Source organism: Zalophus californianus, chromosome 3, assembly GCF_009762305.2.
Source record: "Zalophus californianus isolate mZalCal1 chromosome 3, mZalCal1.pri.v2, whole genome shotgun sequence".
Classification (NCBI taxonomy): domain Eukaryota; kingdom Metazoa; phylum Chordata; class Mammalia; order Carnivora; family Otariidae; genus Zalophus; species Zalophus californianus.
Window position 1 is genome coordinate 95,413,012 of NC_045597.1, and position 144,179 is coordinate 95,557,190.

At 42.1% G+C, this 144,179-nt stretch overlaps 1 protein-coding gene across 7 annotated transcripts; it reads right to left on the reverse strand.

Moving 5' to 3' along the window:
- Positions 1 to 38,537: 38,537 nt before the first annotated feature.
- Positions 38,538 to 99,878, reverse strand: INSIG2 (insulin induced gene 2). Of its 7 annotated transcripts, none has more exons than XM_027589132.2 (7): positions 99,812 to 99,829; positions 95,340 to 95,451; positions 93,413 to 93,792; positions 86,642 to 86,766; positions 83,313 to 83,479; positions 83,029 to 83,128; positions 38,538 to 42,060 (listed from the first exon to the last, which is right to left on the reverse strand). In XM_027589132.2, exons 3-7 carry the CDS (start codon positions 93,654 to 93,656, stop codon positions 41,917 to 41,919), a joined length of 780 nt encoding a protein of 259 aa, XP_027444933.1. In that variant the 5' UTR covers positions 93,657 to 93,792; positions 95,340 to 95,451; positions 99,812 to 99,829; the 3' UTR covers positions 38,538 to 41,916. The 7 variants fall into 7 exon arrangements, 6 of the variants coding, with proteins under 6 accessions (XP_027444933.1, XP_027444932.1, XP_027444934.1 ...); XR_003519075.2 differs by lacking the exon at positions 95,340 to 95,451 and adding an exon at positions 43,797 to 43,884 and having other exon boundaries at positions 41,926 to 42,060; positions 99,812 to 99,867; XM_027589131.2 differs by lacking the exon at positions 95,340 to 95,451 and having other exon boundaries at positions 99,812 to 99,867.
- Between the last annotated feature and the right edge of the window lie 44,301 nt (positions 99,879 to 144,179).

Below are 144,179 nucleotides of genomic sequence, written 5' to 3' on the forward strand. Positions count from 1 at the left end.
TCTTGGGGATATTTATTTAGTATTTTCTGCTACAGAAAGCCCCCAAGTTAGGCTAATATAAAAGACAAAACATAAAAACCTCAGAACAGAAAAATTTCAACCAAAGCATGCACTCAACAAATATTTGTTGAGTGCTGGATGCCAGGTCCTTAGAGAAACAGGAGAAACAGATGTAAGTTAGATGTGGGGCTTCTAAAATAGCAGGAAAGAAAAGGTAAGTGCACAATCACCATAAATGTTCAAAGTGATCGGGGCTGCATGAGATGCACAGAGGAATAATCACACCCTTAAGGGTCTAATTGGTTCTGCTGTCTGCAGAAACAGAGTCCAAACATTTTAGATCCTCCTTATCAGTGGGATGGCCAGACACGTGTGTTTAAAACCTGTAGCTCTTGGTAAGGATGTTCTCTTTCCCATCCAGACATTTGCCAGGAGGTATATCCAGCCTTCATGTGCCTTGTCAATTGATGGGCCTAAGACTAAGAATCACAAAGGAAAACAAACACACTTCCCCACATCAGAACGTTATAACGGACTTCCCGCTTACATCACTCTCCTTAGAAAGTGATGGAAACCCGAGCGTTAAATTCTACTCTACACAGAGGAGTTTAGGGTAAAGCTATGGAATGCATTATTCTAAAAGGGTCATACAGGAACACACACACATACACACACATATATGCATGTCTATACATACATGTGTGCATTTATATAGATACATATGTATGGATGTATAAAGAGTCCTCTCTCTCCCTCTCTTTCTCTCTCTCTCTCTAAAGAAATTGGCTAAGCCATATTGGTTTCTTAAGGGTAGATTAGAATATCTGAGTGTGTTCAGAGACACCATTAGGAAGGCCCTGCCCCCTCACAGATATCCAGGAACACATTGGGCTGGGGATGCCATGACTGGTCCATCATGTCTTCCCTGATGCTTCTTCCTCAGTTAGTTCTTGTATTTCCTTTCTGACATGAGTTCATTTTAGAAGGAAAAGGTTAAATCTCCTAATCCCTCCCTATGCAGACTGAAGGGATTGGACGCTCTGAACACAAGAGCTGTAACTTTCTTTGGATTTATTGAACTGCATGATTACAACCAGGAAAAAAAAAATGTATGGAGTACTTGGGATATGAGTAGTTTGAATGGAAAGTAAGACATGAATAATTAATGGGGTTAAGAAAGAGGAGTACCTACATTTATTTTAAGGTGCCCCCAGCAGCTCACGGGGGCTTTAAAAATCTTCCAGACTTTCAGGATGCACCACCTCTGTGGAAAGTAACACCAGCTTTCCACGTATTAGTTCAACTCCAAAAGTCCCTAAATAACTGACGACATGTCTGACTTTTAGGGTGGAAAATGCAAGTGCTGAATCTTTGGCATTTTAGATCCCACTACAGAGGATACATTTCAAAAATACATACATCAGAGCCACAGGATGCTTCAGAGTAGCAACTGTCATGGGAGTGGCAAAAACCCAAAATGCTATCCCAGCCCTGCTCCTAACCAGTCAATGACCATGGGCAAGTTGCTTCCCTCTATAGTCTTCCCTTTCCCACGTCTACAGGAAGAAGATTGGGCCAGAAGAAGATGGGGCTCCTGTTAGCTCCAGCCTCCATCAGATTCTGCTCAATCATGGTATGGTAGACTGAAGAATGATCCTCAGAGATATCCTGGTTCTAATCCCAGAACCTAGGAATGTCAGCTCATGTGGCCAAGACTTTGAAGGTATGACTAAGGATGCTGAGATGGGGAGATTATCCTGGATAATCTGAGTGGGCCCTAACTATAACCACAAGGGTGCTCATAAGGGGGAAACTAAGGGGCAATTTGACACAGACGAGGAAAAGGCCATGTGACCACAGAGCCAGAGATTGGAGGCATATGGCCATACGCCAAGGACACCAGCAGCCACCAGAGGCTGGAAGAGGGAAGGAACAAGTCTACCCTGGAGCCTCAAGAGGAAACCAGCTCTGCCAACAGCTTGATTTGAGGGCACCTGAGCTGGCAACCCCTGGGACTCCCCACTCAGCAGGACCCTGATGCTATAGTCACCCATTTCTTTATTAACTCACCCATTTATTCAGCCGACATTCATTGAGTACCTGTAGGCCAGGGTCTCTGCAAGCACTGAGGGTGTAAGAATGGTCAAAACACATCCCTCCCCTCCTCCGTCTTGGGTGACAAACAGGGACAATAGTGCAGGGATAGTGGAAGGAGTGACACAGACATGGAGAGGCAGAGAAGAAGGGCCTTGCCATTGTTGGTCATCAAAGGGGGCTTCCAGGAGGCAGTAGGAGGGTCATGGGTGCCAGACAAGGAACAGAATGGGAGGTCAGGATATTTGCCCATGGCCATGAAAGGGCAACAAATCTGATTCCAGGTCCAGACACCTCCTCACTGAATCCAGCCTCCACCACTACCTCCCATGCCTATTCAAGGACAAAATTCAGGTTAGCCCACTGGCCAGTGCTTTCTCAGAATCCTGCCTCTTGGTGGTTTCAATCAGTGTTTTCAAATTGAGGTCCATGATCCACTGGTGGGTTGTGAAGTCAATTTAATAGGTCACAACCAGCAGTTTTAAAAGCACAATGGAATTGAATAGAAAATATTAGGGAGCACCTGGGTGGCTCAGTCAGTTAAGCATCTGACTTCGGCTCAAGTCATGATCCCAGGGTCCTGGGATCGAGCCCCTTGTTAGGCTCCCTGCTCAGCTGGGAGTCTGCTTGTCCCCCTCCCTTTGCCCCTCCCCCTGTTGATGTGCTCCCTCCCTCTCTCTCTCTTTCTCAAATAAATAAAATCTTTTTAAAAAATAAATTAAAAAAGAGAAAACATTAGAGTGTGTTGTACGTTGCCAGTGGAGATACTATTTTGGAAAAGTTTAGTTTTAGAAAAGAATGTATACATATATATACACAGGATCATGATGCCAAATGCATTTGTTACTATGGGTCCTGGATGAAAAGTTTGAGAGCCACTGATTTAACTACTTCAAAATAAGCTGCTTTAACCCTTTCTGCATTCTGTTATGCAGACAGCACCGCCCCGGCAGTCCAAAAGACACAATAGCAAATGGGGCCCAGAACTGAGCACTCTCAGCTTTCAGAAAAGGTGAGATGTGAGCCCACCAGGCAAAGCGCAGTACAAATACTGAGCAAGCGCCCAGAAGACTTTGGGACCCAGAAATTGTAGATCTTCCCATGGAGAAGATGGCATTTGAGCTGGTTTCTAATTAAGTGAGCCGTGGCAAGAGTATTCAGGAAGAGGGTACAGCATAGGTAAAGGCAGAGAGGCAGGACAGTACAGAGTCTCTTCAAGAGGCAGGGAGTAATTGGATTTGATGGAGCACATTGTGAGTAAGGTTAGGTAGGGTTCCTGCAGGAAAGAACACTGCAGAGATAGACTGGGACCTCCCGCAGGCCACTGACACTCTTTGACCATCAGTCTGTTTTGTACTCAATGAAGTTAATGGCACTTAACCCACTCATCTCTCTGGTGGCAGAGAATATAAAGAGAGAAGACACAGGAAGATGCATCAAAGAATATGGCCCAATTCACCTACTCACTCAACAGACGTTCCTGCGCGCCTGCTGGGTGGCCAGGACTGTTCTGGGATATGCTGCTGGGTCAGATGCAGGAACTCAAAAGAAAAGATCACCCCCTGTGCCTCAGAAAGTCAGAAAGTGTCACAAGGGTAGGATGCTTGGGCTGAGTTTGGGGGGATGAGTTGGAATTTACAAAGAGGGAGACAGGAACTCCAGGTGGAAGGAACGGCACCTGTCAAGGGTATAGAAAGGATCTGATGTGTCCAGAGGGTCCACGAGGCTCAGGGGGTGTAGACCAGGTTGCCCCACACAAAGATGCCCTGCTGAAAGCCATGGGGGAATCTAAAATTCAGTCAGTTCTGGGCTGACCTCGCCATCAGCCATGGCTTTTCCAATTCACACAGAGGCGTCATCTGCTGGCCAAACTGTGTGCCTGCAGGGCTGGGTCTGCCCAGAAGAAGACTATTTTTTTAACTTGCACCAAGTTTCTGTATGGGCTAGAGAAGGCTTGCATAGGCAGGATTCCTGGGGAAGGCAGATGAGATCTGGAAGGTAAAGGAAATTCACTTGGGCAACAAAGTGAATGCAGGCAGCTTCACCGTCAATTTTCCTTGGTGTGGACTTTTGGACTCTTATCCCCATCTCCAAACATGGCTCCCTACCAAGACTCCTAGCTCCAATACTTAACTTTCTCCCTTCTTGGACCATTCCTGACCATCCATTCTCTTCTTCCAGCCACGGTCGGCCCCTCTGCCACCTCCTTCAAACAGTCTTCCCAGAATCCCCTACCAGAACTAATCACTGCCTTCCATTCAGCCCCTCGTCCCCCTGCGGTCTGCACTTACGCCTGTCTCCTGCATGCAGGTGGCCATGTGCATCCCTGTATTTCAATCATTCATGTTTCCCACGTCTGCCTGGCCCATCGATATCATGGACACATACCTTCAGGTCCCACAGCACACTGTTTGCCCCTTTACAGTTCCACAGAGCTGACCCCAAAGGGCCATTTCTCACTCACTAGGAAATACTTCTCTGGATGAGCAGGAGTAGGGTAGGTGCCAAGAGCTGAATATGGAAGAGCTCTCTCCAGGGAGGGTTTTCAGCTACACAGAGTAGACACTCCCTCCACTTCTACTCCTGCCTTCTCACCCCAAATACTTCCATAGGGAAAAAGCCTTCCAGTCCCTCACCAGAAACCAGACTAAAAAGTAGAATCCTGTGATTTCTGTTTGCCTTAAGGGGTAAAGAACTTATAGGGTCTTCTTTCTCAAGAGAGGTTTAGATACAGGTCAAGGAGCATGAGGACACAAAATACCGGAGAGAAGACGGGGGCACCACTGAAAGGGGTAAAATAAAATAAAATAAAATCAGATAAGATAAGAACCCTCATTCACACACACACACACACACACACACACACACACACACACACACACACCAACACGAAGCACTGGTCAGCACTGCGCAAAATCTGGGGGAAGCGTGGCGCTGTTGTGGACACAAGAGCTACAAAACTGAATGTGAAGAGACCTACAGTGGAAAGTAGATTAAGTAATCATGGTCCTGGCCCTAAGGAGCTCACCTGGGAGACTGCTAGCATTCACAGCCAAGCACAGTGCAAAGCAGATGATAAATTATATGATAAAGCTATATATGTAATGTGGGAAGATGGAGAAGAGTTGGGCTAGTTTGTGCCAGATTATATAGAGGCTTGAATGGCATGGTAAGGACTGGGGTCTGAGCAGGGACATAATAAGATCAGTCTGTATTGACTGATCTACTATTTCAGCTACACTGGAGAGCAGGGATTGGAGTTGAAGGACGAGCTAGAAAGATGTCACAATTAAAAATAATAGTTCCTAATCCTGAGGCCTTCTTTGTGCCAGGCCCTATTCTAAGTGCTTTACGTATGTAACACATTTGAACCCAATGGTATACAGCCAATGTTAAGGGTTGAATTGTATCCATCAAAAAGTCATATGTTGAAGTCCTAACTCCCTGAAGCAGATTCTTTCTCATGGTCTTTGGATGGAACCATCCCTGCTGAAACCATGACCTCAGACTTCTGGCCTCCAGAACTGGGAGACCATCCATTTCTGTTTTTTAAGCCATCCACTTTGTGGTATTTTATTCCAGAAGCTCTAGCAAACAAATACAGTCCGTCTATTATCATCTCACTTCAAAGAAGAGGAAATGGAGACCCAGAGGTCAAATAAACCCAAAGTCACACTAAACCAGTAAGTGGTGGGGCAGGCAGCCTCCCTCCAGAGCCCACACACTCAAATTCCACATGAACCTAGCAGTCAGAAGAGGTCACAAAGGCCAGGGCAAGGCCAGCAATAGTGAGAGGTGAAAGGGCACAAATCATGTCAGAGCCATTTCAAGAAAGAAGTCTCAGGACCTGGTCCCTACTCAGATGTGGGCGGTGAGAAGCAAGCAGGTATTGAAAATGGCTCCCTTAGTTACTAAGAGTGATTAAATCTAGAAATTATTGTAATTTGGGTGATCGTGTGTCTAATATCTGTCTTCCCAACTACTGAGAACTCCATGAGGTCAAGAGCAGTACGTATTCTCCCACAATGGGTACTTGCCCACCCTGGGTAAACACTGGTAAAGATGAGTCCCTACCACATGACTTTGGGCCCCAGAACACAAAAGAAGGAGGGGTTGGGGGCACCATACATGTCTTCTCGAAGGAATGACAGGCTGAGGGGACTAGCCATCTCTGCAGTGTGATGTGCCAAGGTTCTCCCTTCACGGCATCCCCCTGGTATGCAAAGGTGGCACTGTAAGTCACTGAAAGGTTTCTGACTTTCTAGGAAACATGAACTAACCCAGTCAACTTATAAGCAAGAAACCTACCCATCAAATACTCACCAGCTCCCTTGCAAGGAGGCAGTAAAAGGAATTTCTCCTGCCACAAATTCTTCAGGTGGTAAATTTAGAAAACAGTACCAGGAATGGCATGTGCTGGTGGCAAACCAGACTGAAGTGAAAACCCACATTCATGCAGTTCTCAGCCCCTGCATGCAATGAGCCAAACAGGGGAGGGCTCATCACTTAGCCAAGCACAGCTCTAAGTGCTTCATAAACTGCGGCAGGGTTTGGTTGGCCCCCTAACTTTATTCTTCCCCTCCTTCCACAGATAATACATGTTTGGTAGGTCACATGGCCCCCTGGATAAAGACTACATTTCCCAGGCTCCCTTGCAGCTGGATGTGGCCATGTGACTCAGTTCTGGCCAGTGGGACATAAGTGGGAGTGTGTGAAAGTGATGGATAGTTCATGCCCTTTGACGGTTGTGCTTCAGACCTTTCTCCAGTCTTCTGCTGGAACATGGAATTGGATGCAGTCAGACTGGACCACAAGGATAAGAACGAACTTTGGGAGCAGTGGGGGAGTGACCAAAAGAAAGTAGATCCCTGAGAACTGTACAGAGAGGAGCTCCAGGCCAGCTCAGGCTGCACATCTCTAGACTTAAGACAGAGAGAGCAACTGCTGTCTAAGCACTGCTATTTGGGGTCTCTGTTACTCATAGCAAACCTAATACTAACTGTCACATATATATCGGCTTACTTATTTCTCCCAACAAAGAAATGAGATAGGACTCATATCCCAGTTTATGAATGAAGTAACTAAAGCTACCAGAGTACGAGAATAACTCACCCAATGTCATGCTGCTTAGAACATATGAACTCAGGTCTATCTGGATCCAAAGCCTTTGTCTTCCCTCCTATATTAAGGCTGCCTCCACACCTGGGAATCCCTAGGACATTGTGAGCATTGCAGATGCATACAGTTGTGGTGCTTTGGGCAATTTCCCAGTGTGGTTCACCCCCCAGGTCAGTAAGGCCTCAGGTTGGTTCCCTACAAAGGTTCTCTTTAATCGCGGGTCAAGGCTGGACAGCTACAAGCAGCCTGGAGCCTCACAGTTGCATGCTTGTGGTAACAAAGGGAAACTGGGCTCAGGGAGCATGAGTACATCTGTAAAAGCCAGCAAAGTAGACCCAGGCCTTCTTCCTACTCCTGTGGCTTAGAAAGAGTGTTGCTCCCATGCCTGAATATGCGTTGGCCAGGACTGACCACACGTCATATTCACCCTACTTTGTAAATGCTGCATTACTCGGGGTGCTTTCTTTTCAAGGGGCATACTGACTCTGAAGTCTCCTGTGTGGGGGGCGGGATGGAAAGGAGTGGAGGCTCTGGCCAAAAGGCAGGGCTGGATCAGAGATGTGGCCATAGTGAGTACCATGCAAGGGGTTTCTAGATACAAACCCTATAAAACTTGGGACTCTTTAAAAATAACATGCAATCCAATGATCAAATCTGGTGGGTTCAAGGGAAGAAAACGCTCCAAAGGCTCACATAGAGGGTATCTTAAACACAGCTACCCTTTGGACAGTCTAGGCCTCTGAAGACCCCAGGAATTCTTAAGGGTAAAGAAAGGTCGTTTGTTTATTTGTTTGTTGGACTGGATGTTTTTTTGTGTGTGTGTTTAGGGCTGGTTAGTTTGTGGATTTGTTTTTCTTATTTCTAGTACCAGATCAAGTTATTGCACGAACTAGTGATCATGACATTGTAGGGTTGTGCGTCAGAAATGTAAACATTCTCAAGGTCCAGACCTCATTTCTGGGGAAATAGGCACAGACCCTGGAGCAACCACTCTTCTCTTCTTGCCCCCTTGACAGGCATTGCTAATCAATCATCACATGCTTTCCCACAGGCTCCCAGTGGAGCCTCAGATCTCTCAGTACAGCACTGGCTGCCACTGCCAATCAGTGGAGTCCTACTCTCAGTGAAATACCTTCTCCACCCCTGCTGTTTGAGAGACTGCGAGTCTCTCCCAGTCCTGTTTCCAACACTTAACACAAGACCTTGCATGCAGTAGGCCCTGGGGACACATTTGAGGAGGCAGGGAAGAGAGGGAGGTGACAGATGGAGCCATTATAAGAGCCAGGTGAGGGGGGATTCAGCTGACTAGGGCAGACGTTGGATGTCATCCTTGACCAGGCTCAGAACCCCAGCCCCCTTTGTATGCACCCTGTTATACCTGGCCTCACAATACAGCGAAGCCCAGGCACTAGTGAGCTCCTTGTATGCTGTGCGGTTTCACGCACATGCGCTATTAGCTCAGGAGCCAGAAGACTGGGTTCCTGACCCAGTACAACTGCTCCCCAGCTGAGTGATCAGGAACAAGAATTGCCAGCCTGCACCCTCTGGCCTGCTTCCTTTGTGCAGCATGAGAGCCTTGGGCCAAAAGGCTGTTGTTGATCCCCTCTCCAAATCCATAGGTTTCCACTGTTCTTGTCCTCCCAGTGGGCTCTTCTGCCCCAACACTCATGTTCCTGTCTCAACAGCATCTCTCCTGAGAAGGCTTTCCTGAGAGTCCTAGCCCACAAAGGGCACCTTCTGCAGAGCCCCTCAAAATTGATGGCCCCACCCCCATGGAAGGGCCTGAAATCATATTTAGCTTCTGTTGTTGGCAATCCCTCTCCCATGGCTATATAGTCTTTCTCCAACTAGCTAGAAAATTTCTTTTTTTTTTTTAAGGCTTATTTGTTTAATCTCTGCTCCCCACATGGGGCTCAAATTCACGATCCTGAGATCAAGAGTCACATGCTCCTCTGACTAAGCCAGCCAGGTGCCCCAGGCTAGGAAATTTCTTGAGAGCTGAGAATGTGTTTTGTATTTCTTCTGTATCTCTTGAAAGAATCAAAACAAAGATAAGGATAATATAGTAACAACGATGATGATGATGATGATGATGATGATGATGATGATGATGATGATTGCCACCCTTTCGTGAGCATTTCACAACATATGCTCTTCTCTTCCTGATAACCACCCTGAGAAGTGTTACCTTTCTCCCTTTGCAGTGTAGAAGCTGAGGCACAAAGAGGCTGTGGCACTTGCCCAAGGTAGGGAAGAGTTTGGCATCTGGGTGTCTCTGGCTCAGAACCCATGCGTTCAAGGATGCTACTATATGCCAAAGCTTGGCAAGCATTCTGTCCTTGCTGAACACATCACATCCATGCACAGGGCCATTCAAACACCTTCAGTTTGTGACACGTGTTTATACTTCTGTCTGGTTCATCTCTGTATTCCCAGTGCCTGAAGTAATATTCAGCAGATGAACATCTGAATGAATGGAGTTTTTCTAAAAGAGAGGTCACCCCCCCCAACCCAGGTCTGGCCATACACTGGTCCAATACCGTTCACCCATCTATGGCCACTGCTGCCCAACCCCAAGAATGTTACATGCCCATAAAGCTATTAAAACAAGCTAAGGAAGACCCCTCATTTTTAAATTATCTACTCAAATGGTATCTATCTAGCACCCTCTCTGAACACAGCCCTTCGTAAGTAATTCATCTTTCACATTCTCTTTTAGTACATTTCAGGACTTCTTAATAAACTCTGGGCAGCTAACTCATTTACATATCTGATGGCACAAAATGCACATTTACACGGCAGCTTCTAGAGAGAACTTGCCAAAAAATTCTTCAATTACTCCCTGCTAAGTCATTCCACTTTTCAGTGGAACCAGAGACTCAGACAGGACGCAAATTCTTCCCCTTCTATCACTAATGCTGCTGGCCCACGCTAGTTCAGTCCCGAATTTCTCAAGAGTTTTCCAACGCAGTGTGAATACCAACTGCCCCAGAACCTTGTTAAAATGCTGACCCTGACTCAGTTGGTCTAGAGTGGAGATAAAGAATCTGTATTTCTCACAAGCTCCCAGGTAGTACAGATGCTAGGGAAGTAATTCTCTCTCTCCCTGCTTCAGCACAACGCCTCCCCTACTCCCAAGTGCACCCTCCATATTCCCAGTACTCTAACACACTAAACTGGTCCCGTCACTTCCCCTCTTGCAGCTCTTAGGGTCCTATCCATACCTCCTGGCTTGACTCTGGTCACGGTGATCATCTTAAAGCTCAGCCTGTTTCTCTGCCTCCCCTCCCTTCTGTAGCCCCATCACCCTACTTATTCTTCCCCAATATGTAGAGCCTCTCTCCCTCTTTCGTGAAATTCCTCAATAGGTTATCTCTGTTGCTCCACGGAGCCTCCTCGACATCCCTTTTCTTCCTCTACCACTCTTGATGAAAAGCCCTTCCTTCTGCCTCCAGAACAATCCTCTGTCTACTTCTACCAGAGCACCCGGGTACTGACCCAGGCTGGTCTCCCCACCAGACAGAGACTTCTTGGAGGGCAGGAACCAGCCATATCTTGCTCCTTTCCATATCCTGTGATTCAGCAAGTATTTATGGAATGAACAGACAAAGTATTCAAAGTATTCTTGGACCCAATGAAGTAAGATAGTTAATAGAATTTCTCAAAGGAACAATAGCTACTTTGTTTTTAAGAACAGCAATCATCATCACTACATGCACAGACTCATTTTTGAACGCTCATTAGATGTGTGCTTACAGTAATATGTTTGATCATGTTGTTTGCTTTACAAAGTTCAGGTAAAAATCCTAAATCTGAGTGGCGTTAAGCAATTTCTCTTAAGGGTTGAGTGAACAAATTAAATGCACTTATTCCATAACCTGCACGGGGGATCATGTCCCTTGAAGTGGCTGCAACACCATTTTAATTCAGCCCTGGAGCCATTATTTTGTGAAGAATGGTCTCTTGAGAGATTACAATGAAAATCACCAGGAATATTTGACATGCTAGATGATAGGTAGATAAGTAGACAGGTAGACAGGTAGGTAGGTAGGTAGGTAGATAGACAGACAGCCTTCACAAATTAAAAATAAAAATACCCACCACAAATAGGAATGGCATATTAGACCATTACTCTATATAGGCATAGAGGTCACTCTTTACATCTGTGATTTCATGTAATCCCCACACTAATACTGAGAAACTCTCTGTTGTCCCTATTGTACCAATGGGAATCTGAAGCTCAGAGGGACTGAGTGATTCATCAACAGGTGTGTACTTAGTGTCAGAGGCCTCTTTCACTGCTCATAACCACAAAGCAAAACTGCCTCCATCAAATGTTTACATTGGTCCTATGTGGCTCAATGACAAGTACATCAAGTGGTCATCTGGCATGGGACCCAGAGAAAGTGGAGCAGAGCCTCCATTCTCTGTCAGCTGTGAGTTTAAAGCCTGATGCAACACCCAAGATACCCATGTTGGTGGGAGAGATACAAAGCAAATTTATCCTGGATGGAAGCCCACTTGTAGTGGGGAGTAGGAAAAAAAACAATCAAAATGAAAACTGAATAATTCCTGCATAGAACCCATAGCAGCTGCCTGGAGCTAAGTCATGCAAGTTTGCATAGAAGCCTGCAATAGTGGGGAACGACATAGCTAGAATGACTGGGAGGAACATGGTAAGCATCTAGGGAGGGACCACTAAGGTCCAGCTCTTGCCCCATGCCTTCAAATGTCACTTTATTTATTCCCCAAGGCAGCCCTGTGATGCACTTACAGCTGCCACCATTTTACAGATGCAAAGACTAAGGCTCAGAGAGATTGAGGAATTGCTGCCCAGGGGTCAGGACAGCCTTCTGAACTCAGGTCTCTGTTGTGTTTTTTCCATGTAGATTTGTGGAGTAGGCTCTCCTCCCATCCCCCACCCCCCAGTCCCTCCAAAGCCGTCATTCCTAATGGATTTGTTTTTGTAAGTTATCTAAAAACTCAATTGCCGGTAGGCACAGTCTGAGGTTGGGGCAAACACCAACTCTCAGCACAGGAGACTTGAAATTTCAGGAAATCATGGAAAATTTAGTAATTTGAGAGCACTGAGACTTATTGAAAGGGAGGAGATTAAGAAAAAAACAATTTCACTTTATTACTGGAAACTTGAAGAGATGAAAATATGACCTTTTTTCTGCCGCCTCTGCTTCTAAAAAGTGACAAAAGTGTTTCATATTCCTGCAAGCTATATTAGCAGAAACACCTCTAAATGTGTGCTGCCTCCTGGGAACTCAAAGTTTTAATCTCTTTTTTTGTTCTCTGGCAAGAAGAGAAGAGGAATGTCCATGTGGTTTTGATATGGGCCGGGCTCTGGCCAAACAAAGCTGTCACCCAACCAGTTCCTTGAACCATACCTGCCCTCCAACTCAGAGATGCCCTTTCCCACCTTACTGCTAGGTCTTTCCAAGACATCTGGCAGACCCTAAAGAGAAACCTCAGATCAGAGACCCGAGAGCTCGGATACCATCCTAGGAAGATGAGATCACAGAGTACTGGAAAGTATCGTCCACCAACTCTTACTTCTCTGAGCCTTCATTTCCATGTTTGTGAAATGGGGAGATTTCTGCCTCTTCCATGGAGCTTTGTGGGGAACAAAAAAACATTGCACTAATTTTGACTAGTATTAACTAGCATTGACTAGGCATTTAATAAAAGAAGCTATACATATGAGTGCCATTCTCTACAGTCCTATTAAAGGAAGGTCACCCAACAAGGGCCAACTTCAGGGTACGTGAGGGAAGGAGGCACTCTTTCCTTCCACCACTATGAAGGTGGCAGCCATTGTCAAATGACTGCATGTCTAGGGAGCCTGAGGCAGCTCTGTCACACAGGGAAGGAGCTACCCGTGCCCCACTGCAGCTCTGCGGGAAAGAGCTATACGACCATGGAGCAGGCCAATGGCAGGGACTTCTTTAACAGGTGAAGCCTGAACCACTTCAACTGACAACGTGAGTCAGACCAGTGCCCGGGCAGCCTATGCTGCATCCTTGACTCCTTTTGCAGCAGAACTCACATGCTGTGCAGTGTGCCCTGAGCTACAGCCAAGGAGGCAAATGAGGTCTGAAACCCAGCCCCAGCTCCATTCAGCAGGCCAGTTCCCTGGCTGGAGGCAGGAAGCACTTCTTCTGAACTTGCGTAAAGGTAGGTAGGGGCTAGTAGTAGTCATGTGCATCCTCTGGAGTTCATAAGATTGACTATCTTCGATCATAAAAAGAGCCCTCCTCCCTCCCTCCCTCCTTCCTTCTTCCCTTCCTTCCTCCTTTCCTTCCTTTCCCCCACCAACCCTCTTCAAGTCTCCCCTATGTTCTAGCTCATTAAGCCACAATCCCTGCCTCAAGGGGCCAGGGGTCTGATGGGGGCACAGGCATGGTTAACACTGTTACAAAAGGTGCTTCTGAAGAAAGAGGGGCACTTTGCCCAAAGAGGTAAGAAACTGGCCCCAGACCCCATGACTCATCGTCATTGGGCAGAGCCCAAATGAGAAAACTTCATGAAAAGGATAAGGTCGAGGAGCCAAATGAAGCAAGGACATTAGAAAGGGGGAGGAAGAAGGAAGAAAATACGGGAAGAGGGAGGAAACTAAAGGAATATCAGAAAAGGATGAGATGGAAGTGAAAGAATGAAGAAGAACCTGGCTGGCATGAAGCTGGTGACTGTGGTGTGTGTGTCTATGTGTGTGTGTATGTGTGTGTGTGGTGTGTGTATGTGTGTGCATGTGTCTGTGTCTATGTGTGTGTGTATGTGTGTGTGTGGTGTATGTGTGTGCATGTGTCTGTGTGTGTGTGGTGTGTGTGTGTGTGTGTGTGCATGTGTCTGTGTGTATACCAGAGGGAGACACATGGGGAGCATTGAGAGGTCACTTTACAGACTGTCTCACTGAATCCTGCTGTCAGGGTTGTGAGGTGATCTTTGCTAGTCCCATTTTACAGATTGGGAATTTGTAACTCAGGGAAATGAAACCCAAGATGCCCCAGGTGATATATAATGGAGCCCATGCTGTCTGCAATGCACTATAAAGAGAGCTGGAGCTGCCCTTTACTGCTGGTGACTCAACCCCTCCAATGTCCAGTGTGTTCTCCCTGTGGTAGGTTATTGGTTCAAGGCAGCAGCCAGGGGACCTCAAGTCCTGCCTTCAACAACACTGTCAGGGCCTCAAGTGCCACAAGTGGGTGAAGTTAAGGTCACTGACATGGAGCCAAAGCTGCCATTGGCATAGTGTCCAGAAAGCATCTGGGGAGCTGTCTGTTCCTCTCAGCCCAGGTACATGGGGCCTCCTAGTTATGTTAACTAAACAAGCCTAATCATAGAAATGAACAGACCCACGTGATAGGCACAGAGCTCAGCCTCAAGTTCCTGGTGCAAATCCAATTAAGACAGAGCTGACCTCGCCCTACTCCGGAAAGATCATTGCGGGGCAAGAGTAGGGGTTAAGGGGAGGCTAAGAGAGAAAATCATACCCGAATATCCATTAAAGGAGTCTCCTTCTTAAGTAATACGTCTTGTGTCAGGGAGGGTCCAGGAAGAATGTGGAAAAGAATTATATAGAAACTGGGCATCCACCTATTCCCTCTTTTACCGTTTTCCTGAGATTCTGGTTGGGAAACATGTGGCAGGCATAGGAGACGGGGACACATGTCATCTACAGAGCTGGAGTGCAGAGCTGGGCTAGCAATACAGAGCCCCTGGGTCAAGTCTGATCTGGGCTCCATCAAGGAGCCACTTGACCTTTGACATTGTACTAGCTGAGCCTTAATACGATGAAATGCTAGAACTGGACCAAAGCCAACTCATAGGGTGGCTTCAGAGACCCGAGGATCTACAGGACCTACAGGAACTTGAGAAAGTAAAATCTTCTGTCAAGCTTGTCATAATGAGATTGTGTTTGCATAATGAAACAGCGAACAGAAAACACCAGTGAGGTGCCCCAAAAGGGCGGGGGAGGGCTCATTCTGTCTTTCATCCATATATTCAGAATGCGTTGTCTCTGTCTGTTCCAGGTTACAGAAATAAGTACAACACAGTCTCTGACCCAGCGAGAATCTTTCAGAGGCCACAGTGGGAGGAGCTGTGTTTTTCTTCCCGTTATATCCCCAATACTTAACAATAGGTTAATACTTAAGAGTAGATGCTCAATAAATGATTGATTAAATGAATGAACCGCCAATTTTGTAGGGATAAAAATAAACAGGCATTTTCAATAAAGCGTGGTGAAGCTGAGAGATAAAGGGGCCCTGGAAACTGGAATGAGGGGCACTGCGAGGGAGCTGGAGGGAGTGGGAGGAACGGCTCCTGGAAGTGTGTGCTGTGAGGGAGAAGCTGCCTCTGGATAAAAGGTGCGGTTAAAGTACCAAAGCAGGTGTGGCGGGCCTCAGCCCCTCCGGAAGGCCCGCCATCCTCCGTCAAGGAAGGGGGACGCACGGAGAGAGAAGTCAGACGAAGCCTTATAAAGATACCGCAGGCGGCCAGCCAGCGCAGAGAGAAGCCGGAAGGAAGGGAAGCGGAAAAGGCGACTTTGGGTTTAAGCAAAAAACGGGCTGCGCCGGGCACCAGAGACCCAGACGGAGAGCTCGGGAGGGCCCGGCGCAAAGGGAGGAGCGAACTTGAAAACTGGCGAGCGCGACAGACTGGGACGGAGGCGGGTCATCGGGCGGAGCGGCGGATGCGCGCATGCGCGAGGGTGCGAGCGTGCGTGCGTGCGTACGTGCGTGTGTGTGCGTGTGTGTGTGTGTGTGTGTGTGTGTGTGTGTGTGCGTGTGTGTGCGCGCGCGCGCAGATAACACCCAAGCCGATAAGCCTGACAAAGGCTGGGACTAGCTGGCGCTGCGAGGCAGTGACGCCCGAGGCGAGGGGGCGGGTTGCACGGAGCTCCTCGCGGAGGCCCACAGCAGCAAAAACAAAGCCATCTCTTTGCAACAAAAATGAGACGGACGTGGCCAGGGAAAGCTAAATATTTGCGAGCCGATGTGAACAAAGGGGGAAAAGTCAAGCCAGGGAAGTTAGTTTCTGCGCGGAGCCCCCAGCGGCCCCGATCGCTGGATACTTTATGAGAACGTCCTTTGCCCCTGCTCTCCCTGTGTCCCCGAAGGAAAATAAATCCTCAGCCAAATGATACTTGACGGCGTGAACAGAAGACCGTCTCCACACTGTCCCAGCTGGCGCAGGCGGGGCAGGACCAGAAGAACCGCGTGGGTAACGCTGCGGCCCGCGGCTCAGCGGTGTCACCCCCTAAAACGGCCACCAGCGCCCCGGGTGCAGAGAGCGTCGCCCTCCCAGAGCTGGGACCGGTGCAGCGCCAAGGAAGCCTTTGTTTTTCTGATGCTTCCTGCCGACCAGGGATACACGTCCTTGTTATTTCTGCCTTGTAATATTGCTCGATGTACCCCACCCCTGATTCTCAGCAGTGCAGCCTCTCAGCCCCATCCTCACCGCCCACTGTGAGTCACCTCCCCCCTCCCTCTGTTAAACCACAGCCTCACACCGCAAGGCCCTATTGCAGTTATCCATAAATGCAAAGGCGAGGAGCCACCAATACCTGTTTGAGGAGATGGCATTTTAATTAGCACACTCCAGCTGCCATAAAACCCGATCCTGTCCCACCTCCCCTCCCCCTCCCAGTGCCCTCTCCCAACCTCCCTGCTCACCCCCATCTATGTAAAAAAGCCATAAAGCCTTTCTCCAATCGCCTTCTTGGAGTTTATGCAACCCCCAGAACACAGGTTGATTGGAAAGGTCTCTCTCCTGGATAACAACAATTCAATGTGCCTTGACATTTTAATAGCCTGCCGTCCTGGTGAACACAATCGAGCAAGGCAGTGAAGCAAAAATCATTAGGTAAGCAAGATAATCTAAGCGGAATCTGCTGCCTGCACTTTCACATCTGGGGGCAGGTTGCACAGCTGGGGCGGTCCACAAAGCTGGGTTCATCCTGCCCTGCAGCACCTTTGTATGTGTGCACGGATATATCTACACTCGTTCAGTTAGAGATACACACCCTGGCGACAGGTTTTGGGAGATAAATACACTGAGGCAAGTGCAGACTCATTGAAGCCCCAATGTGAAATAGCTTGAGAGTATACGAATTTACAGTGAATCAAAATACCTGCCACCCCATCTAACTACCACCAAATTAAACTTACTGCTCTCAGTTCAGATTTGAATATTGGTTGGGATCCCCTAACACCAACCATTTAAAGGCTTATGTATTTCCAAAATATGTATGTATTCATTTATATAAAAATTTTTAGTATAATGCCATGGCTAAATATGTAACTTAAACATATATATATATGTGTGTGTGTATATATATTTACACGCACAATGTAAAACATTTATGCTTAGTGCATGGAGGTACTATTACAAATGCTTCATGTCTACTAACTCATTTAATCCTCAAAACATAAGTATGTTATTCTCCCCACTTTACAGACAAGGTAACGGAGGCACAAAGAGTTCAAGCAACTTGTCCACAGTCATCCTCCAGTAAGTGGTGGAGCCAGGATTTGAATGCAGGCAGTCTGCCTCTTGCATCCAAGCTGTCATCCACTAAGCCATGCTGTCTCGTAAAAAGAAGTCAAGTCACACAAATAATGTTACATGTCTTTATAAAGTCAGTGCATGCTTTCATGAATGCATATATTTACACACACACAACACACATATTTATGTGGATACTCAAAAGATGCAAAGCAGTGTGACTTCTTTGAGTACAAGCACCTGCATTTATGTGTTCAGTCATATTCATGAGTTGAGTATCTTGTGAGTCCCAAGATCATGTGTACTGAGGATATAATAATTAATTAGACACAAATGCCACGCTCAAGGAGCTCATAGCCTATAGGGAAGTCGAATCGGCAAAAAGATGTTGCCCTTAGGGGTGATAGGATAGAGACTGACACAGAGCAGCAAAAGTCAAGAGGACCCCCCCATCCCCCCTCACCTGCCTCACACATCCCCTTCCCAGAATCTTCTTGGGAAGCCATATACCCATTCCCATGAGGTTGTCATACTCAGAGCTCCAACTGGGAATCACCTTCAAGACCATTTTATAAGCTACCCAAGAAAATGAGTCTTGTTACTTGATAATCACACACAAAACACACACACACACACACACACACACACACACACACACACACACACACCCCTTTCTTAGAAGGAAGTAGGAGTGACATCACAGAACCTAGAGGGCCAACAGATGACAGAAAATTCTCCTGTTGGATTCCAACCCGCCCCATTCGCCCAGGCTCCTCCCTCTCTCCCTGCAAGAAAGTCCGGCAGAGATCCGTTTCCCTGGGTGCTGACTTGGCAAGCTATTCGCTTTATGAATATGACCCTCAGAGGGGAGAGCCCCTCTCAGCAGCCCCCGAACTATGTTATCACCGTTATTAAAGGAGCTTAAAGAGGAGCTGGGAGGACGAGACACCACTGGAATTGCAGCCTGATTGTGATTGATGTGTTCCTATTAGCGCCTCAGTGTTATCTCTCTGGATGGCAAGAACAGCCAGTGGCTTGTAACACAACAGATTACCTGAGTTCTCAGCCTTAGAAGGATGTTTAAATAAAATATAGTCCCTCTTAGCAAGAGGCTCATTTTCTCCACGAGGCTCCCAGACTATTTCATGTCAGCTCTGATTCGCTGCAACTCTCCTCAGTAAACATGTCTTATCATTAATAATTCTTTACAAGCACAATCTCCAAGAGCCCCCTCTCTCTCTCTCTCTCGGTGGCTGGACTCAGACACATCACGCTCCAGTTTGGGTTCCAAGGTGCTTCTCTCTGGATTTTCACCTGCCTTGCCAAAAATGATTGATTACGCTGGGCCAACTGGGTGTCCGGCAATACCCAACAAATGACTTTGGCCCCTAACAGCAGGCCTTGGCCAGATAGAAATCAATATTTCACCATTAAAATCTATCAAAGAAGAGTTAAGGCACCATCTGTCCCTGCCGCCTCTCTATGGTGTGTGAACATTAAATCCGACACTTGTACTACATGGGTAATCAATATATAGTGGTTCACAGATCATTTGTGGTTCCCTTTTAGCAGTGATGGATGTCTGGAATCGTTGTGATTCATTTTGTCAGACCATTAAACAAGATTCTGTCCAGTTCCTTCCTGATTTCATTTAGAGGATCATTCTTCACAGTTCATAAGAGGGAAACGGTTTTACCAATCTGCTTCTATTTCAATAAGTCACTTTATAGAGATTTTGTGTCCTCCAGACTGTAAAAATTCTGGAGAGATAGTACAAACAGACCTCTAAAACTATTCACTGCATGACATATGCATAAAGTGTGAAGAGAGAAATGTAAATATGTTTACCTCTTTATCTGCAAATGTTGGTTTTAACCCCCTCCTGGCTGGAGCGATGGCCTGTGGGGCACTTCCAGAACAGTGCCTACCACAGTGGGAGGAGGGTGAGACTGGTGACTGGGGACCAATTCATAGAGGCAGGGGGAAACCCCCCGACCCTCAGTGGCATGGCTAAAAGCGAATGGGAATGGCTTTTCCAGAGATGGTCTTTCAGACCTTCATTTCTACAGTTGAGATGATCTTGCTTCACACCCAAACAATGGGCAAATGCCTGTCGGTACTCTGTTGCAGCATGCCAACCCAAGAGAAAAAAAACAGTACTGTGCCCTGGAGGCCAGGGTAGGGATGAGCATAAGGACATGCATGATAATAGCAGCTGCCCTTTGAGGAGCACCGACCTGTGCCAGGCACAAAATATGCCCAAGTCTCACCCTTGACAATTTTATAAGCTAGGTACTATTCTCCCCCCTTCCCAGTAGGGAAACTGATGCTCGGAGAAGTTAAATAATCTGCCTAAGATTGCCCTACCCAGGGAACTTGAAGGTCAGGACCCAGACTCAGACCTGTCTGACACCAAAGAGCCTACGTGACTGTGCCCAGCTCTTGGCTGTTGGCCATCACTCTGCAGATGATTTTGTTTCAACCCAAGTGAGTTTTCTTCAGTCTTCCTGGGCTACATACATGCTCCAACCAATTGGGTTGAAATAAAACTTTTATATTATTATTTTAAGTAATTCTGCCACAGGATCACTAAAGCCAAACCATTTTCTGGTTTTGGATTATTGGATAATTATATCACTGTGGCTGATCTCAGTACAGATAAGCAGATGTTGATTTAAATATTAGCATACACATACACAGATATGTGTGTATATATACATATATGCACATATATTTCATATAATTATTATAAATTATATAACATATATAATTGGAAAGATTGAAGATGAGTTAGTTTTTCCTTCTTTCCTGTCTTTTTAAAATAAAGTAACTGAGTCTCAGAAAGAATAAATGCTGGACCTGGGATGAGAATCTTATTTCCTGATTTCCAAGGTAAAACACCATACTGAAAATTTTATAAGTAATAGAGTGTTATTCAATTACAATTTGGGGCTGATATGTCTGTTGAGGGGACAATTGGGAGCGAGCTGTACTATGTTGCAGCTGAGCAAATGGGAAAACCTCTGGGGCACTCTTACTTCTGCACCAGTTCACTAACCACCATACACTCTGCCTGCCACAAGGTAAGCATTCCTTCCGGGAACAGCACGAGGTAAGGCACGTGGCGCCACTTCAAACCCAAGGCCATCAGGGCAGAGCCCTGCTGGACAACAGCACCCTGGGGAAATTCCAGGCAAGGCACTTTGAGGAGGCATGGCAGAGAGAGCTTGGATTCAGGCTTCAGAAAGACTAGGCAAGAACCCATCTGTACTGCTAATTAACTGTGTCACCTCAGATAAGTACTTAACCTCCCTGAGTATCACTTTCCTCATCTAAGAGTGAAGCTAATCATCCGTACCTCCCGGGGCAATTGCAAGGGCTCAATGAGACAAGGCAAACTTTAGCTCAAGGGTTAGCCCTTGTTAGCTGGCATCCGTTCAGCCCAGTCTTCCTCCCTTCCTTCCTCCCCGACGTTACTCCATACATTTGTATTCCACTGTATTTTAGCCTGCATAAAGACTTGGAATGGCATCTGCCGTGTAAGAATCATCAAACTCTTCTTGATTCTAGAAACATAAAACCTAGGAATTAAAAAGAGAATTGAGAGGTCTTTGCTGCAACTGTTGACCCAGCACGGGAACCACATTCACCACCGGCCTGACAGTTCATTTTCAAGGACGAGGAGCTCAAGATGTCGCAAGCAAGCCTGCCTCACTGCTGTCCAGTCTTTTAACCGTAAGTGTCCTGCTAAACCTGCCTCCAAGTAAATCCCATCCATTAGTCCCAGCAATAATTCCAATCCATAACCACCTCATGTTCCGTATAATAATTTAATAGAATGAAAAGAAATGTTCCTTATAATTTGGGTTAAAATTACCTTCTTGAAGCGCTTTGATTATTGGACTAAAATCCAAGAGCTTTGTGACTGCCAAGGTGGCTTTATGCATGTCTTTTGATGTTAGCTCTGAGCACATCCCAGCTCATATTGAGTGAAATGAAGAACTCTTTATTTTTTTTTTCATGTTCTTTTATGAATCCTCCTAGGTCCTTGTCACTCGCTGGGTTTTCTCTGTCTCTGAAGTTCCATTCTTGAGCATGAAACCCAGAACGGCACGGAACGCTTCGGATTCAACATTATGCTCCAGGTTTTTCCATTTCTTCCTTTCTTCTTTGTTCTTCCTATCTACTTTTCCCCCATCTACCTGTCCTTCCACCCACCCATTCTTCCATCACAAATATCCTAGTCAAAGGAGGAATGCCAGGGTCTGAACAATGTCCCTTAACAACGGAATGCAATAAACCCTACCCCTCACAGCAAATGCCAGCCCCAGAATTTGTTGAAGGAGCTGTTCCCACCACCACTACCACTGATCTGAGCCATCAGCATAAGCCCCAGGTGGGCAGGCTAACATCCATGCCAGGGCCTCAGGGTATGTCATTGTCCCTTCACTCTTCCCCAGGGTAGGTCATTGTCTCTCAACTCCAGAATCACAGAATGAAATTTGACAATTCCTAAGAAAGCCACATTGAGCTCTCACGGTCTGTCCAGGTCATTCAAGCCAGAGCAGTCATCTCATAGGACACCAGGCAAAATTGCACAAATGCATCCCTGACCAGGGGGTGGTGAGCCATACTCAGTGAGAGGCCAGCAAGACCCAAGCGCACCTGCCTGGCACATACCTGCGCCCATCAGACATGCAGGGGCAGGTGAGGACACAGCCATCCATACAGTTGGAGGTTTGAAAATCACTAACTCTCCCTCTGTTGGGTTAAGCCATAGCAGAACTACTTCTGATGGAAAAGGTCATGTATTGAAGATTTTCAGGAATTCCAGACATTCTCTTACTTTGTCCAGAAGTAAAACAATATATATATTCAAGATTTTCTCTCCAGATCTAACATCAGCCCATCTTGCTCTAATTTAAGCCCATTCTCTGGGCTTAAGGTTTTTGCCTTTTTATGAACTATTCTCATGTATTGGTTGCTTTGAGACATGGTTTCACTAGTTATCATAGCAACTTTCTGCAAGATAGGTTTCTTTTTGTTTTTAAGATTTTATTTATTTATTGGCAGAGAGAGAGACAGCGAGAGAGGGAACACAAGCAGGGGGAGTGGGAGAGGGAGAAGCGGGCTCCCCCCAGAGCAGGGAGCCAGATGCGGGGCTCGATCCCAGGACCCTGGGATCATGACCTGAACTGAGGCAGATGCTTAACGACTGAAGGTTTCTTTTTCCCTATTATTAGAGGAGAAGCTGAGGCTGTAAGGGATTTAGTAATTCACATGATATCATGCTGCTAATAAATGACAGACTGTGATTCAAACCCAAGCCAGACTCCCCAGGCAGGGCTACCAAACCCCGGGCCATTCTTCCATCGACAATATTCACCTTATAGCTGAAACGGGATTTATAAAGAGTTCTGAAAGCAGAAGCTAGGCCCAATTAGAAACTTTTATAGCTATTAAATAATCTGCTTAACCTACCCCCCAAATCATGTCCTGCTATCTAAACATCAATTATATTTTTTCTAACTTCACTTTCAACTCTTCATCAAAGGGGCCAGCCAGCCTTTAAGACCCCGTGCGGAAGGGACACAAGACCTAGTTGCCCCTTTCAACTCACAGCCACGTGGGGACAGAGTATCACGTGGAGGTCAGGACATTTCACCTCTTCCCAACCAGAAGGCTCCTTGGCCAGCACGTGCCAGGTGCGTCTGTGGGAGCTGGGCTGGTATCCACCGCCGGCAGCAGGGAGGGAAGGTGGGTGGCCAGACCAGTCCTGGCAGCCTGCACCTGGGTGAGGGACTTCCAGCTCAGGCCCTCAGTCATAGCAGATCTCAGACCATCTAAGGCTGTTTCCAGGAAGGCAAGACTGACTCTGGGGTCCCCACACTCCAGGGAAAAGGCTGCAGGGAGCCACCGAGGAACTTTAGAACCTGGGGAACTCAGCCAGGCAGGTCTCAGCGGGCGTTGGGGAGCATAGCATCTCCCAGCGGCACTCAGAAGTGTGACAGTGACCTGCTGCAATGCTGAGGGTACTGTGGACAATTAGTGGGTAGGGCAGGTGACACTAAATGTGCTCTAATGTGTGAGACTGACCCATGCAATGACAAATTGCCCATTCAAAATGCCACGGCACTGCACTGACTGAACCCACCTTTCTCAGTTTACAGAGAAAAAGGGTTTGAATGATTTCACCCAAAAGAACTTAGGGAGAATTTTTTTCTGCCCATGGATGTCAGTGTATATTCAGCTCCTCCCTGCACCCCCCCCCCCCCGGAAGAATGTCATAAAGTTTGTGGCTTCTCCTTAAACACATCGGTAGGGCCACGATCCCCAGAAATGGAAAGGAAAATGATATTCATCAAATGTGCCAAATCCTGCATTAAGTGCAATACCTCACACACATGATCTCATTTCTCCTCCGGAAAAAAAAAAACAAACCAAACCAAACAACAAACCCTGGGAATCAGGTGGTCTAAGGAGGAAAAGGGAAAGGCTTAGAGCAGTTAAGTAAGCTGACAAAGATCACACAGCTCATCCACGGCAGAAGCAAGATACCAACTCAGCTCTCCTGGCTAGCAAAATACCTTCCATGGGGACACGGGAGAGCAGCAAGATGGGGACCCCAAGCATACCTCTCTCTAGGCACCCTAAATCACATCTCAGGTCTTCTAGAAACTACACCAAGCCTGAACAAAATAGAGAGAGACCAAGTTCATCTCGGAGCTTTCTCTCCTCCTCCTGGAGCTCGCTCCACCAACCACCACCGGAGTTAGCTGGAAGACGCTGGTTATGGGTAACTGCTGCCAGGAATTTTTGCTCTTTGTAAGAGTACCTATGCCGTGTGAAAACCATGGATATATACAAAAGCAAGCTCCCATCATAGAAGGGGACTGGAGAGGGGCTTATTGCTAAGGAGAAGTAAGACATCTTTCTAGAACTATTACCGTTCCACAACTTTGCCTCACATAAGCCAGGCTTTGAAACCTGTTGAAGAAGTAAAAGGGCTTTGGCCTGGGTGCTTCTGACCATCTCTGAGAGTTCCTGTTCTCTTTCTATTTGGCCTTGAACCATTGCAATTCAAGAAGGAGGGGAAAGAATAGTGAAGAGAGACACAGGGAAGGGAGGGGAGGTGGTACTTCCGTGTAGGCTCTAAGACTTTCACAGCAACAGGAAAATGGAAAAGCAACAGCGCTGCTGAAAATGGTTTGAAATCTTTCTGCATTTAGCCAGACTGGAATCCCTATTCTATCACTTCTGGGGTGTGTGAAGAATGCAAATGCCCTAACATGGTGGAAAATCAAGTTCTTCATTTGTATAAACAAGGTAGTAATTTCCACCTCACAGTGTTGTCCTTAAGAATGTACATGGAAATAAAGCACCTAGCACTTAGTAGGTACTCAGTCAATGGAAGCACCTAGGACCAATGCTCTTGAAGATGGAGTGCATGGGGGTGCTTTGGGCTAGGTGGTGCAAAGGAGTTCATCACCTCCAAAGCCTCTGCTATCGTCAATCTCTCTTTCTCTTCAAGAGTGGGCGGGGGAGGGGGGAGCAAGGAGGGGAGTTTTCAGGGTAACAAGACTAATCAGGATTTCACCATCAAAGCAAATATATCCAATTAACAGCTATTAAAGAAGCATTTTCTGGCACTGTGCACAATGAAGGCCATTCTATCTAGTGGAAATTAATCTTAATTATTGGTACCTGCATACATACGTGAAAAGGGAAGCAACTCACATTAATCTACATTAAACTTAATAGCAGTCCGTGTATTATCTATTCTGAGTCAAAATTGACTGCTGGCCCCTGCAAGGATACCTGCAGTGCTAACTCAAGTAATTACAGTGCAGTGGGTCTCAAAGAAACAATTTGTTCCCTATATAATAAATCAGCGGCGAGAAGCTTTTTATAATTAAAAACCAAAAGGAAAAAAAATAGAACTGTATAGGCAAATGTCATTTTCTTCTAAAGGAAATTAGGAAAAAGGAAAATGTGTCTTCCTGTTGTCTCGTCTGAAAGGAGGACGAAACACCCATCTCTGATGGAATCCCAAACAGAGAGATAAACATGGGGTTAGGTTTGCAGCACTATGGAAAAGAATGTTTTTAGAACCTCAAATTTAAGGTTTCTAAAAGGCCTTGACTTCATTTCCAAAGACACCGATAAGGCTGAGAGCGATGCCTTATATTAACTGGAATTTTCAGTGGTCTGGGGCAGGGTGGAAGACCAAGTTGATTTTATGAAATTCCACTTAAGTGGGACCCCCTTCCATTCACTATGAGAAAAAGAGGAAGGATGACCATGTTCTTGTCCTCTCTGCTGCCCACACCCTTCACACCAGGGCATCACGCATTTATTCAGTAAATCAAATTGTAGCGGTTGCCCTACCTGCCCTAGACTTTGTTCACTCTTGTTGTCTCTATCTCCAGAAACCTCCTTCACAGGCCCTCCTTCACCTCAACTACTCCAGTTCATGAGGGCTTTCCCTAGTTGCCCGGAATCCTACATCTACGGGTGCTCTGTCACCTCCAGACCCTCTTGTCCAAACTTGACCCCAGCCAGCGTTTCATAAAGTGTGGCTTGCCCACTACCCTTGGAACAGGAAGGATTAAGTGATGCATAGATAACAGGGGCCACATTTGTCAGGTGCTGACCGGCAGGCACCCCATGCCTCCCACATCTTCCTGTGTTCATCGGGAAGACAGCCCACACAACCCCCCACAGTTAGGACACAAGCTTGCTCAAGCCAGATGCTCCCAGACTGGCCACTGGCCCCTGTCATTATCTAATGCAGGGTCCCAATGCAGGACCCTTCATTTCTGGGTCACCCTTAAGCCTTCCCTCACCCTGCCCAGCACACCCCTCCTGAGTCCCAAGCAGGGCTGCCATGCCCAGCGATTGAGGTTGTGCGTATAATGGCAAACGAAAAGGTACCCCCTAGGACTGGGGGACTCAGTGGCCCTGTCAACTTCTGGGCACCCCGTCACCACCACCTTGCCTCAATCTTGACTCTTTGCCCTCTGCCTCCTCCAGCCTCCCCATTCCCTTCCCACGACTCGGCTCTCAGCCCTCAGACCCCTTCTCTAGCCAAAGCCACTCCGTAACCCACAACCTTTCACTGTAGGACATCGAAGTCCGACTCTGACACCGTGCTTGGATCCTTCCCACCCAGTGCCTGCTCCAACCTTTCCAATCAGGCTGCAACCATGATTTTCCCTCCCACCTCTACTCTCTAAGTGTGTGGGTAGCTCTCGCTGTTTCCTCCTACCTCTTATACCTGTCTGCTTTATTCTTCCTTACCCAGTAGTGTCATTTAGCACAGTTTTCAAATCAAAAACCATGTACATGTTCCCTGGAGAAATTTTAGAAAATACAGAAAAAGAAAGAAAGGTAGCCTCTTGGTGTCTACTCCTCAAATCTTCTTTCTATGGATATATAGCCCACATTCATCAAAATGGCAACATAATTGACATTGCTTTTTAAAATGATTTTCATTCATTTCTTTTTTTAAAGATTTATTTATTTATTTATTTATTTGGGAGCGAGCGAGAGTGGGGGCGGGGAGGGGCAAAGGGAGAATCTAAAGCAGACCCCATGCTGAGCGCAGAGCCCGACATGGGGCTCCATCTCAGAACCCTGAGATCACAACCTGAGCCAAAACCAGGAGTCGGGTGCTCAACCAACTTGCCACTAGGCACCCCATCATTCATTTCTTTTCTTTGAATGTATAATGTGTGCTCTGGTCTGTCAGCCTCCTTTTCCAGAGGCAATCAGCATTACCAGCTTATTTTATGCTTTCTAGTTTATGGGTGGGGTGTGTGTGTGGGGGGGGGTAATAGATATATATAGATATATACATATATATCTATATATATCTTTTATACCAGTGATGGGGTCCATCATACTTTTATATCTTGCCACTTTTACTTAATAAATGCGAGAGGCAATTTATATTGTAAATGTAGATCTTCACTAGCTTCCTTTTAAATACATCTCTTTAATTAAAACAGTCACTATATAACAACACAATTGGAGTTGAGGTAGAGCAAAAATTATGAGAGGCATTTGAACAGCTGGAGTTCAGAATACACTGGTCTCCCCTGCATATAATTTCTGTCACCTTCCCTGACCACCCAGCCTTATCCGTAAGTGGTCCTCTGGACCTGCTTGAATGCCTCTGCTGATGGGGAACTCACTTCCTCCAGCCTGAGGTGGTGAGGCTGTCATCCTGAGCCTTCTCCTCTTCACCAAACCAAAATCTCTCCCATTTCCCAGCTCGCTGAAATCCCGTGACCTCACCTTACCAGAATTTAAAATCTATTTCATGCATTTGGACGCTTAATAGCAACCACTCAACAGTGTTTCTTAACCATATCATAGGAGGCCTCCTTGCCCTTTTAACTTAATTTTCAGTTTCTGAAAGGCAGGGAATGAGGCCTGGGTCTCTCTCACATCCCCTTCCAGTGCCTGGCACAGGACATCCCACACTGCACCTGGATAACATCTTCTTATCTCCCAGGTCATTCCTTCCTCCACAGAGCCTTTCCTAACACCCCACCCCCAGAATTTTTCCAGTCGTTGTAATTGTTTGTGAACTGTATTCCCCATGGACATTGCAAAGCCTGTCATTGTTTTCAAATATATGTATTGGGTGAATAAATAAATGGACAAATGAATACTAAGAAGGAAATCAACTGTAGCTTTTCCTTGAAAGGCAGTGATGACAGATAGGGTAGTATTATATTTCTCAAGGGGATCTTGTGGAATCCAAATGCTGGAGATGTTCTCCTCCAGGACCCCCAAGACACTGACTGGGCCACCGCTTGCGATGTTTAGCAGTCCTAGGGCTCCATTCACAGAACACCTAATCATGACCAAAGCTTCACAAACACCAAGTCGGAAGTTAACTTCCTAGGCCATGCAGATTTCAGGAAAGCAGGTCTTAAGAGGGATTTCATCAAAGTCCTTGAGAGCCAGAGGGATGGAAACTAGCCTTTATTATGCTCCCATTTCATGCTGGCAATGGAGTTTGAGGTGAGAGACGAGCTTTCCCTCTTGCAAGGATGAAGAGCGGAGTCCTGGCATCAGCCCTAAAGAACACTCCTCTTGCCTGACCCTCTGCCCAGAACCTGCCCACGACTCTAAGCTGGAATTGTCAGCTAACCAACCAACAAGCATTTCCTGAGAACATAATAGTTACAGAAAGACCAGTTCGGTTTTCTCAACACTCAGGATAGCAGGATACAATGAATTCCCACGAACAGCTAAACGGTACTGTAAAGGAAACACCTCTCTAAGACAGTCCCGTGAGATTACTGTGGTCGGGGGAGCACCGGACTTGAAGGACAAAGCATGTGAGCCCTGGCTTTGTCACTCTCAGCTGTGTGACCTTTGCAAGTGTACTTCACCTCTCTCAACTTTATCCCTACACTGAAAGTAATAATGCTGCCTCACCATTGCCTTGAGGATTAGATGAAACTTGGTAAGATTACAAACCCGAAAGTGGGCAGAGACTGCCTGTGGACTTTAGAAGGAGATGGGCTGAAAATAGGGCACGGAAGGGAGATGTGGAAAAGGAGGGAAAGAGTCTGCCATTGGCAGAGGGAGAAGTCACCCACATGGTACAAAGGAGGACCCTTGACATGTCCATAATTGCTTACTCATCCTGTTATTCTTATCACTCCACAAACATTCAGTGAGCATCTATGAATGGTGACCAAGTCCCACAAAGCCTGCGCTCATGGAGCTTAATGGTTTAACAGGGATACAGACACATAAAGTATTGACTCGAATTCAGTGGGCTCGGGGCTCCAAGGTGAGCGGTGGGGCACATGGGAGTGGCTCCTAATCCAGGCAGGTGTGTTAAAATCAGGTGGCAGCTTTCTGAGACAAGTAGAGTCATCCAGGCTGGGGTGGGGTGGGGCAGAGGGGGTGGAGGTGGAAGTTTCTATAAACTTCCTATAGACTGATGCCTACACTTTCTCAGAGAGTACAAGGGAAGAAGTGACCAGAAGACAGAGCTCATAAATCACGGTAATGAATTTGGACCATACCATACAAACCAACATACATCAGATTCGCACTTTGAGAAAGCAGAATGGGTTGGAGGAGGGCAAGCCAGAGATGAGGAAACAAGCCAGGAAAGACTTACAGGAAACTAACTAAGGGAGAGACTATAGGAGATCGGGGGAAGCAGAGAGAGGTTTAGAGAATGTGACTCACAGCATTCATGAAAGATTGAAGGACAGGTGACAAAGGAAAGATATCTGCAGTGGTCCCCGGGTGTCCGCCTTAGGCAGTTAGGTAAAAGGTGGTGCCAGCGACTGATACGAGGTTTTGAGGGGAGATACTAAAATTAATTTTGGGTATGTCAAGACTGAGGTTCTTGGGATATATCCGAGTATAGTTGTCCAAGAGCAGATGAAGATGTGGATCCCAAATCAGGAAAATTCTAGATTGGAGACAGAAGTTTGGGAGTATCTAGATGATAAGTGGCTGCTGGGCTAGTGACAAGACCTCCCAGAGAGTAAGAACAAAGAGGGGGAGAGGAGAGCTGGCAGAGAACCCCCTAAGAGGTGGGCAGAAGAAGGGACTCAACTCAGGAGGCTGCCAGTCAGCCGGAGAGGCAGGAGACAGCCCCACCGAGGGTTCAGCGTGACAGAAGCCAGGAAGGGAGAGGGTGAGATAAGACTTTAGAAGTATTTATTGGAGAGGGCGAAGTGGAAGTCTTGGTAACTGGGCAAATTCCAGGGGAATCCAGATTGCCGGTACTGAGAGGCAGGTGAGAGATGGTGGGGAAGGAGACAGCAAGTGCAGGCAAAATTTACCAGGAACTTACTATGACAGTTAAGATGAAAAATAAGGAAGCACCTGGACAGGGATGAGTACAGGGAGGATTTTGAGAATGATTATTTTTTTTAAGGTGGGAGAGTCTCAGGCATGTCTTAACATTCGTAAGAAAAAAACAATGGGAAGAAAAGGTTAAAAAAATATACAGAAGAGAGGAGGGAAATCATGATAGAGGAGAGTCTTGAAGGAAATGGATGGAGATAGAATCCAGGAGGTATTTCACTGGAACAAAAATGAAAGAAGATGCTGCAGCAGTTAGAAATATCGTTCAGGCTCAAGTAACGGTAAATCCTCCAGGACTGTGATTTGAACTCAAATTTTACAAGTCACAAGGTAGCTTTTCACTATCATCAGTTAAGGAGCTCAACAGTGCCGGGGCTCAGAACTAATAACTCTGTGATTTGCCTCATGGTTGCAAGATGGCTGCAGTAGCTGTAAGCATTACATCCTTAAATGACCAATTCACAGTCAGGGAGCAGGGGTTGGTGAGGGGCAGAGTTTCTCCTCACATTAACTCCCTCTTAAAACAAAGAAAAATATATCCTAGAAGCCCTCCAGAAGACTTCTTGATACATCATATTACCTATAACTGGGACTTAGGAGTTAACCCCAGGCAAGGCTGGACCCATTTCCCAGAGCTGAAAGCATCTCCACCCAGGCAAAATTAAGACTCCAATGGCAAAGAAGAAAGGGGTGACTTTCGTTTGGAAATAGCAGTGTCTGCCTCCAAGGTACAGGTAAGGTAGGTCAGTAGGTTTGGGAGCCAAGAGTTGAATGAATTCTCATTAATGTATTTTCCCTGCAGGTTTGTCATCTGCTCAGAGTGGGAAGAGTTGGTGGGATATGAGGTCTGACAAGAGTGAAGAGATTTAAAATAGCCACTATGGAGATGAGAGCATGAACCAACCAACGAAACCTCTAAAATTCCAAGGAGGCCTCAGCAGCGAGAAGGCTCGGGAAGGAAATTATGGATCAAAGGAAAGAGGGAAGGGAGAAAAGATCTGCTAAGTGACAGCTCTGACCCATGTGCTCACGTACACGAGGGTTTCCCAACCTCGGCACTGTTGGCATTCTGGGTCCATGGATTCTTTGTTGTGGGGGAGGGGGCTCTCCTGTGCATTGCAGGATGCCCCACCTCTGGATTCTATCCACTAGATGCCAGTAGCACACACACACACACACACACACACACACACACACACACACACACACACACACCAGCTGTGACAAACAAGAATGTCTCCAAACATTGCCAAATGTCTCCTGGGGGGGGCAAGATGGTCCCAGTTGAGAACCACTGATATACACTATTTTATTTAATCCTGTAGATCAAGAATTGTGGTCCTGCTTTCAGTGATGAGATTAAATGCCCAAGGACACACAACTAAGAACAGATGGAGTCAAAAATTCAAACTGAGTCTGCTGGAGACACAGTCTTCCCTCTGGCCCTGAGTTCCACAGCCCACAATGCACCACCAATACCACCACCAAACAGGAACTCAGCACCCTCGGTCCTGGCCTCCCGCTTCCTGCTGGGGTTCTACACTCCATAGAGTTGCTTTCAGTAGTGATCTGTTTTCCGGAAAGAATTAGTGAGAACTCATAAAAATTAAATCTTTACAAGAGCTCTATACGTTCTTTTCCAGAAAGTCAAATCATTTGGGTGAAAAATGTGGCAACATTTTCCCAAGGACTTGGAGGGGGAAACCACCATCCAGAAAGGAAAATCTTTCAAATTGGAATGTGCTCTAGGCTGCCTCTTTAAATGAAAAACGTCATATGCCTGGGAAACATTATATCTGCCAAAGTAATACGAGGGTCTCGCTGTAATAATGATAGCTTCAACTCCATGCTGCTCTTCATCCCCGGGACTCCAGAAAGGGCCTTAAAAATGAAATTTTATACAAGTGCACACAAACACACACACCATTGGAAAAATTCACACATATATCACTTTGTCCACCTCTCTAATGAAGGTGGAATGTGGTGGCAGATGTTTCACAGCTGCCCGATACTCACCCTCCAGCAGTTTAGGACAGGAAGCCAAGGACACTCGATCCAAGAGGAATTGCAGGGAGATTCCAGGGAGGTAAAATCCAATCCTGCAAATTGGGATTCAGCCAAATGCATGGAGTACCCCTTCACATCACTGCCTCATCCCTTACTCCAAGAGACCGAATGAAGAAAAATGACAGGCATCTATTTGCATCCAATGGGCCATGCTGGCCCCATGAAGACAGCTGGAACTAGAGAAGTTTCCTAACACTTGAGGCATACGTGCTGTACATACAGCCTGCAGCCCAGCCCAATGAGGTCAAGGTTATAGGTGTGGTCCCCAGTCCAGTTAAATATCGTAACCGCCAGCCCACTATAGGATAAATCCTTTCTTAAACGATGCCTCACTGATGTATGTGGGTGGGAGTGGTAAGGGAGCACAGGGATCCTGGAGGGCATCTTGTCTAATGAGATCAGACGGTGCATACAAAGTGAAGTGAAAGGGGGCACCTGGGTGGCTCAGTTGGTTAAGCAACTGCCTTCGGCTCAGGTCATGATCCTGGAGTCCTGGGATCGAGTCCCGCATCGGGCTCCCTGCTCGGCGAGGGGCCTGCTTCTCCCTCTGACCCTCCCTACTCTCATGTACTCTTTCTCTCTCTCTCATTCTCACTCTCTCAAAAATAAATAATAAATAAATCTTTAAAAAAAATACTTTAAAAGTGAAGTGAAAGGAACCACTATCTGGGGAGCATCTCGTTCAGGGCGTAGCTTTTCCCTTGCCATTTCATTAATCCTTACAAGGTCTTATTTATCTGAACTTTACAAATGAAGAAAACTGAGACTTTGCAGAGTTTAAGCAGTGTGTTGGGCTTATACCCCCAGTGAGTCAGATTCAAGCTCAGGTCTACCAACCTCAAAATGAATACATCTGTGCTACCATCATATCAGGACTTAGACTATTACTAACAGCCCAGAAATCTTTTGTGCCTCGTCCAAGTCATTACCCACCCAATTCTCCAGGTAACTGCTGTTGTTCCTTCTGTTATATAGATTAAATTTTGCCTGGTTTTGAACTACATATAAATGGAATCATGTAACATGTATTCTTTGATATCTGACTTCTTTTGCTCAATGATTTGTGAGATTCATCCATGTTTTGGTGATAACAGAAAGTTGTTCCCTCCCATTGCTATATAAGACTCTGTTGTGTGGGTATATTATTATTTCTTTATCCATTTTACTGTTCACTGGCATTTGGGTTGTTCCACTTAGAGAGATTATGGATGATTAATATTGCTACTAACTTTCTTGGCATCTCTTTTGGTGCTCACATGTTTACACATCTATACTTAGGAATAAAATTATTGAATCAAAGGATACACATTTGTTCACTTTTAGTAGATAATGTCAAGTTGTTTTCCAAAGTGCTGTACTAATTAACACTCCCACCAACAGTATGTGAAGGCTCTTTTTGCTCCACATTCTCCAAAATTGATATTTTGAGTTTCTTTTACATTGTAACCATTCTGATGGCTGTATAGTTGCATCACACTGTGGTTATAAGTTCCTTGGTAATTAATGAACTTGAGGGCTTTTCCGTATATTTATTGGCCCCTTGGACCATTCCCTCTTTCATGATGTAGTAGTCTGTTTTTATATGTTGATTTGTAGATTTCTGTTCTCTGTGCAAAAATTCTTTGACATAAATATTGCAAATATCTTCTCTCATGCTGTGGCTTCTCTGTTCAATCTCTTTGGTGTCGCTTAGTTCTTTTTTTTTAGCCCCAAACCAGTGCAGCTTTTATTGCATCTTTAAAATACCATAAAGAAGTCTGAAAAATCATCCGACATCTTGCTGTTGCTGTCACTGGACAACTTAGCTCTTATTCATCAGCCTGCCAAACTGTTCTTTTCAGAAACAGATACCATCCCCAAGTTTTCTGATATCCTTGTTTTTAAAGGTTGTGGTTTGCTGAATCAAATGAGCTGTGTTGTTAATTTTAATGATTTTCATGAAGTCTAGTTCATCAGGTTTTTGGCATGATTTTGTATCTGATTTAAAAAAGATATTTGCCACCTAAGGGGATAAAGATATTCTCTTATACTATTTTCTAGAATATTTATTGTTTACCTTTCATATTTGGATTTGTAGTACACATGAAAAAAATTTGCATACAATGTAAGGTAGGAATTATTTTTCTCCAAATGGACATCCAATTAACCTAGAACCAATTGTTTTTTTTTTTTAAGATTTTATTTGTTTATTTGACAGAGAGAGACACAGCGAGAGAGGGAACACAAATAGGGGGAGTGGGAGAGGGAGAAGCAGGCTTCCCACAGAACAGGGAGCCCGATGCGGGGCTCGATCCCAGGACCCTGGGATCATGACCCGAGCCAAAGGCAGACACTTAACGACTGAGCCACCCAGGCACCCCAACCTAGAACCAATTACTGACAAAGACTATCCTCTTTATTGCCTTGAAGTGGTGCTTTTCTCACAGAGGTCAAGCAACTATATATGTGTAGGTCTGTTTCTGAATTCTTTATTCTGTTTTACTGGTCTGTTTGTCTATCTTTGTAGCCATTCCACCTAACTTATCTACTATAACTTTATAATAAGTCTTTATATAGGGTAAGTTCTCTAGCTTTGTTTTTCTTCCAGGCTGTCTTAGGTCTTCTTGCCATCATAGCATGCTATATAGCCTTGAGAATCACCATGTCATTTTAAAAAATCCTTGGGGTTTTGAATGGAATCGCATTTACTCTATAGATCAATTTTGGAAAAGTGGACAATTTCTACAAAATTAAGTCTTCTGATCCACATTGTGTATCCTTCTATTTATTGGGTCTTCTTTAATTTCCCTCAAAATGTTTTGTAATTTAAGTGTGCAAGTCTTGTTGTTCCTGTACACATAGTCTTGAATATTGGGCAATTTTAATCTCTTATGAAGTGTATTTTTAAAACTTTATTTTTGAATTATTTGTGGATAGTATATACAAACACAATTTTTATATTGACCTTGTATCCAATGTCTTCACTGAATTGAGTTCTGACTTCTAATTATTTATCTATATATTCATTTGGATATTTTAAATGTTTTTTTAAGATTTTATTTATTTGAGAGAGAGAGAATGAGAGATAGAGAGCACAAGAGGGAAGAGGGTCAGAGGGAAAAGCAGACTCCCTGCTGAGCAAGGAGCCCGATGTGGGACTCGATCCCGGGACTCCAGGATCATGACCTGAGCCGAAGGCAGTCGCTTAACCAACTGAGCCACCCAGGCGCCCTTGGATATTTTAAAAACATGATCATCATGTGTCTAAATTTTAATAGTGAGCACACGTGTTTCATTTCTAGTATCAGGAAAAAAGCTTTCAAAATTTCAGCCTTAAATAGATACCTTTAACATATTAAGGTCCCTGTTAATATTCCTTGGTTGAGAATTTTAAAAATAATGAACAAAGTTTCAATTTTTATGAAGTACTTTTCCCACATCTCTTAAGATGATCACATGATATATTTATCTTGTTAATGTGGTGAATTATAATGATTGATTCTCTAATGTTAAGCTAACCTTGCATTCCTGACATAAGCCTCACTTGGTCATGATATTCTCTTCATTGTATATGACTGGACTTGATTTTCTTTAGGTCTTTTGAGTCTATGTTAATGAGAAAAATTGGCCTATAATTTTCCTTTCTTGTTCTGCACTTGTCAAGTTTTGGTACAGGGTTAGGTTGGCTTCAGAAAACAAGCTGAAAATTGTTCTTTTTTTTCTCTAATCTCTGGAAGAGTTTGTGAATAATCCATCTTATCTTGTCTTTAAATGGTTGGGAGAATTCACTGATATAGCTAGCTGGGCTTGGTGTTTTCTCTGTGGAAAGGTTTTTATTTGTCAGGAGGAAAGACAAGAGAAAGAGACAACAGAAGCAGACCAATAGGTAATCCAGGTATTAAGGTTATTTGACACAGTCATTGACTGTGGTTAATACGTATCCATTAGAACACATGGGAGAATAAAATTCCTGTTTTTGGTTTTTGGTTTTTTGCACAAAATTGGCAAGTTGTGTTTTTCAAGAAACTTACCCACTTACATTCTCAAATTTACTACCACAATATCTTCATGATATCATATTACTTCTTAATATCTCTAGGATCTGTAGAGATTTCTTCTTCATTTCTTCATACTGATGCCATCTTCATATGGGTACTGTGTTCTCTCGCTTTTTCTTCATGATCGTTCCTCCTGAAACTTTATCAATTCTTTCAGTCAATTCAAAGAAAAAGCTTCCAGCATTAATGATTTTTTTTCTATAATATGCTCATTTTGTTTCATTAATTTCATATCTTATTTTTATTATTGTCTTCTTTCTACTATTTTGGGTTTAATTTACCATTCCTTGTCTAACTTCTTAATGGATTTTAATTCTTTCTTATTCTTTAATACATACATTTTAAGGATAGATATTTCTCTTGGAGCACAGCATTAGCTGTCTCCCACAAGTGCTGATACAATTTATCATCATTCCCTTCAAAATATTTGCTATTTTTTATTTCTTCGTTGAGTTGTGGATTTAATTTACATTTAATCAAACTTCACTATGGTCAGAGAATCTATTCTGTATTTAATATCAGTCCTCTGAAATGTGTTGAAACTTGTTTTATTGCTCAGTTGATAGTCTAGTCTGGTAATTATTTCATAAAAACTTGAAAAGAAAATATATTCTGCAGTTACAGGGTTCAATGATCTATGGATGTCAATTAGGAGGTTTGTTGTATTTTTGTTGTATTTTTCAAATTTTCTGTAATTCTGCTAATATTTCATCTATTTACTTTATCCATTATTGAAATGGCTCTGTTAAAATCTATTTTGTTAGTAGACTTTGCTATTTTTTCTTTAATTCTGTCATTTTTTTTTTGCTTTACTTTGAGGCTATTTAAAATTTATAATTGCTATTATCTTCCTTATAGGTTGATCCTTTTAACATTTTGAAATGTCCCTATTAATCTCTAGAATTGCTGCTTCTCTTTAAGTCTGCATTGTTGGTATGAATATAGCTACTACATCTGTTACTTTGGTTAATGTCTCCTTGTATATATTTTCCATCATTTTATTTTCAATCTCTCTGTATCTGTATTTAAGATGTCTCTTTTATGGGTAGCCTTTAGTTGAATTTTGCATTTACTTGACAATCTTCATCTTTTGAGTAGTTAATGTACTTATATTTAAAATAATTACTGATATTTTGATTTTAAAATCTTCCACCTTATTATTTCTTTTCTTTTCTTTTTTTTATTATGTTATGTTAATCACCATACATTACATCGTTAGTTTTTGATGTAGTGTTCCATGATTCATTGTTTGTGTATAACACCCAGTGCTCCATGCAGTACGTGCCCTCTTTAATACCCATCACCAGGCTAACCCATCCCCCCCTCCCCTCTAGAACTCTCAGTTTGTTTCTCAGAGTCCATAGTCTCTCATGGTTTGTCTCCCCCTTCGATTCCCCCCCTTCATTTTTCCCTTCCTGCTATCTTCTTTTTTTTTAACATATAATGTATTATTTGTTTCAGAGGTAGAGGTCTGTGATTCAATAGTCTTCATAATTCACAGCGCTCACCATAGCACATACCCTCTCCAATGTCTATCACCCAGCCACCCCATCCCTCCCACCCGCCAACACTCCAGCAACCCTCAGTTTGTTTCCTGAGATTTCTTTCCTAGTTGTTCTTTTCCCTCACTCATCGTTTGTTTTTCCATTATTGTCTCCTTTTGGACTAACCAAGTATTTCTATTATTCCATTCTCCCCCATATTAGTATTAGCTTGTTAATTATAAATTCTTTTATTATTCTGGCAGTAGTTCTTCTAAGGCAGTGATTCTCAAACTTTCTCATGCACCAGAGACATCTGGAAGTCTTTCCAAAATGCAGTTTTCTAGGCTTCATCTCAGATTTTCTGCTTCAGCAGGCCTGGGAGGAACCAGAAATTACATTTCTAACAAGTTTGCAGGTGATGCTGCTGCAGCCAGTTCAGGATTCACACTTTGAGAAATGTATATCTTGATTTATTACAGTCTGCTATAGATTGACACTTTTAGTATTTCCTAGAAAATTCAACAACCTTAGAATTCTTTCACTCCACTTACTCACATTTCTACTTCTAAGCTATAATTTTCATACATTTTAATTCTATCCATTTTTAAATCCCAAAGACATGATTTTGTAGTTGTTGTTATACACAATAAATATCCATCTAATTTATACATTTACATTTGTACTGTTCTTCATTTCTTCTTGCATTTCGGCACTTCCACCTGAGATCATTTATTATTTTCTTAAAGAACTCCTTTCAATATTACTATTAGTGTGTCAGTTGGTAGCAAATTCTCTCAACTTGGCTGTATAAAAAGGCTTCATTTTATTTTGATTTTTTACAGGATATTTTTGCTGGGTATAGAATTTCAGAATGGGGAATATTTTCTTTCAGCATGATAAATCTGCAACTCCTTTGCTGTTTGTTTTGTTTGCTTCCAGCATTTCTGTTGAAAAGTCAACTATAAGTCTTAGTGCTTGCTGTTCCCTTAAGGATAAGATGTCTTTTTTTAAATGGCATCTTTTAAGGTTTTCTCTTTGTCTTTGATTTTGAGCAGGTTGACTATGATGTTCCTGGGTAGGGCTTTATTTGTATTTACTCTATTTGGCCTTCATTGTGTTTACTGAATTTGTAACTGGATGATTTTCATTAATTCTGGAAAATTCTCAGAGTATCTCTTCTGAGATTGCTTCTGCCCCAATTCTGTCTCTCTTTTCTCTTTCTGCATTTATACTTACAGATGACTGGAACTTTTCACCATGTCCCAGATGTCTCTTATGCCCTTTATTGTGTGTTTTTCAGCTTTTTTCCTCTTTGTGATTTTTCTAACCTAACTGATATTTTCTAACCTACACTTAAATTTTCTAATAATTTCTCTTGATATGTCTATTGTTCTGTTAAGTCTATTGAGTTATTTATTTCAGTTATTACAGCTTTCATTCAAGAAATTCCTTTTCATTCTTATTGACAGATTCCAGTTGTGAAATTTTCTATCTTGTCATCTACTTTTTGCACATATTAATCACAATTAAAGACAGTGCCAAATAATTTTAATATCTGGAATTACTATGGGTCTGTTTCTATTCTGTTTCTTTTTCTTGTTTTTCCACCTGGCATGTCAAGTGCTATTTAATTGAAAGCTGGACCTTATGTATAATAAATTATAGAGGATTTAAGTTATGTTCTCTTCCTACATAGGGGTTTTAATTTTCTTCTGACTGGCAGTTAAAGTAGAAAAAAATCACCTTGTCTGAGTAATAACCAAGATCATTCAAGACTTGATTTTTGGTTTTCATAAGGGCTGATTCATTTTTGGAGTGCATTTAGTGTCAGGGTATAGTCTTTATAGGTCTTAATTGAAAGCCTTATTATTTATAAGGCCCTCTTCTTTGTTGTGTCCCGAACTCCAGTAATTGTCCACCCAGCACTGTGAGCCTGCAGAAAGTTCTGTGTTGCTTTATAATCTCTCTATGCTACCCCACACAACTTAGAAATATTGGCAAATGCCTCAAGATAAAAGCAAGACAGAATACTGGGCTCACCTCCCTGAGATTCTCTTTTCTCCAGGCTCTTGATCTTCCAAGTCCCTGCTGCCTTAGTAGCCCTGAGCGCCAATTTTTGTCTTGCTAGTCCCATGAGACTAGCTGATTTGGTGCTTTCTGCTCAGTCTCAGTACCATTCTACTTATAAATCTACAAACATGTTAAGAATAAAAGCACCAGAAAATATTGAGCCTGACTTTTCTCTGGGATTCTGGCCCCACAAAGCCTGGCTGCTTTGATTATTCTCCAATGGCTTCAAGGAGTTAGCTGCTTTTTTATTTTATAGAGCGTTATATAAGCTTTGTTGGGAAATATATTCTCATGCAGGCTATTCAGTCATAGTCAGAAGTGGAAACTGGTAACTATTGTGTTTAAGTCCTCCAGGTGGCTCTAATATGTGGTCATACTTAGGAACCACTGCCCTAACTTATTAGGCTCTCCTGTGCATGTAATTTCCTCTGTCAGGAACATTGTTTCACATCCTCTGCCTGGCTAACCTCTAGCAGAAGCCCTTTCTTACCTAAGGACAGATGGGGTTAATGGCCATTCTGCATAAGCATATAAAATACTACGTCTACTCTGTTTTATCACTTACCTCACCATCTTCTAGTCTGTGTGCTTTTACATTTATCTTTTCCAGCAGACGGTGAGTTCCTTGTGTATTGGGGCAATCTTAGTTTTTTGTTGCATCTTGTAAGTACTTGAATAAATGATTTTAAATATCATAGAGCTCTTTAGTCCTCATTGTTTCCAAACAACAGTCCTCTCTCTCCCTCTTCAATCCCATGGAATAGCTTTTGGATTCAGCCCAACACATCTGGCCTTTTGATCCTTTTTGGCTAATTTAACTCCTCACCTTCCTTGGCTTAATCAGTATGAAGCATTTCTAATCCTGTTACCAACCTTGAATAACCTTCATGCTTTCCCTTTCATTTTCATTATATGCCTGGCATTATCTTTATGCTAAATATATATGTGTATGCTTTTTTGGGGTGTATTAATTCAATCAGTTAATAACCATGTATTAAGCTACTTATATAAGCACAATATATGCACTGGCCAGGGTGGAAGGTGTGGTAGATTTCATTATTTAAAGCTCAACTCAAAGGTTATTACCTTTGGGAAATTTCTTTCTAGGTATGCTATTTTGTGGGATGGTAGTGTTCTCTGTGCAGAGTTCATGGCCTTTTGGAAAAGTGAAATAACCCCATCCTTCCACTGGGAAAGGGATAGAGAATGCTTCCTGCATTACACCAGTTATTTAGTTAACTGCTAAAATAGTGATATCACAATGGAATTTTTCTAGATCTATGCTAGGATAATGCTGTTGGGGGGGGGGGATCAAACTTGTTGACAACCCAAAGAAAAATGTCTTCCCACCAGAGCAGCTGTTGCTAAGTTAATGTGTGTCCTGTCAGTGAGAAAACAGGGGCATTCTTTAAAATGTCTTTTGTTTATTTATTTGATTGCTTGCCTGTTCCAGCACTGATTAGCTTGTTTTACAAGTGCATAGTTTGCAAGGTGTGTGTGTGTGTGTGTGTGTGTGTGTGTGTGTGTGTGTGTGTGCGCACATGCACACTACAGGTGCAGAGGGACTGAGAGAGAGAATGTCTTTCTCATCGTCATGACTCCAGCAAGGATCCATCAGTGTCCTTACTACATTTTCTCCAATGCTGTTGGAATAGTACTTTCGACAGTAATGAAATGGCTTATTGAGAGCACCTAGCCTCTTGGTCTTTTTGTTTTTTATGCATCAAGCATCTTTTTGTGATACCATAGGAAAGAAAATGTGGATCCTGAGAACACTCCATGACAGTCCTTCGAAGGTCAAACTTGGATTCAGTAAAGAAGTCCTGGAAGAGAGAGCGACATGATTTCAAAATGAAGGATCCAAGGAAGTTTGTATTTCTCTTTCCAGATAGCAAGGAATATATTTTATTTTCCTTTGTATTTCCCATCGTACCTACTGAAGTGGTTTCCACTCAAAAAAAACAAAAACAAAAACCGGGGGAAACAAATCCAGATAATGATAAAGAACAAAATAGACTGTCATCTATTGAAGGTGAAGGAGGTCTGACCCTGGCCAGAAATAGGGGAATGTATAATATGAGCTCCTGCATTCCTTTCAGGCCTGAGAGTGATAAGAGTGTAACCCAAATTCCCTTTCAGACTTCACCTATCTTTCTCCTACTTAATTCTTTGTATTTCCTGTTTTTTGTAAATCGACACCAATAGTCATATTCAAGACTAATAGTTATCAATGGCTACAAGTGTAAGAACCTGTTGAATGAAAAAAAAATCCCCTTTACTCAAACATGTGAGAAACTAACTTTTAGAATCTGCTGATTGAAAAAAAATGTATCATAAAACCAACTATGAATTCAGTATCTTTTTAAAAAAGATATTTAAATCAGTATAACCATCTGTGCATATTTCAAACTCAGCATAAACATTTGTGTGTGTGATGTTATGCATAAACTACAGATAATATTTGATATGTATATGAATTTGCAGAACCTTTGACATAATTCCCACCCTTTGTTCCTTGACCCTCTCACTCTAACCCCCCATTCACACTTTCTTAAGGATCTCATCTTCTTTGCTTTTGCACTTGACTCCTCCTACCTCCTTTGCCGGGCTTTCTCACCTGTTTCTTTCCAATAGCCCTTGTTTAGCCATCAAATTATTTCCTGTATCCTTCAAGACCTCTCAGACCCCACTGGCCTCATACAAACTTGGCCCCACTCCTGGCCATCAGTATCTCTCACTCACCCTGAGCCCACTAAATATAAAAAATGGTCTTAAATTGTCTTCCTTGTTTGACTGTTTACCTATTCTGGCCCCAACTGGCTTTGTTTTACAAATACCAATTTTTCAAGAATCCAGCAGTGAATATGCAAGACCTCCAGTTATAACCATATTCATCGTTTTTGAAGAACTCAGATCTGGGCCTTACAGCTTGGAAGGGTCCATAAATATTTGTTAGGAAGAATGACGTTATGAAGTAGGTGCCACTTGTATTCTTAGGTGTCCCCTGTTTAGAGGTTCTAGCTAATTTATGCAAATTAGGTGAGAACATTTGTAACATGTGTGGGGACTGCACTGGCCTTACTGTTTAGGCCATCACCAGGCTGAGCCAGAAGAAAGAACTAGATAATGATGGGCTGAACTTTGCCATCCTGACATCTTCAGTCTTCATTCCTATAGTGTTTAGCTTTGCCTCATGGGTCCCACAGCAAAAGCCTGCCCCCTCTTCCAGAAGATAGCCCTCCATCAATTAAATGACAATTTTTTGTTTCCCCCTTTGTCCTCTCCTTACAGGCTGAACAATCCCCATTCACCTGACTGTTCCCCTTGCTCGTTCAACTGCTGACCTGGTCACTTCCCTCTAAACATACCCTCGTTCATCCTCATCCTTCTTAAAGTGTAGGGCCCAGAATGATTCCATACTACTCAAGATGTAGAGAGGCAATGCAGAGTGTGAGGAGGCACTGACCACCCCCGTTCTGATCATGATGGCCTAAGTCCACACCTCAGTCTAAAGAGAGTGTTGACGTAGAGTATCAGGAGACCTGCCATTTATAATCACCTGATAGTTGTAGGTCTCTGAAGAGAACTTCTAGCTTCTTTGAGCCACAGATTTCCAATCAGAAAAGGTGCCCAACTTCATCTGTCAACTGGAAAATGAAAATTTATACCCATGGCACAATACACTAGACCCATCAGAACGGTCAAAAGGACAGAGAGTATACCAAGTAATGGGGAAGATGTGGAGAAGCCAGAATTTGCATATATTATACTGGGGAGAGTAAACTGGTACAGCCACTTTGGAAAGCTGATAGCATCTACTGTAGCTGACCCAGTAATTCCATTTTTAGGGATATACTCAAGAGAAAGGAGTGCACGGGTCGACCAAAAGACATGTCCAAGAATATTCAGAGAAGCACTATTCATATTATCTCTAAATTGGAAACATCCTAATGCCCACCAACAATAGGATGAATCTAGTGATATATGCATACTATGGAACACTATAGACATGTATTTGGAATGAGTGAACCTTGCAAGCCAGGGTATGAATGGATCTCACAAACAAATGCTAAACAAAAGAAGTGAGACATGAAAGAGCATGTAGTATGTGTGATTTTATTTATATACAGTCAAAAACAGATAAAACTGATCACTGGTATTAGAAGTCAGAATAATGGCTTAAGCATTTTCTGTGTGTCATCTGCCAAAAGGTATAGTAGAGTAGGAACAGTGGCTAGAAGGGTGCAGGAAGGGGGCTTTCAGGGTACTAACATTGTTCTGATCTTGATTTGGCTATGGTTCCATGAGTGTGCTCAAGTTGTTAAAATTCATTGAGTTGTCTGCTTATGATTATGCACTTTTCTATAAGTATGGCAACAAAACTAGGGCAGCTAAAACTTCTTCAAAACTGTCAGCAGTTGAGGAGGGGAAAAAATCAGCTAGTACAAGTCCACCCAATTTTTTACTATAAGAACATTGACCCACTCAGGGCTGGGTCCAAATGGACCATTTCTTTCTTCCCATGTTCCACTGCCAACCTGGTCACTTTTGTATCTGCTCTGGGGGCTCACCACCTCTCAAACTCATGTCTGCTCTGCCTTTGAGGGCTGCACATTAGAAATGGGAAAGCGGAAATCCTACATGTTAAGCATTTTCTGTGTGTCAGACAAGAGATTTAACATTATTTCATTGTATCTCTCCAATCACTCCGTAAGAAGTCTGCTTTACAGATGAGGAAAATGATATATAGAAAGATTAAGGCATAGTAAGACTGACACCCATTTTCTTAATCAGCAGGCATTTTGTCTCTAAATCAGTTTACAACACAGTGGTTTGGATTGATGTCATGTTGACCTCACTGATGTGGCTTCCCGGACTTCTGAACTTTGGTTGGCTTTTGCCCACATATCTGCCTGACCCTTACTGTGTGTGCTGCCTATCTGGTACTGATATCCTCCATGTTCCTGACCTCCAGTAATAATGGCAAAACCTCAGACTCCTGGCCAAACAACCAGGATACCTGTGTGCTTCCAGACAATTTACTGGATATTCTTATCCCAGCATATATCTGGTAGCCTCTGTTTGTGGATTTGCATTGATAAGACCCAAGATGCCAAGAAAGAACCAGATAAACAGAGGTCATACTCTAAAAGAAGGTCTAGGGATCCTACAGGAAGTTCCAAGTTTAAAACTGCAAATCTCTGTGGGGTTTTCATCCTTCACGGCTGGGTCCAGAGAGAAAGTTGACAGAGTTGGAGGTCACCTCTTGACAAAATAAGAAAGAAAAAAGAAAAGAAAGAAAGGAAAGAAAGAAAGAAAAGAAAGAAAGAAAGAAAGAAAGAAAGAAAGAAAGAAAGGAAGGAAGAAAGTAAGAAAGAAAGAAAGAAAAAGAAAAAAGAAGGAAAGAAAGAAAAAGGAAGAAAGAAAGAAGAAAGAAAGAAAGAAAAGAAAGAAAAAGAAAGAACAGAAGGAAAGAAAGGAAGAAAAGGAAGGAAGGAAGGAAGAAAAAAAGAAAAAGAAGAAAGAAAGAAAGAAAGAAAGAAAGAAAGAAAGAAAGAAAGAAAGAAAGAAAGAAAGAAAGAAAGAAAGAAGGAAGGAAGGAAGGAAGGAAGGAAAGAAAGAAAGAAAGAAAAGAAAGAAAGAAAGAAAGAAAGAAAGAAAGAAAGGAAGGAAGGAAGGAAGGAAGGAAGGAAGGAAGGAAGGAAGGAAGGAAGGAAGGAAGGAAGGAAGGAAGGAAGGAAGAAAGAAAGAAAGGAAGAAAGAAAGAAAGGAAGAAAGGAAGAAAGGAAGAAAGGAAGAAAAGGAAAGAGGAAAAGAAAAGACAAGTCAAGTTCCCAAGTGTTCCTGTTTTTGGCTTTTAGCTGAGTGGTATTTCAGAGATTTCTTGTTTTTCTTAAAATCTGTTAGCAATCCCCAAATCTACAAACAGGCTTTAGAAGATGAGGGTAGGGAGGGTAGTGAGAAAGATTGTTTCAGAAGCAATCCCTCTGTGAGAAGAAGCCGAAACCTAAATTGGATACAGCTGAAAATATCTCAATCCTGTAAGATTAGTCTTGACACCAGCCCTGCAGCAGAAGCATTCTGTGTGTTAAAGGAATTACTCCAAAGGTTTTTCCTTTCTTATTGCCCACTTATTTTTCTGAAAAGCTCTCTTCTGAAGCCCTGTGTTTTACACTAATGCAAAGCCTTTTGGATCATTGTCTTAAATGGATTCCAACAGTAGACGTTTTGCTGGGGACCACGATTAAACAGGTTCCCTGGAATTTAGGCTGGCCTGAGCCAGGGAAAGTATCAATACTCCAGGAGTACCCAGCCCCAGCCAAGGACTTCTGGGTGACCACAGCAACACATACGCACACTCAAACACCCACATCACAACTGAACAGGCCCAATCAAATCAGTGCTTTGCCCTCCAGGGAGTGGTCCTCAGTTCCTGTTTCACCTCTTTGGGGTTTTAATGGTCTAATACCCAATCCCTCACCACTTCCTTTTTGAAGTTACTCCAAATTTCAGGCTTTTGCAGAGAGTGATGATGTTTGCTGGGTCCTCATCCAAGCCAATGGAATAATCCACACATTCTCATTCTCAAGAGTCTCCGTTCTCAACTCATCTCATCTCATCTCTGTACATCATTTTGTGAGATTTATAAAATGGCAATAAGCTAAAATGGGTTTGAATGGAAAATGAGGGAAGTGGCCCTTTAGTGGACCAGGATGTTTGCCTTTACTTCAAAGAAATTCTGGGTCATATGGATGCCTTACAACCAGTTGGGCCATAGGACATCAACATATGAAGAGACAGTGTCTGGGGACCCAGTCAAACCCAAACCCCTCCATAGGGCTTAGTCCCCCAACCTGTTGGTTCACTTCTTCCCTACACCAAAAAATAACTTAAATTCACAAAATTACCCAGAGTGAATCTGAACTCTCCTATTTGTTCCAACCATCTACAGTCATTGAACTCCACCAAGAGGCCTCTTCCTCGGGCACACTCTTCAGGACAGTCATATCATCTATGGGCATAATGGGCCTTTTTCAAGAGAAGTATTTCATTTTAATAAAAATGTGTACCACCATATTTAATCAATCAGGCTGATTGACAATGGCAATAGTTGAGTCTTGCAGCAGATGCTGCTGCTCCCTCATTCTTATTCCAGTTTCATTTCTCAATCAAATCCATGTGTAAAAAACATAATGTGCTGCCAACACAATGTAATAAAACCTCAGCTGAAATGCACACCAGCACGACAGAAACTGATAACTCAAAGTATGGGAAAAGTTAACTTCAGAAAAATCACTTTTGACACCCGCGTATTCAAGCTTTATGGACAAGAGATACATCGCCTCACTATAGCTAACATGAATCAGCCAAATTCATAGATTTGTCCTGAAACAGAAAATAGTAATCTGTAAAGCAACCTTTTCAAAAAGCTGGCAGAAGAATCCTTTTTAAACAGCCCAGAAATCATCCTTAAAATTGGCTGAGTTTGTTTGAGATGCACCATTTGTGTCGTGGAGCAATAAATTAGTCCTGGAGCAGCTTTTTTTTTTTTTTATGGTGGTGCAGACTGGTTAAAGATGATGTATCACTGGTTGTCACAGACTGAACCAGCAGTTTTCAAAGTTAATGATTCAGAGAAGAATAAAGGTAACCTAATTATAGCAGTACCAGGGAGAGAACCCAGTTACTATACTCAAATTCTCAACACCTCCAAATTTCAGATTGGGAGAATTGCAGGTACTTCTGCAGGACTCTATTCTTACAAAAGCCCCAGTTAGGGAGCAGATATGGAGTGCCTGAAAGGGGAATGGGTCCATCATCCAGTGACCCATCAGTATACTGGGTTGCCTAGTACCCCACCCGCCAATTCATGTCTACCCAGAACTTCAACATGTGACCTTATTTGGAAATAGGGTCTTTGCAGATGTGATTAGTTAAGATGAGGTCAGACTGGATTAGGGTGGGCTTTACATCCAATGGCTGGTGCCCTTGAAGAAAGCCAGGTGAAGACACAGATACAGACACCCAAAGGAAAAACAGACGTGTGAAGACCGAGGCAGCAATAACAGTGATTCAGCTATAAGCCAAGAATTTCCAAGGATTTCCAGCAACCACTAGAAGCTAGGAAGAAGCAAAGAATGCATTACACAACCCAGTAATGCCATCATTTGAATGATAATGTGGGAGTAAATTCCTCCAAGGAGTTCACTTACAAATGGGCACAATATGACCAAATAGTCCATGTGATGCCACGATTTGGCATCACAGAATGGTTAGAGTCCCAGGTAATATTTAAATTAGAGGGGAGCCTGCTTCTCTCTCTCCTCCCCACTCATGCTTTCTGTCGCTATTTCTCTCTCTCTCTCAAATAAATAAATAAAATCTTAAAAAAAAAGAAATGCAGGAAGTCACCAGAAAAAAGAAAAAAACTTTTTTTTCTTTTTTCTTTTTTTGACTAATGGGAGATTTTCAAGATGGCGCCCAACACAGGACTTGTTCCTGCCCAAAGTTAGGGAGTTCTACAAAATCTTGCTGCAGCAGGCCCATGCACCAGAAGACTACTCTGCATAGTTGCAGCAGGCAGTGGCAGTTAACGGAGTTCACTCAGCACTGTGTGTGACTGATGGGAGCAATCACAGCGAGAGTTCTGGATCATGGCGGACTAATGCATTCCCAATACAGATCTCAAGCAATTACAGCCAGATGAGAAGCCTGTGCAGAAAGTGTATCAACCTTTACAGAAGGAGGTGACCAGCCCTGTGGACTGCCCCAGATCCATGCTGAATAAGGAAGAAAATTCAAGAGAGGCAACCAAGAATTACACAGGATCCCGGGAAGCACAGTGGGCAGTTCAGCCCCAGACCCCGCTGTTACATCTGCATCTCGTTAACTGCATGCGAGTGCTTGTCTCAGGGTCATTGTTGGTAAACCATCCAGGGTTCCTCCACAGTATGGGTTTGATTCCTCTTGACTCAATATTTCCCCTTGACTTTACGAAGTCCTCAGAAAAGAAGCCTTTTGGATGTTGTGAAAGAAAAACATCTGGCCCACAGTCCTAATGGGTAATGATGACCATAGTCAAGATAGCCACAGCTCAAGTAAGGAGACCTTTTATAGAAGAATTCAGCCTAAATGAGACCTTTTGCTGAGTTACGGAGTAGGAATGTGATCCCCTGGAAAAGAGAATGGATCCATAGTTCATTAGGAAAATCTACAAATCTGCAACCAATTCATAGTCCTTTTATACACTGTCTGATCACCCAGAAAGTCATAGCTATATTTTAATATTTATATAGATTTATATTCTCCCACCTCAAAAAGACTTAGGCACAACACACTTTTACTCAGCTGGGCACTGAATAGGGTACTTTGGACTTCCTCAGAAATTTGATGGTGCTAATTGTTTTCAACCCCTTTCTAAGCTAGCACTACACCTGGTGTTCAGAATAAGCATCCAGCCATCTGAAGATTGCCTTAACCCTTAACCAATGGGAAACGAATGGGTCAGTGTATGAAGAGCCTTCAGTTCACTAACCAGCAGAATTTCCAAATACAGTTTGGTTGTCCAATGCTCAAGGGCTGATCCTCCAGACCCCCTGCAGTGATGTCAGGTAGTATCAAGGCCTGCCAACTTCTGATTTCTTGGGTCCCACAGCCCTCTTATTCAGGGCACTGGTTACCCCTGGATATAAGACAAATTTTAACACAACTGGGACCTTTGGTTAGCATTCACTTGCCAGTCTCAGCCCTCAGATTCTTGAATTATGGCAATCATCAGCACACCCCCCCACCCCCACCCCCCCACACACACACTGTTCAGAAATTTCTGGAATCATTTTTCCGGCTTCTTGTCTCCCTTCATGATCAGATTTGCCCTTGGGTATCATCCTATGCCCCACATTTCAGGAACTAGACTAGTCTAACCATAACTTTTGATCACCTGGGCATATCTGGAGTAAGAAGACTGCCTCCACATCCCATTTGCCTAAACTTCTGGCAACTCCAAAGGGATGCCCAAACCTCCAGAGAAACAGCCCAAGAAACTTTGTCCTAGCTGAGCTTTGATAAGAAGAGAAAAGGTCTAATTCAGCAGCCAAAGAGATAAAAGCTAGAGCCAGAGGCTTAACCAATAGCTCAGGTTAGAACACGATCAAGGTTCATAACCACACAGAAAACTAGGCAAAACAAAACTTGCCAGAACGGGTGCCTGGGTGGCTCAGTTGGTTAAGCGACTGCCTTTGGCTCAGGTCATGATCCTGGAGTCCCAGGATCGAGTCCTGCATCGGGCTCCCTGCTCAGCAGGGAGTCTGATTCTCCCTCTGACCCTCTTCCCTCTCGTGCTCTCTATCTCTCATTCTCTCTCTCTCAAATAAATAAATAAAATCTTTAAAAAAAAAAAAAACTTGCCAGGACACTAGGCAAACCTCTTGAACCAACACGACCAGGGTGCTTCTTACCTCTCACCTCTCTGCAAGACGCTGGGCACAGGTACACAGAAGACTCACTCTGCGTCCCCATTCAAGAGCATGCATGAGAGCCGTGCCTTGCCACACAGACATTGGCTGAGGAGCTCACCATTGGCCTAGTGGGATTTTGTCAAGGAAGGGTGAAGAGGAGAGAGCTATGGACAGACTACTAGGCTGGGACCCTGGAACCGAACGACCTAATCTTGTCACCTTGGTCAACTGGCTTAGATTCCTCATATAGGAAAGAGAATACTTGTCCAAGTAAAATTGGGAGGTGGACGAACTCAGCACTAGGGTTTGACAGACCCAATTATGCACTTAAGCTCTGTCATTTCCTAGCTGAGTATCTTGGAATTAAACAAAATTTCTGAGTTATAGTTTCCTCATCTGTAAAAATGGGGGTCATAACCCAACTGAATGAATCATGCATATGAAGCTTCTGGCTTTGCACAGTAGGCACTTATTAATGACAGCTACCATTATTATCAACCTCACGGTAATCATTATCATAAATAGAAATGAAGACAATGCATGGTGGGTGGTTATAAAGCAGTGAGTTTCATTTTGTACGTTGGTGTGAATGTTACCCTCTTTATATTGGGCGCCTTGGAAAAGTATATACTTCTTAAAAAGCTTCTGCTATTGCTTACAAAAAAACAAAACAAAACAAAACAAAACAAAAGGACCTCCTCTTGGGGGTTTTTTATTCATAATCTAGTTATAACCCCATTTGAGATCTGCCTTATCACATGTTTTTGACCACAAAAATAATGCATCATTCATTCTGATCTAAAAAATATATTCAAAGTAGCATTTAGCTATATTTTAAAAAATAAAATATGTCTCAAAGACTAAAGATTTCCCCCACTGAGGCAACAAAGGAAGGAAGGAAGGAAGGAAGGAAGGAAGGAAGGAAGGAAAGAGGGAAGGAAGGATGGATGGAAGGAACACAGAATCCAAAGGGAAGGTCAAACCAGAACCTCCCAAAAATGTTCATCAGTAGTATCCTCAGAATAAAGGTGTAACTTTCAGGACACTTGTCTTAAAGGTCAACATTATTTAATTGTACACATTTATTGACATTCATTTAAAAAGTCAGTCTGTTTGCATTACTATCTATATCTCTAAGATAATGTATCGAAAAATAGAAGGCACAAATGTGTAAATCATTCCACTTATTTTTTTGACTGAACATACATATTATCTACTTCCTTATACTGTTATTAATTGGTGGTTCATTTTATTTATTTATTTATTCTTAAAGTAGGCTCCATGCCCACTATGGGGCTTAAACTCAGGGCCCTGAGATCAAGAGTCGCATGCTCTACCAACTGAGCCAGTGGTTTAATCATTCATTTGTTCACTCATTCACTTATTTGTTTAACAGATATTTACTGAAGACCTACTATGTCACCTGCAACACAACACTGCCAAGTAAAAGCTCAGAATAAATAAGTTCCGGCTGGGAAGAGTTCTTCAACAAAAATACCTGTTTTGGGTTGTTTTTGTTTTCTTTTTTTCATAAAGGCATCACAGTCAAAGCCTTGAGGTGACACTCTCTGACTGCATGTCGTGGACTGCCTAAGTGATATTTCAGGGGCTTCTATTTCAAGATGGTGAACTGAGGCCAAGAATTTGCCTCCCCCCTTCCCGAGATCCTTTCAAAATGATAGAATGGAATTTTCTAATAATAAAATCAATAATAGTGAAGAGAATAGGAGGAGCGCCATCTCTGAAGAAGAAATTGTTGACAGATTTCAGGAAGACAAAACACATTTGACAGAATGTCAGTACGTCAACAGATAAACCAGAACAGAGGTATCTGCGGCCCTGAGTGCATGAGGTGAGTGACAATGGAGGAGAGTGGAGAAAGGAGTGCGTCTTATAGGCAGGACCTCAGCCTGAACCCCAGCCAAAAAAAATTAAGTTTTTCCCTCTGAAGATATTAATTATTTTGTTTGGTGTGAGTATTGACATCCTAAAGTAAGGTTTTCTTGTTCAGGAGTACCCTAGAGAGAAGCTTGCCAGTTGATATGACAAGTCCCCAGACACAGAAACTGACAGCATTGCTATTCTTCATTCCTAAAAATGAGTTGACACTTAAATATGAACAAACATTTAAAAGGAAAAGATAAACAAACACATCATAAAACAGCATTTCTATTTATTCATTCTTAAAAATTAATGGACAACTAAGAGACTTGAGGGGAAAAATAGAAAAGCACACTATACAGAATTCAAGAAACCGGAGACTTGAAAAGACTTTATATCCAGAAGGGAAAACCAGGAAGCCAGGATTTTTTTTCTTTAAATGCAAATGAAAAAATGGTGAATATTTCTGGGAAATTAAATCCCCAAATTTTAAAAAATAATAACTAAAAAATATTTTTTTAAAGATGTTATTTTTAAGTCATCTTTACACCCCACATGGGGCTCCAACTCACAACCCTGAGATCAAGAGTTGCACGCCTTGCCAACGGAGCCAGCCAGGTGCCCCCAAAACTAAAAAATTTTAATAGAAAGATAAGAAGATGTAATTGAGGAAATTTCCTGTAACGTTGAGCAAAATGACAGAGGAAGAATGATAAGAGAATAAGAAGGAGGCACGAAGGATAAATGTGGTAGGTTTAATAGCCAATTAAGAGAAGTTCAGAAAGCAATAAGAAAGTAGGGAAGACAGTTATCAAAGAGACAATAAAATAATTCCAAGAGCTGAAGGGAAACACAAATATTGATCAGAATTAATTAAAAGAAGACTAAATTCTGGACACACCATGATGAAATACCAAATCAACCCAGGAAAGTGTTTCTGAGATCTCAGTGGGGGTGGGGAGGACTACAAATCAGGAATTGTAAGGGCATTTCAATCAAAATGGATCAGACTTCTCATCAGCAGTAAAGGACCCTGGAAGACACTGGCTTCAGAATATGAAGGTAAAATTATTTTGGACCTAGACTTCTATGTCCAGCTTAAAAACAAGAAAAAGAACATCGCTTTCAGACCCTCACATGTTCAGAATATTTTGCCTCACACATCCATTTTCTTCGAAAGCATTTACCTAAGGATGTGCTCCCAAAAAAGAGAGTGGGGAGGGGCGAGTGGGCAAAACCAAGAAAGGGGGTAACTGTGGAATATAGAAAACTGTAGAGCAACCAGGATTCCAGGGAAAAGGAGCCCCGGTTACGAAGTGGGCCACAGGTCTTGAAAGCAATTGGAAAAAATCACCGAGTTTCAAGAATATTGCCTTGAAGAGGAAAAGTGAAAAGGATTCTAAGAAATTAATTAAATGACTATGGAGCAGGTTGATATTTGAAACATAGGCATATGAGAATATGCGTTTTTCTCTTTATAAGGAAAAGAATCAAAACTTGAGGAAATAAAATTTGTGCAAAATAGTCATGGTCTAAATAGAAAACCACACAAAGTAAAGCAAGTTTGAGAGGGAGGAAAAGTACATTTGACTCTGATGCCAGGTATGCTCCCTTTTGACTGGCAAAGCACCATGACATTGGACCTGGAAAAGAGAAAATGCATGCTAATGGGAAAATATCTCTTCAACAAATGGTGTTGGGAAAACTTGACAGCTACATGCAAAAGAATGAAACTGAACCCCTTTCTTATACCATACAAAAAATAAACTTAAAGTGGGTTCAAGATCTAAATGTGAGACCTGAAACCATAAAAATCCTAGAAGACAGCATGGGCAGCAATTTCTCTGACATCGGCCATGGCAACTTCTTCCTAGATTTGTCTCCTGAGGCAAGGGAAATACAAGCAAAAATAAACTATTGGGATTACATCAAAATAAAAAGCTTCTGCACAGCAAAGGGAACAATCAACAAAAATAGAAGGCAACCTACCGAATGGGAGAATATATTTGCAAATGACGTATCCAATAAAGGGTTAGTTATCCAAAATCTATAAAGAACTTACATGACTCGACACCCGAAAAACAAATTATCTGGTGAAAAATGGGCAGAAGACGTGAACAGACATTTCTCCAAAGAAAATATACAGATGGACAACAGACACATGAAAAGATGCTCAATATCACTCATCACAGGGAAATGCAAATCAAAACCACAATGAGATATCACCTCACACCTGTCAGAATGGCTAAAATGAACAACACAAGAAACAACAGGTGTTGGCGAGGATTGTGGAGAAAAAGGAACCCTCATGCACTGTTGGTGGGAATGCAAACTGGTGCAGCCACTGTGGAGAACAGTATGAAGGTTCCTCAGAAATTCAAAATAGAACTACCCTACGATCCAGTAACTGCACTACTGGATATTTAACCCCAAAATAAAAAAACTCTAATTCAAAGGGATACATGTACCCCTATGTCTATTGTAACATTTATAATAGCCAAATTATAGAAGCAGCCCAAGTGTGTCCATCAATAGATAAATGGATAAGATGTGATACACACACACACACACACACACACACACACACACATATCACATACACACACAATGGAATATTATTTAGCCATAAAAAATGAAATCTTGCCATTTGCAACAACATGGATGGAGCTAGAGAGTATAATGCTAAGTGAAATAAGTCAATCAGAGAAAGACAAATACTGTAGGGTTTCTCACTTATATGTGGAATTCAGGACACAAAACAAATAAGCTAAGGAGAGAGAGAGAGAGATCAAGAAAGAGTCTTAAGATAGAGAACAAACTGCTGGTCACCGGAGGGGAGGTGGGTGGGGGATGGGTGAGGTAGGGGATGGGGATTAAGAATCACTTACCATGGTAAGTGCTGAGTAATGTATAGAAGTGTTGAATCAGATATTATACACCTGAAACTAATATAACTCTGTATAAGAAGAAACTATACTGGAATTAAAAGAAAAAAACTTAGAAAAAGAGAAAATGCATGCTGCTTTGTTCTGCCCTAGACCATACTGACATAATGTAAATGATGATTGGCTTTTAGTTTTTCAAAACATGCATAGACATGTGCACCTGGGTGACTCAGTTGGTAAAGTATCTGACTTCAGCTCAAGTCATGAACCCGGAGTCCTGGGATCGAGCCCTGCGTCAGGGAGTCGGCTTCTCCCTCTACCCCTCACCCCACTTGTGCTGGCTCTCTCTCTCAAATTAATAAATAAAATCTTTAAAAAAATTCATAGACAAAGCATAGAAAACTTAGTTGTTACAAAGCACAAGGTAAATATTATCCACAATGATGATGTAAAAAAGAAAGACATAGCTGGACAGAAGCAGGGAGAGGAAAAGGGAGGAGAGAAGAAGAGAGGATTGAAAAGGCATTGCCTTCATTTTGCAAAATGAAAGGTTAAGAGACACAGTTGAAAGCAATAGAACAAGAATTAGAAATTTAAGTATATATTATTTAAAGCTATATGGCAACCAGTAGAAGAAGCTAAAAATACTACTATAACGATCAAAATTTGGAAGGAGATAGGAAGGGGTGATGTAAGTGACAGAAATTCTCATTCAGCCCTGCAAGAGGCACCGATGATGTCTCGAGTCCACTGAGCCCTAATAGTGGCCTTAGCGTATTATTTTGAGGTATTGGAAGAAATCATTCAAAGTAAAAACAGAAAGGGTTTTGAGGTTCTTGCCTCTGTGTCTTGGGTGGAGGGGCAAGGAGTGTTTGGGGCAAGGATTTTTCATCCTCATCATAAATGTTTTCTGATTTCTTCACTATTACTACATGATACATATTTTTCAGAATTAAAACCCACCAGTTTTACATCAGTGCTCCAGGCAGGGTCCTGGCAGGAAAGAGATGACATGCTCAACCTGAGCAATTGAGCAGAACTTCACAGGACTATTTATAATTGTGTAGGCAGGGGACACGGAGAAACCTACAAGGTTGGCGCAGTAGCCTGCCAACCATGCACAGCCTCAAAGTGGTGGAAGTGTCTGCTGAACCTGGTAGATGGTGGCTGTATGGAGAGGGCTGTGGATATTGCGATTTATTTATTTGAGAGAGAGAAAAAGAGAGAGAGCGTGCACGCACATGGTGGGAGGGGCAGAGGGAGAGAGAGAATCCCAATTCGACTCCCGATGTGGGACTCGATCTCACCACCCTGAGATCATGACCTGAGCCAAAACCAAGAGTCAGACGCTTAAGCAACTGAGCCACCCAGGAGCCCCATGTATATTGTGATTTATAACGAGAAATAGGTATTCAGTCTTTGTCCCCATTTCTGGCACACAACTCCTAAAACCCTGGGAATTTCCGAAGTGATAAAAGCAGTAAAGATGTCCTGAGAGTCACAGCAAACCCCTTCCAGCCCTTCCAACCACATCTGAATTAAGCTATTGAGGTGACTTTTGGAAAGCTCTTGAGGATGAGGGGCTGGTTGCCAGGAGGACCAACAACCTGGTTAGAAGGTTGGAACTTTCAGTCCCACCCACTGACCTTTGTGTGTGGCGGGGAGAGCACCTGGAGGTTGGTTGCCAGTGGCCAATTTTTTAATCAATCATGCTTATGTAACGAAGCCTCCACAAAAACCTAAGCGGACAGGTGTGGAGAGCTTTCAGGGAGGTGAATTTGTGGGAGGTGCTGGGAGAGCATGGAAACTTCAACACCCCTTTCTCTTCACACCTCACTCTATGCATCTCTTCCATCTGGCTGTTCCTGAATCCTATCACTTATAATAACTTTAGTCAGTAAAATGTTTCTTTGAGTTTCTCTCAGTGAGCAGTTCTAGCAAATTAATCAAACCCAAAGAGGAGGTTGTTGGAACCTCTGGTCTAGAGCCGATGGGTAGGAAGCGCAGGTCACAGCTTGAACTTTCAGTTAGCATCTGAAGTAGGAGGAGGGGACAGTCTCATAGGACTGTGCCCTTAACCTGGGGGATCCATCGCTATCTCCAGGAAATAGTCAGAATTCAGCTGAATTGTTGGAGAATTGCTTTGTGTGGGGAAAAAAAAACCCACACACACTGGAACTGGTGTCAGAATAAAGGGCTGTCTGACCAGAGCTGAGACTTTTGTTAGAAGATTCGGCCAACCCGCACCAGGAGGGGGCCAGGGAAATCAATAACTTTTTTATTCTCCTTCTACCCCCGCGTCTCCCGCTGGTGCTTCTTATTGGTCAAACCCAAGCCAAAATCTAGAACCCTGCTGTCTAGGACAGGAGCCACTAGGCATATGTAGCTATTTAAACTAATTAAAATTTAAAATTCAGGTCCTTTGTCCTATTAGCCACAGTTCAAGTGCTCAATAGCCATATATGGCTAATGGCTCTCCCTACAGACAGCACGGACGCAGAGTATTTCCATCATCCCAAAGTTCTACTTTGGACAAGCTTGAGAAAGCACAAGGGAGGGCCGCTGTCCAGGAAGGTCAGCCTCGTGGGCACAGAGCAGGGTGGGGAAGGCTGGGGAGCGGCTCTGGAGGGATACACAGGAGATACACAGTGTGTTCAGCATTTCCAAGAGCATGTCTCATAAGATACTCTAAAAAATATCATAAAATTTGGGGGTGGAAGGGCAGTCAATGGTCATATAAATTTGACAAACTCTACACGCTGTTTTGTTCCCTTGAAGACTCAAAATATATATCAACCTGGTAAGAGCTGTAAGAAATCCTGGAAATCTGTTTAACACTGTTTAAAAACAGGTGTTTTCTGAACTCTTTTGGCTAAGAAAGTTTTTTTTTTTTTTTTTGGTATGGGAAGAATTACAACACCTTTCACAAAGTTCTTTTTATGCTGGATATTTATCATTTTTGGACTTCCAAGATCCTGTCAACCCTCCTTATTTGGAGTGGGAGATCCCGGAAGGAATAAGAAGGTTGGATCCACGTACCCAACACAGAAAGCTGACCAGTGGCTAAGAGGCTTTCGACGATCTGCGAGAGATCATCGGATGCCCCCACCCAGGGGGGTGATGGGGAAGAAACTGTGCCCAGATCTCCAGCTCTGGGAAACGTAACTGACTGACAGCTCCAGCTGCCGACCTTCTGATTCACCCTCGTGTTCCTGCCACACTTCCCCCGGGCCGCTCCCAGCCAAAGGCTGAACATAGCCAAGGCGTTCATGCAGGCCCATTCCTACAGACACGGGAGTTTCAAAACACCTTTGGCTTGAGGATTCCTCATTGGTCTGGTTGAGACTTTCTGAGGACGGCCCTGCGGCCCAACACTCCTGCTGCCCACTCTCCCTTCCTCCTACCTCGTTTCAGAGATGTCAGACCTGTATCTCTGTCTGAAGACTCTGGCTTCCTACCTTTTCTTCCTTCACAGGCATTCCCCCCCCTCCCCAATAAATCTCTTTCATGCATGTGTAACACTGTGTTGGTGTCTGCTTCTTAGAGGACCTGAACCAACATAACTCAAGATCTGAATCTCGAGGAGTTTCTCAAAGATGTGGGAACCATAGAAATAATTCAAGGCAGAGCTCAGCGACATGGGCAACTTTGGCAGGCCAGTCAAGGCTCGAAAGGTTAGTGAATAAACTTCCCAACCTGCTTAAAATCATCTGTCCTTCCACAGTGGTTAGCCCTGAAAACTGAACTCTTCACTGCAGTATCCATTGCTAACGGGCTCTGACCATTTCAGAAAGAGCCGGTGCCTTGTTCATGGTCCAGAGCCTTGCCACACATTTTCCTCACGATTGGACGGGGTGCACAGCTCCTGGCTGAGGTCAATGAGACTGGTATTCTGTGGAGGGCCAGACTTTGGGGAGAAGATATGGGTATTTTGAATACAAGGCACTGTTCTTGCCTTATATCAATCCATACCATAGAGTTTCGGGGTATACACCTATCATGAAGGCTCAAAAAGTGGTTGGCAGCCTTTAGCCTTTCTCTTTTTTTTTTCTTCCCCATTTGTCAAGCTGGGGGGTGGACTCATTACACTTGCAGCCACTCCTGGCTCCCTACAGCGAAACCACCTCAGACTCTGAGGATCTTGGTTTGGAGATGGAGGTCGAGATGGGTGCTGGAAAGCTGGAGGGAGGAGCTGTGCCTAGCTTTCCAGCAGAGGTGCTATTGTGGCCCCCATGGGGAAGGGTTGAGAGTCCCAGGGAAGAAGTGAGGAACAATGCCCAGGAACTTCAACAGTGGGACCAGGCAGGAGCCAGGAGGCCTGGCCACTGGCCGCCCACACAGCGCTCCTCTGCCGATGGCCCGTGTCACCTGCCACTCTGTGAGCCCATCACCCACCAAAGGAACCACAGTTTGTTCGGTTTGGGTCCTGTGCCTTCACCTGCCAGTGCCGTGCTAGGCCTGGGAGATACTGAGATGGATCCTGAGTGGCCCTTGTCTCTAGAGAGCTCACAGAGTAGAATAGATATCAGAAAAAGGGAGAGAGACAGAGAGAAATGCCACGTGGTGGCTTCGACTGCAGAGTCCAGGGGTCCTGGAAGGGCCAGCCAGGCTCCCCAGGGGCAGTGACTTTGAAGCTGGGAGTTAAGTACAAGCAGGAATTTGCCAGACCCAAAATCTGGACAAGGAGAAGATGCTGACCCAGTCTCAGCGACTGAAGTCCCCAAATTCCAAACGCATGTGTACTGATGTCAGAATGGCCAGTTTGAACACCATCTGTACTGTTTGCTCCTCCAACTGGTTGGACCAATCCAGTACTCTCTGTGCCTTAGTCTCTTCACCTGGGAAATGGGGCTAGTCCTTAGGTATCTGACAGCAGGGTGCTGAGGACTAAATGAGATAGGGTATGTGTAGACATTTTCTAGGCTGTATGCAGGGCTATCTCTACAAACACCTGTTGTTCTGCTCATCAATGTTAGTGCTATTACTGTTTATGAATTCAGTGCCAGGGGCTCAGCAGGTGAATAAAACAGAGCCCTGCCCTCAAGGTGATCTAACAATAATAATTTATTGTTAGCGTAAATAATAATTTACGCTCATGCAGGGCTTATAATGTGCCACCTCCATTCCCAGCGCTCTAGGTGTATGAATTGTTTTACCCTCACGACAACCTGAGAAGCAGGTGCCGTGGTCCCTCTCAGTTTGCGGGTGGGGGGCTGAAGCAACGGTGTGTGTGTGTGTGTGTGTGTGTGTGTGTGTGTGTGTGTGTGTGTGTGTGTGTGTGGAGGGGTGTGTGAAAACTTGTGCAAGGCCCCACAGCTGATAGGTGGGAGCGCCCGGTTGTGAACCCAGGTGGGTTGGCTCCAGATGACCCACTCTTCACCACTGTCCCCTACAGGGAGATGGACAGCTGAGAGGCAACCATACTACGATGTCAATACTGTGAATTAAGTTGAGTGAGGACAGGTGACAGTCCGCAAAGGCTTCCTGGAGGAGATGGTCCCTGAGCTGAATTCTGGTGAGGAGGTGGGGAGAGGCAAGAGGAGCGTCCGACTGAAGACCCTGAGGGTTGGGTGAGAGCAGAGCTTCTGCCCTTCAGTGTGGGAGGGGTCAGGTGTGGAGAGGTGGGCAGGAGCGGGTCCTGAAGGCCTTGGGCGCCATGCTAAGGAGACAGACTGTCCTCTGAGGGCAGCAGTGACTGCATTGGAAGGCTCGTTCTGACTACACTGTGAAGGGCTAACTGGGAGCGGTGGGTGTGGGCGACTGCTGAGGGCGGAGAGGCAGTTGGGGGGCCACCACAGAGGTCCATCCCTGGTGACTGCACGTGGAATGTGCCAGAGGGGACGGAAAGTGTGAGGACTGTTCACATACAGCAAACAAACGACGACAGAGAAAGCAGAAGAGAAATTGAAAGCAACTATGGGGTCCTGGCCTGCATGACGGGGTGGGTCAGGGCGGCACGCACCAGCACCTGAGGAGGAAGACCCGGGAAGGGCACAGGAAGCCGAGCCCGGAGATGACAGACCAAGAGTGAGCTGAGGGGAAGGAGGGAAAGAAGTGAGCATCTGCCCAAGGGTCCAGGCAAGTTGGAGGGCAAATGAGTTAGGTCAGACACCAAGAATCTATTTTGATGGAGTTCTGGGTACTTAAACCCAGGCTTCAGTGTATCTAAAGTCCGTGTTTGTCCCTGTGGTTCGAAAAGGCCTTGTTTTCAGTCTTATTTGTCCCCAGTCTCCCTTTGCCAAGATTTCACACTTCGCTGCCCCACTCACGCAGAACTGTTTAATGACTTTCTCAATATCTTCGTCTTCTCGTCACTGTTCCCTGCACACGCACGCATAATAGGATAAGGAGCAGGCTCTGCTGATGGGTATTTGTAATGTGCTGGGACTGATAAATAAACCGATAAACCCACCATTGCCGTCACCAATAATGATAGCAACTGTTCTCAGCTCCTGTTTATTGAGCATCTATTATGTCCCAGGTGTTCCGTTGGGAGTTTCACAAACATGGCCAATAAACAGAGTAGGAGTGACATTTCTCTTTTACAGAGGGAGAAACTTAAGGTTTGAAGTGAGCAGCTGAGGATCACACAATAAACAATAAGTAGCAGCGGGACGTCTGTGTACTACCCGCCAAGGGGGGGGACACAGGCTTTAGGCAGCCCTTTAAAATGTATTTGCATCTAAAAGACGTGATTTCCTTGCTAGGATTCCTGGGGAGAGAGGAGCTGTGTGCTGGAAGGAGAGGGAAGGGGGCAGAGCACAGGGAACAGGGTTAAGTGGACTCAGGTCAGGGGATTACTGTTCCCTAGCCCAGTATTAACAAGCTGTTACCGGGCCCTCAATCAGTCCTGACAGGCTCTTTCAGAAAAGAACAAGCACCTGAATGGGTTTTCGTGTTTGTCATGGAGGTTTACCCAAAGAAATGGGTGGCTCAGTCAGTTAAGTGCCTGCCTTGGGCTCAGGTCATGATCTCCAGGTCCTGGGGTCAAGCCCCTCATGGAGCCCCGCATCGGGCTCCCTGCTCAGCGGGGAGTCTACTCTCTTTGCCCCTCACCCGGCTCCTGCTCTCTCTCTCTCTCAAATGAACTTTTAAAAAATAAAGAAATGGAACACATGATGCAAACATTCCTGGCCAGTTTTCTTTGAAGAACACAGCTTAAAAACCCTTTGCTCACTTGCCAAGTATTTACCAAGGACCCATGGAATGCCAAGCATTGGGCTAGGTCCTAGGGATACAGTGACAAACATAATCAACCGCACCAGTATGAGACGGAGAGGAACAGAGGGTGCCCTTGCCCGAACTGCCTCTGTGGGGGCGACTTGAGCAATGAGAGTGGTCCGTGGAGCAGATGGAGGGCCTTTTGGGCAGAGGTGTGGCTTTCACCACTTCTTGGCACCTCTGCGTCTTGCAAACTTCAACTCACCCCTGAAAACTTGGGCAGGCTTGCCTGGCCTGAAGGCCCTGGCTGGGTGGCGGAGCTTTCCAGTAGGCTTCCTCTGTACCTGTTGCTCACGTCTGGAGAAGCAGACACTAACAGGTGGCCCCAGCTCATGTGTCCCTCTCCAGTCTGAGCCCTCTGGAGGCGAGTGGGGAGATGTTGAGTTCTGTGTCCCTGAAGCTGGCACAGGGCAGGTCCCCAATAAACGCAGTGGAGTCGGTGTCTAAGGACAATGTCAGGACCCTTCAAGTAGTCCTGGCCGACACTGCCCATTTAACCACTTCACAGTTTGTTTTTGAGGAAGACGTATCGGAGGCCAGAGCTCTGCCACCATGACTGGAGCGTATCACTTCTGGTTTTGTTTTCCTCCCATATCAAATGACAAAGTCACATCAGCATTGTGGACTTGGGACGTAATACATGACCTATCAAAGTCCATAGTGGGTTGTTTGTGCTGTGTTGTTTGTGTGTGTTTTTTGTTGTTGTTGTTTTTTACTAACACAACTTGGTAGTTTTTATTGTCTAGGACAATGGTTACAGACCACAAAGACTCGGGAAGACCCACTGCTTGGGCCCAACAAGAGACAATACTCTCCCTCTCAATTCAGAGTCCCCTGGGCTATGAGGGGACAGGCTTTTTCTTACGCGGCTTTGGTAGGTGGTCCATGACTGTACTCAGTACAAGAAGGGCCTCTGAGCCTACTTATGTGGGGGTGGGCGGATAAAGTGGCCATCCTCATTTGCATTACTTGGGTGTAACCCTGAAGACCTGGATGTGGATGGCCGAGTTGTTGCAGATGCGGGTCAGCGGCTCTTGTGTATCAGTCTCTGGTTCAGGTTAGTCCAGGGTTAGCCTCCACCCTGTGGTCAAGATGGAGCCAAGAGAGCTCTTCTTTCTAGAAGGGAGGTAACCAGCACATTTGGTTTTTATTTAGTTAACTTCGACCCAACACATAGTGTTGCTCTTGTCTGTAATTCACTTGAAGCTGTTTTTCAACAAGAACACAGTTCAAAGTTCCTGGCACAGAATACAATGGTAACTAGATAATAATATTTAACATCCATCGAGAATTTCATTTTTTGAACAGGTAAAAGGATCCCATAGTCCAAAAATGAAAATGACATAAAAAGATACACATTGAGAACCTGGTCCCCCACTCATGCCTATATCTGCCCCATTCTGTACCCCTGTTCTCTGCCCCATGAGTCACGGGTTTCAACAATTTCTGATCTGTCCTCCCAGGGTTTTTTATGTGAGTTTGGATTCTCAAAAATGCATCTTCCGCATCTACAGAAATGATGATATGATTTTTCTCCTTAGATTTATTTTGATGAACTGTCCTTGCATTTTTAGAATAAGCTGCACTTGGTTGTGAAGAATTATTCTTTTTGTATGCTGCTGCATTCTGATTGCTAATATTTTATTTAGGATTTATGCATCAATATTCATGTATGAGATTCATTTATTTATTTTTTTTTTTCTATAGCCTTTGTTACTGATGTTATCCTAGCAGGGTTAAAAAAAAGTTGCCCTTCTTTATCTCTGCTCTGGAACAATTTTAATGGTGTTGGAACCATCCATCCTTTAAACGTTTGGCTAAATTTGCCCAGGAAACTTCTAGCTCTGGTGCTTTTTAAATATTAATTCCTTTATAATACTACCTAGTATTTTCTATGAAAATTGACTTATTTAGATGTTCTGGAGTTGGTTTCAGTAAATCATATTCTCCTGGAAACGTATCCACTTCTTTCAAATTTGCAAATTTAGATAAATTTGCATAAAATTGTTTTTAAAATTTCCTTGCTTTCTGCATTTTTCTTGTCGTTTTTGTTTGTTTTGCCTTTGTTCTTTCTTCCTTGATGTCTGAGAAGGCTTATCTGTTTTACTGATTTTGCCTCAGTGATCCAGGTATTCACTTATTCACTTTGTTTTCCCCCATTATCTACCTCATTAATTCTTATTTTAATTCTTCTGCTTTCCTCTGGTTTATTTTGTTGTCCTTTTTTTCCTAACTTTTTTGAGTTGATTCTTAATTCCTTCTATTTCATCCCTTTTATATTTAAATAAATATTCCATTTATAGGCTATGACATCTCCCATGTGTGCTGCTTTAGTTCAATCCTTTAGATTCAAAATCTAGTAAGTAGTAGTATTTTCATTATTATTGGCTTATAGAAATTCTGCAGTTTTAATCTGTACTTTTCCTTTGACTCAAAAGTTGTTTAAATGACAACTTTCTTAAAATTCTGATTTTTTATCAATTTTAAATTTTACTGCATTGTGAATAGAAAATGTCCACATTACCTCTGCTTTTTGAAACTTACTGTGATTTCATTTGTGGTGATCAGTGGTATGGCCAATTAGTATAGCCATTCCACAGACACACAAAGCAAAAATATGTTCTCTACCTTTGGGGCACATAGTTTGATATATATTGATCATATCTACCTTTATGATTCGGTTACTTAAGTCTTTTGTATCCTTGTTCATTTTTGGTCCAACTGATCTGAGAGAATGTTGCTCTTCCTGAGATGTGGAAAGCCTGGGGAGGAGCCAGTTCCAGGGGAAGAGTGGGTATGAAAAAATCATAAGGTCTGTTGGAGAAGTCTGTTAGATCATCTCCACCCGAAAATCATTCTTGTCAAACACTAATTTGAAAAGATATATGCACCGCTACGTTTACTGCAGTGTTATTTACAAAAGCCAAGATATGGAAGCAGCCCAAGTGTCCACTGACAGATGAATGAATGAAGATGTGATATATGTATGTAGTGTGTGTGTGTTGTGTGTGTGTGTGTATAATATATATACCTAACATATACACACATATGTATAATAGAATATTAGCCATAGAAAAGAATGAGATCTTGCCATTTGCAATAATATGGACGGAGCTAGAGGTTATGATACTAAGTAATATAAATCAGACAGAGAAAAGTAAATACCATATGATTTCACTTGTATGTGGAATCTTAAAAATGAAACAAATGAACAAACAAACAAAAACAGCAACAGATCCATAAATACAGAGAAGCTGATGGTTGCCAGAGGGGAGAAGATAAAATCACTCTTGCCATAAAGAAAAGGGCCCCCCAAGATTGACCAAGGTCTGTATTTTCTAACTTTTATTGATACTACTTGACAGGAGAATCTATCTTTCACTTAACCAGATAATTTTGTATTGTTTCCTAATTATTTTTAAGTAGGCTCCATGCCCAGCATGGAGCCCCACGCAGGGCTCAAACTCACGACCATGAGATCAAGACCTGACCCAAGATCAAGAGTCAGACACACAGGGCACCTAGATGGCTCAGTCAGTTAAGCGTCCGACTCTTGACTTCAGCTCAGGTCATGATTTCAGGGTCATGAGATCGGGCCCCATGACCACCTCCATGCTCAGCGGATTCTCTCCCCCTCCCTCTGTTCATGTTCTCTAAATAAATAAATAAATAAATAAATAAATAAATAAAATATTTTTTAAAAAGACTTGGACACTTAACCGACTAAGCCACCCAGGCACCCCTCCTAATTTTTTCATATATGGATTTTTTTTTCTCCCCACATCAAGTTAAAAAAAATCGAGTCCTCTTTTACATTTCTATGGTGGGTAGGACAAGGTCCTATTGATGGCTTGGAGGGATTTTAGTTGGTGATGTTCCTGATAATACCATTTGAGCACTGACTCTGAGCCAAGCTCTCTTCTAGGCACTCTGTATGTCTGAGGCTGTTTAATCCTCGCATCAACTCATGGCATCCCCATTTTACAGATTCAACAACAACAACAAGGCAAGTGGAGGTAAAATAACTTCCTCAAGTTGAATCCATGAGTGAGGGCAGAGCCAGGACTCCAACGTTAGTCACTCTGCTCTGTTGCCTCTTTCAGAGACCGGCCCATCCAGTGGCTTCATTCTGTGAGGAAAGAGACTCAAAGTTGTTGTGTCAGCCGACAAACTACTAGCAGAGCTAAACCGAGATCCGTGAGGTTTGGACCTTGATCCAGAGCCTTCCCACCATACAGCACTAATCCTCATGTGCAGAGAAGCAGTATTTTGTCCTAGAAAGAGGGTGTAATTTGCTGGATGATATGGACTAATCCTTTGACAGCAACTCCTGCCTGCCTCATGTCATAGCACTGCAGAGCTAAGACCACAGCAGATGCAAAGAAAGAGGTTTTCAATCGAATGCTACCTGAATGATGTATACTTTTGATTTCTGAACAAATAATTCAGTGTAAAATAAATTAACTTTTAATATGATTAGGATATATAAAATAACAAAAAACTAAGGTTCTACAAGGGATAAAGGCTCTAGGTGAGAGGACTTGTGTTTTTGACAGATATCTCTTGCACTCTGCAACTCCCGTGCGCATGACCTTCCTTCTTCATTTATAGGTTGTGGGTGTGAGGCTTGGCACTTTCCCAGGACAAGAACTGAAGACAGCCCATGGAAAGACACACTAATCAACCCACAGGGGAGAGGAGGATCATTAAAAAACAACACAGAAATGGTGAGTTTCTTGTATTATCTTCAAGTCCAGCTCTCAGTTGCCAAGTCCAGCTCTCAGTTGCCAAGAGTGACCTAACATTTCCCTACATAGTTTGGCTTCGGAGGGCAAAATTTGTGTTTTGTTTTGCTCCATTCCATATGTATTCCAGTAATTATGAAGAGAGAAAGGGGTTTAGGACAAAGGGGAGGGCAGACTGACCCAGTGTATCAACTTTACTAAGAAAGGACATAATGGTTTGGCAAAATAAGACAATTTCATTCTGAAAGTATAAAGACATCCTATACTAGTGGAATTATTTGGCTTGCCAAAAATCAAAGTTGTTTAGCTGAATATGACAGGGACCTGAGCCATATGACTACAGGTGGTACCCCTGTACAACTCCACAGAGGCTTCTAGAGACAGGCTAGGGAACCTGATTCCGATGCTGGAGCTGGTGGTGTTCCACCTGGATCCATTCATGGTGAGCCAGCAAGATGGGATGGACAAGCAGCCCTGACAACCTGTCCTCTACTAGCACAGAATCTCTGGGAAACTGTGATCTTTCTCTTGAATCATGACATCATGAAAAGATTTGTCCAAAGGTAGTCCCACAACCTGCCTGCTTTGGGGCTTGCAGCAGAAACTGAATAAAATGCATTCCTCTCATCCTCAAGTGCAAATCAATCTCTCAAGCCTTGTTAACCTCACATTTGGTAGATGCCAAATGAAGAGGAGAATGGCTAAAAATGTAGGATGGTTTCCTTGGGAGAGGTTCTAGACTCTCTTTTCTCAGTTTGCCTCGTTTTCCTTTCAAACGAGAGACTGAAATGGTTGAGTTGGTCTGGCTCAGATTCTAGGGAATCGCATCGGTGGGGGTCTCCAGCCTCACTGACCTAAACGTTCTTGTTTGCAAAAGAACATCCTATTTAAAAGGAAGTGTGGCCAATTCATGCTTTGACACATGGATTATCAGGAGTCTCCTCTGCTGAACCAAGTAAGAAAGTTGAGCTGGGAACTTTCTTCCTTGCTTCAAATTTAAGTAATAAATTAAAATGTATCTGGCAAAAGTGGGAAAGGGGTTGAAAAGGGTGAGTTTTGCATGAAACTGAGTGTAGGTGTTTTCTGAGCACCTCAGAACTTCAGGTTTCATGGGGGGCTCCAAGTTCATTTAGTTCAAACCATACATCTGATGACTTCCAGTAATCTGGATAATCTGTTTGGTGGACGCTCTTCTCTTCCCATGAAGGACACAAGTTATCTGCCGGGCATCTATAGCTTATGTATTACCTGGAATCCAGCCTTAATCAGTGAAGGGAACAGTAGCAAACTATCTTAGTCATGGTCACTTAGTTAAAAAGAACGGAAAACCAATTTAAATCCTTTTTGAAGAGTTTATTGGAAGGAACATGTAGGTTTCACGAGGAGTAGAAAGATAACAAATGGTTTTCCTCTCTTCTCTCATTTCCTATTGTCTCTCTCGGCAACTAGCTCCTTTCTCTTGCTTTTCCAGCTTCTGTTTCATTATGACTTTATGGCTCTGATACAGGACACTTGTTTTTGTTTTTGGTTGGTGTTGGTATTTTGGGTTTTGTTTTTCTTTTTTTACATTTACCTTATTTTTATCATGTCCCATTTTTTCTGTGGAGAACCAGCCTTGGGAATTGGTCTGGCAGTGGACGCTTGACTTGACCAGAGCCAACAAGATACATTGAGACCTTTGCTGAGGTTTCTGAGAGATGGCTTGTGAGTGGGAGAGGACACGAGGCTGGCACTGCCAACACCATCCTGCCTCTAGGAAGCCCAAGACTAATGGCGACACAGCAGTAGACCAAAGGGACAGAAGCAGCTACATCCTGATGCCAATTTTGGAAAACTGAATCCCAATTATATGTGAAGCCAGTTTCATGAGCCAATAACTTTCTTGCTTGCCTAAGTCATTTTGGATCAGGTATTCTGTCAAGCATAACCCCCAAAGTCCCAACTGATACAGCCATCAGCCCTGGATTCCCCGCCCAGCCAACCTCGTTCATCACCATGACCTTGCAGTTCTAGTTTCCTCATTGGCTTAGTTAGGAAGGGCATGCTCAGGAAGGAGTAGTTTAAAGCGGTATGTAGGGCTATCCTTTGCAGAGCTAAAGGTGGGGCAGAGGGAGAGGAAGTAATTACCTTCTTGAATTTATAGTAAAATTAGAGTCCTTGATCTGACAATAGCCCTAATCATATTTTTTTCCCTGTCTTCATTAAGGTCATGAATGTCAAAAATATAGGGGATAACATGCAAAAATCACGTCCAACTTCACAAATAATGCTTGTGATGCTTTTTCATATGCAAGTCTAATGGAAATTTAGAAAATGACGGGTCCATCTTGTCATTATTCTCTTGTGGATGTACCAACAACTTTGAAAATGTTTTCAATATGTCAACTTTAATTTTAAAATTGAAGACAACAGAGTAGCTTGAAAGCTCAGATTTAAGTCATAAATGAAAATGTATCTGGTAAGAAGTGCATTACATCCTATTTCTTCATTATGAGAATATTTAACTTAATTCTTTGATTTAAAAATATCTCCACTTTAATACATCATGATTCATATAATCTTTTCCCACACCTCTTCTTTCAAGACCTCTAACTTATTTCATCAAAAAATAATAAATCTCAGGCTCAGAAATCATTTCCTAGCCAAGAATTGTACCATTGATGTTGTTCATTATTCCAATTAAAATTTAAATTTGTTTAGGAAGGGCAAGGACATGACTTTCATACACATGTTTAAGTTCCACGTCTAACATTGCATTTCCCACCAACATACATACACCTGTGTTGAATCACAAGCAGTCCAGAGGCATCCTGAGAAGAATGAGCGCTTGGGTTCCGTCTCTGGCCGTAGAGTCTACTTGTGTGACAATGGCAGATTATGACCTCTGTAGGCTTCTGTTGCTTCACATATAAAGGACTGATCTTACATCTTTATAGATAATACTGACCTCATAGCCTTAATGGAGTAAATGAGGTGGTAAATATAAAGCATATAACTGATACTCGGTCTTATTTACCAACTATTACTTAAGGTAACAAATACTTGCCCGTCATGACAACAACATTTACAACTCACGAATGCTCATTTCCTACCAGTTGTCAACACCGCCATAAATCTGCCAGAGTTATAAAATCAAATCTACGCTTTTCATTAATTGAAATGTTATTGCCCTCTTAACGCTACTGAAATGTCTCATTCTGCTACTAGCTGGCCATGTGACCTGGAACAAGCACTTAAGCAATGTGAGTTGCGCTTCTTCGTTTGCAAAATGCCAAGACCAGACCGTCCTAACTGTATTTGTCCTAGATGAATGTTAGGGTCCCCTCTGGCTATACCACTCTTCTCTGTGCATCTTAGAATTCAGTTCGGTGGCCACGTGAGGCCTATGAATCATCATGGGGTAATTACACCCTGATTTCAAATGAGCCCATATTCTTTTCAGAGGAAAAACCACTGCCATTTAAACCTAGTCTCCCAGACAAATATCAGCATCAGGATAAAAAAAGAGAGTGAGGTGATATAATGGTATGATAATTCACAGGCTCAGCGCTTGTAATTTTGGAAATCTCTAAAAGTTATTTCTCAAAATTTGAGGATGCATTTTGTGACATAGGGGTCGTCAAAGAAAGGTGTGCCACAAGGCATGATGGACACCTCTCCATTGGGTTTAGGGTCTACTGTTCCACATAACAGCTCCAGACCCAATCTGCCTTACTTATTGAAAATGCTAATGATTGATTGGTATACTTCTATTTTTCTGAAACTGCAAAACAGAACAGTCTAATTAACCATTCCTTTGGTATTTACTCTGAAACCAAGTGTGCATTTCTTGGCCTCTTCATATGCAATCAATGCCAACTCCCACGCAATTCCACAGAATTCTTGTACAATTTTCACTTGCTCTGCCCAATTTTTTTTGTCTTAGCCTCCCCTCTATTATCTCACAAATGGTGAACATTTCAGAAATTGCAATGCCCTTAAAAGGTCTCTACACATTTGTCTAGAAGACATTCTGGGTAAAATGCAAGAGATGCCTTCTCACTGAAGTGGGGAAGAGAGCATAAATTAAATTTCTAAGGGATATAGCCAGAGAAGAAAGTGCTACGTGTTAAGAGCCCAGATTCTGACAGATGGCACGCAGTGCATGCTGTTTAGCTGGGCAGTGCTCAAGGGCTCGTGCCATTGCAAATACAGAAACAATAAAACTGCTTATTGATTTTAAAGAGACCTGTAATTAAGTATGACATTCTAACAGATAAAGGTTTACCAAGGCAAAAGAGCCAAGACTTAAGAGGTCTTAAAATGAGATACTATTTAATGGATTCAAACATCACTCCTAGGATGGCAAATCTTCAAGAACTCCAGCTTGTGTGTGTGTGTGTGTGTGTGTGTGTGTGTGTGTGTGTCTTTATGTCTGAGTTCAAGAACATGCACACAATTCATCTAAAGTTTCAAGTGGTGCGTGCCCATTTGAAATTTTCTTGAGGTTAGGAAAGCAAAGGTTGCAACCCTTACATTCAGTTGCCTTGGGCAAGCAAAAAATAAAAAAAATTTTAAAAAAGTATCTGTCAAGACCCAGGTCTTACTGTTAAGGCTAGAGTTGAGAAATGCCCTCCAAATGCCTTCAAGTCAACATTAGCTATGACAGAAGCAAGACTATTATTTAACAGTAGCAGCAAATGTCAAAAACAAACTGTGCCTGGAGTTTTGACAAGACACTGTTGAAAGAGAACCACTTTTTCAGCACTTGTGCAACCGTGGAGGAGAACTCGACAATATCTGGAGGTCTGGTAATAGGATTTCCAGGCTGCTTGGTGGTTTCCTTCTGATACACAAAAAAGGAGTAGCAAGTGGCGGACATGAGCAAAAAACTGGAAACAAGGAGGCCCAGGGAAAAGAACTAATATATCAGAAATCGGGTACCTATAGCTAATTAAAATGTAACTCCTTCTTGGGGAAACTGCAGTCTCACAGTGGTGACACTGTAAAGTATGAGGACAGAGCCATCATCCCTAGGCAAAAATAAGATGCTGACAAAACCCATCTCCTATTTCCCACATCCTTCCTTCCCGCTGGTGGCCTCATGCCATCCTGTGACACCTTCTCTGAGCTTCTCTCCGTGGATGACACTCCCCAGCCTAACCTGGCCAAAGCTCCAGCCCAACAATCAATTACTCAGCATAATCACAATGAGCCATTCCCTGCCCTACTTCCTTAGGAACCTGGTCCCTGAAAGGAACCTGACAAGTGAGTCTGTGGATGGTGGTTGGTTGGCATAGTGGATTTGTGCATGATTTCATTTCGACAGAAACATTAGGAGAGTATCTCAATGCAAAGGAAATGCTAACGTGCTGGCTCAGTACCCATACTTTGAAGCGGGAACAAGAGGAAAAAGGAGAGGAACAAATATTTAACTGGATGCCTGTTTACATTACATATTATTGCATTTGATGTTCAGAGGCCTCAAAAGAAGATGATAGTGTATCTCCATTTCATAGATGAGGAAACTGAGGTTTAGAAAGTTTGGGGGACTAGCTCTGGGTCCCAGTCTATAAGGAACTCATGCGGCGTTCAAGCCTGGGTTTGTTGGATTCCCAAGGCACTCTACCAAACCTCAGGATCATACCTGAATTAGCCTCAGAACATTCTTTTTCAAGAAAAGTCTGATCATGATGGTGACTTGATAAAAAATGGGGATGCTATGAACTGTGGCAGATGGGGCAGTCTCAACTTGTAAGCCTTCTGGAACAACTCCCACAGGCAGCTGTGGACTCTTCCCAAGAAGCATGCCCTGCTTGCAGGCTTTACGGGAGTCATTTAAACCCTCAAAGAGAAGTCGATCCCCATGTTTGACATCCTACCTCCCACCACTTCCTCTACCTGCCATCTTCACTACTTCCAGACTGGACTTTGGATTCTCCAGAGTACAATCATCACCTGTCTGCCCATGTTGTTTTCCTGTCCATCCCACGCCACCAAGAAATGCCCTCCCCTCCTGGAGCTGAGTTTGACCCTTCCTTCACATCTCATCAGTACCTGTGTCCCCACCCTTCAGAGGCCTTTCCTGGCTAGTGGGTTAACACCATGTTCTTACTCTGACAGAACACATCGTCTATACAACCCCCACCCCCCACATTTGCGCGGATGCCCCAAGGCCAGTACTCATGTATTATGGGGCACATCAAAAACAATACCACCCAGCATTAATAATTCACACAGACATCTCCCAGACTGAACTTTTTAAAAGGTCAGAAGTTAAAAAAACTTGTTTTTTTTAAACCTGTTAAAAACCTGTTAAAAAATTTTATCACCTTTCTATTCTGTCAGACTTTCACAAGGGACTGTGCCTGAGGAGGCTGTGGTAGAATATCTATTATCAAGAGAGGTTCAAGGTCCATGTCTAGGCATCATGGAGAGCTGAAGCCATTAGGCTCTCTCAGAATACTTACAACAGCTTTCTAAAATAGGCCAGGTTCCAGAGTGGAGTAGCGTATTAACCAGAATTATGGTTAATACGCTTCCATGAAATGGAGGTTGCATCCGAGTCAGAAATGCTTCCAGTGCCAAGTCACTCACTCTAAGGGATGGCCAGAGAAATCTGTTGGAAATACTTATGGGAAACCACTTGTAGGGCCTGGCAGGGCCTGGTGAGGAGGAGGATCCTTAGTCACTAGAGCCAAGTCAGACCAGGGTTTGAAACCCCGCTCAGCCTTTCAAAAGAACAGACGTTGGCAGGTGTAAAACAGTCCGTATCTGGAAGGGTGTGGTAGGGATGGTCACAGGAGGCACAACGCAAACACCTGATTCATTTCCTTCCCCTCACTTCTTCTTCTTCTTAGATTTTATTTATTTATTTGAGAGAGAGAGAGAGCAGAGTTGGGGGGGGGGAAGGGGCAGGGGGAGAGGGAGAAGCAGACTCCCCACTGAGCAGGGAGCCTGATGCAGGACTCGATTCCGGGATCCTTGGATGGCGACCTGAGCTGAAGGCAGGTGCTGAACCAACTGAGCCACCCAGGCGCTGCCCCCACCCTCCAGCCCTGGTCACTTCTTCTTTTAGATGACAGGAAAAGGCAAAGGTGAGGCGTTCCTTCTTTCTCATCATTCTAGAACTCGGATACTAAGTGTATATGTTATGTATTTTAAAGACTATAATGTTAATTTTACCACCAAAAAAAAGTCTCTTATTTTCTCCTAGTTGTGCTCACTATGAATCACTTAGGACAGAAAATATGCTAGTGGGCAGAGAGTGCCAGAAAACGCTTTATACCAACGGTGGCGGACACTACCAGTGATCACCCGTATGTGGTTCTTCTGTCCTCCGGGGGAGGGATTACACATCCCAGCCCCGTTACAGTTAGTTGGAGCCAGAACCAGAACTAATACTATCAAATATTTAAGGAGCACAGATTTATTCTTTCTGGAGAAAAAAAAAAAAAAGCTGAACCTGACTCAACCTTATTATGAATTTTACATACATTCTAGAAAGATGAGCTTCAACGTATACTGACTTGCTTTCTCTTAGGCAGGCGTGACACTGACACGCACTAGGTGTGAGGCACAGAAATTCCACAAAGGCTTGTCTTTACAAACATCTTTAAGCTTCATCTTCAGAATGTCAGTCTACGGGCGCCCCAAGCCAATATGCAGAGACTCCACACAGCAGCTGCGCCCAGCTGATCCTAAAATGATGGGGGAGCACTTTGTCTTTCTATAATGTCCTGCTGGAAAATCTCAGGCTTTTGTAAATGCAGGAAGGTTTTTTTTTTTTCAAAAAAGAACTGCTACTGTCATACTTTGGTTGGGTAGACAGTCCCAGAAGATCTAGGAGTGACATGTTATGACTATGAAGGGAATAGAAATGAGTTTCATTCAGTGGCAGAAATTCCCAGGGAATGCATTTTAGAAACTTTTCTTCTAAAACAAACAGATTCAGCACTTGGGTTCTTGCTTTCCTTTGTCTCCTCAATTGCTCATCACAATGAATCAGTCCATGATCACATTCTGTACAAGTTTCCTTAAAAAGTGTTTTTCTAAGAAAGAGACAAATCTTGCAAATGCAACAATCGTATGGAGACACAGTAGTGCGGAGTGAATTTATTGTTGTCAGAGCAGTAATAAAAAAGGATTATTTTTAAATGGCAGTATACTTCCTAAGGGCTCATTACTTTTAAAGCCCACCTTGGGGAAGCCACGGGAAGATTAGCAGTTGCAAATCCTGCCATGAAAGCAGAACAGAAGGACGCACTTGCACCAGAGCACGGTTTCGATTTGGAATCAAAACCGCCCCTTGTTCATGAAATCCTCACTGAGTCCACAGCCAGGGAAACAGTGAAAGGGAAAAATTGCCCATATATGGCAATAGTTTGGACACGAAGCTCATCAATAGCCCATTCTTTCCCAGGCACATCATTCTCTATCTGATCTGCCAAATCTGATACTTAACAACATTGTCTTCAGAACAGTTGATGTACCCTGGAAAAGTCTGTCTTGTAAATCACAAAGAAAGCTGACAGGCTTCACAGATTTCATCAGTGGTAAAAAGAAGGGAGGCATAAAGGAACAGATACTAGTATACTTAACCCCCTGGCACAACGAACTCAACAAACTAAATGTATTTCGAGAGGAAAAAATAATCTCAATATCTCAATTTTTATTTTTATTGAGGCCAAACAAGAAGCCACTGACTTAACCTATTTATCTCAGCTCCTAACTAAATTGAGTTTTTGAAACATAAAGACAAAGGAACAGGCAGATGGCATGATTTCGTGGTATAAAAAAAAGGAGTGGAGAAAGTTGAATCAGGGAGACAGACCACTTAAGCTGTAGCTTCTCTCTCCTATCCTAGATTCCTAGAAACAACAACAAAAAATTAAAAAGAAAAGGAATCCACAACTATACTGCCAAATAAGATGTATCCTCCATGGACCAGACACTACAAGGAACTCCTGAAAGCAAGAAAACAATTGAGAGCAGATAGATGAAGAGAAACCACAGCTCATAAACCCTGAGGGAGGGGACTTGCTAAAAATGAAACCAGAGACATTCTGGTCAGAGGTAGCCGACTCTCAGAGATGAAAATACCCAACTGACCTGATGGGTTCAAGCAGGCTCTTGTGGAAGCAGCCATTTGGCCGACTCTACACTTCTCCCCCATCTTGGACCAGAGAGAGACAACACAGTATCTGCCCCAGATGAAAGTGGTAAGAGTGAGGACTAAGTTCACAGAAGCACGGCAGTGCACCCAAGGCCAACAAGGGAGCACTCACATCCACAGACAGGCTGGTACAGGCTGAAAAGTTCAGAACTTTAAAAGTAGAATAATTAGGGCGCCTGGGTGGCTCAGTTGGTTGAGCAACTGCCTTCAGCTCAGGTCATGATCCTGGAGTCCCCGGATCGAGTCCTGCATCGGGCTCCCTGCTCAGCAGGGAGTCTGCTTCTCCCTCTGACCCTCCCCACTCTCATGTGCTCTCTCTCATTCTCTCTGTCTCAAATAAATAAATAAAATCTTCACAAAAATTGTAAAAGTAGAATAATTAATATCCCCAGAAAACACAAGAATGATGACACACTTCCACAAAAAAATAAAATAAAATAAAGATCTTGGAAATTCAAAGTGTGATCACTGAAATTAAAAACCCAGTGACAGCTGAATGCTGAGTGGACACAGAGCTGGAAGATCCAGTTAAGTAATTCTTCTAGAGTGTAGCACAACAGAGAAAAGCCAAGGGATATATAGAAAACAGAAACAAAAGGTCAAAGATCTTTTGAATAGAGGAATTTGAGAAGAGAAGAAAAACAGAGAACAAAGAAATAATAAGAACAATCCACCCCCTCCCCCCAAAAAAGGCCTGAAGTAAAGAGGAAATGTCTCTGACTGAATAGGATTAGTGGAAAAAGAAATACTCCTATACAACCTGTGGTGAAATTTCAGATGATGAAAAAAAAAAAAAAAAACAACCTAAAAATAAATAAATAAATAAAGGGAGAAAGGACTCTATTTAAATCCCAATCCAATCAAGGCATCTGGAAAAGTATTTCATTCAAATGGTTGGGAGGACTACAAATAAGACCGGCCTTTCCACCTGACCTCTGAGGTCCTTCCAGGTAACACTAATACTGCTGCAACAGCTGGGCACCCAGGCCTTGGGTCTCCACTCCACTGCTGTGCATCTCCACCCACTTTGGTGAACTATGTAGACAAAGCTGTTTAGATCACACCTTGGACCTCATGATCTGGAAATGTTCCACTGAATTCCTGACTACAAACCCCAAGCCTTCATCCTTCTTGTGAAAAAGGGTTTTTTACCTCAGGGCATGCAGTCCTTTTAGCTCACCTCATTTTTCCACACTGTTAGGTCAGCACTGTTGATTCAACTTCCTTCCCCCAATTTGCCTGGATCCCATGATAAAAGATCCCGTGATATTTCTTTAGGAGCCTCCATTCATTTTTCACATAGCATTTGTGCCATGTCTTCCAATAAATTCCCAACGAGAATCAATCTATCCCATCACAATTGCCCTAAACTCCTGGGCTGCTGAGTCCCCCCTCCGGCCGCCAAGACATGGCACATCCATGTTGATTGGCTCCACTGCAAGAATCTCATCTCGAGCCTCACCTGAGTCCTTGAAGGTCTCAAAATGTTCTAGAAATTCTTTCTTCATCTCTAGTCAGTCCCTGTAGAGGCTGTCCAAATCTCCACCATTCCCTCAAAGTTCTCTAGGTAACCCCAGCTCCCCTCACTCCTAATATACGACTTAGTATATGATCAGACTTGTCCCAAATATATTTTGTAAGCTACTGGTATACAATGAAATATTTTAAATGTTAAGATAATATAGGTTAGGAAAAGCATTTTTCAACATAAAACAATCAGATACATCTCCCTTATCTCTAAGGTTAGTAATTCCTTCCAACTGCACTCCATACTACCAGCTCCCCTCTGCCATGAAGTGCCTTCTGCTCTGGTTTCAAGCACATCACTCTTCTATTTCTCCTCCCACTTCTGACCACACCCCTCCACCTCCTTCACCAGCTCTTCTGCCAACATGCCAGGAGGCCTCAGATCTCGTCTCTGTTTGCTGTAACATGCTCCTTGGGGATCTCATCCACCTCCACAGCTTCCAAGATGATGGACACATGACAAAGACAAGCTCCCTCATTTACATCCAATAGCCCAGACTCAAATGTCCAATTGCTTATGATGCCTCTTTACCAGATGTCCTGGACATAGCTCCACCCTCAACTGATCAAACTCATTAACTTTACCCGCTCACCTGCTTCTCTGCATTCCTCTCTGGTTTATGGAAATACCATCCACCTAGTTTTCCAAGAAAGAAATGTTAAGTCACACTTCTCTTCCTTACCCTTCACACTCAAGTCATCAAGTTCAGATGACAGTCCAAAATGTATCTCAATGTGTCCCTCACCCTTCCTTCCCAAAGTTAGGATCTCTCTTTCACCTCAAACATTCCCCTCATCTTATACGTGTCTACACCAATGACTGGCAATCTGGGCTGCATATTAAAACCGCCTGGGGAATTTATGAAAATTCTCATGTTCAGGGCACACCCCAGGCCAATTATTTTAGAGTCTCTGGGGGTGGGAACCAGGCATCAGCATACTTTTACAAGTTCCCATATGATTCCAAAATGCAGCCAACTTGAAAATTTTCCCAGAATTGAAGACGTGAGCACACAGAATGAAGTGCATACTGATTACCAAGCAAGAAAAGTAAAAACAAATCTAAAGCTAAACAAGTCAAAGTGAAACTGAGTAACGATGAGGATAAAATACTGTGTAAAAGCTCCTGGAAAGAAAAAACAAGATTACCTACAAAGGAAAGAGAATCACACTAATAGCAGATTTACCATCTGCAACATTAGATGGCATAAACAATGAGTTAAAAGTCTTCAACATAATGGGAGCGGGGCGGCAGGGGGTGGGAACTATGAACCAAGAAATCTAAGTCCTGCTAAACTGTTCTGGGAGAATGAAGCAGATTCTTCCAGACATGCAAAGCTAGGACTCCACTACACACAGACCATCACTGAAAGAATTACCTTACAAAGAACACACAGTTGACCTTTGAACAACATGGGTTTGAACCTCACAGGCCCACTTATATGTGGATTTTTTTCGATAAATGTGGTACAGTACTGTAAATGTATTTTCTCTTCCTTATGATTTTAACATTTTCTTTTCTCCATCTTTATTATACGAACACAATATACAATACATACACAAAATATGTGGCAAATCAACTATGTTACCAGTAAGGCTATGAGTAGTTAAGTTTTGGGGGAGTCAAAGGTTACACACAGATTTTGGACTGTGCAGGGGTCAGAGCCCCTACTCCCACATTGTTCAAGGGCCAACTGTATTTTACTGGGCAGGCAAGTGAGCCAAGATAATTAGAGAGCTATTTAATAATGACCAAGTCTGGATTCCACCTAGAAAATACAAGACGTGTGAATGTATGCACCACTAAGAGGTTCCAGTGTCCTTGATTAAAGTAAAATAGCTCAGTGCAAACAAATAAATTTTATAACAAAAGTACTAGCAGGATTCTGGCTAGCTAATTTTAATTGTTTTCCTGTGCTTTCGTAGAATTTATAGTTTCAGTTTTCAAGCATTCACTTTCCAGAACTTTAATAAAAGGAAGCGCTGTCAATGTGGCAATAAAAGATGTCTACCGCTTTCTTTCGTTGCAAAAAAATGGATGTAATATATTTACATGCTTATCAAAATAGCAAAACAATTTTACTTTTTGCCATTAATATCTTTTCTTGTTTTCTAGATGATCTGAAAATAGCTTGAGAATTCCCAAGTGATAATCATTCAATTCCTGGAACATCAGACTTGGTTTCCTTTTATTATTTCTTAGTAAATTCAACCATACATGTTGATTTTATTAAATTAATCCTCAGTATTAGATTCTAAGATTTAGCACGAGGAAGAAAAAAAGACTCTTAACCAAGATGATAGTTATATATTTAATACATCTTGCTTTTAACAGCAATTTTCAAAGTAAACACATCATAGACCTTATAACTTATTAAAGATTTATAGTGCTTACAAAGTTGATTCTAAAAATATACCTTATTTGTTCTAAATGGATAACATTATCTGGAAGATAGAATAATAAATTATAGTAGTATGTTTACCACCACTATAGTTAAGATTGTATACATATATTCAATATGAAATCCTTTTAGGATCTTCACACTTTCAGCCTTAAAATGTAAAAGCAGATTAAAGTTTGGCATAGGAAATCTCAGTCTGACAGCAACGGTTTTAAAAATATCTAGTTGACATATTACGAGAGCATGGGCACATGCACATACATTTCTACATGTACATTCTCACTCAGTCCAACACACACACATACACACACAAAGACACACAAACCCAAAGTAAGCAGAAAGTTCCACCCTTGTGTATCAGACAATTGTCATCAATTTCAAAAATAAAAATTGAGAAAAAAGTTAACTAAAAATATGTTTAAACCACACTTAAATGTTTCCCATTGTTGGAAAGATATGCACAAAACTGCTATCGAGATCTTTAACATGCACAGTATATGCCATATCAGCACATTCTGGAAAAGGCTCGAACTGTTCACTAATGGACATATGAATACGTAAAAAGAGATGTGCTCATCCATTTCCCAGATGGCATTCCACTGACAGTCAGTCACGTGACCCAGCCCAGCTAATGTGGTTTGCTTGGTAGAACCCAACAGATTACAGAACCCAAGAGAATTAGAAACTTCATGTCGATCTGTTTGGGGTTTCTTGGGTGTTCCATGTGCAAAAGCAATGGGTTACTGCACTGCAAATGACAATATCATTTAACACTTGTGGCACTGCTAAAGGTCACTTTGGTATCTCTATAACATATTTATTCTAGGTAAATTTCCCAACGGTGCCTTCTTTTAATTATATATAGTCTTGTAGACTTAGACTAAAAACAATTTAACGCTGATAACCCTCTCCTGCTCATCACTTTTACCTCCAGTAGAATTCCTTTTTGGACTCTCTCTAGTAATGCAGGTTTGAAAATGTTCTATGGAAGTTCATTTTCATTATCAATTTAAATACCCCAAGCTCTCTGAGACAACACTAAAATAGAAACTAACCACATGTCAGGGCACCCATAACTCATACTGCTGTGATTAGAAAATGAAAAGGCACAACAGTAAGCAAAAGAGAATCTACCAACTTTCCATTTTTCTTTTTCTTTCTCTTTTTTGGCTTTCCTCTTATTTCACTAAGCTTATAAACTGTTCAAGCATTCTTATACTCTGCATGACAATAACAGTATTTTGGCACATCAACATTGTGATACAATATATGGTATGTTTAAAAAAATTAATTAAAAAATTTCATCTATTAATGAACATGTTGTTTCATGTAGTGCATATATATTTTATAGTTATTTAAGTCAAATACATCAAGGTTTGTAACTGATTTTACAGAGGAAGCAATCACAGATTGCAGTAATATATGCATATGTGCATGTATATGTGTGTAAGTGTGTCTGTGTGTGTGTGTATACACATATATATCTACACACACACACACACACACACACACACACATACACACCCCAATCAAGGGGAAAACTGCACCCTGGCAATTTTACAGTCTGAAGCTTTGTTGATATAGCTATCATTTACATGCCCTTTTCATCTTGTTTTTCTGTACAAAAGATATATTTTTGCCTTCTTCATTCCTGATGAGATTTTTCTGCGATAACTTTACATTCATACTGTAAAAATTAAAAGGTTAAAAGGTTAACAGATTAAGGTTTATTTTGAATAGCAATTTCCACACAGACTAGAAATTGATACTTTATTAACATATGCCCACTTTATTTGTCAAAGAATCTGAGAGTTATGCAAGGATTAGAAGCAAATGACGAATGTGATAGGGGAAAAAGTTCACAGTTGAGAAGTGAAAGAGACATGGAAACGCAGGCAAAAGACAAGGTTTCTGCACTACAAGCAAATAATAACAGTATGATTCAGATCAATCCTACAACACAAAGGGAGGCAAAATAGGTTTCTCTGAGTACTCGGTAAGGCAAATCAGCAAAGGAAAGGTCATGAACTTAAGGACAGGACTGATATGGTGAATTCAGGTAATATTTTCTCAAATCACTTTACAATTTCAAGGGGAAAAGTCTATTACGTTAGCAAAACCTTCTGGTCAAAAACAGTATTTTAGAAGTACAGTTACAGATGTGCAACCACAATTCAAGATAAAGGAAACTAATGGGTTTAAGATAATTGGGTGGCCACATTATCAAAAAGACAGCCACTCAATTCTCCTAGCAGGCTACAATGATGTAAGTGACAGCGCTTATTCGTGAAACTGCTGTGGCCTTTGGATGCTGTTCCTGATCCTGCCATCCATGACAGGGGTGACCAACAGCGTCCTTATTTACAGATTAGTTAAAAAAATTAGAGGGTAAGTCCTATCACCATATCCGTAACACATTTTAGCTTTTCTACCCAATGGTTCCTTTGACTTTTAGTATGCTTGGCTTGGAGAAAACTTGTCTTACATCCCAATAACAGATGAAATAAGCATCAGCTTACCATTGCCAGTTGTCGACCAATGTTTCCCATTGTTATGCCTCCAGCAAAAAATATACACGGTAACCAAGAACGAACATAGAGAAAATCTGGAGATGTATATCTAGAATAACAGAAATGTTTTTAACAACCCACAGAGGAAGTATACACCGATAATCATTAAGAAAATTACAATGGAAATAAGTTACTCTGTACATTAAAGTGGCTAACCCAATTTTTAAATCTCAATTCTGAAATCAGTTGTCATTTATTTCTTTTAGCAAACAAGCACCGAAAAGAATACTTACTGATAAACACCATTATAGACTAGCAGTTGAGTGACCAAGGTTGCCAAGAAAGCAATTCCTACTCCAAGGCCAAAACCACTTCTAGATCTATCAAAGGTCCACCAGAGTCCAATGGAGAGTGCAGCCAGTGTGAGAGACAACTGTATGTTGTTATCAAAATCCACTTTCTGAGATCAGTGTTAAAGAGTCATCTTAAAACTTGTAACCAAATAATACCACCTGTTCATTTTTCTAAAATAAGAGATGTTACTATTGAGACGGGACTTGATTGCTTATTCTAGGGTGAGTTCAGTCCTTTCATACAATGCAGGTCACTGGGTGAGATTAAAACTGTCTCTGATATTTACTAAAAATACACAGAGGGCATGATATTTCATTAATAGATCCCACCTACTTGTAGTTCCCCCCAGCCCCCCAAAAAAGCCCTCTTTCTACATTCACAATTATAAGATCAGACCCATTATTTGAGAAATGCTTTGCTAAAAATGTAACCAGAAGTCTTGGAACACAAGTACTGCTAAAGGAACACACTTTTGCTAAAAAAGAAACCAATATTACTTCTCAAACAGGTTCAGAATTACTTGCGAATCATACAAGAACTTGAAAATAGAAGAGTTGACAGCTATTTAACAGGGTACCACATTCTCTATATGATTTACTGACAGACACATTTTATAATAATGCAGTTCAGAAACAAGAGGACCAAGGACACAGTATCCCTTTCTATTATGTCAACTGTTCTAGTTTTAATTTGTTGAGGATAAAGCCTTGAAGTGAACATTATCTTGCAACCTGCCAAGCTATTTTGGTGCCTGAGACTTTCCGGTATAGGACAGTTTGCTCAAATGATATTTTATTTCCGTCACTTACTTAAGCATCTATTCACAAATGTGTGGCCCTTTTCTACTCCAAAATCTCTGGACAAAACGAAGCTTTACAAATTCAATTTTCTCATTTCTTTGCTAGAGGATTACACTAAAGGAATTAATTTCAAATATCATTAAAAGGGCATTATCTATGTCCCAAAGGCCACATCTTGGCTCTATATCCAGCTCCCCAGGGGAAACTAGATAGCTCGCCAACTAACTGGCCATGCTGCAACTACAGAGAAGAGAGGAGAAGTTCAAAAAATGCATATAAAACTATTTCCCCACTTCCTTTAACATCCTGTCATTTACCACCCACTTCCGCCCTTACCACACTAGCTGGTATCTCCAACTCCCTCTTTGCTTACTTCTCAGCATCAGAGGACGGTTGCTGGCCATTCCTTCAAGGTCATTTCTTGATTAGGCTTGATTTACCCCAAAAAACCCTAGAGTTTATGGTATGCTTTCTGCAAAAGCTTTTCTTATTCTTTAGCAGGCATTATACCTAACACTCCAAAGGAAAGGTTATATGCTCTGATTTTTCTACGCAATAAACATTCTTATAAACAGTAGAATTTGATATTCACTGAGTTCCATCTTTGATAACTAAATTAACTTCATTAAGGGTCAAAGGAAAATAAGGTTTCTAGGGTAAACAGGTAAAATACCTCTACCTGAAAAATAGTACCATGGGATTTTCTCTAGTCTAAGGGACCTAATATTATTAAGTCTATGTTATAAATTTTGCAGACATTTTGGACTTTGCTTCAATGGCGGACAGAACAGTTAAAAATCGCTATATTCAGGTATCTCATTGACAGAGAAGGAAAAGAATGACGGAGGCAAAAAATTTAAATTAGATATATAAAGGTTTTTAAATTCTAGAAAAGGCTATCTAAACTTCTCTACTTAAAAACACCTGAAACATCTGGGGTGGAACAGTCTAATCCACCAGTTGGGAGGGAAATTTAGCATGCTTAGGGGGCTCCTGAATGGGAGAAGGAACCCTTCCTAGATTCGAGCCAGGATCTCTGGGGTCTGGTCTCAGCAATGTCCCAGCCTTGCAGTATGAGTGACTTGGCAAAGTACCTAATCCCTCTAGCTTTCATTTGTCTTATTATCTTTAATAAAAAAAAATGTGGAACTGGGTGATTTCTAAGTTTTCCTCTAGATACAATATTCTATGAGTCTATCTTTTGAAGCCCTCCCAACCACTAGATTTGTTTGTTATAAAATCCTAAATCTCAAAGATTCCTCCAAGCTAAACATGTTGGGAAATTCTTTAATACAAAAGGAATGGAAAAACAGACTAGTAACGCCACTGAGGGGCTTCCAAATTCACAGATCCCCAAGGGCTAGCACAATTAGGAACAGAAAGGCAAATGTGTTTGCAGAATGGAGGACCTTGCCACTTGCCTTTGTTCCTCTCCCAGGCTTCTCCAGAACACCTCAATGCTTCCCATAACAGACATAGGAATCCACCTGCCACGTGACCCACCCTCTCTCCCGCTAACCACCAGCCGTGAGCCCACTGCAGAGGCACAAGAGGGAACCCCGGGCAGCCTGACCTGCACTGCATGCTCTTCCCAGCACCAAAGCTCCTGACCCCTCCACTCTCTAAGCCACATCTTCTAGAAAAGGGACGACTGAACTAGCCAGTCACAGGCTCTCTTCTCCAAAGGAAAGTCAGGGGTGGGGAAGAAGAGGAGAAGCAGCAGGGAGGATGACAGGATGAAAATCTTATGAGGGCAAAAACTTTTGTTCTGGGGTGGACATTTTTTTCTGTGGTATCAGGGAGAAGGGAAATAGAGGCTACTTTACCCTTCTAGCCGGGATACTCTAAGAACACTCATTACTCACGAAATAAAATGTCAGAATCCATAAATGATCAAACTTTAAAAATATGTACCTTAGGGACAAATGTTCTTTTTGGCCCATGTCTAAGCTGAGTATTTCCACTTATGCCACCTTTAAGAACATTCATGAGATTTGCTGGCGTCGATTAAAACCAATAGATGAGTCCTTTTTTGGAAAAAAATTATAGGTTCCTTAAATTAAAAACAAACCAAAAAACAGCCAGCACCTGAAGCCACCACATGTCCTCACTGGCAAGTCTTAAATGAAGACAGAGGAAAGAAATTCTTTGAAAATGTATGTGTTTCAATCTTGGAGTTACCAAAACTGTATGGAATTATGTAACCTAATTTAAGAAAAACATGCAAAATGTTTAAACGAGCAAAGTTTCTCAATGATCCTGAAACTCGGGGATTTAAATGGAAGGCTATACCCCACCCAGTAACTGCACGGCTGCTACTGTGATGTTTCAACAATATGGCACACATTCTTTTTACGCTAAGGGGACATACCACATTTTGACAACAGTGAAGTTGCAACGGACTATTTAACCTTTGGTTTGTCCGGGCTGCTCTGTGATTATGTATTTCGTTACAGCAGAAAGGATACAGCACTGGCATGATTTATACCAACAAAGACGGCTACGCACCGCATCACACTGGACCACTCTCTTTTAAATTTATGTGGTTCTCCTAGATGCCTGTCAATGCAGGGGTATAATAACCCAATCACAGCTGTGGAAAAAAGGAGAAAAAAATTAAGTCATCTCCAATGCTATACCAGCAAAACTTAAGCTAAAAGAGTCACTACAACCCCCACAAGCATTTGAAACACTGTTTCAAAAGCTCTCCAATACTTAACATCAATCACCCATATTTTTAAACTTACCTCCCCAAAGGAAAAAAAAAGAGGTAACACCACTGCAGAAAGCACTGCAAATGATTACAACAGTATTCCAAATCATAACTGGCAGAGCGCTATTTCAGGGTATGAGTCACAGTTTAGCAGTTTGGACTAGATGGCTCACGCTACTACGACTACTATCTCTGAGATTTGAAAACATCAAACCAGCTGGCAGTTAAACAATGTTCTCTCTGAACCACATAAGCATGAAGAGTGCTATAAAATGCCCCAAACTGTCTAAAGAGAAGCTGCAAGTGTAAATGTGAACAATAAGGTCATCCCACACACAGTGTGTGTTCGGATGGCTATAGCCGGCCTGTTCTACAGATTATTCTAGCGCCTCTAGCTTGTCCCCCTCCCCGCTGGCCTTCTAATGAGTCTCTAGATCATATTGTCAAAACAGGGAAACTTGCAATAGAAATCTACACGTAAGCCTCATTCGGCACACAGAAAAACTTAGGAAACAATCTATAAGAACTATACGTTTTCGGTTAAAATTCAAATTCACTCTTAAAAATCAGAAGTCATTTTGGTACATTTCTTAGTTTTGGAAAGAACATCTTGAATGTTAACCATGTAATTATGAATAACTGCAGGCAAAATGTCTACCTGTGATTGAGACTCCAAATATTCACACCCAATTTTTAATTAAAATACATGTCAAACTTCAACATTTTATTCATTAAATGGGAGAAGATTTTAAATGCTAAGTTAGTCACTAAAAAAAGACCTTAACGAACCAAAATATTCTTCAACAAGTTCTAAGGAAAATGTACTTCTACAGATTAAATTTAACAGGAAATAGCTAGGCAGCTTTGACTTGCTAATCTTCCTATAAACAGAATGGTCATGTTGCCATTAAGTAATAAAGACACAACAGTCACGTCAGTTGAAAGGGGCACCTGGGTGGCTCAGACGTTAAGCGTCTGCCTTCTGCTCGGGTTGTGATCCCGGGGTCCTGGGATCGAGCCCCGCATTGGGCTCCCTGCTCCACGGGAGGCCTGCTTCTCCCTCTCCCACTCCCCCTGCTTGTGTTCCCTCTCTCACTGTCTCTGTCAGATAAATAAAATCTTAAAAAAAAAAAAAAAAGCAACGTTTAAAATGTCCAGTTCTACCTATGATGTATCTTGAAATTACTGTACCAAAATCTGAGTGCCTGAGTATCAGGAATCCCCTGCCTGGCCTGGTATTGGCTAGCTCTATCTTACAAATGATGTATTCAATCTTTAAGGAAAAACAGAAATCAATTAATATCAAAAATCACAGGCTAGCATACCAATGGAGCAGTATTAAAAAGAGGCCGCACAGTCACCCCTCCATCTGGAGGTGAGCGGCTGCAATGATGCATGTGTGCTCTAATCCACAAATCTGAAAGTACTCTTCTGAGTTAGGCTTTTGCTGAGTATAGATGGTTCACAGACCATCAAGAGATTAACAACAAATTTCAGCAATGCGGACCTCCAACAACTGTTAGTAAATTTAAAACTTTCATATCACATTCCTATTTAAAAGGCTCAGCTCTAAAATCCTGGGAGATTAACTGACAGCATTTCCAAATTCCTACAAAATTAAAATGGCAATAAGCATGCCTAACAGTTGAAATACATCTAAATGAATATTCTCTCTTTTTTTTTTTCTCAAGGGGTCATGAAACTAACAGCTCATGTCATTCCTCACTCTCGCTCTCCCCCTCTCTCCACCCTTTGCCTGTTGCTGAGTAAAATCAGCTAAGATCAGGCATTCCAAGTCAATTTTCCTCAGCAGCTGATGCCATAGGTAAAGAATTATCACACAGAGAATACTGACGTGTGTGCAAAGATATAAATAAGTAAAATTGACTAGATTTGTATGCATGTGATGTCAGACTCAAAAGTGAGAGACAACTGAGGAGAGAAAGCAAAAACACAAAAAGGAATTTAAACTGCCACGCTGCCAACCTTGGGATTTGCCAATAAAAATCAAATCCATTGAGTATGCATGGTTCTCGGTTGCTCACTGAGAAGGAGAATTCGAGGAAGCTTGTCACTTCCTATTAAACGTCTTCTTCCTTCCCTTTAAATAAAGGCATGGCAGAGTCTGATAGCGGTATCTATGGCACAGTGAGGCTCCACCGTTTGACAGCTCAGCAGAAGTATGTTTGGGTTTCTTTTCTCTTTCTCCCAACTTTTTTATTTTAACAAGAGATTGTTAAAATCATGCCTGTGTAACATTATATGCAAACATCGTCCTGCTTAATCGGAGGGCTCTCTGATGCAAAATAACATTTCTTGGGATAGATTTAAGTTACTTCCCAGTGATCAGTTCCAGCATACCAAGCCAAAACCAGAAGTTTGTAAAACATCAGTATTAAGTCATCACTTTTTCAGGGTAGTGTGTTTAATTCAGTGATGCACTAAGAGGAACAGTTAAATCAAATGTTTTGCAAGGAGCAGGGGCTGAAAAAAACAAAGCCATTGAATGAGATAGACTTTCATGGAAAACTACGACAGGATATGCAATGTTTCATTCAATAAACACTTAAGCTCCCATAATGTGTCTGGTTCTTGATATTTGCTGGGGATTTAAAAAGAAAAAAGAATAAGACGTGATCCCAGCCCCAAAGTGAGCACAGAAACGATGCAATACAGTAATATGTTACGGGTGGCACTGATAGGGCCTAGTCAGGGCCCAGTCTTTTCCTGGCATGCGCTGAGGGGAGGCAGGGTGTTGGGAGTGTCGGGAAAACGTCACAGAAAAAGTGGCCCCTGAGGTAGGAGCCAAGTTCAGCAGGTCAGTGGTGTGGAAATGGCTTTCTAATCCAAGGGAAAAATCTGAGGAAAAGCATGGACAGTGCAAAATATCCACCATCACCTGGAAACTGTAAGCTTTAGGCAAAAAGGGAGCTTCAGAAAGACTCTGAAAAAGACAAAAGTTGGCAAGGGTCATATCACAGAGACTACCCTGCAGGCACTGGGGAATCAGGAAATAATGCCATTGCATTTGTAGCAGATAGAGAGGTACTCACTCTTACAGTGCTGAGTGTATAACAACACATGATGGGGACTGGTGGCTGGTCAGAAGACAAAATTAGAAGCAGAAAAAGAAAAACCTGAAAATTCCCATCAGAGCGGTAGAGGGCCTGGACCAAGAGACAGAGGCAACATGGAAACTTGGAAACTTGGGAGGTGGCAGCAGAAGTCTTGCAGGGCTCTCTGGGAACTGCGTAAATGACTGCCTGGCTAAACTGGAAAGATTTGTTTTTTCTTTTAATGTTAGATATTAGTTTCATAGGTATGAATATAATTTGGTTACTTGCGATTTTCAAGTCAATTTCCCTAGTTATTTTTACCCACACAATGATAGTTATCTTTTTCCTCTATTCATTCCTCAGAAAGATTCCTTTGCAGCCCTCCGCAAGGTTCAAAAGGTTTCTAACTCTGATTCTAATGCACTGCACACATTGAGAAGTTAATCACCTTGAAACACCAGCCATTATTAAATTAAAAATAGAGAACTAAGAAAAGAAAAATGAGATCAAAGGAAATGTACCAGAGTTCTCTACTGGTTGTCCCTCTAGAAGCACTGCTAACAAATTTTCCAGCACTAGGTGCTATAGGGGAAGAGAGCAAATAGCCAGGGACCCTTCTGTTTGCATGCAGAAAGTAGTGATTCTGGAGAATCTCCAGAAGGTAGCTGCTCTGTCTATGAATATTAGTTGGATAGGAAAAGCAAAGGACAATTATCAATTTTTCTGACTTAAGATGGTAAGAACCTAGAGTGTTTTGAAAATGCACACCAGCACATGTACACAAAAACATACACATACTTCAAACACATGTAAACATGTACACACTATGTTTCTTATATCATTAACTTCCTATTTCCTTGATATTTTCCCTAAAATTGGGGGCAAGAGATGCAAGAATCCATTTTGGCAACTTTCACAAACCTGGTATCTTCACTCTCATCTACTAAATGCCATGACTCACCCAACAAAATCAGTAGCAGAATCAACTGGAATCTAGGTTTCCAAATGCCTCTCTACTTCCGTGTGCCCATGTACCTACCTCGCGGAATGCACTGCTTTCAGGAGAAACACTTAAGCAAGAAATGTAAACGTAAATCCCCCAAATGGAGAAGTATGAAGTTAGGTTTTAAGTGTAACACACCTAGTGGCTGGGAAAAGGAAGGAAAGCAGAGACAAAGTAACTGAAATGTGGTATTAACATATGGAATTTTCCTTCCTAAATATGAGTTTGTGGCAAAAGTGCCCATGCCACAGGGACAGACGCAGCCCCTGGTCCTCTCCTTAATGGAGGTACAGTGAAACGTCAGTCAAGTTCTCCTGCCCCAGCCACAAATGTCCCACACACAACGGTATGTTCCATCCAAGCCTGGCATTTCCTCTGCAAGCTTCAAAAGAGGCCCCGTGAATCAAGGGGAAGTGTGAGGAGCTTCCTCTTTCCCCTTCTCCGGCCTGTGATGCTGGACCCAGCTGCACCATTCACCAGCTCTGAGCCCCTGGGCTCAATGACATCCTCTCTTCATCTCAGGTTCCTCATTTCTCCAAAGTAGGCACAATGCCAAAATCTCACTCCCAAAGTTGCCCTACAGATCCCTGGGGTTAAGGGATGGGCCTAGCACATTAGGAGGCAGTCAGTAAGGAACAGTTTCCCTCCCCTGACCTTCCTTTTGTCTACTGAAAAGACATGTTCTTCCAAATCCCAAAAAGCTTCAACTGGTAGCCAGACAGCAGCTATACCATACAAGAAAATAAACAAACTAGAAAAAGACGATGGGAAAACTTAATTTTTCTCTTTTGAGTTTAGATGAAAGAAAATACATGAGGACTAGTAGACACAACAGAGAATGATAAAATGTAATTTATGCTTTCTCCTCTATTTGGACGAGCTTGCCTAGTCTAACTTAATTTTTCTCTTTTGAGTTTAGATGAAAGAAAATACATGAGGACTAGTAGACACAACAGAGAATGATAAAATATAATTTATGCTTTCTCCTCTATTTGGACGAGTTTGCCTAGTCTCTCAGAAAATGTAATAACCCTGGGGAAACTACGAATCACTGCCTTTATAAACTTTTAATGTGAATATTGTAATAGAGACATCGACACATAAACCACACTGAAACCTTAACACAACATGCCTTTCCATCCACGCAACTGTCCAGTAGGTTCCACGAGGTCATTCTAAAACATCTCACATCTAATTCCTCCCCCTTCAACCTCCAGCTCGAGGATGGAAGTCAAGAAGGATATACATTATACTGCAAGGTATTGGTGTATTTTAAGTATGAGACACCAAATGGACATTCTAAAAAGCAATTTCTTTCTCGATCAGATTTTTCTTCTACCACACAATGATGGCTTCCTCCTATTACTTCCTTTTATAAAATGTTATTAATCTAGTGGTCTCAATCATTAGAAAAAGCTAAAGAGTATCCATTATGGAAGCTCCCCATTAAGTATGCTTTCTGAAATGCTCCACTTTATCTGTGACACACTGTCCACCAAAAAAGATCTAAAATAACTACTGAAATAGGATGATGACTTTAAGCAAAGAGAATCTACTTATTAATCTCTTTAAGTATTCTTTATCCTTAAAATACATTTGAAAATAAGATACCAAGAAAAAAAAAGCATGTACAAAAATCTAAAAAAATAACATGAAGCTTGGGGCACCCAGGTGGCTCAGTCGGTTAAGCGTCTGCCTTTAGCTCAGGTCATGATCCCAGAGTCAGAGTCCTGGGATCAAGCCCTGTGTTGGGCACCCTGTTTGGCACAGAGTCTGCTTCTCCCTTTCTCTCTCCCTCTGCCTCACCCCTGCTTGTGCTCACTCTCTCCCTCTCTCAAATAAATAAAATCTTTAAAAAATAAAAAAATAACATGAAGCTTTGAACTTGAATAACGCTACTCCATCTTTCAAGTTTTCATCTACTTCAAAAACAAGGCCACAACACACACACATCTAACCCTTAAAACCACAGTGACGATGATCATCAAAATAACTAAGAGTAAGACTTAATATGAGGTGAGCTGAAGAAAAGATGAAAGAAAGAAGTTAAAAGCCTCATCCCAAAGGGAAGCAAGATTCTTTTAAGATTAAAATTTTAAAGTTCATAGGTCAGACAGAAATCAGACACAAGAGTACCTACCCTGTGATTCCATTTATATTACATGGGGGAACGGGCAAAAATAACCTAGGGACAGAAAGATCAGTGGAAGCCTGAGGCTGAGTGTGGGGAATGGACGGCAAGAGAGCACAAGAGAATCTGTGGGTCATGGAAAATGTTCTACAGCCGGACTGTGGTGGTTGGTTACATGATGGTGTGCATTTGCCTCAACTCATGGAACTGTTCATTTAAAACAGGTCCACTGTCCTGCATTTAAATTAAAGCTGAAAAACAAGTACTGCCCAGACAACATCCACACTCATGTGCCCTCCTTCCTTTCTAAGCATTACAGAAGCAACCTACACCTACCTGAGGCTGTGCCACAGCACGGCGGTACCCACCATGCTGAAGAAAAGATGCTTGCGATCACGTCAGGTGGAAAGAGCGTTACATTTCTCTGAATCTGAAGTAAATTTAACACTAATGCAAGAAATACTCCAATAAAAAATAGTACCACTCCACGAATCATCAAGTTCACACTCCTGCTAGTGACAGATGAAATGTAGGGGCCACGCTTTTTGGGTCCAGGTGACTCTGTCTCTCCTTCTGCCATGATTTCATAAGTTCAGTATACCAGCAAGGGGGGAAAAAAGGCTTTCCAGCTGAAAAGCCAACTGTCTGTGAATCAATGCAGACTGGCGTTTCAACAGTTACAGCATCTTATCCTAAAAAAGGACCTACCAGAAATCCTGTAAGAGATAAGAAAAAAGAAATCAATGTTTGTCTAATAAATGATCATACAATTTTTCTGATTTTAATACTAATTAATTTCAAAGTACAAATAATGAAATGACAAGCTTATCTATTTATTTAAATTAGTTATTTACTAAATAAGAAGTGGTTTAAAAAGCATTCTTATAGGCATGATATAATAAAAAAGTGTTACACTTAATATTTCCTAGGACAGCCTAAGTGACCTGCGAGGCTAAAGGTTAGAATAATAGTAAAAACAGCTTGCTCTGCTTCAAAGAAAAGCAGAGCAGGTTACCTGAGATAGTTCCACCAGAATCTGGAAGATTAAAATCCAGGTTTCTGTTTTTTTCTACCTAAATCTCCAACCCCATCAGTTAGGAGAGATGGACCTGGAGATTTAGGTAAAAATCTTTATACTTTACAAAAAAATAAATGAATTTATACAGGAAATCAACATATTCTAACTGAAAATTCTATACTACTCGCAATAAAATGTGACTTGCTCATGAGGATGCCCTCCATAGGGGACCAAAATGTTTTCACGTTTAATGGTTATGTATTTGAATTTCTGCACAAAAGCATCTTACAAAACACAGACTGCCACCCACTTACCTACACATACACCAAGCCCAGAAAGCAGACCTGACCAACTCTTGGTAGGGCCACAGCTGTGTCCCACCCCTGCCTGGACCTAGTCAGCCCTCTGTTGCAACCACAGAGCTACTGTGACAAAGCTGCAATAGGAAGCAGAAGAAAGGAAGCTAAGAAAATGAAGAGTAACCTCATGGCTAGATTGTAAGGAGTTTTAGCCACGTGGCTCCTGGAAGCCAGAGAAAGTGGTCTTCCTCTTGTGTTCATCTGGTTAAGACAAAGAATATCTGACACTTTCTGTGAGCACAAGACCCATGTGTAAACTGGGGGTTGGGGAGAGGGGTGCTGACTTTAGAAATAACCAGTATGAAAATGAGAACATTTGCGAGTACTAGTAACTTTCATAGCCGATCAGTTCCATGTGATAAACACAGACAACTGACTGTTTTTGTGTTTGTTTGTTTCACTGACCTCTGTCACATCCAAAGCTCTGGACCCAGATCACAGGGGGACGTCTGTCCTCAAGCCAGTCCTCATAAACCTAACTTAGTCTATAGCATGACTGAGCTCTATAGCTTAGGGACTACAGAAAACAGTACGTCTTATGGCTGATTCATGGACAAATGCACTCTACACACCAACTGAAAACGCCTGGAACCCCTCTCCTTCTGATCTGATCTTGCAGACTCCTCCCTGCTGTGCTATCCAGCAAATTAGCATGCCAGGTATTTAGTTGCTACAGGATTCTTCATCATCACCATCAGCATGACTCTTAATATAGCACCCATTTATGGAGGGCCTACTCCATGCCAGACATAGAGTTAGCCCTAATCTTCGAAATCATCCAAAGGTAAGAATTATCATCCTCATTTTACAAATGAAATGCGAAGTCAAAGAGATTTAGGAACTTGCTTATCATCACATGACACACAGTATCAGAACTGAGTTTTACCTTAGGTCTGATTCCAAAACCCATCCTCTTCCCTCTAAACCTGAGCCCCATTCCAGTCCAACTCCTCAGACTTCTTTTTTGGCACATGGATTTATGGAAGGGGATTTGGTTACTGAAAAGACAGCAGACATGGAAAAACTAACTCAACTGTAATATATTCTCAATAAGTAGGCAACCGTATAACAGCACAAAGACCATGAGAGTAAATGTACCAAGGCCTTGAAATTTTCTTCAAAATTACTAGATCAAGGTGTAAAAAGATGTTTTAAAGAAAAAAAAAATCAGGGGGTGCCTGGGTGGCTCAGTCGTTAAGCGTCTGCCTTCGGCTCAGGGCATGATCCCAGGGTCCTGGGATCGAGCCCCACATCGGGCTCCCTGCTCGGCGGGAAGCCTGCTTCTCCCTCTCCCACTCCCCCTGCTTGTGTTCCTTCTCTCACTGTCTCTCTCTCTCTATCAAATAAATAAATAAAATCTTTTAAAAAAATCATATAGACAACTTACATACTGTATACCACCATACTATGTAAGACCCTTCACTTCCCAGACTTCCAGTAGACACAGCAACATGCCCCAACTTCTGCTGTTAAAATGGCTACTCGAGGACAAAGTATATATACATTTTAAGTAGCCCCAATTCCTCTAGTGAATCCTCATTTTATGTCTGTGATTCTTCCAAGCGGGAATTAATGGCAAAGGATGTTTTGTGTTGAATTATGTTTCTAAAAGAGCATAGTAACTTCAGCTTAAAAAGCGTTTTTCAGTTGTGCCAGGTCCCAGCTCACAATCACCAGTGTTTGTCAGAGGGCACTGGCATTTTGGGCAGGACAATTCCTTGCTGTGTAGAAGGAACTGCCCTAGGCATTGCAAAACACTTAACGTCCCTGGCTCGTGCCCACTAAATACCAAGGGCATGCCCCCTCGCCCATTTGAGACAACCAAAAATGTTCCTACAATATTTCCAAATGCCCCCAGAGAGGCAACGCCTTCCCACTAAGGGCCACTGATTGCCACAGACTATTTCCTCAAGCTAGAGACTTTTGAAGCTGTTTATTTATGTTATTCTACCACAGCTGTTTATTCAACCTTTCCTGGCAATGCTTGTTTATAGTTTCCTACTTCACTCCAAAAGTTTTCTTTAAAAGTAACACAGTATTTGGTTGGCGACTGTTTATTTGAATGAGTTCTCTTTTTAAAGATCATATTTTAAAAATCCAAAAAGCTGATTTTTATGACTACATTTGAAAGAGCTCTCTTTTTAAAGATCATATTTTAAAAATCCAACAAGCTACTTTTTACGACTACATAATAATACAATATTATATAATTCCTGGAGACAAAAATAAAAGGATGCTTTAAGAATCACAGTATCCTAAAATTTAAGAAATAGAAGGGAACTGAGACATCATCTATCCCAGGGGGTCCGTGAGCCCATATGCAAAACAAAACAAAAACAGTTGTGTATATATGCATTTTTCTGGACAGTTCCATAGTTTATATCAAGTACTTAAAAAGCCCATGATCCAAAAGAAGTTAAGAACCAGTGATCTAACAGTTTTCTCATTTTACTGGCATACCAAACGAGACCCAAAGTGGTCAAGTGAGGTGACAAGATCAAGGCTGTGTACTACTAGATCTTGCTACCACAAATGTGTAAAGTGAACTCCTGGAAATGAACAGATTCATTAAAGAGATAAGAAATTCCACAAGACCACTCACTCCCTACTATGCAACAGTTCAGTTCCTTAAAAAGCATGCTGTTTATAATATCAGTCACAAAACAGGGGAGGGGGTTATTTAAATAAAGTAGGGGGATTAAGTATCCCCTTAATCTGTTTATTGTAAAGTTCAGGTTTTCTGATTAGGTATTGATATTTTTTTTCTTAAAATAAAATGTACCTATATCTTTAAATATTACTCTTACATCAATGATAAATTTGATTCTTCTCCAAAATTTAAAAAAAATCTATATTTGAAAAATTTAGATTACTCAAGAAATAATTTGCTGATTAGGGAAGAAGTCTTTGGTATAAAGATATTATTTAGAGAGAACAATACCTCAATAGATCTCAATGATAATCCTGGTACAGAGGCAAGTGTTTTTAATCCCCATTTTACAGAACAAAGTAAGTTAAGTAACTTCCTGAGATGATAACACTGTTACCAGGTGGCACCAAGACTGGCATCCTCCCCTACATCCCCAACACTGTGGCTCCTTCTAGAGTTCTTTCCCATTTCACCACACTGCCCCAACTACAAGCACCATACAAAAATAATTCACTCGCCACACAAGTGGCAGCTTTTAAAGTCATGCTGATCAACTACTGTTAACACCAAAATCATGTGGGTGTTTTTTTTTTTTTTTTCCAAAAATTGACAAATAAAAATCTCCCACAGTATATAAGAAATTCTTATTCTTCCTTGAGCCCTGACCTACAATTTCTATAAAGTACATTACTGAACAAGAAGAAAAATAGTTCAAATAGTTTAGACAGATCAATAACAAATCATCAAAACTGGAAAAACATTAGTCCAGCTATATGGCAGTCTGTTAATGAGTGATATTATTCCTTTAAAAAAAATAAGTGATAAATGATTTAGGACTTTGTGAATGAATTCATTTGTGAATGAAAATCAAAGTTTATGTCTTCCACTGAAACAACTTTCAGGCAATAGGCATTTGAAAACAAACAAACACAAAATTTTCTAGTAACCTTAAGAAACGGTTGTATTTTATCAATTTCAACAACTTCTCAAACAAGATCATTCATCTTCCAATGACTAACAGCCACAGAAGTATATTTCTTTCCTCATATCACCCTATCTCTTCAGGTGTTTAGGTCAGAATCGGCTACTAAATAATAAAACTAAATTACTACCTCACATCTTTCACCAGATGCTCTCTTAATTATAATGGCATTCTCAAAACAGAATAAGCATAAACATCAGGAAAAATACACTTACATCAATGAAAAAATTTAACTCTCCTTAAATAGAAGCACACAAATGTGAATCATAGGCTACGCACACTAAAACTTCTAGAAAGACAAACATTTTGTCTTGAAGACGATGCAACTCATCTTTCTTTTCTATGTTAAGACCCAAACACGGAAACCATTAAACAAGCAGCATTCACATCCCATTACTACTTTTAAATGTCAAGTCTCAGTCACTGAAAAGGTTACTCTATCATTTGGGAATAATTTTCTGATAACAAATTACTGAATTGCATTCTCCCCTTTCCTTTACAGCAGACCATTAGTAAAAACAACAGTTGTCAGTTTAAAAAGAATCAACCTCTTCCACTTTGTATCAGATATGTACTGACAACTACAACAAATCACACTAGCCAACATAATGTGCCCAGAGAGAATGAAAGCGGAAAATAGGAAGAGTACCAGGAACAGTACCCAGCTAATATTTTTTCCCTGGAGAGCCTATTAGTCAGGTATCCCTTCATTCATTTTCACTCGGTGGTGGCAATCAGGGCCAAGCCCCAAAGCTGGAAAACACAATCTAGCCACTGTTTGCCTTCATTCTCCCTGTACCTAGCTAGCACTGGAATGTGCCTTCCCCTGCAACCCTCAGCTCCATTGCCAATACTGATCTGGGCCAGTTCCCGTGGCCCAGGAGTCAAGTCTATCCATTCCTTCTTAAACCATCTCCTCATCAATCCTACAAAACAGGAAGCCCTTCATGGCATATTTTCCTAGACTATCGAGCTAACACCATACTTTTATAACTTTTTTCCAACATTAACAGGGCATGGGTCATGATCACTTGTTTTAGCACACTTCCTCCCACCCCCACCCCCCGTCCCCTATCATCCACACCTCTTTCCTTTTCCAGATGGTCAATCCCCACTGAGCAACCCCAAAATCCCAGTAACTTATCACCAACTGACTTCTAGGTCCAGGCAAGTGTTCTCTTTGGATTGACCCACACACCTACGCCAAAGGTGTCCAATTCCAATCCAAAATGCCAAAGTCCCACTCCTCAAACCAATATCAACATACCTTCTTGCGGATTCTAAACTTACTACAAAAGCTACCTTTTTGGATCCATCATCCTCCCCAGCCTGAGTCTCCCTGGCTACCAGCCTCCCAAGTCCTGACAGCTCCATGCTTGACAGCTCGCTGACCTCCAGCTTCATCAAATCTCCAGGGTCGCCCTTCCCGCCGTCCTCCAGTCTTCTTTCCGCTCGGACACTCTTGCACTGTCCGAGGAGCCTCGGCCTCTCCCATGACCTCCGCCCGACCCCGCTGTCTCCTTCCGGACCTCGCCGACACTTCACTAGGTAAGCGGGGCCCCTCGCCCTTCAGGCCCCATCTGTGGTCCTGGCTACCCGCACCTGCCAGCAGGGTTCCCAGCCTGCAGAAACACAAGCAGTTCCTCTTCCCGAAGGCCATCCCCCTCCTCAGGCCGCTTCCCTCAGCACCACATCTCCCGAGCTTCGCAGGGGGACCCCAACTCACCCCCGCCTCCGCCATCTTCTGGGACCGGCTGCCGCCCCCCCCCCCCCGCCTCTTCCTCCTCCCCTCCCACAACTCCGCCGGAGCCCCACTGCGCCTGTGCAGTCCACGAGGAGGCGCTCCGACGATCGGGGCAGAAGAACTTCCGGTTCGTACCCGAACTTGTTGTTGGGCCGGTGAGACGGGGCAAAAGGGCTTCCGGCTTGCCTGAAATTGGTCGCTGCTTGTAGGCGTGGACTGTTTAGACGGTGGGAGGTGGCTAGATCAGCTGTTGTTTGCTGAGCAGGCAATTGTGGGTTGTGATGAGTATCCAGGCCCTGTGGGCGGTGTAAGAGAATCGCGCACTAACACACGCACACTCTCTGGGAGGCGTGACCCTCAGCGTGTCCCTCTGCTCCAAGGGGAACTGAGGGCTCTGGAGCGCAGGCCGCCGGATCTCCCACCGGAGACGCTGACTCTCAGTATCTTGTGCTTTTGCCGGGCTTTACTCTTTACCTTTTCCCCTTCCCTGCTAAATCATAAAAGCATGATTGATATCTCTCTCATCTCCGTCCCACAGCACTTCATAAGGTTTTTATTGATAATCGTTCCCCAAGTTCGACCAGGTAGCACACTTTGAGCTACCTCTTTGGAAGAGCTTTAGAGGTCGATAGCAAAGTAGAGAAAATACAAAATCTTATCTTTGTTAGGAGGTGTGCTGTAATATGGATGTGATCAGGTTACAGTGGTCTTGAGGACAGTTTTAGGTGAAATTTGGGCCTCGCGTAATTGTTTAAGAGCTTTCCATAAAAGTGTCAGTTAGTGAAATACCTTCTTTTTTTTCTTTCCTTTGAGTGGTTAACAATAAGATGGATTTTTATGTTTCTAACCTTTATATAAGTACACTTATTTCTCAAAATTAAAATCTAAATTAAATCTGCAACAAAATGCATCTAGGCAAGTATTTATATGATCTTTCTTGTTTTCTCTAATGTTTCCTGTAGCTCATAAATTTCTTTCTTTTTTAAAAGATTTTATTTATTTGAGGGAGGGAGCACAAGCAGGGGAAAGGGGCAGAGGGAGAGGGAGAAGCAGGTTCCCCACTGAGCAGGGAGCCCTCCAGAGATGCAGGTCTGGGTCCCAGGATCCTGGGATCATGACCTGAGCCAAAGGCAGATGCTTAACCAACTGAGCCACCCAGGTGATATTTTGCCATAAATTTGACATAAATTTCTCTTCTATAGGTTTTTATACCCCCAGTAAAATAAGATTTGGGCAGATTATATGGATGGATGAGGAATTTTAAAAGAAAAAGAGAAGAGTACATACTAAAGAGACAACAATCTCAAAAATGTCCTGACATTAAGACTCTCTGTAAAACAGTATGAGTTCTATTCATCCAGCTCATGTCTCCCCTAAGCCATCTTTTTCAAACACTTAGAAATTGCCTTCAAGAAAATCCTTATGGAAAATTTTAGCCTACAGAGACATTTATTTTAGTTTAAATATTTATTTAAAGCTGGAAAATGTTGGTATATTCCAGGAACTGAAAAGAAGGTAGAATCGCTGGGGGGTAGCAATTGAGAAGGAAGAGGTTACAAATTGAGGTTGTGTATTAATATCATGATTGAGCACATACTCAATCTATGTGTCAGACACTGCTAAATTTAATTTCATTTGACCTGCTCAAAAACTCTTTTAAAATAGATATTATGTAGTAGATGAGGAATTAAGACCAAGAGCTGTGATACCCAATCCTGGCTGCATATTAGGATCACCTATGTATCTATTGAAATTTCTTGTGTTTGAGCCTCATCCTCCATATATTCTGACTTAATTGGGCTGAGAAGAGGACCTGAACCATTTTAATAAATTCCTTGTGTAATCCCAATCTGCAACCAGAGCTGAGAATCACTATCTTAGAGTCAATTTGCCCAGGGTGACTTAGCAACTAAGTAAGTGGCAGAGGAGGCAGAAATTTAATCTAGACCTATCTGATTCCAAAACCTGTGCTCTTAGCTGCCCATTAGCACCGTCTACATTCAACAACATGTAGCACACACCACTTGCATGCTAGGAATTTTGTTAAACACTGGGACACAAAGATGAATGAGACAGAGCCTGTGCCTTAAATAAATTCAAGCCTTGTAAGGCAGAAGTCTCAGTAAATGAAACTGGGCCAGCTCACACAAGGTAGAAGCAAGTCAGCTGAAAATTCTGTGATATATCCTTCCAATTTTGAGTTAGAATGGCATGGAAGATAACTGGTGGCAGGAAATCTAGGTAGGTGGCTATTGCAATTGTAGGCTGAGCTAAGACAATGACAGCGGTACAAAGAGAATTGGCAGGACTTGCTGAACATTGATGAGAGGATGAAGGAAGGAAAGAAGTAGAAGATGACTTCAGAGTTTTGAGTTTGAGTGGAAGTAACACCCAGATCAAGAACACAAGAATGGGGTTCAATGAGCTTGAAATACTTGTTGAACATTCAGATGGAAATATCTAGTAGAGCACTGGAAGTGTGCATCTGGGATTCAAATGAACAAATAGTCTGGAAATAAAAATCTGGAGTCACTGACTTATAAGTGGTAGCTGAAACCAAGCTTTGTATGATGTGTATGCTATGTATGGAATTTTTTTTAAAAGACAACAGAGATCAGGGAGGAAAAAAACCCACCAAATTTGACATTGCCATATTTGAATAGTTCAATAAATCTATTTTTATCTGCAGTGATATTAAATACAGTCAACTCATGATCATCCGTGATGAGTTTTTAATACTTTCCAGAATTTCCCTAGCCTCACAGCAAATTTAACAGATGATGCATGGCCATGGAATGCAAACCAATTTTAAATATTGGCTAAATATTTAAGAACACAATATGATGCATTCAGAAATGTAATAGAAATATCCTAGAGTAGTGTTTCCACACATAAATAACTTTTATGCACCCCTAGTTTTGACTTCAATTATTTTATCCTAATATTACTTAAATCTACAAAAATTAGAGTATTCTAGACATAAATCTAGACAAAAAATTCTTAGGCTTAAGCCCATATACCTCTATAAACCAGAACACTTACAAAATAAATAGGAACAAAAGCATAAAATAAGTAAGCTTCAAATTGTAATGTGAAAGGTGTTTTCTTGAACTTGAAGAATTTCAGTAAATATTTAAATCATTGCTCCAGAATAGATTATTTTAAGATAAAACATGCTTTTAATACTGTATGTCATGTGATGGCTCAGTTCTCTCACCACTTCTCTTTAGTAAAGCTTTATTTTTACAGTAAACCCTACCATTACTGGGCCTTTATTTGAGGCAAATGGTCATTTAAATCCATCTCTCTCTCTCTCTTTTTTTTTTTTTTTTGCAAATCAGTGTAAAACAATTACAGGCCAATCTTAAGAGAAATCATGTAACAATACTCTGTTAGAATGTGTTCATCAACATAAGCCAGAACAGGCTTGTATTAATACTTGAAGTTTATCATGTAGATAAAAATCACATCATTTCAAAATTCTTCAGAGGAATTATGGAATACTAAGAATATATTCATGGTCCCTAAAGATCTGCAAATGCCACTTTGAAAAACAAAAAAACAAAAAACCTATCCTAGATTATCCAGTGTTTTTGATTATTTATGCTTTGTAAAATTCCTTAGCATAAATCTCCAATTCTCAAAATGTATTCCATAGAATCAATATTAACAGGTAGTTTGTGAGGGGAGGGGGATGGGGTTCTACATTTGTATTTGGTAAGCACTGGATTAGAAAAAAATGAAACACATTTTCAATAGGGGAATTTGGAGATCCTTTAACATGCCAGGACATGGTTGTCCGATGGAACATGTGATTCTTTCCCTCCTTCAGGGCATCTCACAGGGCTAGTATTTGACTATGTTTACATATTGTCAAACATTTCGGTCTAGTACACTTAAGGAAAGTTGAAGGAATGAAGTTGTATTTTACAGTGAAGGCTGTTTATAAAATCCTCTGTCATCTGTCAATCAATGACATCTACATAGAAAGCAGAAGCGTCATCAGGCATATGGCACACTTTTCAATGCCAAGTGTGGTGCCTATTTCATAATACAAGCTCAATAAATATTTTGGGAGTTAATTAGTATTTTGTTGTATTATTTGTTTTATGTAAATAGCAGTTGCTGCTATTTTGATTTAATGAACTACATATCTTCTGGAGAGAGGACCATGGTCACAAAAGTGTTTTTATGAAGCCCATCATATAACCAATATTTATCTTGAAATATCATAAAGAAATTTGTCTTAGAATCTACACTGTCCAATATGGCAGGCACTAGCCATGTGCAGCTATTTAAATTAAGATTTTATTTATTTATTTTAGAGAGAGAGAGTGTGAGTGTGAGCAGGGGAGAGGCAGAAGGAAATGGCGAGAGAATCTTAAGCAGACTCTGTGCTGAGTGTGAAGCCCAACACAGGTTGATCTCACGACCCTGAGGTCATGACCTGAGCCAAAACCAAGAGTCAGACACTTAGCCGACTAAGCCACCCAGGTGCCCCTAAATTAATTAAAATGAAATAAATTAAAAATTTAGTTCTGTAGTCACACGTATCCAGTGTGGCTACAATAACCCCATATAAACAGGGAAGATTACAGAACATTTCTATTATCGCATGAAATTTTACTGGAAAGCCCTGTATTAGACGACTTACATAAACTTAGTTTCTTTAAAATACTAACAAGGAAGGAAAAAAAAATCAAGAAATAGAGGCGAAATCAAATTATTACCTACCAGCAATTTGTCCTTAAAATTTATAACCTCTTTTAGCATGTTGGAGAAAGAATTGTATAATGCAAAGCGACCCAGTGGTTCTAGTTTTACTTTAGGAAAAAGTTTGAGTTATGGCATTCTCCACTTTCAGACCTGGCACCAACCTCTTCCAGAGGGATGCACCAATTCCAAGACAGTTTGGCTTCTCAATAAGAGTCATGAACAGATGGCCAGTAGAAAGTCTGTACCATGTAATGTAGATCGGGTGGTAAAGAAAAGCCCTCCTACTGAAAACAAAAGTGTTTGTTGGAATGTATTTTAAGTATCATCAAAGAGCTGAGAAGATAAAGATTACCAGGCCAAAATATAAGGGAAAGTAGGACCCTAGAGAAGAAAGCAGAGCAAGAAAGAAACTTGCCCTGAAATGTTTTCCTGGTTGGAAAAAAACTGAAATTCTGTTTTGACAGACTTTTCAGACAAGAGGACAAATGTAAAAGCTTGGGGCTGCTAATTTGGGAGTTTAAAAGGTGGGACAGCCAAGGATAGCACCTTCGGCGTAAAGGTAATGGGAAGTGAGGCCACTCCCCACCCACACACGGAAATGAGCAGAGCATAAGGAAATAAAAACTTAAATTTAAGTACCTGTGGAAATGTAGGCACAAGCTGACCCTCAGGCAAATTTGCATTCCAAATTCATTCCACCTCAGTAAGTTAAAAAACTTCATGTCTTTAATTTTGTTTAAAGTGTTCTTAGACTGATGGGAGTCCAAAATACCTGTGGATTGAATGCTTCTTCTGCATGTAAAAGACTTTCCAGTCTTTTACAAATGTCTAGCCCACATCTCATACCTGTGCACATTTTTTAGTAACCTCACCTTAACCAAGTACCCATAGCTTTTAACTTATTTGTCCTAGAAACAAAACCTGCCCTTTTAATATTTCCATTTAATCAATTTACAAATTTTTTAAAAGATTACTTATTTGAGAAAGAGAGAGAGCATGCATGAGTAGGATGAAGGGCAGAGGGAGAGAATCTCAAGCAGACTCCATGCTGACTGGTGAGCCCCATGCAGGGCTCAATCCCATGACCAATGAGATCATGACCTGAGCTGAAACCAAGAGTGGGATCCTCAACTGACTGAGCCACTCATGTGCCCTTATCAATTTCCAAATTTTGAATTACATTGTGCAATCACAACAACATAACTGGCAATAATCACAGTGGACTCTGGATGGACACAAAATCTACTTGCTGGAGCTGGAAGTGCAGGGGGTAACTAGCCCCAGGAATGGAGCCTGCTTTACCAGGGAAAGGAGACTTGCATTTTACTTTAAGTGTAAGACCTTACAGCCTTTCTCAGTGCTGTGCGATACACAGGGGAGGCTCACAGAGAGGAAAGTCTCACCCAAGGTTTACTAGCAGTTGGGTCAAAATAGAAATCAGATCTACTAAGGTTCATAATTCAGTGCTTTTTTTTTTTTAGATCTTAGATCAAGAATTCATCTTGATCTAAGAACCATGCTTGAAATCTTTTAGATCATGTAAAAAGAATTTTTTTCCTACTGTATTAGCCTAACACACTCTGAAATGATAATAGATAATTCTTGGTATATTTGTAGATAAAGTTTTTGTACGTTTCCTTGAAAATATGCCCAGAATATTCAATCTATCTTTTCATAACTCTAGACTGAAAATACACTGAAGTTACCAACCGTTCGGTCATAGTTACAAATGTGAGGTGATTTTATAATAGGGATGTTTATCTTTTGGATATAAACTCATTAAATGTTTTCTGCAATTACCGACCTTAGCCTGCTTTTATAATTTTTTGTTTGGTGGCAAACTCCACAGCACATGCAAACAAATTGAGGGTCGGGGGTGGGAGATGAAGTGATGGAGGTGCTTATAAATCAATCTAGTCACAAGGAGGCAAACTAACCTGAATTCTCGCGGTTGCACTGCTTCGATCTGTGATTATTAGTAAGATCAATGCTGGCTACAGAGGAAAATAAACAACATGTTGCCAAAGAGGGGAGGAGGACAGAGAACAGGGGCAGGGTGAACCCCCAAAGCTCTGAAGGAAGAGGTCAGTAAGAAGGGCAGTCACCTTTTAGTAGTGACCTTGGTGTAACGCTGTCAGGGTGCTTTGGGGGACTGTTAGGAAGTAGTGGCAACTAAAGTCAATAAGTTGAAGGTATATAAAGTCAAATGGTCCCTGTAAGGCTTGGTATGTATCATCAGGCAACAAATAAACTAAACAAAGCCCGAACAAGGTCACCACGGATGAGCAAGCAAATGCAGAACACAACTCTAAGACAAAATCACTGAGGTATAAAACATCAGGGTGAGAAGACAACTGGAAAGACTATAGACTATAAACTATTTGTCAGAGAGGCAATGATAGAGACCAAGAACAGAGAGGCGACACTAGCTATTAATTATTACAAGGGCCCATGCAATTTGCGATCAAAAAACATAACAAGGTGTTCTCTAAGGGATTTATCTCTAGCTAATTCACCACACTGTTGTTTCTGTTGTGTGACACTCTTGCATTCTAATCGAATTCACACATTGGGGTCTTGGATAGGATTCAGTCTCTCCCAGAGGTGAAATGTGTATTCTAATCTCCAATTGAAATTAAGCTAGATTCATAGTTGTTTAAGAGCATATATTGTTTTTATAGGAGACTGAAAAAAGTAGCAGAGAACCTCCTCTGGTTTGCCAATTATATATGTATACGTATATACATTGATTCACAAAAGCAGAGGATTTCATCTGATAACAGATGGAAGACACAAACAATCAAATAGTTGAAAATTTCCCCAAAGAAATATATATAAGGCTAGGTGATGTAACAGACATAAAACACACTTACAGAAAGTCAATGGCTTGGATTTAGATTTCTTCTGGGACTCAGATTTGCCAAAAACAGAAACTACCAAAAGAATTTTCTGCAGAAATCAAGACATCGCTTGAAATGATTTTAAATTTATTTCCTTTGGAATTTCAGAAGCATTGCTTTTTTTAAAGACTAGGAATCAATGCTTTAATAGTGATTACAGAGAATTAAAAGAACTTAGACTTTTCAGAAGATCTTAGATTCATAAAATTAATGTTAGTATTGAAGTATGATAAAACCATTAGTAGAAAAGACATTCCAAGCTGGAAAATAATATGTGTGGCTCAATGAAGTCCTGGTGATGCTCACTATTTTCAGAGGCTTTCTTAGACGCTTGAGCTCCAGTAGGTCCCATTACTCCTCTGTTATTTTAAAAATTGCTGTGGTGTCCACTCCGAGAGCTCAGTTTTATTTCAAGGAGCTTGGGGTAAAGGAAAAGCATGCGCGCTGCATAGAAGGAGGCATATCTGGGTTCTAGGCTCTGCTCTCTATTACCAGCTGGTTATTCTTAGGCAAGCGCCTTGCCTTGTCTGATCCTCCATTTCCTCTTCATTGAAGTACTTCTTGTCATAAGGAATGCATGTAATAAAGCAGTTATAAAACGTCATAGTTATGTGGGTATTACCATTAATCACTTTGATGTTCTCCTTGACAAATGACGTTCCTATTTCTGTTGAATGCCTCCAGGATAGAAAATTCCTCATAAAGGAAACTTGTTTCATCTCTTCAGAGCTCTAGGTGCGAGAAAGTTCCTCTTGAAGTTCAACTATATCCAGCTTCTTGATGGCTTCCCGCAGACACCACTTCATGTGACAACCTTGAAATTGTGAAATTCTCCTCCTGCTCTGCGCTCCCCACAGACTCTTGTCCTTGTTAAATATACCATTTGTTTAGCCATTTTCCATATGACTGGTTCGCCATCCCCTTACCATAATTGTTGCTTTCTTCTGGACATGCTTCAGACTACCAACATCCCCTCCGTAGGGTTACTTCCAGAACAAACACCAAAGCCGCATCACCACGTCCCCCATTTTAGATACTTCCTTGAACACAATGCCCCATTACAGTAGCATTTTTGGCATTCGTATCCTACCATTAAGTTGTATTGAGTTGTTAACTTTAAACAGCTCTTAAATCCTTTCCTTGTGCACAAACCACATTTTCTCTACCCTGTTCCTGTATAGTTGAGGGTAGAATTCGGGGGTGTTTTGATTTTTCCCTGTTTTCCATTGAGGATGATGGGTGCATGCCTAAACAAAAGGGATTATGAGTTTTCTGTTGAATTTCTTCTTGAACCATATCTTTCCACTGTTTCCACTGTTCAACATAATGATGAGCCCCCTTAAGCCTTGTGTTACCTACAAACTGCACCAGCATGCCATCAGAATCTTATCCCAAGCCCTTAATCAACACTTTGCGTAGTACAGCACCAAGCACAGAGGCCTGTGGTGGGCTCTGGAGAGAACCCTGCCATTTGGTTTGACATGAATCCATTCATCAAAAAAGAATTCTGTTTACTTTAGGCCCAGCTTACGTTCAGAGTGGTGTCATTACAGACTGGCAAATACATTTAGAAAGTCAGGCTAACTATTTCATCTTCACTGACACCGATTCCTTTGCTGAGAGCTTGCAAATCATCTCTTTAATGCTTTGTTCTAGAAAATTCCCCAGATGTCAAGCCCATCTCCCAGAACTCACAAGATTCACCTCTGCTTTGAGAATAAGACACTTGTCCATTTTCAGTTTTCCCTAATTCTTAAGGTTCTTCAAAAATTACTGACAGGAGTTCCTCGGTTTTGTCCCCAAATTCTTGTAGTCTCTAGGAAATGTGCCTCATCCAAGCCGTGAGACTTATATGCATTTTTTTATTTATTTTTTTTTAAAGATTTTATTTATTTATTTGACAGAGAGAGACACAGCAAGAGAGGGAACACAAGCAGGGGGAGCGGGAGAGGGAGAAGCAGGGTTCCCGCAGAGCAGGGAGCCTGATGCGGGGCTTGATCCCAGGACCCTGGGATCATGACCAGAGCCGAAGGCAGATGCTTAACGACTGAGCCACCCAGGCGACCTGAGACTTATATGCATTTTGAACAACCAGTGCTTTCTTACAGCTTTCTTCCCTACCTTACTTTTACAAACTAGTATTAGGGTTGCTTTTCCTTCTCTGGCAATCTTTCAGCTGGAGAAAACGTAGGAATTAAAGCAGTGAGGTGGTTCTACCCTCCTCCTCTACTCTTTTAACACTGCAAGTAGCAGGCTCCTTAAACTTTGGGCACACTTCTGTGCCATCTATGAAAACGTGCCTTGAGTGACTTATCACATCCGGCCTGAACCATTTACATTTGGATTGTTCACAACTCCAGTCCTAAATGCTGGCACTCCAGTCTGATCTGTTTCCAGTCTGACCCTCGGACTTATTTTCATCTTTCACTTCTGCTTCTCTCCTGAGACCTACTACTTCCCCACACTCTGATTTTCTCTTTGCCCTTAACTCTCCGGCTCCTGCTTTGGTCCCCCAAGGGTAAATGCCCCTCCTCGGCAAATGGGTTCTTGCCTTTGGCCGATCTTCTTGGGTCTGACATTCCCACCAGGTGTTCCAGCCAACCACTGCTGTGGATCAAACCAGGGAGCAGCTTCCTTGCCTTTAAGTCACATGGCATCACTTCTGCCATCCTCTGTGGGTCAACCGATTGCTAAGGTTGGTCCAGATTCTAAGACAGGAGACATGGACTCCAGCTCTCAATGAGAGGAATGTCAGAAAATTTGCACACAGGCATTTAAAATGCTACCAGGTTAACAGAGCCCAGCAAACAGAGCCCTGGCACCACACGGCAAAGCCATCTGTTACTTGTTCTTCCTTCTCTCTACATAAGCGTACACATCCTTGGACGCTTAGCATGTTTCATACACCTCCCCCTATCCTGGCCATTAGGGTCTAATATTCTTACAGGCTTACATTGCTGTCTTACCTTTGAACACGATTGCTTGTCTGTTTTCTGTTTGAATTCATCAGAGAGGACCCTGTGGAGTTGTATCAGTTTATTAGGGGCTTTTCCATTGCTTCCATTCCACTGTATCACCAAAAATTAACCTTGGAAATATTTCATTCCTTTTCTTAGAGTCCCTATAAATGGAATGCTAGCAATCCCTTTCCTCTGCATAACCCCGCTTACCATTTACACGCTAGATACTGACCTCTTGTTAATGCTTCTCATCCCCTTCTTAGGGTGGGGAAGGTATAACCACATGATGAAGAGTCAGACAGACCTGAGAGTTCATTCCTGCTCTCCCTCACTAGCTACCTGGCTAATCTGGGGAACATGATTTTACCTCTTTAGAAGAGTAAATTTTATGTGATAATGGGGATGACAGTAAGATTAACTGACAGTGGGATTAATTTTTTTTTAAGATTGTTTATTTATTTGAGAGAGAGAGAGAGCACAGCAGTGGGAGGGGCAGAGGGAGAGGGAGAAGCAGGCTCCCCACTGAGCAGCGAGCCTGATGTGGGGCTCGATTCCAGGACCCTGAGATCATGACCTGAGTCAAAGTCAGACGCTTAACTGACTGAGCCACCCAGGTGCCCCTGACAGTGAGATTAAATGAACGAATATAGACAGAGGATTTAGCACATTAGTAGGCACTCACTAAACAGTAGCTGTTAATCTTATTCATCTCTTACCCATATTTTTTTAAGATTTTATTTATTTCTTTGAGCAGAGGGAGGTGCAAAGGGAGAGGGAGAAGCAGACTCCTCGCTGAGCAAGGAGCCCGAAATGAGGCTCAATCCCAGGACCCCGAGATCATGACCTGAGCCGAAGCAGACGCTGAACTGACTGAGCCACCCAGGCACCCCCATCTCTTACCCTTATTATCTTTTAACTGAAAATGGCAACAATCTCTCCATTCTGAACTCCAGGTGTGCAAAAAACAGAAGTTGTATTATCTGTGCCGGCCAGGGTGTTTGGTACAGAAGAACACCCTGTGTTCTTCACAAGTAGTTGCTTATGTTTTTGCCTGGTTTTGTCAGCAACTTCAGCAAGATCTGCTAGGGTCATGGTGACCCATTCCTTCCCTTCTTTTGTAACCCTTGCAGCACCTACCTCGGGCCTGAGCTACCAGGTCCAGAGGTGCATCCCAGATCACATAAGCTGTCCCTACGTTGAACAACTGAATGTCAGAGCCAAGACTGTTGCCCCAACTTTCTCTCAGCAAATAACTCTAGGACACCTTCCTACAGAGAACTTAATGTAGGGGAATGCTGCTTGTCCAGAGTAAATACTGGTGGGTGTATAATTAGTCATGAGTCAGCGTGTAAATAAATTGCTTTATTTGTTAATGTGAAAAGCTCTGCAGAAATACAAGGTATTATAGGAACCAGGGCTGAACACAGGAGATAAGGTACTGTGGGGAGAGAACCAGTGAGTGAAGCATCAGCGTGTGTCACGTATCCCTCCGAGGGGACAAAGCCCCTAGGTTCTCTTCCCTCACTTTCTAAGAACACTGACTCCCCTGGGTGAATAATTTAAAGGACAAATTACCACTCTTCTGGGTACCAAAGCCAGCCATAAGCTGAAATTAAATTAAATCATAAAGCCCTACAAGAAACTGAAGGAAGAGTCAGAAGTATAAAACCAAGGGAATTCAGAGCTAAGCATGAAATATTAGAGGTAGTGCAATGTCCTTGCCTTCCTGTGCTGATGAAGGGAAAAAGTGAAAACCACCCCAGCACAGACTGAAAGGACCACCATCAAATATCCATTGTTAAGTACTTGGTAGTCACTATTGCAATGATTTCAATTCCTGTGGGGTATTGGAGGGAGGTAAGAGAGACACCACTAGATCAACTTCGAGTCCTTGCACCTCGGCTAACTAGCTGGGTGACCTTGAGCTACTCACTATCTAACCTGGCCTCTGGTTCCTTTACCTCTGAGTTGAAAACGATGAAATCAGAGTTTGTGTTTCTAAAGTGTTTTGTTTGTTTGTTTGTTTGTTTTCCGTATCAGCTCAACGATCATAGTGAGCTAATAAAAGCATGTACAAAATTTGCCTATGGAAATACAAAAAGCTAATTTTTTCACAGCACCAGACCTAGCACCACCATCAAAATTTCCTTCTACTCCTTGGTATACTCCTTAATATGAGGTCAGGAGATGGGGGGGCGGGGGTGGGAAGGTGCAACTTTGGAAACAGAAAACTATGAAGTGTTGTAATAAAGCACTGTGTCCCCACACTTGTTTCCTCCAGATGGAAATGAGTTGTTTACATGTGGCGTAGAGGGAAGGTCCCACCCTGAATGCAAGAGCGAAGGAGCACGTTAAATACCCCAGGTTGGCTTCTTCGAGAGGAACTCAGCATGCCTGGACTAAAGTAAAAATCCAACCATCTAGCAATCTACAACCATGGAATAAGGAAGAATCGTGAACAAGTTCCTTTATTTAATCAATACAAAGCAGGGACATTGGTAAGCAGCCTGGCAGATCTCCTGCTGCCAATGTGGCATGAAGGTTTAAAAGAAATTAAAGGCTACAAAGCAGATGGTGTTTTCCAGGGTGCTACATAGTGAAAGACCTGGGACATGTCCTACGTTCAGCATATTAAGCTTAACTCTAGCAACATCATGGTTAAGCCTGATCAGCGTCTACTGCCATGACATACCACAGGAACAGGTAAATAAAATCCTAAAACACACTGGTCCTTTTCCTTGCTAGAAAGCTGTACTCGACCTCTTAGCCTCCATGAGTGAGAGCGGCAGTAAAGGCCACATATCAGGAATGCTCACTTAACTGGTGGTGCCCAGATCTCTGGATTTCAGTAGCCAGTAAAATTTCAAAGGGAAAGAGAGAGACCATCATATGGAGGCCCAATTCGAAGCCATTATTTCCCCAAGTAAAAACATCTACTATCCAAATGACATTGTTTCATAAAAGGAGGTTTTAACACTAAAACAAAGGAAGGACACTGTCTCAAATAAAGGATGGTCCTTTAAATAGCTTATATTTAGTTTTTGGACACATTTAACTATATTGCTCTTTACTTTTCTGAGCAGCCATGGATCAGTGAAAATTTCATTCTGAGCCAGAATGATTCTTAAACTGGCATTTGGGAAGTCCTGCTCTTGTTAAGATACTCTGAGAACTAGAAAGCCGCTTTCTCCAACAATTCCAGTCTCACCTTTCCTCAAGGCCGAACTTTAAGCCCCATTTCTACTTTGAAGCTTTTTCTGAATACCTATGACCATTTATGATCTTGCTAGTTCCTGAATTCTTACAGCAATTAGAATTTTAATTTAATCTCTATTTTAATAGAGATTTAATTAATAAATAATTTAATTTATTTAATCTATATTTTAATATAATCTAGTACTCTTTTTTAAAAAAGTTTTTATTTATTTATTTGAGAGAGAGAGCACACAAGCGGGAGCATGAGCAGGGGGAGGGGCAGAGGGAGAAGCAGACTCCCTGCTGAGCAGAGAGCCCCATGCTGGGGATCATCCAGGTATCCTGGGATCATGACCTGAGTCGAAGGCAGACGCTTAACCAACTGAGCCACCCAGGCACCCCATAATCTAGCACTCCTGTTTTGTGGGAAAAGGCTTTGAAATTTAGAATGTTTTGTAGATAACAGTTCCGTTTTTAATGAAACACTAAAAGTTTTCTTACCAACTCAAGAGAACCACAAGTTAGACATCTCTGAACAAGAGCTTAGGAAAGAAAAAAATGCAGAGTAATCTACCATAGAGATGAAACGTCCATTATTCAAAATGCATCTGAACTTGGCTGAGGTCTTTTTTTTTAAATTTTTTTAAATGTTTTATTTATTTATTCATGAGAGTCAGAGAGAGAGAGAGAGAGAGAGAGAGAGAGAGAGAGGCAGAGGCAGAGGGAGAAGCAGGCTCCCCGCAGAGCAGGGAGCCCGATGCGGGACTCAACCCCAGGGCTCTGGGATCATGACCTGAGCCGAAGGCAGACGCTTAACCCATCTGAGCCACCCAGGCACCCACTGGCTGAGGTCTTTTAAGGTTGAAAGTATAGAATTCAATACAGTTTGATCAGTAGGCTGTTGTATTGAAAATGCTCTGGTAGTACATCAAGAAAGGGTTACAAGACCTTAGATTTTAATATTGTCCCTACTTTTTACCAAGTTAAGTAAGCATCAGGACAATCACTGCCCTACTTGTTCCAAATGGCCCATATTCCCATTTAAATAGAATAGAAAATTGTCTTAGAGATCATCTAGTCTACCCTGTTGTTTAACAGATAAGATATCTAAGGTAAGTGAAGTGACTCACCCCACATCCCAAGAGATCAGTATTAGCATTGGAATTTCTACCATGATGTATGATCTTGTAGGTATTTTAAATATAATAGTCTTATATCCCCAAATCTCCAGGTATATAATGTACTACACATCAGTGCAGTCCCTACAGGGCTTATAAAGAAGACAAGCTTTTCCTAACCCTGTAGGTTCTCCTTTTTGCTTTCTTTTTACCCTGGACTATTACTTCTTCCGTTCTCTCATCCCCTATTACTTCTTCCCTTCTTTCATCCACTATCCCTACCCTCTCCCCTCTCCATCCTACCCCCTGTCCAAACTCCTTAAAACCTAAGTTCTCAAGAAAGGCTCAGATAAATTATCCAGCCAATGTAACATCCTCATAATCCTTATGGACTGAAGGTCCATATGCCCAAACATCATATTGGGCATCGCTAAATGTGTTCCTTGTACCAGGGGTCCTTACGATTTTACAAGGTAGAGAGATAAACCACCAAATTAAATCTTTATTCAAGAGGTAAGTGCAGTTTTCTCTTTCTTTGAAACCACCACATGTAGGCAATAGTTTACTTTCCAAGTCAGCCACACTCTTCTTTGGTGCCCTCATCACAATTACCACAGTCCTAGGTACTTTAGCAATCCGTATAAATCTATATTAACAAATAAAGGACGCTTCTTCATGTTTCTTCTTTCGGAACTAAAGCTTAACTAAAGGTTAACTAAAAGCAAAGCCTTACGCTTTCCACTTAAATACAACTTCGAAATATTGAAACATTTTAAGATGTTGGTATCAAAATCAATCACTCATACCCAAACACAGAAACAAACCTAGACTCCCATTTCTGGAACAAATATAGCACAGGACCCGTGCCAATTCTCTAAACTTCTCTGGCCACAAGTTTTCACTTTTGTGAAACAGAATGATCGTTCTTAAAAAAAGACTGAGGTATTGGAGGGTAGGGACCACACCTTTTAATCTTCCATATGTTACCATATAGAGCCTCGTCTGGGGCTCTGCCCATGCAGATGCTCAGGGAATGCTTGCTAACTGAAGATTTTTATGATCACTGATAGAAAGACAGCATAAATGCAAAACACGATTTTTCCCTTGCCCCGAGTTACCCAGGAGCATCATTCTCATTCAGAGATGACCACATTTCAGAAAGTGGGTCTCATAAAACATACAATTTAATGAAGCCATCTGGGAAGATGATCGTCATATAAATGCAAGATATTGATATTATCTGGCTACTTGGGGAAATACCATGTAAATGAAGGTACAACCCAGCTCCATAATTCAAATCAAGTATTGATGTACAAGGTCTTTGGATAATGGACTTTGAAGATTGATATTTCTCGCAAATCTGAGACTACTTTTCTCTCCTCCTTTGCAATTTTGCTATTTTTGCAATAAGATTTTATTTTCCTTTTTGGAAAACATCTTTTTTTTTTTTTTTCAGCAGGAATCTATCAGTGTCAGCTGGGAGTCCTGAAACAGAAAATTTACATCTGTCTTTATCGGGGTTTTTAACTTCTCTTTTTTGAAGCAAGAAATGATGCAAACAACACAGGCATTTCTTTCTTGCTCCAGTAATTATGCAGAATGTTGTTCAGTTATTCAGCCTCCCAACTGACTCAGCTGCTTTCTTTTCTGTTTTATTCTTCTAGAGGGAAGGTGTGTTCTATTCCTGATACTATCCTAAAGACTGTTCTGGATGAAGCCACCCAATGATCTGTACTCTCTTTTCACCATGTTACCTCCTTTCTCGGAGAGACAATTGCTAAAACAATACCAAGTTCAGTCATGCCAGTAATCACAAAATGAACATTCAGCTAGCTCTGTCACTCTCCATCTTTTACTTGGTCAGGGAAAGGGATGGAGCATTGCCTCCACACTTAGGATTCTGCCTTACTACCTCTGCTGAGGGAATTACCTCTTGCATGGAGGCAGCACCTGCCCCCACAGTGTAAACCGAAGCTCCTCTGGGCTCTTACTGTCTCTGCTGGAAAAATGCCATCCAGTGTTTGTGCCCACTTTCTAAAAACCCTGAGTCCGTGTGGCCCTGGCTATCTCCAGACTCCTCTGCCATCACACACTCACCAAAAAATATATAAATACAGTCAATATCAACACTCTTCCTCAAAGTTGTGGGGGGGGAGGTGTTCATGGACATTGTCTGTGGTGGGTTTGCTGGTCCTAGGCACCACACAGAGTGTTCATGTAGAGAATGTGCATGACACGGGTTGGGGATACGGAAGCAGAGAGGCTGTTCCAAATGTTTTGCCTGGCTGACAGCTGGGGTAGAATACAGGCGGGTAGCTGACAACATATCCTTGATCCTTAATCCTTTTCATTAAGAAATGTTCACTGGAGAAACTCCTCCTCCCATTGCTCACCGTCTTGCATCCCTAAATCACAGCTTCGAAGCAAGTGTGCCCAGAGCTGAGGATCAAGACACTCATATGCCCTGTATCCTAGAGACAAGTTTGTACACTGAGAAGCAAGGTCAGAAGAATCTGCTGGCCCTCTTTCTCCTCGGGCTGCCAGGACCTGTCACTACCCATCCATGATGGGAAAATAATAGTCTGAGTTTCAGCTGAATAAGCTGATGGGAGGTCTAGTGTCTTGAAACCCATATAAGCAAGCCCATTTAGTGAATGCTAGGCCAGATAGGGTAGTGGACATGGGGGTACAGAAGGGAGAAACCCAGTTTGTGCTCCCAGAGAGTTCTCAGCCTGACAGGAACATCATAGTATATTTGACTATATGGATCTGTTAATGTTCAGCCTGACAGGAATATCATAGTATATTTGACTATATGTATCTGTCAATGTTCTCAACATTATTTTCCACGTTTAGAACCCCCAAATGTATTTTTCATGAAAATAAACTGCAAACATGATGACAAAAATAGCGTGAACATCCCAAGGGACTGGAACTCGGACTGCAGAGATAGCAAGTACAGAAATTCCACCCAAAGAACTGACGGTAACAGATCAACAGTGAGCACACCAAGAGAAACAGCAGATTTGCCTCAAAGAAAAAACATCGGTACCGGGGAAAGCCTTTCAGCTTCTCATAAAACTTCAGACCATTATGGGAACTCAACACTTATTTTAATAAAAAGGTATCTTTGTGTAGAAAAACTAGTCTCTCAGATAACCACGTTTTCTCATCATTCTGAGATAGGTTATCACAATAGGTGAAAACAAGTGGGATGCGCTCTTCATCTTGAGTCACAATATTGGTGGGAAGGTGAGGTTTTGCACACGGAAAAATTAAAGCAATATTGAGTCACACTGTAAAATACTTTTAAAACCCTTTGTCTAATATCTGAAGATTCTATGGAGAAAAAAAAAAGATGTATGACCATAACCAAGAGGTAAAAAATTGAGTTTAGAGGGTTTTTCTAGTTAATGGGGGTGTTGGGGGGAGATGGGCAGTGACAAAGGGCTTGAGGTTTGGAACCTGGGAAGAGCTGATAAAATGTTTTTCTGTGCAAACAAAAAGCCAAATGCTTTCTAACCGTTCCCTGAAGTGATTTTCTGTAAGCATCAAAAGTCTAAGACCAATAGGATTTTGTACTCTGTCATTAACGTGTTTGGGAAATTTTGAGTCAAATATAGATTTGTTTAAAAAAAAAACCCAGAAATTGTTTTTCTGATGATTTCTTTTCGTAGCAAAAAGACTCTATGGGAAACGATGAAGAGAAAAGCAAAAATTACCCATAATACTGTGGCAGAGAGATAATCAGTATTAACATTCTGGTGTGTACTCTTCTCAACATTTTTCTATGCATGTGCACACACATGTTAGCATATACTTTTTTACAAAAATGAAATCATACCAGGCATATTGCTTTTTTGTGGATTTTTTCCTTAATAACATTTCATTTTGCATCTCAATAAATACAGGTCTAAGTGAGTATAGTGAGTTATGTTCCCCCAAATTTCATGTCCATCCAGAACCTGAGAGTGTGACCTAATCGGGAAATAGTGTCTTTGAAATTTTAATTATTTAAGGGTCTTGAGATGAAATCATTCTTTTTTTTTTAAGATTTTATTTATTCATTTGACAGAGGGAGAGATAGCGAGAGCAGGAACACAAGTGAGGGACTGGGAGAGAGAGAAGCAGGCTTCCCACGGAGCAGGGAGCCCGATGCGGGGCCCGATCCCAGGACCCTGGGATCATGACCTGAGCCGAAGGCAGACACTTAATGACTGAGCCACCCAGGCGCCCAAGAGATGAAATCATTCTGTACATAGGGTCCTTAAATCCATTGACTGGTGTCCTTATAAGGAAAAAGAGGGGGATTTGGACATAGAGAGGCCCATGTGAAGACAAGACAGAGCTTGGAGGATGCTGCCACAAGCCAAGGAACAGCTGAAGGCACCAGAAGCTGAACGAAGCAAAAACTTTCCCCCTCTACACTGCCCCACTGCCAGAGCCTTCAGAGGCAGTGTGGCCCTGCTAATACTTTGATTTGGGACCTCTGGCTTCCAGAACAGTGATAGAAGAAATTCCTCTGGTCTTAAGCCACCCAGTTTGTGGAAACTCCTTAGGGCTGTCCTAAGAAACCCATACAATTAGCATTTTTCTTGGCTGCATAGCATTTATTGTGTTCCATTCCACGTGGAGGTACCACAAGGAATGTAATATAGTGATGGATGTTGTTGATGGGCATTTAGGTGGCTTCCAAGTTTTCATTATTGCAAATAACACCGCAATGAACATTTTTGTTCAGGCAACTCTGTGCCCTTTTATGAGGAGGGAACATAACTTAATGGTTAACAGCATAGCATGGGTCCCAAAGCCAGAGTCACACTGCCTGGATTAGAATTTGGGCTGCATTACTTATTAGCTCTTACCTGAGGAGTAACTTAGCTGGAGATATGCTGTTATATGAAAAGATTTTTTTTACAATGTCTGACATATAGTAAGTACTAAAGACATGTTTCCTATTTATATTATCGGAGATGGATAATTCTTTCTAGTTCAAAGGAGAAGTACATTTTCAAAAGTCAAATGCAATCAGAAAAGGCTCAGGAATAAATCTAGTAAGCACCAGAGTTCACTTTTGTTCACCGGCATACACACTTTCATAGAAAAATTAGAGCAGAAAGACTATGAATACTTAATTTCTAACACCTTCAACAAAACAAAGAAAGCACATTAGGAATTTATTGCCATTGACTTTGAAAAGGTAATTGTTAATTGTTCAACACATTGTCACTTAAATCAAACTACCTAATTTCAACCCTGGTTCTGCCACCTTTTAATCTGGAGGACATTACTAAACTTCCAAGCTCCTGAATTTTTCAATCACATACTGGGATAGTTATTTCAATCTCATTAGGACTATTGGAAAAGTAAACTGAGGTACTTTATGAAAGTGCCTAGTATAAAACCTGCAACATAATAGAGGCACAAAATAGTATACTACTATCACTAAAAAAAATTAATGTCTAAGGAAACTCTGAGGAATAGTCTATTGAGTAAAGAAGACAAATCTAAGATACTTGCAATCACATCACAGATGAATAATGAATAACGGTAGTCTACAAAGCTTTTTGACCATGTGCCCAGTAAGTGAAAAAAAGTTTGCACCATGCTCCTCCAACATATGGATATTTAATTATAAAGTTTAAATATGTATGATGGTTTCCATATGCACATCATAAAACTCAAAACTAGAAATGTAAAGGGACAAGATGAAATTTTTAAAGTTCCGGCATTTTCTTTCCATACTCCAGTGGATCATCCTGAACACCCACCACCTTGGGTTCATGCATTTCAATTTAAAGATTCCCGATCAGGGGCGCCTGGTGGCTCAGTCTTTAAGCATCTGCCTTCGGCTCAGGTCATGATCCCAGGATCCTGGGATCGAGCCCCGCATCGGGCTCCCTGCTCAGCGGGAAGCCTGTTTCTCCCTCTCCCATTCCCCCTGCTTGTGTTCCCTCTCTCGTTGTCTCTATATCTGTCAAATAAATAAGTAAAATCTTTAAAGAAAAATACAGATTCCCGACGATAAAATATTCTCAACTACAAGATGGTATAGAGATGGAATGGGCACAAGGATTTTCAGATCACCAAATGCACATGGAACTAACCAGCAAAACATTTTTGGATCATGTGAATACCTATCTGTCTGGTAGATGGCCTGTTGCTCATTTTTCAAGATTTGGTTCTAAGTCCAGCCCCTGCATGAGATTTCTGGCACTTCCAGGTAGAACTGATAACTGCTTCCCTTGAACTGCCCCCTACCTATACAGAGATCTAGCATGCATCCAGAATACCTGATTGCATTTACTAGCTTCTGTGTCTCTCTCCCCATCTTGAACATCTGCTTCGCAAAGGCAGGGATCCTGTCATATACTTCACTGATGTTCAAGTATTTGATATACAGTATGACCTGAATAAATACTTACTAAATGAATGAGCTAACGAAACTAGATAGCTGTACGGTTCATAAAAAGTAGTATGTCCTGGAAACACATAGAAGGAAAAAAAGAAAATGCTATGAAATGTTAAGTACAGCCTCTTCAACATAAGAGCATGTTTAATTAGATTGTAATGTCTGACTTTGTTAGCAGCAAATTTCACAGAATTTCCCAGTGAATTCCCCAGATACTGCAATGGAATTCTTGGTTGCTTCGCTCCTCTGCACAGCTCTCCTCTGCTCTATAGAGGAGGGGAGTTAGGCCTGGATGGGGATGTTTATGTACTTGCTAATCATACGTTTGTTTTCCCTCCAAGCTCAGTTCTGCCTGCCAAGAATAGCTCAGGATGACAATCATTTTCATGCTTTCAGTCAAACAAAGGCTCCAGAAGGACATGAAAGAAGGGGAAAAAACCCAGAAGTTGAACATCAACAACAATGAGGAAAAAGAAGAAAATAAGTTTAAATATTCTGCTCCCATATTTTGCTATCCCATCTTGGCGTTTTAGTACTCCTGTTCACCTGAAATTGGAACATTGTGGGGCTGTTGGGACCAGTAGATTTTGAATAGCTACAAGAATTAAGAAGACTCCATTCCACCCTACACTTACACCCTTCAAGAGTCAACTTGAGTTTTTAAATCTCTCTCACCAACTCCCTTTGTCTTTCACATGAACTTGAAGCCATGACTAGCAAATGTTCACAGTATTTATTCTTATGTCTGTTTCTTTAAAGCATTGTTTTCCAAAATGGGTCCCATGACATGTTCATAGATGCTTCATGGAAAAAGATTCTGTGGTGAAATGTTTGGGATATTCATGGTTATGCAAGTTAAACAGATTTCTTTGCAACAGGCCTTCTCGTGTCCTTTAATTTTCTGACTTACCTGGTCAATCTCTAGGAGGAAGCATAGTTCACACCAAAGAACCCTCTTTTTCCGGAATCATCTGGCCAAACTCGTGTTCTGATTAATGCACTTTTAGAAATATCACCCTTTTGGGAACCTCTTACACTGTTGGTGGGAATGCAAGCTGGTGCAACCATTCTGGAAACCAGTATGGAGTTTCCTCAAGAAGTTAAAAATAGAGCTACTGTATGACCCAGCAATTGCACTACTAGGTATTTATCCAAAAGATACCAACACAGTGATTCGAAGGGGCACTTGCACCCCTGTGTTTACAGCAGCAATGCCCACAATAGCCAGACTATGGAAAGAGCCCAGAAGTCTATCGACAGATGAATCGATAAAGAAGATGTGGTATATATATTCAATGGGATATGATTCAGCCTTCAGAAAGAATGAAATCTTGCCATTTGTAACAACATGGATGGAACTAGAAGGTATTATGCTAAGCAAAATAAGTCAGTCAGAGAAAGACAAATACCATATGATTTCACTCAGGTGGAATTTAAGAAACAAAATGGATGAACAGGGGGAAGGGAAGGAAAAATAAAATAAGATGAAAATAGAGAGGGAAGCAAACCATAAGATACTCTTAACTATAGAGAACAGACTGAAGGTTGCTGGAGGAGAGGTGGCTGGGGGGTGGGGTAACTGGGTGATGGGCATCAAGGGGGGCACTTGAAGTAATGAGGACTGGGTGTTGTATGCAACTGATGAATCACTGAACTCTACCTCTGAAACTAATAATACAGTATATAGTAATTAAATTGAATTTAAATAAAAAATTAAATTAAAAAAAAGAAATGGCACCCTTTTGGTTTAGCATTTGGCTTGAATTGGGAGCTCCTGTCATCAGAGACACAGACATTTAGAACTACCTCGGTCATACGGATTGGTGTGCAGCTCTTGACAACAGAGAGAAAACACTGCAAATGAACTTTCCCAGATGGTCATACAATGAATTTCATTCTTCTGTGGGCTGACACCTCTGTACCCTGGAGCCTGAAATGCCAATCCTGCAAAAAGAGATAGGCTAGAAACTCAGGCTGGTAGAAGAGCCAAAGGACCTAAAATGGGGCACTGTGGTTTTAGGAATAAGCATCTCAGGACCTATTTGTGCATTTAATCTCTCACCAATCACTTATCAGAAGAGGAAATGCCCTTCCTTCTTGGGCTGCTGTCATGGAGAAGCTCATTTTTTTTCTATTTTTACTCCCACCCACCCCAACACAGAAACTTCCTACTATACATAGCCTTTGTTTCCTGTTCCCACCAAGAATATCACCTCTCTGCCTAATTCCTAGAGTCTTCAATCTCCTGCTACTGCATGAAGACTTTCCTTCCCACCCACGTTAACACTCCTTCCTCCTTTCTCTAAATACACTACTTAATGGCTACGCCAGAGGTGAGTAAAGCTTGGTCCTCCACGCAAATGCAGCCTGCCATCCATTTTTGCAAATAACAATTTCACTGGGACACAGCCACACCATTCATCGAAGTATTGTCTATAGCTGCTTTCTCTCTACAAGGGCAGAACTGAGTCGTTGAGCCAGAAACCACATAATGTGTAAACCTAATATAATTATTATCTGTCCTTTACAGAAAAATTTGCCAAACTCTATACTGTCTCTTTAGTACTTCTCAGATACAGCCTCACTTTGTGCTGGGACTCATACTTTTGATGTTTCTGAATGTCTTCTCAGTGAGTCTTAAGCCCACTAAGGGCAGGGTCTATGATGTGTACTTTTTTTAAGTCCTTTGTAACACCTAGCCCAGAATAGGTTATCAATAAACATTAGTTCATCAATGGATTTTTTATGGATTTTTTTGAATGAGTACAATTTTCCCAAATTCTCCCGTAAAATATTCCTGGAACTGAAAAAGAGAGAGTAAATAATATAATATTATTTTCATGCCATTTCAGTCTAGTGGTTTGCAGTGGTAAGTGGGCATGGGCTATTTACATCAGTTCACTTCAAGTTTTCTCTGAAAATAAAAATAAAACCTCAGGGGAACATTTCTTCCTAGTAGTCTGGAAAATATTATACTCTCTATACACAAATTGCACAACTTTACTACTTTCCTCCATTCTACTATATACTGATTCCAGCTACCTCCAAACAGCTACAACACACACACACACACACACACACACACACACACACACACACACACACACACACACTACTGAAGGGTCTGTGAGCACTAGCAGATAGAATGTGGACAGGCAGAAATTGATCAATATAGTCTTCTGATGGCCACCATAGTGATCTTGCTAATGGCCACTTGGTGAAATGAGTGGCCGGGCTGAGACCTGGGTTCCCAGCAAGGACTGGTCTCCAATGGCCTCTCATTTGAATACTGCAGGTTGCCTATGTATATGAGCCTCAGATAGATCCAACTGGAGGAGACAAGAAGCTCTTTTGCACGGCCATATTTTCTAGTCTGAAGACTTCTCCAGCTGGCATTTGTCAAGGCAAATGAAAATCCCAAGTTAAAAGTCATAAAAGCCAACAAGGAAAACCTCCTCATGATTAGCAGCTTGTCTACTCTCAGATGGGGTTCAATCAGCCACTCAAAGTGCTTATTTAGTTTGTTCGGTGCCAAGAAGTGGGTCCTAAAGTTGTGTGCCTGGTTGACGCACACACATCTGCATTCTTATGGCTCCAAGTGGTTGTATGTGCTGGGCTGAATTATGACTTTGTGTAAATCCACCTGCAATTTGTTCTCTACCCGTGAATACAATTGGCTGGGGGAGAAGGGAAGGCAACATTCTCAGAGCTCTCCTGCAGGAAGCCTCCAGCTCCACAACTTCCAGCCAGGCTGACCCATCTTGGTTTCTGAATAAGTGTGAGGACCGACTTGGAGTTAGGTGTGATGCGATCTTCCCCTAGTCTGGCCTGGGGCTGGTGGCCCAAGCAGAAAGAGTTCGATCTTTTGATTGTGAAATTGCAGCAGCTGATATGTTCGAATCTGCAGAAAGTAGCCTTTTTATAAAATTAACGGTTTTCCGTAGTTACAATTTTCATGGTGTCTACTGGTGGAGACATGATAGGACTTATTCATAGAATTTACATTCTAGTGTTTTGATAAATATATAAGATGTTGAAAAGGAGTTTTGTGAAAAAGTAAACGTTATTTATCAGGGCTTTGCTTTCTTTTACATTTTGCTTTCAGCTGAGCAATACTGTAAGTTGTGTGATGATTTTTATTTGTTTCTCATTTATTTGGCTTTCTTTCTAGATCCTATACCTAATTGAATCCAAATAAGAACAGCGCCGAAACAACCCTAAACATGGCATAGGGGGAAATGTGTATATCCTTTTCTTTATATTATCTTTTGTTCACATCCTGAGGGCTATGGGAGGCAGAATGTGGTGAGGTGCTATTTTATAGCATGTTTAATGCTTATCAGTAATTTTTTGCCCTGACCTTCTGCCTCAGACAATTAATTTTCTTGAACTGCTCACACACCAGAAGAACATTAGGGAGGAAAAATAATGTTAGTACTAGTGAATATAATCTTGGAAGAAAAGCTGTGCAATTATTCAAAGACCTAATCTTATCTCTTGTTTCATTTTTATATCACAAGTCTACACTTAAAAGTATTAGATACACTGCCCTGCTGTCCCATACCTTCAAACCCCAGTAAATAAATGCTGCTAAGTGCCACCAGGAGTGAAAGAGCTTGTAATGAGAAGTGTGAGGAGATATGTGCTCCATTCATCATTCTGTTCAGTCCAATATTGAGGCTCTTGTTATCAGCAGGATTCGTGGCGGTGTCATTGTGGCCGGAATAAATCTTCTGTCAGTGTGGGTTGGACTGATGCCCTATTAAAACTCTGCTTTCACCTAATCACAGAATGACCTTTCGATGTCTTTAATTAACCTCTGACCTGAACCATGCCAATGTCTTGTTGGTAGGTAAATCTATGGCATGACATTTGCTTATGACACTACATTTGTCTTGGTTTAATCATCATACCTTTTGGATTATGGCTTGAATGAAATACAGTTGGGCTCCCTGCTAATAGTTGGATTAATTTTTAAAAGGTTAGAACATAATATTTTCCTCTGAGCTCCCAGTGATATCTTTGCCGACATTTCCCCCTCAGGAGTTGGGGTCCCCCATTAAAGTAAACTCAGGTGAGCCTTCAATTTCACCAACAATGTCATTTTTCCTACACAAAGTTATGCCTTTTGAATGGCCTGGGGAGCCAGAAGCATTCTAGATCCTACAGATGACTTTAAAGCTTTAAAATATGAGCTATCCTCACTTGTCCAAGACAATAGAATGCAGCAGTAGCATGGAGTTAAAAGAAAGAAAGAAGGAGCAGGGGAAGGAGGGAAGAAGCAGGGAAGGAAGACTTTCATCTCACTCTGGGAATGTGTTTTTCAACTCCGTAATATATGTGTGCCTCAGATCTTGAGATTTCTTTGAAAAATAAAATCTCATTCATATCTCATTCCTCCACTCAGAGGAACCCTGTTGGTGACCTCCTATCTGAATTAGTCACTATTACAAATGTAAAATATTTATAAAGAAATACACTTTTCTTACACATAATCGTAGTTATAAACTGATTGAAGTTATAAATTGATTCATTTAAACTGAGTAAGTCTTTTAAAATGGCAAGTTGGGATTGGCTTATAAATCATGACATTACATGAATAAAATAAAAGTTTTGAGCTACCTAAGATTTATCTAATTTTATACTCAATCAGAAGCCCCATGAAGGGTTTAGACTCGATGATCTCTCAGGTCTTTTTCAGTTGTAAAAGTCTATGATTCAGTGTCTCAATATTATAAATTCTAGGTTTATTGAGTCTGAATTCAAAAGGTTTTCCTGCCTTTAAAATACAATTTAAAAGTTATATTGTAAAGACTTTTGGAGCTGGAAGTTTTCAAGTGTCCCACCTGCCTTTGCTCTCCTCCCTGCCCCTTCCTCCTATCTGAGCCTTGTAAGGTGTGGAGAGTAATTCCTACCAGTAGAATCTTTTGGAGATTAGAGAAAATGTATATATGGCACCCAAAACAGTGACTGGCATGCAGTGATTCCCAATTCATTCTGGATGCTGGTGGATTTGTTAGTATCTGCAGTTTGCCGAGAGATATTACCTCCTCAGATTGCTGCACTAGCCCTCCCCTAATCTCTTTTCTTTAAAAATTATACGATTTAATGGTTAACAACTTTGGAGTCACCTCAGGGTTCAAATACCTGCTCTGTCAGCAACTTACTCGCTGTATGATCATGACTTATTAACCTTCCACAATTTCTCGTCCATAAAGTGGGAAAATAATCGTACCTAATTAATAGACCTATTGAATGAGATAATACATGGGAGTCACTGTGTCTGCTCCACATTTTATCTCCATTACCTAATATACCACCTGGCACCCAGTGAGTGAGCACTCAATAAATACTAAGATTTAACTATTAGGTAAAATTGTTCTATTAATTTAATTATATGTTAATATTATCTATGTATTATCCATCACCATCATCATCAATGAACTCGTTCTGATTCTAGTTCACATCTCTTTTAGTTTAGAAGTGGTAGTTACATATTTTAACAAAAGTGGGCTTTGGTTAGGTCCAAGGCTGAAGTCGAGAAATGGTAACTACTAATGATATAATCTCTTCTGCTTAAGTATTCATCATTTAAGAAGTATTTACTGAGCAGCTATTATGTGTCAGGCTCTGGGGATATAATAGGAGGGTAGAAGACACACAGTCCCTGCTGTGTTAGAGCAAAGAGTTTATAAGAGAGACATTGATGTTAATCATAGAAGTACACTAATAAAGGAACAATTGTATCACTTGGCCAAGGACCATGGCAGAGAGCTATACAACTCTATGAGTGGGCTTTGCCATAGTCAGGAAAGTGCATGAAGGAGGAGTAGCAGAGGATAAAGAAGCCTAAACAATGGGGATTTATATGCCATGTTATAAAATTTTTGTTTTATCCCAATATAATAGGAAGTAGGGGATAGTGCATTACGAGCTTTGGGTTTCCAAAAGCTTACCTTGATGACCATGTGGAGAGTAAGTCTGAAGGAGACAGGGGAATATATGTTAAATGTTACTGATTTACACTGCACAAAACCCCAAAGAAGTAGCCTCCATTGTGATTCTTTCTTTGAATCTCAGAAAAATTAGGTTAGGTTGATACCTTCTTATTAGACACAAAAAGGTAGAGGAAAAGAGACCCCCAAATATGTAAAGCTTTCCTTTTACAGTTAGTATCAATACTAAGGACCAAGAGGTACCACATAGGCCTCTGAAATCTTCCTCTCCTACTTTTGCTATAACTACAAGAGAACAAGGCTGTCCATGTTTAGTACCTCATATTATGGGCAGTCACCTGCTCTCTAACTGGAGGGTTACATGCCAAGCCAATGACCTGGCCTCATAAAGCCTCACTGGTTATTATGCTGATGGGGCTGGGCTATATAATGCAATTAGAGTTATGAAACTCACCTCTAAACAAGGTCCAACAAGGGCAGAGGAAAAAAAACACCTCTAGATAGAAAGCTCTCAGGGCAAGCAACCTCTTAAAGAGGTAGAGTGGCTTTATTCATATTTCCTTCTGCAAATATTTATTCAATTCTTATTGTGCAGCAGGTACCTTGCAGGTATTACATGGTAAACTAAGCCCAGCCTTGAGGGGGACATCTGCTATGTGATTTAAAGGGAAAAGTTAGCATTTATGAATCCACTCTGTATTTGATATTGATTTGGTCATCAAGACAACTCCACAAAGTAGAAATAATGATCTCTGCTATGGGAGAGTTAGGATTTGAACCTGGATCCATTGACCACAAAGCCTTTGCCTTTCCATTACACCACACTATTTGCCAAGAAGGTGCCCCTTTTCAGAGATAGCTCCCCAAGGAGGGGAAGCTACCAAGATTCGCCCTCTCTCCAGTGCCCCCTTTTTAAAGCCACAAGACGGTTTCTGGATCTCAGCACCACTGACATTTAGGAACGGATAATTCTTTGTTGTGTGGGCCTGTCCTGTGCACTGTAGGATGGTTAGCAACTTGGTTAGCAACTTGGTTAGCAAGTTAGCAACATGGTTAGCAACTCTAGCTACTTGGTTCCAGTAGCGCTCCATTTGTGATGACCAAAGCTGTCTCTGGACATTGCCAAATGTCTCTGGGGAGCACAACTGTCCCTGGTAGAGAATAAAGGCAAGAGGACAAAAGACTGGACTCTGAGGTCAACCAGGATTTAAAAGGAAGGCCGAGGAAGAGAAACTAGTGTGAACGATCAAGAGAGGAGACTTTCAAGAAAGAAATTATTGGGAAAGTCAGCTGCTCTAGAAAAGTTACATAAGAGATGAACAGAAAAAAACATCTTTTAATTTGGTGATGAGGAGGTTTCTTGGTGAGTACACGAAGGTGAGTCTCAGAGGACTAGGGGAGGAGGAGGCTGGAGGCAGGCAACAAATGGAATACATGGGATGGAGTTAGTGAGAATGAACTCTCCTTTCAATGAGCTTAAGAACACTGTAGAAGTGATGTGCAAATGCTGAGTCCAGGGCTTAAGAGCCCAGAGGTATCTACTTTCTGTATCTTGGTATACTCTCTGGAAGCCCCAAGCAGCTATATAAGAAGTCCCAGCACCCTGAGGCCACCACACTGTGATCACAGTCTCAGCCGAACCCCACCTTCCACCTTCCCTGCCAAGTGGCAGACATGCAACTGAAGTCATTTGGAGCCTCTAGACCAGCCCGCCCACCAGCTGAAAGCTACTGGGGGCAGGATTGCCCAGCCGAGTGAGCCCTGCCTAAATTCCTGAGCTACAAAATCATGAGATACTATAAAATAGGAAGTTTTAGGATGATGGTTTTTTTACCCAGAAGTATGCACCTGGACCACACCGCCGTGCTCATCCCAGCTGTCTTCTCCCTTCCATGAGATTTAAGGAAGAAGAATGTTAGACTGAATGCCATCCTGTCCCCACTGCTCTGACAGTAACTGCTAAGCCTGAGTTTTATGCTATTAGCATGTGATGCTCAAGCACTCAGACTCTAGAGTCATAGAGACCCAAGTTTAATTCTTGGCTTCTCTACTTTCTAGCTGTGCGAAATAGGGGTGATTAAAGGTCCTATTCATAGAAGCACCAAGCTTGAGTGTGTTGTGTTTCTATAAAGTGCTGACACAGTGCCTGACACAATAAATGTTTGCTAAATGTTAGCTCTTACTTAAGTAATGGATTTTTCCATCAAAGGATAGCAAAACATCACATACTTTATAAGATGATCTGACTTGGACTTCATAAAAGTTTTCACTAACTTCATCCCTCCCAACTAGCAGAACTAATGGGAACTTCTACCCATACCTTATGCTTCTTTATAACCACAACCACAGCCAAGTCTGATCCTATTGGTCTTCTTGTGGCTTCCAACCTCCAGTTCTCATTGTTTGACCTACAATGCCCCCCCACCCCCCGCCAACACACACACACCAAGAAAATGCCTCTAAACCACAAGTTCTCCTGTGGGAAATGTTAAGTATTAAGGGATTGACTTCTGAATGTCTTTTTAGCAACCACAAAAATTCCAGTTCCAATTTGTGTGACATGTGAATCACTCCTTTGGAAATAACTAGAAAAAAAGGAGAAAACTAACTAGGTGTTGGGGATAGAAAAGAAAGAATAAAGTAGAAGTCACTGGAGGAATAGAGATTTTTGTAATGAAACATTGGGAACTCTGAAAGGACATGGAAAAAAAGGAGAAAATACCTATTTCTGCCAGGAGGCAAAGGACGGAGCTGTGTATGAACAGGGCCAAGGGCAGAGCTGAAGCTGTAATCCTGGCAATTGGACAGATATTCCAAATACACCAAATTAGCCATGAAGATAGCGCAAGGCTGTTTCCATCTTGGCCACCCAAACTACTCTGCACTTCTGAACCCGCAGGGGACCCAGGATCTTGGAAGTGAGAGTTAATGATTCTGAGTCATAACATTAACAAACACTGAACATTTAAGTAGAGAGGCACAGAGAGAAAATGCCTTGTAGCATGCATATTATCTGAAAAACCAATTTATAAACATCTCATTGATCTTCTCCAGGAGGGAACTCCTGCAAAGTTGCTAATAAGCAGTGGGGGTTAAGAAAACATTAATTATACAGCAACCATCATAACTAATTTAAATGGGTGAATTGTCACCAGAAATTTATTTAGTGTGCTTTTTACCTTCCCAAACACAAAAACAGAAGGTAAATGACAACCTCGGACTTTTAACCCCAATTTTCACATTGTCAGAAGTTCCTTATCTTCCATGGGCTTTTCAAGAAGAGGACCCAGAATTGACATTAACACTAATGTATGGAGAGTGGGGGGGGGGGGGCGGGGCCATACTAGGAATACGTGGATTTAACAGAGTGTTGGTAGCCCCTCGCTAGGTAGTCCATCAGATTCTTCCAATGGGAACAGGCCGACTTTGTAGAAACAAATTGATCTGATGCCTTTTGAGTCAAAGTACTTCAGATGTGTCTCTTTCGCTGGGAACTATTCCTTGTGACCACAGGGCAGAGAGCCATGGACCAACTACTTCATATTTGCAGAGGTTCTTCTGAGCATTACACTGACTCCACTCAGCCCCATCTAGACCTCCCTCCCTCCAACCAGGGCTCTACCTGGTGGGGTTCTCGTGTGAGCAAGGAACAGAAGGAGGAGCAGTCAGATCTCATATTCATAAAGAGCCTGAAATTTAGACTTTTGACATTTTCTCCAAGCAAATTTATATAAACACTATACTTTTTGGAGTGTTTAAACATTAGTTTTTTTAATGTAAACATTCAAAATCTACTGCATATGTACCCCCCGTTTAGGCATCTCTTCATTTTTGGTATATCTGACCCTCAAAAATGGAGTGGTCTGGTTCTTTCCATCTGTGGGAACCCCCAACCAACCCAATAATCACCTACAGCTCTTTCCCCAAAATATTGAAACTTCTCAAATGAAGGGAGCTAGATAGATGTTAAGCTGAAAATGGGAGTGATAAATGAATATGCAGTGGGCATATGCAGGTCAAAAGGAAGATACTAAATTCTATTCCATTAAGTCCCACTGGAAGGTATATCCCTCAAGAGCTGGGGCTCAATCTTTCATCTCTATATCCTTAATTCATAGTACAGTGCCTAGAACACAGTAGGAGCTCAATGCATGTGTGTCAAACGGGTGAATGAATGAATGAATGAACAACACTAGCCCGGACAGACTATTCTTTATGCAATATATGATACTGTCAAATTCAACTGCCTGCAAGGGAATCATTTGTCTATGGAGTAGGCAAATTTTCAATCTGAGGCTGACTTCAAGCCATTGCTCAGACCACATGCCCAGCTAAAGGAACATAAATGATTCTTAATATCCTACCAAGGAAAGCATAAGTGGGAGAAGGAGAGCTTCAGCTGGAAAAATCAGAGCATATTCCCAAACCAAAGAGAAATTCCTTTTGGATTGTCAATTATTTGGGATTACCTGGGCCTGGGTCACAGACCATTGGTGTGGATAATCAAGAATTGACTGCTCATGTAGATGTTAAGCCTGCTTGGACTCGGGCATCCCCCAGTGGCCTGATCACAGCCTCCACTACTCCCCACCACACAGAGCTCAGGGTAGGAGGTGTAAATGCTGGCAAAGTTGGGGGGCAGGGACCTTTGACTAATGCCCCCAAAGATTAGAGTCTCCCCCAGAGCTGTAGGAATAAAGTGGGCTTTGTCATGCACTTGACAAGCAGAGCAAAGGGTGAGAGAAGTGAGGGCATCATAGAAGAGAAAATCGGGAATCGTCTATGCCAGTTGCATTTTCTTAGTTGCTACAATCTCAGAATAGACTATCCTAATCCATCACCTGTATTCAAAGCAGGGACAAATACGAGCAAAGCTGAAGAGTCGAGAATCCTGCTTTGGGCACTGCCACCCATTGTCCTCACTGCTTTTTCCCTGCCACTTGGCCTCCACTGGTGTGCATTAGTTGCTCACAGCCTTTCCCCAACAGCTTCCTCTAGGGATGATCTACAGTCCCAGCCTCTCCTACTGCCTGATAGCCAATTTCCTGCTCCACATTCTGTTCTGCCAGAGGCCTGCCCTCACCTCTCAAAGGTTAAAGCTAAGACAATTTGATAAATTAACCTGGGCTTTTAGATTCATGTGTTAATTGGCACTCTTTCTAATAAGAGTTTTCAGAAGACCTTTGCCCATTTGTGTTGACCATCTAATGGCGTGGCCCGGAGGGAAGGCAGCATTGTGAGGGGGTGGGTGGTGTCAACCAGAAGGAGGATATTTTGGGAATCTGTGAACTGAGGCTTGCAAGACACTTCTGGCTTCCTCTAGATGGATCAGTCTATAGAAGCAGGTGACGATCAGGATTTCCAGGACTGAGGGACGGGTCTAGGATGTCACTTGCTATTTTTCTACCCTAGGGGGCTCTCCTGAAAGCATTTTAGATGGTTTTCACTTTTATCCTTCTAGTTTCCTGAGAGTACTTAAGCAAACACAAAGAGGGACCATTTGAGAGATTATACGTAACATCAAAATCAATACTGAGGAAGGGGGCCCACCATGAACTGAAAATTCAGTGGCCCATTCTATGAAAGGAAAGCACTGAGAACCCAGAAACAGAGGGTCTGCCCCCACAGTTGAGCTGTCTAAAGGAGTCCTTAGCCTCACCAGAAAGAGTGGGATAATTTATACGTTAACATTTTCTTTTAATGTGGATAGCATTTTCCTCATTTATAGTTAATTAGGTTAAGCATGCATGGGGAGCGAGGGAGAAAGGCTTTTAGTGATGCTCTAAATGATTAGTAATTTGAATAAAGTAAAGAACCTCTCTAAAAGATGGCGCACTGGCACATATTAAGTGGGTCCACTCTGATGTGGAAAATACTGTGGTAATTAAAGCACCAAGATGAAAAGATATAGAATGTGCTAAATATTTTAAACAGGTTTTAAGCCATATGTACATGTGATATAAATGGCATCAGAACAAATGGCTAAAGACTGAACATATTGGATATTTGGTATCCTGGGAGCCATCTTTGGCCCCGGAGTCACACCAACATGCCTGGGCCCAGGGACAAAGTGGCAGTGACAAGCTTCAGGTTTCTCATTTGTAAGACCAGAATAATAGTAGTGCCCTCCCTCACCTTGGTGGTGTCATTACGATGAGAGATAATGTATGTGTTTCACTTTAGCCAATAGTGGGCTCCCCTAAGTTAATAACAAATATTGTTATAAGATCAATACCATCCCTCCTTTGTTTGACTGAGTCAAATACTTTAGGCGTGCTTTTCCTGTCTTCTTCCTTTTAAAAAAAAAATTGTTTGTTTATTTGAGAGAGAGCAAGCAGGGAGAGGAGCAGAGGAAGAGGGACAAGCAGACTCCAGGGCTCAGCACAGAGCCAGATGTGGGGCTTGATCCCGTGACCATGAGATCATGACCTGAGCAGAAATCAAGAGTTGAGACGCTTAACTGACTGAGCCACCTAGGTGCCCCTCCTGTCTTCTTCTTTTTAAAGAATCAAGACTCTTAAATTTATGGCAGCTAATCTCATGCAAACAAGGTGGAACTCCTTACATATATGGTTTTCCCCCTAACAATAACCTAGTTGGAAGAGTTGCAAGTACTGCTTCCTTACCAATAATTTTCAACAAATAGAAATATAAGCAAGAGGGCACCTGGGTGGCTCAGTTGGTTAAGCATCTGCCTTTGGCTCAGGTCATGATCCCATGGTCCTGGGATCAAGTTCCCCATCGGGCTCCCTGCTCAGCGGGGAGCCTGCTTCTCCCTCTGCCTCTGCCTCTCTGCTTGTGTTCTCTTACTCACTCTCTCTTTCAAATAAATAAAATCTTAAAAAAACATATATAAGCAACAGAAAGTTTTTACCACAGTTTGCAGGACATTGTTTATTCCTTTCACACCGCATTAGCTTTAGGCAGTCCTAGCATATCCACCAATCTTTGTGTTCTACGCCCAGAGAGGCCAGTGAGTGTGGTATCAAATGTCCCAGGGAACTTGGCCTGGTCCTGGCTTCATCACCCCCTATCTGCGTGATCTGTGGCTGGTTTCCAGATTCTCTGGACCTCTGTTTCACTCTCCATAACATGGGGACTGCCTTCGTGAAGTAAATACAATTATTTAAGTGAAAGAATTCTAAGTCCCCATCCACAGGTCAAAGAATTATTTTTCTAGACACAAAATTTTAATGGCTTAAAAAGACCATGTGCTCCCCACATTTCTCTGGTTGGCTTCTCTCTCAAGCTCCTTCTCCTTTACAGCCTTCTTGTGAGGGGACCTGTAAGATTCTTCTAAGTGGAAAGAGTGTGGGCTGTGAGGCCCGGTAGGCCGAAATTTGAATCTCAGTGCTTCTATTACTGGCCATGGGAGCTTCGGCAAATGGCTTTGTGGTGGTCTGGGGGCCTCAGTTTGTTCCCTTGGCTGAAACAGCACAGGGCCCACTCACTCACGAGGTCAGCATGAGGATAAAATAAGGATAAAGAGGGCCTCGCGCAGAGTCGGTATGGACCAAGTTTTAGTTCCTTTCCTTCCAACAAGCGAACAGGAAAACTGGTGGATTTTCAACCCCCCATCCCCGTGGACTCTCAACAGAGGCCCCTGAACTCGTCAGTAAAAAGATTATTTTTAACGATCTCTCTCTCTCTCTCTCTCTCACACACACACACACACCACCACCACCACTACCACCACCACCCCTAGACTATACCTACCCTCTCCCGCCTTGCCCACTCTCCCCAGAAATGAAGCCTGCTTAAGACCATTTAAAAGCAGTGTTCAGACCTTGCTGGGGAGGGGGTCACTGCCTACCAGGTTCCTCGCCACACAACTGCCTTCAGGCAGCTGGCTGGATGAGGAAAAGGTGGTTTTTTTTTTCCATTGTTTTAATTTAATTCTAATTGAATGTATGGTTGGAGATGCCTTAAATGGACTCTTTTTTTTTCCTGGTTAAATTTCCTCGGGGAGTGTACCCCAAGACCTCTCTCTTTGTGATAACTTATTCTGGCCAGCAGAGCCAGGGTCTATTTATTACATCTCCCGGGCACCCCCCTCCAAAGCTCTGGCAGGAGGGGCCCCTCCGCAGTTGCTGATGACTAGGGAATTACTCAAGTGTGAACTGTTTCACTGTCTGTCACTTTGCTCATTAGGCAAGTGAGAAAATGTATCTATGGTTCTGTCTCACGGTCCTCATTAGCTTAGCGGCACATTTTTACTTCCCTTATTTGTTTTAAAGATGAATGCATAAGAAACAGTAGTCAGCCGGTGTGCCTCAGTATAATTTTAAGAAGCAAAAGCCTGGATAATCTTATTATCTTCCCAATAATTGTGTTGTTCAGACGATAGGGATAGGGTAATTGCCTCTATTGCTTTGCCAGCCAGGGTATAGGGGTGTAACTGTTTTCAGTTGTAGTAAAAACTGAAGAAGTCCTCAGCACTGGGGTAAGATTGTGGTGTTTTGGAAAGACAGTAAACAGAGAGTCCAATCAAGACAGGTAAATAAAATAATGAGCCCGTACTCTAAGAATGCTGGGTTTGTTTGTTTGTTTTCCCTCCCAATACTCTAGTTCCTGTAGGTAGGAAATGTATTATTACTCTCACTACGTTTGTGTTAAATGTAGTTCTATCCCCACCTGGAGATTTAGCAAAAGGTTCATTGGGAGAGGGGGCAACGAGATGGGAGGGATATAGGAGGGGGGTGTACGTTTAAGATTTGATTTTTATGGAGGATTCTTTACAGGTATTTATGGTTGTTTATCATCTCCAGATTTATTTAGTGAGATGATAAAACAGAGCTGAGATCGCCCAATATCACTCAAGAGTTTGACATTCTGTTTGCCTTCCTGATAGAAATGTGTCAGCCTATTTCTTGTTTGCTGCGCTTGACTTGGGGTGTTTAGGATCCATTTTTGTTCAGCCACATAAATGTTGTTCCAAATTCATTAGCATACGAGTGGAGTCCCAGCCACAGCTACCCTGTGGCTGAAGATTTAAGCGGGGACTGTGTGCCCCACGGGGCTAAAGGGCAAGATTGTTACGCTCTTTTCTTTACCTAAACTTAAAACTCTAACACACATGTAGCATGTCGGAGCTGGAGTTAGCTGCTAGCATCAGTTCAAATCTAGGTCCGCATAACAGACGATATAGATGAGCTAGACTGGCAAATATGCCGAGTATGTTTCTGTTTATTTGCATTTACAGATCTATAGTCAAAATTTAAGAAGTGTGGAGAAAGAAGCATGCTCTCCTATTTTTTTTTTAAAAACCTGGATTCTTTTAGTCACAATGCCAGCTAAAATGCCTGATTTTCATCTCCCTCAACGATTTTCTTCATTCAGAGAAATGAGAATGCATGTAACCCATTCAAGGGAAATATAATGCATTATTATAATAGGACTTGGCCTAAGTAGCTAATCACTTTTTATTAACACTTTTTGGCCCAGGGAGTTGGGATTTCTCCAAGCTGACTGTCAGGGCAGGGATTCTGGGAGTCTATATTAGTAATTAGCATTACAAGATCTCGACTCCTGGGGTGATTCAAATTAATACAAAATAAAAGTGCAAATTTCCAAATAGCTTTGAAGGTCTTATCTATTATTAAATTTCTGTTATTAAAGCTTTTTCCAGCCAGTGTGACAGAGGAGTCCAAAGCAGAAGGTTTCCTTAAATATCTGCCCAACTCGTCTTGGACTCTTTAAAATTAAATAAAAGAGCATACAGTGAAAGATCAAAAGAATTTTCTGTACAATTGAGTTACGCCTTGGCAGTAAAGTTTTCCACCAAACCAAATCCCTACAAAGCAATATGAGTTTCATGGTTGCAGTTGCTTTTGGACTTTCCTTGATACACTTGGCAGCTATCTTGAGAGCATCCAAAGAACTGCTGGCAACATCAATCACTCATTTCATAAGCAGGCGCTAAGAGGCGACAGGAGGGCGCTTGGCACATTACCATCTCTCCACCATGGAACCCCCCCACCCCGCCCCCAGGCAGGAAAAAAAGAGGAACAGTGCAGCATAGAGACATTATGGAGTACTCGTCTTCGAATAAGGTTCTACTAATGTGTAAATAACCTGCTTTCTCTAACCATGTCTTTAGCAGACTAAGTGGTTAATTGTTATTGATCAGCTCTGCCCACTGTTCCAATATCAGTCATTATTGAAAATAATCTCAGTATCCTTCATTAAGCATGCATCTGTTTCCATGGGAATGAGTTTTCAACCCAGAGAGCTACTTGAGTGTTATTGGTTTCACTGGTTGTGCCTGCACCAAGGGCTGTGGTTGCCCAATCTGTCATAGTTAATCAACTCTCATCTCTTAACACTGGCTGCAGTTATCAATGAGGTAAGGATTAATATTCTGGGCGAAGCAGATGATAAATCATTTGTATATAATTAGTGTACAGCAAGGTTAGAGCTGACATGAATTTTTATCTTAATTATGAGAGAAATTTGTTCCATTAATTTAATTTAGTTTGCATGAGTGGCTAGACACCTAACAAAGTTAATCTTACACCTGTCATTACAACATTAAGGAGAGAGCCTCATGTTGAGGCGCTGGTCTCGGGTCCTCCCGCGATGAAGATAATATTGTTCATCCTGATGTGAAAACAGATAGTCGTAGACAGAAGATGTAAAGTCGACTCTCTTTAAAGATGTCCGGGGGATTTATGGGAAGATATCGAAGCAACTCGACTGGCGTTGCCACACTTTGGATCCCACGGTCCCCTTTCAAAATTACCTCGCCCCTGCCTTGTAAATCAGGTGGGAGACACGAGACACAAGAAGAGATTTTTGTTGTTCATGTATAGATGTGAGCTTCAGAACTGAGGGAGAGCTTTGCTTTGTGACAAGCTCTTGCATTTGTATCAAATGAAATGAATTAAGAAATGTGTGGTGTTCGGGCTGTCTATTCTAAGTGCTTCGTGTTTATGTTATAATTGAACAGAATAAATCACATAACTCAGTCTACTGTACAAGTGGTAATTATGCAGGCATCCCGAAGGCTTCAGAGTACTGCACAAACCTAAACCCGGTCCTAATTATCCACGTAATTACTAAGTCTGATCAATCATATTTGATTGATAGATGAGGTGGGGCTGTTTATGCAGCAGAATGTGATATTCTTTATTTTCCTAATGGTTGGCTACCCACTTAAGATTTTAAAAAAGAACAACAACAACAAAAAAAAACCTCACTAACCTGGATTATTTAAAATGGTTTCCTTACAGGCTTAGCTCTGTGCTAATTGTTTTGCCAGGGATGGCCGACCTGGTGCAGGGGCAATCTTTAAAGGAAAGGGGACAGAAAGTCACAGGGTCACAATACGACATCTTTGCATGCACTCTGACTGAGGAATGATCCCAGCGATGTCGAAACAGACCGGAACAGGGAATCGTGGAAGAGACCATTTCCGAAACTGCCAATTTGTGATATAAGTTCGAATGTCCAAAGGAAAGGGCCCTTACATTTTAGGAAACCCCGAATCAGCCTGCAACTGAAATGCGAATTGCACAGTAACTCAGATTAATGTATTGTAATATTAGTCCACAATTATCACTTGGAGATAGGGTCAAGAAGTGTATAGTTGGTTATTCACAAGAAATGACTGATTTAAAAACAAAGAGCTCTAATGGAATTCAATAGTGCTTTTCAGTCATTCTGCTTGGCATCTCTATTACCTGAGGTGATTCACAGTCCATTATGGGAGCTTCCGTGCTAATAGAATGTCTATCTTCTGTAATACAGACACATCAGAGCACTAACTGGGAATCTGTCACAATGAATTTCATCTAGATTTCACTTCATCTCTTCATGGACTGTAAAATTTGCTCTTGTACAATGCCTAAATTTACTGTGGGTAATTGAGAGAGATCTATAGATGCAGCAGCACTTGGTAAAAAGCAGTTTTCCAAAGATCTATTGTAAATTGTGCAGCTTTGCCTCAGCTGGGGAAAGATGATGGTGAACTGAATCTTGCCTTTACTAATGAGATGTTTTGGTGAGTTCAAAAGGGAGAGGGGGGCAGATGTTTTAGGGGATTCTGCCACGTGGAAAAAGGAAAACAAGGGAGGCACCTATCTTTCATTCTCAGCAAAGCTTTGCAAAAGGGACGAAAAGAAGTTTGGACACAGGCCTCATTACCTTCCATAGGAAGGATAAATCAGGGTTACAAGAGACATAATATTTTCCAAATCTGCCTGCATTTACTTGGCAGAAAAAGAATGTCTCCTGCACGACCCAGCTTTCCGGGAGCTTACATTTGCCTCCGCTTGCGGCTGCAGGTAGAACAAATTCCATCTCTCATTTGCTAAACCTTCTGTTTCACAGATTGTTAATCCTAACTAAAATATTTGGTATTAAGCTATCTGCATGAATTGTTGATAAAGAATTAAGATAACATTTGAGCTATTAAATATAATGTGTGCTCATATTTTTTCAATGGATACTTGGGTTACTGCTCATAAAGTATACACACTAACCTCTTTTTTTTTCTTCTTCTTCTTCAAACCATTTCCCTTTCTTTATTTTACTTATCCCCATCAAAAGCTAAACAGAATCACTGGGTGCCCTTAACAATCGTAGGGTTTAATATTTGTTAGCCAATTAGAATTGTGATATATTCTATAGCTTTTTTCCTAAGCCAGGAACTGAATAATAGCATCATGCTTCACTGGCAGTGAAGTGAGCTGAGGCTTTACATTAGGAGAAAATCAGAATGGTATGACTGCAGTTCATTACTGAAATAGGTAACTGATGAACTGAAAAGACAAAGGGCATTGTTAAATGAAATGTCATTATTAGAGGTGCTCATGTTTAACAAATGTACTGTAAGTTAATTCAGTAGTGTTTTCTATAAAGTTCCTCACTGAATGTTCGCTGCTCATTTTTACTGTCTCTGCACACCTAATATCTCCTTAAAAACGTATTAAAGGAAACAATGTCAACCCCCAATCATGGGGAGTAATTAAACCCACGTCAGAACCCTCTTCTGAGTTCAGGTACTTGGCGTCCCTTTGATCGAAGACCCTGACCAGACACAATTGTGTTTTTGTTCCCAGATCTACATGCAATATGCCAGGATGTGCTAAAAAAAAAAAAAAACAAACAAAAACAAACAAACAAAAAAAATCATTTTGCAGAAGACTTCAGAAAAATGTTTTCAGCTTAAAGAGAAAAAAAAAGCCATGAAACCCCTTTGGCGTCTGTGCAAAACTGTTTGCTTGGCTCTGGAGGTGATAAAAATAATTTATGAAGCTCTACATTTTTAGCGAGAGGAAATGACCTCAGCTTTTGGCAATCTGATGCAGTTAGTGAAGCCTCTCTGTACTACTTTTATGGATTTCCTTGAGCTGCATATTATGTGACCTGTATTTCAGATTTATTGGCAGATACATAAGGCACATTAAGTAATATAAAATGCAGTGAATGCATCAAACAACTCAGCAGGGACCGACAGACCGCAGGCAAGAGGCTGCCTCTTCGAAGAAGTTACTCACAATCGGATACCTGTTTATGCATTTGTCTAACCAGGTTCTGAATTTTTGTTTTAAATAAAGACATTGTTTCAAAGCAAGAGTATCTAGCTGAACACATTATATAGTGGGTGGCAGGAAGAGGGTGTATGGCCAACTCTAAAATCTAATCAAACCCTCAGGATTTTGCGTGTGAACACTCTTGCTTCCAGTTTGGGGGTGGAGCCTGACTTCTCAGTTGGAGAAAAGGGGGCCCTCGGCATATTGTGTTTGGTTCTAAGCAAGATCATAAAATGGCATTTTGATGAGGGGGATGCAGACTGACCAATAATGTCTTTGGGTAAATACCTACCATCCTGATTAAGAGAAGAAAAGTATCTTGGAGGATGTGTGTATTCAATAGGGCCATACACTCAGCACTTGAAACAGAGCCAGCAGAAGTTTTGTAAAACCTGCATCCCCACCCCTGTTGCCAAAAGTAGTCGGGGGCCCACCCACTTGTCAAAGTGGAAGGAGGACCAGTATGGTGGTGAGGAGGCCTGAGTTCTAGCTGGGCCAGCTGTATCATCTTGGGCAACTCAGGCCCTCTCTCTGGAGTTCACAATGGGACTCTTGGCATCCCTTCCAGCACCAAAATCCCTTGATTTTTAAACAATGAAGTCCTAAAGATTGATGTAAGAGAAATGAGATCACAGGATGCAGGGGGACACCTCGACCAGGAGTGAATCACTTGGGAAGTTTCAGGCCCTGGCATAAACTCAAAGGGAAAAATAATGGACACGTGGTTTCATAGGGGTAACTTCCCATTCACCTTCTTGTGCCTGTTACATTTTACCGTTAACTATTACCTTTAAAAATTGCCCTGTGAGACTCAGATAAAGGTACCCCTTTCCAAAAAAATCTCCTGGGTGCCTTCCATCCCATGATGGTCTCTCCGTTCTCTGAAAGTAGAATGCTTTTTGTCTGTACCACTTAATATTGCCCATAGGAACAAGTAAGTAGAGAGGTTAAAGGCTCAGGTTCTGGAATCAGATGGCCTGAGTTTAAGTCCTGGTTCTACCACCCTTAGCTGTGTGACCTTGACCTTGGCCAAGTCTCCTAACCTCTCTGAGCCCATTTTCCTCTCCAGGAAAGCAGGGGTGACAATAAGAGTGTTCCCGTAATCGGTTACTGTGAAGATGAAATGAGATCCAATTTGTAAAGCATTTAGCACAAAGCATGATACAGAGTAAAATTCTCAATCTGTATTAGGTCTGATGATTATTGACACTATTATTATTACTCTGTTCATGCCTTTTCTTAACAAGAGAGCAAGTCATTAAAGGCAGAGCCACCCAAGCACGTGGTCATCTGTGTTCCCTACAGTGTTGGGCTCCCATTATGTTTCCAGAACGTAAGTACTGATGGAGAAAGCCCTGGTAAGGTGGAGAGATAAGAATGAAGCATTAACAGTAATCGATAAAAATACCTGTGCTCCTGCGGCACAAAGAGCAACTCTAAGAATGGCTACCATTATTAAACATTCACCTTATGCCAGACACCTCAAAGAAGTTATTTCCAATCACTACTCTGCAAGATCTGTGTTCTTATCCTTGTTTCACAGAAACAAAAATTGAAGTTCAGGGGAAGTGAGATATACTCACAAACGATACAACAATGAAGTGAAGGAACGAGAGTCAAACACAGGTCCGTCAGCCGCCAGTGTCCATGTTTATCCTATAGCCCCTCCTCCCACAAAATTACTGACCAATCAGAAAGAAGCTCAACCTCTGCACATGCGCCGCAGCCATCTCCTACTGGTGAGGGGGGGGAGAAATTGAGAGATGAGACAGCCGTAGGAGCCCACAGTGCTGAGTCACAGCGCAAACAAACGGGTGGCCCGCAGATGAGAATCAGTTTTCCAAAATGCACAATGTGAAAAGAAATGCAGAATCAGGATCATATGGGCCTCCATCCTGGGTCACCGTGGCATTAACCATCACCAGGATTCTCTTTGAACTCTGAGGATATTGGCTTAAAGACAAAAGGCGCCAAATAATTAAGACATTGAATATGGATATTAAGTAACAATAATATGATGCCATGTTACTTAGAAATACAGTCATGCCTTACACTTACCTCTTCCCTAGCACTTCCTAGAACACTCATCAGCATTGAGGTACGAGTAATGAGATGGGGGGATTCACATTGGCAAAGTTGGGACTCAGCCTGAGAAGACGGGATTAGGAGAGGCAGCCAAGACCAGCCATAAAATCCCAGTTGGAAGTGCCAGTACTGGTTGTGGCTTGGACTGGGGCCAAGGGAGAAACACGTGGTCCGTGCATGACATGTTGGGGGCCATATTGTCAGGAAGGACATGGTACTATGAATGTCTTTGTCTGATGGAAAATATCTGGTCTCTCTATGCAACCATTTGCAGACCTGAATGTTGCCCAACCTCCAGGAATATCTCATCCTAGACCTGAGCTGGTCCCTTTGTTTATCCAAGGGCCAGGTAGAAATGCTTGGGATGATAAAACAGTGAGTACTGGAATACATTTGCCCGGGGTACACGTTCTTAAAGTGCTTCCCAGCAAAGAAGGCCCAAGCTCTGCTAGCTAATTTAATCAGAGAGTTAA

Coding starts and splice junctions, on each gene's coding strand:
- INSIG2 (XM_027589131.2), bottom strand. CDS start 93,656: ATGGCAGAAGGAGAGACAGAGTCACCTGGACCCAAAAAGCGTGGCCCC. Junction 86,767..93,412: donor GTGCTGTGGCACAGCCTCAG/GTAGGTGTAGGT, acceptor TTTTTTCCACAG/CTGTGATTGGGTTATTATAC. Junction 42,061..83,028: donor TTGGTCGACAACTGGCAATG/GTAAGCTGATGC, acceptor TCTCTCTTCCAG/GACTTCTTTACTGAATCCAA.